Source organism: Homo sapiens, chromosome 16, assembly GCF_000001405.40.
Source record: "Homo sapiens chromosome 16, GRCh38.p14 Primary Assembly".
Taxonomy (NCBI): Eukaryota; Metazoa; Chordata; class Mammalia; order Primates; family Hominidae; genus Homo; species Homo sapiens.
The window spans coordinates 55,636,397-55,754,108 of NC_000016.10; the positions used below are offsets into that span (position 1 = coordinate 55,636,397).

The window sequence follows — 117,712 nt, forward strand, 5'->3', positions numbered from 1 at the left end:
ATCACAGAGGCTGGTCAGAAACATAACGCAGGTAGGAAGTAAGGAGCCTGAGGCCCACCAGAAGAGCTTGTGCCCTCTCCAAAACTCAAGAGTGGCCAGACAGCCGGGCACAGTGACTCACGCCTGTAATCTCAGCACTTTGGGAGGTGGAGGTGGGCAGATCATTTGAGGTCAGGAGTTCGAGACCAGCCTGATCAACATGACAAAATCTTGTGTCTACTAAAATTACAAAATTAGCCAGGTGTGGTAGCACACCCCTGTAATCCCAACTACTTTGGAGCCCGAGGCAGGAGAGTCACTTGAACTGGGGGGGCAGAGGTTGCAGTAAGCCAAGATTGCACTATTGCACTCCAGCCTGGGAGACCCTGTCAAACACACACACACACACACACACACACACACACACACACATACACACAAGAGTGGTCAGACAGAGCTCCTGATGCTTTATGAGAAGCCAGAATTGCAGGGGTTTTATGTGAAATTTCCTGGATTGCAAAGCACTGGGTGTACCAAATAAACACCACTGGGGGCTGTAGCTGGCCCACAAGGCACTGGCTGGTGGTGACTCCTGCTAATAAAGGTAACTCCTTCCATGATCCGCCTTGAACATTGGGCTCTGCAATGCCACAGCTGCCCTAGTGACCCTTGGCAGGCACCTTCTTGAGTGATTCCAAATAGTTATGACCTGTCCTTGGTGAGAGAGGAGGGGCAGGTCTCTTGAGGGTAGTGAAGCAGTACAAATGTTTGCATTTCTCAGGGATGCAATCGATGTAAACCAGATAAATGAAACCACAGAAAGTCAGTAGCTGAGGCAGGGATGAAATGTGTCCCCGTGGCCTCTTAAGCAATTAGCTTTGATGTCCCTGGCAGCTGCTGAATTCCAAAGGCAATTCCAGGGGCTTTGATTTGAAGCCAGTCTCTTAAGACCCACTTAAAGGCAGGGGGTACCCAGAGAAGAGCAAACCCAGGGTGGGTGGTGGTGATGGGGGTGGGGAGAGGGAGTGGTTGTTCCTGTCCTCAATGTCTGCAGAGTTGCTATGTAGAAGGGTGAGTACAAACTTCTTTTGTGTAGATCTAGGAGCTAAACCCAGGGCCAGCTGGTGGAAGCTACAGGGAGGCAGATCTTGACCTAAAGAACTCCCTAACAATGAGAGATGTCTGAAGGTGGAATCAGTTGCGTTTGGAAGTAGCAAACACTTCGTCATGGGAGGCCTTCAAGCACATGGGAAATGGCCACTCTTAGGGCTACAATGGTAAAGAGAAGTGTTGTTTTGGATAAACTCTGAAGTCCTTTCTATCCTAGAGATTTTGTGATTTATCTTATTAGCAATATTTCATGGTGTTCAACTGACCCGTTTATTTGGGGTCTTGACTTTTTATTTTAAGAAAATGTGCAGAAACTTCAGAACTCTCTTTCTACTCCGGAAATGAGACTCTCTGCACGTAAAATATAACAAGTGGCAGGTAATCCAGAACCATGATACTTTAGAGGCACAGGTAATAGGGAGTGACTGGCAGTGGCTTCATCTGTGTCTGCCTGGGAAGAGTTAAAGTATTATATAAGCCAGACTTCTGAAAAACGGGAAGGGGAATGGACAGATGGGATACGGGAGACTGGAATTAATAAGAAGTCAAATGGCTGAGTCATTGAACTAATTTCAAAGTCTGAAGGTAACAGGAAAACAGAAAATCAGACAATTGGAAAGTAATGAAGGTTTTGTAAAGACCCCAGGTGGCCAAAACAACAGGAGAAGTCAGGAAAACGTAATTACAACACTGATGTGAGCCCTCTGAGCCAGACCATCCTGTCTCTGGCCCTCCCCTCTCACCCGAGTCCTGCCTGGTCAGTAGCAGCTCCCCACTGCAGGACACAGTTAGAGGGGTGGGGGGCTCACCATTCACTCAAAGCACTCTCGGGTAATGCCGCCAGTGATAGTGTCTGTAAGTCCACCATGGCCAGTCACTCCCTCTTGGTAAGAATCTGTCTCCCCGTGACAAAGAAAGTCAGAACAGATGTGAATGCTAGGAATTGTTTCACCCATTACACAGAGGGAAAAACTGTGGCCCGAAGAGTGGATCGTGTGTAAAGTGCAATGGGGAGGATTGAGGTATATGAGACTCAATTCATTTCTACCTCCTGAATTAACAGAAAAGGCCCATACTGGCAAAGTTAGAGCTTTAGCTTGTGCTTCTGCTTTAAAAAGCATCATCTCTGGGGATGAATGTAGACAGTCTCTCAAACTCAATAACTGGCTTTTGAGGAACAGAGATTTCTCATGTTCCACATTCTAAAAAGCCACCTTTTTGTTGACAGGGTGAGGTTTGAGGACGTACTTAAGAACCATCAAAATCTGTGCTCTCTCCTGTTCACAGACTGATGAAGAGAGCCAGCGGCCTTTGAAGCTGCTCGTGTTTGTCTGATTTTAAGAGGCAGAGAAAGGCCCAAAGATGGTTTCCCAGCAGGATGGGACAAGTCAGCAAGTTTCCTGAGCCAGGGCAATCGTATCTCTAACGAACTAGAGAGAGAATGTTCATTTAGTCTTTAAATTTATTTCTTTATATTTTTTTTTAGAATCAGAAAATGTCCCCAGATGGTCCTTGTGTGATGGACTTTAGAAAGTCATTACAAACACTTTTGTTTTCTGGCCAATCTTTCTCCTCCTGCCTGGGAGAAGAGCCTCAACTCTTCTCACACTCTCCCCTCCTGGGTGGCTCCAGGGCCTCCTGACCAGTCCCTGCTTCACCCCTGCCCACCGCTCTACACACGGCAGTGGGACAGACCCTTTAAAATACAAACTTGATCACACTACCGAGCTATGAAGTCTTCAGTGGCTTTCCCACTGTCTTGAGAGTAAAAGCCATCCTCCTTACAGTGGCCAAAAGGTGGCTTAAAATCAGGTCACTGACACTTCTTCATTCACTCTCATCTGCCCTTGCTCACAACTTGGGTGGCACTGCCCTTCTTTCTCGGCTCAGGGCGCCTTCCTCCAACCCTTACCAGTCCTTTTGAACCTGGTGCTGCCTCTTCCTAACTCACTCCTCCCTGGCTCTCTGCAGGGCTGAGCTCAACTCAAGAGAACTTGAAGAGGACATTTCTGAGCACCTGGCCACAGATCCTTCCCAGACAATCGGAGTCTAACTCACCACTCTGGGGACTTGTCAATATCTATCCACATCTTACTTATTTCCTTGTTTATTTGTTTCTAGACTTTTCTCCTGGCTTGACTTTAAGCAGGAATCTCATCTGTATTATTTACCACTATAGCCCTGGCTCATAGAATTGTTCCTGATACATAGGGATGACTCAAGAAATGCTTTTGAGAGGGAAGGAAGGAAGGGAGAGAAGGAGGGAAGAAAGAAGATAGGAAGGAGGGAGGAAGGGAAGGAGAGAAAAAGAAAGATTGGAGGGAGAGAGGAAATCTCTCTCTCTCTCTCTCTCTCTCTTTTTTTTTTTTAACATATTCTAGTTGGTTTTTAGCCAGAGAAGGGTGATACTTAAAACAAGAGACTTAACCATGGACTTTATGGCCTAAGAACAACAATGTTTGGGACAAGGTAAGAATAGCTGGGGACTCCTCAAGTCTCACCTTGCAAGCAGCCAGCTGTGTTGCCTAGGGGTGGGACAGACAGATGCTAGGGAAGGCAAAGGGAGCCACCAGTTGGGGCAGAAGGGAATCAGTGGAGGACCTGGGAAATCTTAGCCCTTATAGGTTTGCAGGACCTCTTCCTGCTTGGGAGACTCCAGCATCTGCCTTTCAATGAATAGCATCAGGACTAGCATTGCCCCCAAGGAACCTGGAATCAATGAGAGGGTTGGTGGAGTGTAAATGTTTGGGCCAGAGAAAGTGAGCACCTTGGAGACGGAGCTCCGAAGTTCTGCAAATGCAATATCTTCATTTAAAGACTGGTCTGTAAGTGGCACTCCGCACACAGTTGTGCAATTTATAGATGATGGCATGGGGTTCTGGAGGCTGGCTCCAGGGAGATGAGGTTGCATGGACCTTAGGCATTGCAGACCACAAGACTCCTATGGATGGAAATAAAAGCAGCTACAGCCACCAGCAGAGAAATCTCTTCTTGTTTGTTTGTTTGTTTGTTTTGTTTTGTTTTGAGACAGAGTTTCATTTTTGTTGCCCAGGCTGGGGTGCAAAGGCATGGTCTTGGCTCACTGCAACCTCTTCCTCCTGGGTTCAAGCGATTCTCCTGTCTCAGCCTCCCAAGTAGCTGGGATTACAGGCACCCGCCACCATGCCTGGCTAATTTTTTTGTATTTTTAGTAGAGATGGGGTTTCACCATGTTGGCCAGGCTGGTCTCGAACTCCTGACCTCAGATGATCCACTCACCATGGTCTCCCAAAGTGCTGGGATAGAGAAATCTCTTCTAAGCAAGAGAGTTGTGCACACAGCACTGGACAATTTGCCGGGTGGGGCATGAGCTGGCTAAGGCATTGGGAAGGGGCTGGTGAGGATGGTGGTCAGAGGCGCCTGGCAAACCTCAGATTCTATAACATTCAGACCAGGTCCATTTCCTGCTGATGACCAAGTGGACTCTCAGAAGCCATCAGGAGGGTGCTCGGCTCATCAGGGGAAAGTCAATTCCCTGGGGCTTTCACTTATAACTTTGTTTGCAGATAGCAAGCCTTTTCCGCCCGGCTTCTCATCCTGAGCCTTTCTGCCTGTAACAATCACATTATTTAATTTAGATGAGTGAAGTTACCCTAGATCAATTATACTTATTTTTCCTGTGTAATTTCCAAAGCTTAATATCTCCATTCGGGCCCAGCCTGGGGGACAGGTTGTCTAGCAGAGTCCTAAACGATTTCAGCCTTTAATTCAATTGTACTTTTACCATAGCCCAGCAGCGAGCATAATTCTTTTATCCCTAAGATGTCTCATTAGCAATAATCTAATAGCACATATTAAAATATAGGTCACTGAGGTGGGCTGCCAAGTGGAAGGCTTGTCATAACTTTGAAGGTTGGACAGCTGCCTTGGTGGGACTTGGTCCCCCAATAACACACCACCCTGACTCTAGGCTTAATTCTAAAATGATCAATAAAACACAACAAAAACAGCTTACTTTCTGCAGTTCAAGGTTAAGAACCGACGTTGGCTAGGAAATAGAGCTGTGGGGTAGGGTAAGGCAGAGGGGAATGTTCTTGCCAACATGACGTAGTAGGAAAGATCTCCGACCTCAGGAACTTGGGCTGGAACCTCATCCCAGTTGTGCCGTGAACATGCAGACTGACCTGCAGTACAGCTGTTATGGCCCTTGACCTTGGTGTGCACACCTGTAAAAGGGGAAGATACTGGGCTTAAAGCCAATGTTTCCTGAATTCTGGCACTCCCTGATCAACTTGTCCTAGTATGCATTTGATGTTTTCCTTTAAATCAACTCATTCTTCTTAATTAAACACATTTGTTTTAAAAAGGAAGCTCAAGTATCAACATGGAAAAACCTCAAGAATATTTGCAGGAGGATTCATGCGGAATAAGGCCAACTGTATAAACTTTAAACATGCACAAAAGTGATGCGTAAAAATGGTTTAGACAGGCAAAATAAATCTAGGGGGTTCAAGGTCCAGATAGCAGTTACCTTTGGGGAGGAGGGAGATGTTGACAGGGAGGGGCAACCAGGGGGACTCCTCAGATTCTGGTCATTTTTTTAATGGCCTGGATGTAGTTTCATGAGCGTTTTTACTATGTAAAAAGTGCAGTTATAATTACTTCAATTTTCTGTGTGTTAAGCCTCATACAAATATATATATGTTTTATATATAAAAATTTATATATATGTTTTCATATATAGTTTATATGTATAAAATTTTAGGAATATACGCAACATTTTAGGTATATGTAAATGTACGTGTGTAATTTTAAGTAATAATATATACATATCGTGTATACATAGGTACATATGCAGTATATGTATATATTGAGTATGTGTGCATGTGTGTATATAGTATGTATATTGATTATTCTTAATAATATATATTTATATTTAATAATAAATACATATTGTTATATAATTATGCATTATATGTATGTATACCATACATTTAATATGTGCTATTAGGTATGTATTATGTATGTATTTAGTGAGGATTATTCCCAAATGTGTATCTAAGCTTTCACTATCTGGCACCTATGAACACTAGAGAGCAGGTATCTAGTGAGAGCAGAAATACTCTATAGTGACAGTGTAGATACATGCTTGGGAATTATCCACATTTTTTAAGTTAACAGTAAGAAATAATGAAAGAAATTTTATACTGTCATCATGTAATAAATAAAAAACCAAAATCACATGCCATAAATAGATAACTAAAAATAAAGCAACGAAAAGAAAGCACTGATAGGAGATTCTAGTTTCATGCGGTTTGGGCCTGAAAGTTCTGACCCAAAGCCTGGCTTCCTTCTGTTGAACTGGGGATTAGTAAGTTAGAGTCATTACAGACACATGAACACCAGATTGAGACTCACTCCTTCCGTAATCAGGGCTAAAAAAGCATGAAAAGCAGTGGAACTTTCTCCCTCTGTGATTCAAAGTAATTCAAATCAGGGCCTGCATAGCCCTGAGCCATTGCCCCTTTTCCTTGGGGCTGTACTTCTCTACTTCAGGAGAGATCTGCAAGGTCCCTCCAAGCTCCAACTATCCTAGCTTCTAAGGGATGCGGGCATGGCGAAAGGTCTTGTTACAGGTGGGCTGGAGGATAGGGAGAAAAAAATGGGAGAGACGCTATTAGCAAAATTGGAAAATTTTGAAACAAAGCCCCATTCCTTTCTCCAGCTCCCCGGACTGGTTCTCACAAAGCCTGAGCCAGAGGCAGGGGTGGGCAGGCACACACTCCTTGGAGGGCAGCCCCCAGCCTTCCCAGACACAGCCGTTCCACCTGCCTCCTGGGCTACACTGAGCTGGAGCCTGACTCCTTGAAGTGCGTGTTTGTGGCTCTGGGCCTGCTCTTGGGCCACACGGAATATATGTGCAGCACCCCCTGGTGACTGCATGTCCACTCCTGAGGCCAGCAGGTCTGTCCCTCAGTCTTCTCCTAAGGCCTAAGTCTCTCCACCAACTGCCTGACCTGACTCTCCCCAGGACATGCACTTCAGCTTTAGCTTCATGGCCCACATCCACACGTGGGCAGTGTAGACCAGCTGCCAGTCCCCTTACAAGAGAACTGCGTGTGCTGGAGGGCTCAGTGAGGATTCCTGTGGCCCTTGGAACAGGCAGGGTGGCCTCATGATGACCTCTCCCCACCTTTGTTATCACCAAGGATCCTTCCCAGCCTGGATCCTCCCCTCACTGCTGCCCCAACCTGGACCCCCAAGTCTTCCCAGCCTCCTCATCAAAACCTATCTTTCGTGCACCTCCTTCCTTCAGAGTGATGCCAGGGCAATGTTCAACTATCTGCTCTGAGAAATGTTCCAAAGAGAGGACGTAGGTGTGGGAAGACCCTGGGACCACGTGTCGGAGCCGGTTCTGATCTCTTGCTCTGCTACTACCCTGTGTAATTTTGGGAGTGGAAGTGAGGCAGGGAGGTACAAAGTGGGGCAAAGAAGTGGAGGGTTCTTCTGCCAGCTACCTGGGAGGAAGGGCAAACCTCATGACACACAGCATTGAGGGGAGACTGGCAGTGGATGCTGAAGACCTGGAAGATGCGCAGGACAAAGGCAAAGGGGGCAGAGAAGAAAAATAGAAGAGAAACAAAATGGGCCTTGGGGCAGATCCCAGAACTGGTGGGAGGGGTGGATCTAAGGGCTTGAGGTGGGAGGTGAGCCTTGAAGAGGGAAGGACTCTAGCTCCTTGAGGGGAAAGGGCCAGAGGAGATGGTGGCTGACAAACCACAATGTCTGGGTTCAGAAATGCATCAGCCATGGCCTCAAGTTTCCCAGCCAAAAAGAGTGAGCAGCCCTACTGAGAATAGGGAGCTCGAGCAGAGAGATGGAGTGAGGCAAATGAGGCCCAAACTGGCAACCGCTGAGCCATGGAGATAGAACAGGGGTGAAGAGCGTAAGCCCTGGAGCCTGCCAGGATCTGGGCTCAAACCCTACCCTCTGTCCCTCTCTAGCCATGAAGTCCAGGACAGGACGTCTAACCACTTTCAGCATGGTCTTCAATCTGTAAAATGAGAATAATGATTGTCTTGTATGAAATGATACTTAGCATAGTGCCCACACCCAGTTTGCTAAGTGAATAGAACTGCCAAGTGTATAGCAAATGTCTATCGTGTTTATAGTACGTGCTAATCACTGCTGATGCACTTTGCAGTCGCTGATGCATTTAAGCCCTCCAACTCCCCCAACAGATAGATACTATCATAAGCCCAATTTTATTATCATTATTATTATTGCCCAGGCTGGAGTGCAGTGGCATGATCATGCCTCACTGCAGCCTTGACCTCCTAGGCTCAAGCGATCCTCTCATGTCAGCCTTCCTGAGTAGCTGGTACTATAGGTGTGCACCACCACGCCCGGCTAATTTTTGTAATTTTTGTATTTTTTTTGTAGAGTCAGGGTCTTGCCACGTTGCTTAGGCTGGTCTCAAACTTCTGGGCCCAGGCAATCCACCTGCCTCGGCCTCCCAAAGTGCTGGGATTACAGGCGAGAACTACCACACCCGGCCCTAAGACCCATTTTATAAGTGAGAAAACTGAGCCACGCATCAGCTCGAGGTAGCAAAGCTTGTAAGTGAAAGTCAGGATTTGAACTCCCAGGCAGTACAGAAGTTGAGTGCCACTACTCCTGCTGATCACATTAAGGGAGCCAGAGATCAAGGGCCTCCTAAGAAACTAGGAAGGGAGGGTGGTGGTATTACCAGAAAGAGGGGTAGCAAATCATTACCCTGCACCCTACCTCCTAGTTCCCCTGTCCTTACCCAAAGACCACCCAGCTTTCATTTTGAGGGCTGAGAATACAAAGGAGGCAAACTTCTGAAGAACATGTTTCAGGTAGGTGTTCTCTGTATGTAGTCCACAGAGGGTGAACTACTGCGTGTACCACCATCACTAAACAACTTAGTAGGTTCAGGATCCTGGGCACGAATGCAGAGCAGGACCAGCCCAGACTAGGTGCATCCCCCAGGCCTTGGCTTCATTGCAGACAACCTTGAGCCAAGGCCTCATGATTCCCTTGAAGAGGGTGCAATTCACACCTCTGTCCCTTCACTCTTCCACGCCTCTGTTCTGGGGTATTGATGGATGCTCCTGCTACCTCCTAGATGGTACCCTAGACAGTGAACGTGAAGCAGCTTTTCTCCCTTCCATGTCTCAGAAGGGACCCATTCATGACTTCATGGAATAGACAGCCCAGGCAGGAAATGGCTATGTTTTTTGCCAAGCAGTCAGAGCAAAAGGAGGACACACCAGTTTGAGGGGAGAAAGGCATTCAAATTGGGCAAAGCTGAATTGCCCACAAATTGCCACAGCCACTCTCAACTTGGGACAAAGGTTATGAAACACGTCACTAATACTGGAGTTGTTATTTTTTTAAAGAGCAACAATTATTTATTTTACTCATGAGACTTCATTTGGGGCAGGGTTTAAAGGGAATGACTTGTTGATGTTCCATGATGTCAAGGGTCTCAGCTGGGATAACTTGGTTGGCTGAAGCTAAAATGGCTGGGGGACGGCTGGACATTTCTTTCTCTTCCTGTGGTCTCAGAGCCTCTCTCTCTGCGATCTCTCCAGCATGGCAACCTCAGGGAAGTTGGACTTCACACATGGAGACTGAAGGTTCCAAGAGAGAGTCATGGGCAGAGCTGCAAGGCTTCTTTTACTTACCTCACTTGGAAAGTCCCAGAGCATTATTCCTACCACATTCCACTGCTCACACAGAGCCATCCCTGACATGGTGTGGGAGGGCATTCCACAGGGGCCTGAGTATTGGGAAGTGCAGATCACTGGGAAGCCATCGTGGGTGCTGGCTATATGATTTCTTTGCTTTGGGCATTACCTTACTGAATAGATTCTGTTGTGATTTCACGTTTACCATTTTATTATAGAGGCTATTGCAAAGGTTATAGATGAAGAGATAAGTAGGGTGGCTTTTGGGGGAAGGGGATTGGAGCTTCATGCTCTCCCTGGTGCACAACCCTCCAGGAACCTCCCCGTGTTCAACTATCTGAAAGCTCAAGTTATTTTTTTTTAAACAAGAATATACATGCCACAAACATGCAGATTCCTGGCTCCCACTGCAGACCCACTGAATTCAAATTTCTGGGTTGGGGCCCAGGAATCTGCACTTTTAACAAATCTGCCAGAGGCGTGAGCTGTAAAAGTGGAAAAGAGGCAAAAGGCCACTAGGAAGAAAGAGTGACTTTGAGGACTCAACTGCCACTGCATTGTAGAGGCTAAAGAAATGTGACCCTTCATACAGTGCTACCCGCTAATTATCTTCACAGGTGTTGTCATCCCCATTTTATAGTTGGGAACGCTAAGGCTTAGAAGCCAAAAGTCACCCAGCCAGCAAGTAATGAAGCTAGGCTTTCAACCCAGCTTTTATTTTTTAAGTCCAAAGGCCACAGTTGTAATAGTTATGCCAACCCATATTTGCTATTTTATCCCAGTCTTGTAATTTGAAGTCAGATAAATCTAAATTAAAATTCTGGAGAAGATCCCTGCCTCCCACAGACATAGAGAAATTAAATGTTTTGATAACGACAACAATAAGAAGTAACATGTATGTGATACCAGGCATTGTCTAGGTGCTTTACATGTATTTACTCATTCAATTCTCTCAGCAATTCTATGAGCTAAGTGCCCTTATCCTCCTCATCATCTTATCCATTTCACAGATGAAGAAACTGAGGCCAGGTCTGGTGGCTCATGCCAGTAATCCAAGCATTTCAAGAGGCTGAGATGGGTGGATTGCTTGAACCCAGGAGTATGAGACCAGCCTGGGCAATATAACAAGACCCCATCTATACCAAAAGGAAGGAAAGAAGGAAAAAAGGAAAGAAGGAAGGAAGGAAGGAAGGAAGGAAGGAGGAAGTGAGGGAGGGAGGGAAGGGAGGGAGGGAGGGAAGGAGGGAAGGAGGGAAGACGGAGCGAGAGAGAGAGGGAGAGAGAAGGTAGGGTAGAGGGAGGGAGAGAGAGAGAAAGAAAAAGAAAGAAAGAGAGAGAGAAAGAACGAGAGAGAGAGAAAGGAAGAAGAAGAAACGGAGGGAGGGAGGGAGACAGAGAGAGAAAGAAAAAAGAGAAAGAAATAAAGGAAAGAGAGAAAGGAGAGAGAGAGAAAGAAAGAAAAAAGAAAGAGAAGGAAGGAAGGAAGGAAAGAAAGAAGGAAAAGAAACTGAGACACAGAGAAGTAGGGGAACTTGGCCAGGATTTCACAGATAGTCCACAGTGGAGTCAGGATTAAAATTCAGGTTAGTGGCTCCTAAGTTCATGCTTTTAGCCTGGATACCATTCTGCCTCTCCAGGCTCCACAAAAGCTTAATTTGCTGTTTCCCAAGAATAGACATCAGAAGGCCAGTGAGACAAGTAAGAAAGAAGTGGGAAGATAGCTGTAAGAATCACTTTGGTCCAAATATATTCCTGGTGAAGCCATTGGAAAGTGTTTTCTGAGCAAAAAGAAAAGAGCTCAGACACTAGAGGGCAATCATTTTAAGAGACTCTGAGATGGATTTCATGCAGGAGTTTGCAAATTCTCCCCAAACTCTATTTAAAATGCTGTGTACATTAGAGAAGACAAATACATGGAAACATGTACTGTGTTCTTGGATGGGAAGACTAAACACTGTGATGATGTCAGTTCTCCCTCAAATTGATCTGTAGATTTAATGCAATAACAATTGAAATTCCAGTGGTGTTTTTCATGGAACGCTGCAAGATGGTTCAGAAATTTGTAGGGAAGAGCATGGCCAAGATATTTCCAAAGAAAAGGAGCTCGAGAATCTTGCTCCACCAGATAGGAAAGTGTATTATAAAACAATGTTAATTAAGACTGTGTGGTAATTCTTGGGCACAGATAAATAGACCAACAGAACAGAAGAGAGAGTCCAGAAAAAAACCCAACTGTACAAGGAAACTTGGTTTATGATAGAGAATTCTCTGATGATTAGAGCAGAGAAGGTGTAACTACTTAAGGACTGGGGCAGGACAATTTGTTATCTGTTATTCAAATGAAAAATAATGAAGTGGAATCCCTACCTCATACCTTATACAAAAATCAACTCCAGGTGGACATCAATATGAAGGACAAAACTGTCAAATTTTAAAATATAACTTTGGAAAATATCAGCTAGGGACAGATTTCTTAAACCAGACATAAATATAGAAACCAAAAGAAAAAATTGCTACATTAAATTACATTGAAGCTAATAACCTCTACTTACCAAAGTCACCCAACAGAGCAAAAAGATTTACAATGCAGCCAAGAAAAGATGTTGGCAACATTTCAAAGATTAGTACCCAGGATATATTATTAAGTACTGTGAATTAATAAGAAAAACATTAATAAGCCAATAGAAAATTGCTCAAACAATATGTATCATCATCTCATAGAAGAAAAAGAAACACAAATGACCCATATGTATTTGTGAGAAGATGTTGAACATCATTAGAAGTCAGGGAGGTGCAAATGAAAACTACAGTGAGATACCATTTCACACCCAAAAGTTTGGCAAAAGTTAAAAGCCTAGGTAATACCAAGGGTTAGGGAGGATGTGGAGAAATTAGATGTGAAGAACTGACACGGTGCTAGAGGGAGTTTCAATTGGTACAAACACTTTAGAGAATGGTTTGGCATTGCTTGATAAAGCTAAATAAATACATACTCTACAAACCAGCAATTCACTCCTAAGAATAAACCCTAGGAAAACTCTTGCACATTTGTGTAGGTGACATCCTAAAGCGTTTATAGACAGCATTGTTCAAAATCCAAAAAGAAAAAAAAACTGGAAACAATCCAAATGTCCTTCACAGTTGGATGAATAAATAAATTGTTATTATTCATACAATAGAATTACTATAAACAACACTGAAAACAAGTGAACTGCAGCCAACCCCATCAGCAAGGATGAATCTCAGAAACATATTGGGCCAAATAAGTCACAGAACAATATCTGTAGTGTGATTCCTTTTACATAAAATTTGAAGAAGAATAAACTAACAATGTATTGTTTAGAAATATATTCATAGATAGTAATATTATAAAGAAAAAACAAAGAAGTGGTGTTTGCCAAACTCAGGATAGTGTTTATTTTAGAGCAGGGAACAGGGGTGAATGTGCTTAGGGGGCGTGGGGTGCATGTGGGCTTGTCAGGTATGGGATATTCTATTTCTTAACCCGGAAGGGTAGGTGGGTTCTTGTACGTTCATATTATTATTATTATTTGAACTGTGAAAAAGATAATACATGTTTTATTTTAAGAGATTCCGAGATGAATTTCATGCAGGATTTGCAAATCTGCCCCAAACTCTATTTAAAATGCTGTGTACATTAAAGAAGACAAATACATGGAAAGATGTACTGTGTACACTTTTTTCTTAAGTACGAGAAATTTCACACTAAATTTTAAAATGCTGTGTGTGTGTGTGTGCGCATATTTCTGGGAGGAAATTCCATGTCTCATCAGATTATCTAAGGAATACCTGGTGTTCTAACAGAGTGACAACTGGATGTAAGGTTTCTGAGATTCTGTCCAGATATTCTCGGGTGGATAGAGCCCCTGTGCAGGCTGGCAGCCCGGTCAACTGGCCAAACCTCCCTCTGTCTTAGAGAGGAACCTAAACCAGCTGTGAGTCTTCTCCCTCCATAACTCACATGACTATCTTAAGGCCAAAGGATGTATCTGGGGTCTCGTGTAGGGGAGGGCAAGTTCCTCTTTTTCTCCTGGGAGACTGAGTCCCTTTGCCCTGGGCACCTCCTTCCCTTTCTCCTTCCCTGGCTCTTCGACATGTGCTCTGCCTCTTTCTTCTTTCTATGGTCCACCTGCATATTGCTAATGGACTTGGCCATTACTGCACAGCCTGAGAACAGCAAAGCCTGAGTCAGGACCCATGGTGCTGTCTCACAGCCCAGTGCTTTTCTGCCATGCCACTGGTCACTCCTATTCTCTTCTCCCCCAACACCTCTGTCTCTGTCAGATCTGGCTTCCCATGGGGACTGCAGGGCTCAGCTGGGCTTGCATTGGCAAGTCCACCAAAGAATGCATTTATCCATTCATCCCTGTCACCCACGGAAGGACTTTGGGTTTTGTTTGCTTTTGAGACAAGGTCTCACTCTGTCACTTAGGCTGGAGTACAGTAGCATGACCACAGCCCACTGCAGCCTCCACCTCCTGGATTCAAGCAATCCTCCCACCTCACCCTCCTGAGTAGCTGGGACTACAGGTGCACCCCACCATCCTCGGCTAATATTTTTTAAAAAAATTTTGTAGAGACAGGGTCTCACTATGTTGCCCAGGCTGGTTTCGAACACCTGGGTTCAAGCACTCCTCCCACCTCAGCCTTCCAAAGTGCTGAGATTAGACTTCGGATTTTATTCTGAAGGAGATAAAAGCCATTGGGGAGAGACAGTGATAGGCTCTGAACTTGTTTCCAAAAGGTGTTTCTAGCTGCTATGTGGAACTTAAACTTCATGGAATAAGGGGAGAAGTCAGGAAGCCCATTCGGAGGCTATGACATTAATCCAGGCAAGAGGTGACATGGCTTGGAACAGGGACACCACCATGAGGTGGGGAGGTGTGATGTGATTTGGAACCAGTCATTTGCAGTAGGATTGGATGATGGTCAAGAGAAAGAGGAGTCCAGGCTGACTCCAAGGTTTGTGGCCCAAGGAACTAGAAGGAAGAAGATGCCATCACCTTGGTAGGGAGACTGTGGGGAAGCAGGTGTGGTGTGGGTCAGGAAGGGGAGGCCAAGGATCTTACTTTGGACATAGTGACTTCCAGGTGCCTTTGATTATCCAGGTAGTGATGTCCAGTCTGCAGTTTGATAAAGGCACATGAAGTTCAGGGGAGCAGCCCAGGGAGAGGATGTGAATGTGAAGTCAGCAGGCAACAGATGCTCTTTAATGCCAGTGCCTGAATATGGTCAGCTGGGCTAGGAATTAAGAGAAAAATCTAAGGACTGAGCCACACCGCACAGATCGGAAGTCTCAGGTATCCCAAGGGCACTTTAGTGGGTGGTGTCCTGAAGGAGGCGGATTTCAGTTCATGGAGGTCTTATGCTATTCGTAAATCCAGCACAACTTATGCCAATGATGAATGAATTCAGGGCAGGTCAGCTGCAGTGTAATATATGCCTATTGTCCCCTGATCAAGACAGAAAGACAGAATGAAAAGGAAGAAGGAAGGAAGGAAGGGAGGGAGGGAGGGAAAAAAGAGGAAGGAAAGAAATCAGGGAGAGAAAGAAGGAAAGGATGGAAGGAAGGTGGGAAAGGAGAGAGAAAGAAAGGGACTAAGGGAGAAAGAAAAAAGGAAGAAAGGAAAGAAAAGAGAAAGAAAAAGAAAGAAAGAAAAAAGAAAAGAAAAGAAAGAAGGAAGGAAGGGAGGGAGGGAGGGAGGAAGAGGAAGGAAAGAAGTGAGGGAGGGAAAGAAGCAAAGGAAGGAAGGTAGGAAAGGAGAGAGAAAGAAAGGGAGGAAAGGAGAAAGAAAAAAAGGAAGAAAGAAAAGAGAAAGAGAAAGAAAAGAAAGAAGGAAGGAAGGAAGGAAAGAAAAGAGGGATGGAGGAAACAAATATGTAGGCAAACCTCTCCTCCTTTTTTTCCTTAGTCTCCTCATTGGTGCCATGGAGGTGTAGGTTCTGATAGCGTCCTCAGCGGACACAGGCCCTTGGATTCTAAATGTGTCCCAGCCCAGCTGTTGTGTGTCAGGGCCCCAGTGTCTGTGGGGAGATGGCCAGAGATGGACTCACAGCATCAGCCATTGCCTTTTACCCCATGGCCTGTGTCACCAAGTGCCATGGTAAGTGGAAGTGATGGCTCCCCAGAGATCACATTAGCTCTGATAATGCTCCAGCCTCCCATGCACAACTTGCCCTCAGGCCACCTGGCTGGGCAGGAAGAAGGGCTCCCAGAGAAGCCACATGGCCCCATGGCGGTGAGTCTGGGCGAGAGATGGAGAGAGACGCCTTCCCTTTTAGCCCAGTCCCAGCCTAGTGTCCTCACTGCTGACCCCCGGTAGTCTCTGAAACCACAGATGGAGCTCCCAGACTTGCTGATTGGCCCCCGTGATGGCGTGCGCATTAGGAGGAAATGCCTCCCTCCACCCTTGTAGCAAACACTTCCAGCTCCATGCCCACACCCCTTATCATCCACTGTTCCTGCCAGTGCAGACCCAACCCAATGGCTTCCTGCTGCCAGTACCTGGGGCTCTGCTGTTAGCCTTTCTCTGGCAGCAGGACAGGCTCATCCCTCTTATCAGACAGGCTGGACTTGCTGGGAAGTTGACACTCTGGGGGCGGCCTTCATGGATAAATACTCTAGTTTTCTTGCCCCTCAAGTGAGACAACCCCAAGGCGTGCTCTGTGCAGTCTCCCGAGGCCCCCACCAGGGCTGAGCACCTGTTTCCCCAGCAGCAAGTGCTCCTTAATCTACTTTCTCCTGGTTTCCTTCCCTTTGCTGTCTCACTTCTCCTCTCCCCAACGATTGCTTCCAGGATTATCTCCTAAATAAATTACTTGTATTCTAATCTTTGTTTCCAGTTGTTTCTTGAGGAATCCAATACAAAACGAAACCAATCAAAGACACCAAACCCAACAAAAGAAAGAGAACTCTTCTGGTTCTGTATTGTACATGTTTCTGGAGCACCATTTAAGTAACAGAATACATCACGCACTGTCTTTGACGCTGGTAGGGAGGTCTCACAAATAACTGTACAGGCAAATAAACAGCAGTATAAAAGAGGAGTTTGACTCTGTTGTAGGAGGTGGTTATCAGGGAAGGCTTCACAGTGAGGGTGACTGGAGGTTTTGGAGGATGGGTAGGAGTTCTCCAGGTAGAAAAAAGAATGATGGAAACAGCATATTAAAAAACCCAGAAGTGTAAAAAAGCACAAGGTACTCAGGGAACCACTAGTAGTTTAGTATCTCTCATACTACTGGAGAATAAAGCATATTTTGGAAGTGATAAAGGATTTGTAGGAAAAATGAGGAGAGAATTAGAATAGCAGGAGGTGTGGTTAAATAGCCAGAGTCTTGTCTATACTCCTCAAAGTGTTTAGGCATTATCTTGGAAAGGTTGGAGGATTTTTTAAAATTGTGGGTTATCTTTTTCTGATTGCATAAATATCAAATGCTCATTGTGGAAAAGTTGGCATATACAGAGAAGTATAGAGAAGAAAATAAAATTACCTCAAATCCAGAGTTAATTAAATCACATTTATGTGTTGGTGTGTTTCAGAGGAGTTTCAGGCAGAGGAGTGAGGTGGTCGCACTTGAGTTCTAGGTAGAGCTCTGGCAGCTGGTGACGATCATGCAGCTGGAAAGATACTGAACGTGGGGTGACCAGCTAGGAGGCTGCTGCAGTGAGGGGTGATGAGGGTCCTCTGTTGTGGCTTTGCAGGGTGTTTCAGAGGTGGGATTCTCAGCACTTGAAAACTAGTTGGATGGGGTGTGGGGTAGAGGAGAGAAGGGGACCATGACTACTAGAGAGATTCTGAGTGTCTCCACCATGACTTGGTGGAGGGAGCAGAGGCTGGAGGCCAGGAGACTTGGGTTCTCATTTCCACTCTGTGACTTCCAATCTGTGGGACCTTGGACAAGTCCCTTTAGTCCACAGAGCCACAGTTTCCTGACCTGATACGTGGAAAGATGATTCTCTTCCTGCTTTCCTTACAGGATTGTCATGATCGTCCAATAGATCAAAGGAGATAAACACCTTTCATGTGTGGAAACCTACAGTTCTGAGCTCTTGTCCTCAAACCTCTGCTCAATCTTTTCCCTCACCTGCCTTCTGTCATCTTCCCCAGAAGCCAGGGGAACCCATACCCCTCTAGGTTTCCCTTCCTCTCCCCTCTGCATCCTGCCCAGAGGACATTTGTCACGATTGTCCCTCTGGTACAGATGCTCTAAACACCGCCACACACCACCATTCTTTCATTCATTAACTCATTCACTTCATAGGCTGGTTGATGCTCTAGTACGTTCCAGGTGCCAGAACACGTGCTGTAAAAGACAGACAAGGTCCCTGTGCTCATGGAGCTCACATACCACCCAAGGGGGGACATAAAGTTAAACAACTAGGACAAATTCGGATAGCGATGTAACAAATGAATAAATAGGGTGATAGGATAGAGTGAGCGTGTATTTTCGATTTGAGTCGTCGGGAAGGGACCTCTGGACTGAGACCTGAACAACTCAGGCAGAGAAAACAGCAAGTGTAAAGGTCTTGGGGTGGGTTTGAGCTTAGGATGTTTACAGAATGGAAAGGTCAGTGTGGCTGGGCTGATCCAAGCCCCACCCAACCCACTTAGCACGGCCACCTCTCTGAAGCCTCCTTGGATCAACAGGATGCTTCCCTTGCTGATTCAGCTCCACCCTACTTCCACACATCTGTGGTCACAACACATCCTGACCACACTGGGTTGTGATAGACTCTATACACTGGTCTGGGAGCTCCTTGAAGGCAGGGGCTATCTCCTCTCTAGCCAGCACTGTTCACGCACACAGCAGATGATCAGCATCTGCTAAAGGGATTAATACATTAATCAATAGATGAGTGAATGAATGAGAAAACGACTCTCAGGTCCAAATGGCTCACTCCTTTACTTGTCTAATTGTTACCTTCTCAAATTCCCTGACCCCGTATGCAAACTGCAGCCCCACTGTCCCCCCATTCCCTCACCCATCATATAACGTGTGTATTTATTATGTTTCCCGTTTCCTCTGTCTCCGCCAGCAGAATGTAAACTCCATGAGGTCAGGAATCTCCGAGTTATGTTGCGCCAGTGTAATCCAAGAGCCCGGAACAGTGCCTGGCACACAGCGGGCATATGGAAGAACAAATGTGTGAAGGTGTGAATGAATGAATAATTGAAAGAATAAATAGTAGTTCTCAGCCTCACAGAACACGGGTCACAACCTCAAATGACCTGCTACCCTGCCCATAAATAACAGAGATGCAGGAGTAAGTGCTGGGCTGTGACCTGTCAACATGCTAAGCCGCTCAAACAAAACTGCCCAACAGCCCGCTGGCCGCCTATTTGCAGCACTGGGCCCTGAGCCGCACATTCCCATTTCGTTGATAAAGAAACTGACCAGATAGTTTAAGTGGCCTGCTGCGGAAGACAGAGCTGGTGCTGCACCGGTCGCTGCTTCCCCAGTCCTTTTTTGGCCTCCTTTCTGACGCGACGCAGACCCCAGTTCTGGAGAGTCTGTCACTCGCTCCCCGTGGTGGGAGATCAGAGGCCTGGTGTCCTTGGGAGCGGCGAGCGGTGCTCGGCGCAGGATAGAAAGGGAGTGCGCGCCCGAGTCCCCCAGATCCCTGGGAACCCGCGCCACCCTCCCGCCCCTGCCCATCCCCGGCCGCGCTGTCAGTCTCCATTAGCGCTAACAGGCTCCAGACGGAGCGGGCCGGGCGCTGGGTTAATGCAATCGGCGCGTTACCTGGGGCGCAGGCTACATTACCAGCCCGGCCCCCGCCAGGCACGGCCAGAACCAGTCAGCCCGCGCCCTGCCGGCCGCCCCGCGCCTCCAGCTCTTCCCCGGCCCCGCCCGAACGCCACACGGCGGAGCCCAGCCCCAGCCCGCGCCCTAGAGCCTGCCAAGGCGCCGCCGGTCGGGGGCCGGCAGGGCGCAAGGCACCAGGGATCCCCTCGCCGCCGGACACGTGAGTGCGCCCTGAGCGCGGGACAGGGCTAGGTCTGCCTGGGAGGCCCGGGCCGAGACGCGCCAGCAGAGGGCTAGCGAGTTTGTAGTGCAGTGACGTTAAGTGTCCGAGAAGGCTCCTGTGGCTGTTGAAGTGTCGCGGACCTGAGCTGGGGAGGGGGTCGGCACGCTGCCCTCAGCCTCGGTGAGTTCAATCCCAGCCATTTGGGGCAGGCGAGAGTGGGTGAACGAGGAAAAGTGCTGCAGGGTCTTCAGCCGCCCCCAGAGGGCTGTCAGAAGTCTCCAACTCTTGAGTTCCGGCGTGCCCCAACCTCTGTTTCCAAATTTTTCCAGCGGACGCGCGCCCTTTTCTGGGAACCCTGCGTCCGCTCAGCGCGCGCTCATCCCAGTGTCTAAGGCGCTCCCGGGTGGTCTTGGGAGTTGCAAGTAGGGAGGAACGGCCGGGTAACCACCTCTTTTCCCTTTATCCAAGCAGAGCCTCGGCGTGCCCCCAGGACCGGTAAAGTTCCTCTCGCCAGCCGCATCCATGCTTCTGGCGCGGATGAACCCGCAGGTGCAGCCCGAGAACAACGGGGCGGACACGGGTCCAGAGCAGCCCCTTCGGGCGCGCAAAACTGCGGAGCTGCTGGTGGTGAAGGAGCGCAACGGCGTCCAGTGCCTGCTGGCGCCCCGCGACGGCGACGCGCAGCCCCGGGAGACCTGGGGCAAGAAGATCGACTTCCTGCTGTCCGTAGTCGGCTTCGCAGTGGACCTGGCCAACGTGTGGCGCTTCCCCTACCTCTGCTACAAGAACGGCGGCGGTGAGCGTGGGGTCGGGCTGGGAATTTGAATCTGGGAGGTCCACTGTCTGCAGCGGTGGCTGGGACAGGAGCTGGAATACACACGGAAGGGAGGCGAGGAGACAGGGGCAAATCTGGGGCGCAGAAAGAACTGGACAGGGCTAACGGGAAAAAAAAAGATTGGAGTCCTCTGGAAGGTCATTTTCCCAGGCTCTTTGCAGAGTACCTCGAGCTCATTCCAGCGGAAGTGTCAGGATTGGGCACCCTGGAAGCAAAACAGCAGAAGAGTGAAATCGAGTCATGACCCTAAAGTCATGGTAGGGGTATGGATGGAAAGGACAGAATCTGGGGTGCCAGGTTGGGTGGGGGAGCCTGACCTTTTGATGGTCTGCTGGAAGGGAGGTGGAGATTCCAAGAGCTCTTGAAGGGGCACCAGAAGTGGGTGGGATTTGACAACCAGGCCCACAGTGACCCTAAATCTAGCACTCTGAGCCTGGGGGCAGGAACCTTTGGGCCAGAAGCAGTGGGAATACTTCGGTTTTCTGAAGGCACCTGGGGAGGCCCTGTGGTCTTGGGGATAGAAACACACAAGAAGAAGCCAGTATCAGAAATAATGCCATTCTCAGGGAGCACAGCCCAGGTGGAATCAGGCCAGTAGGTGCCAAGAACTGGCCTGGTCCTCAAGGCAGGAGGCCCAGATGATTGGGGTGAAACCTCTACCTCCTCAAGTTCTAGCCGCATTGCAGGGAGGAGTGGGAGAGGGGCCTGAAGAAGACTCCAGTGGAACAGCCACACTCTCTCCCCCTTCTGCTGGATGGTCCAACTGGCCACCTGCCTGAAAATGAGAGCCTAGAGATCACCTACAGCCAATCCAGGAAGAATAACATAGAACCCCGGGCCAGGGAAGCGGTCTGGAAGTCAGGGTGCTGGCCCCCACCCCCTAGCTCCTTCCTGAGGGGCTTTGCTCCTGCCACTTTTGCTGGGATGAGCTCAGAGGTACCCTGCAAAGAGTGTGGGAAAATAGACCTTTTGAGGAAGAAATTGGAGAAGGGGGACCCAGCTCTGAAAGCCTCTCTCTCTCCACTGGGCTGCATTGCTTGGCGGTAGCTGTGACTCTGGACTTAAGGGAGGTCAGAGGGAGGAAGGGCAAGAATTTGGAGCTGGGTAGAGGGAAAGCTCATGACCTGTTCACAGGCTCTAGGACTTACAACTCTGCTTCTATGTGTACTCTGGACACTTGCTTTGGGACGGGCAATACTTGGTGTTTGCAAAAAAGGAGTGGGGCCGGGCATGGTGGCTCATGCCTATAATCCTAGCACTTTGGAAGGACAAAGTGGGCAGATTGCCTGAGCTCAGGAGTTCGAGACCAGCCTGGGCAACATGGTGAGACCTCGTCTCTACTAAAAATACAAAAACTTAGCTGGGCGTAGTGGTGCACGCCTGTAATCCCAGCTACGCAGGAGGCTGAGGCAGGAGAATCACTTGAACCCGGGATGTGGAGGTTGCAGTGAGCCAAGATCACGCCACTGCACTCCAGCCTGGACCATGGGTGACAGAGCAAGACTCTGTCTCAAAAAAAAAAGGAGTGGGATCACCATAGAGCACAGGTGGCTCTGAGCAGAGGATCTTGAGTAAGAAAGCAGTTAGCTCTTCCAACGAGAAAGTTAACCCAAGGTTGGAGCTGACAGATGGAGGTTTGCGTCCATGGTCTCCCTGACACCTCCTGAGATGGGTCTGTCATTGTCAGATACTCTGAGACCAGATAGCTGGAACAGCAGTCCTGAGCTTCAGGGGCATCTGAGGTCTGGGGCCTGATCCGTGGGGAAACAACTTGTGACTCTGCGGGCTCAATGTTTGTGTCTGGCCCTGGGATGGTCATGGGCAGAGAGAGAAAGGTGAGAAAAGGAGAAGCTAATCCAGAGGTGAAACTTTCCCACCTTTGGCGGCTGCAGCCTCTCAAGCGTTACTGGGCAGGTTTAAGCATGGCTGTTTGGGCCCAGGAAGGGAGAAAATGCAGATTCTCTGTATCTTTTAAGAGGCAGGGAGATGATGAATGAGAGACCTTAAGACCCGCCATCCCGCCTGTCCTCAGTGACCGCCCCAGACTGCTTGTCTCTAGACAGTGGAAGGCTCTGTCATTAATCAGTAATATTTTTCTGGTTCCTCTTGGCGTGAGGCACAATGCTAGGCTCTGCAGGGGTCACGGTCACCAAGAGGCATGAACCACCACTTCTGCCTGCCAGGAGCTTTAATCACCCGAGTCTTTATTGTCATGCTGCTAGAAGTTCTTCCCATTGCTCTATGTGTTTGTTGAAACTAAAAGCATCCAGATGGCCAATTTGACAAGTCAGCTAGATGGATATTCCAGGGCTTTCATTGACACTGTGTGCTCTTTAGTCATTGCCAGCAAAATAAAGAGCACCTGTTGTATGCAGTGTACTATAAACCAGGTTCTTAGGATGCAAAATGGAGCAAACTTGTCACGAGTTCCAGTCTTTAGGTGAAGCTGACCGAGGGCACTTTCTCCCGGGCTTGCTATCTCAAAACACAGCTCACTCCAAGTTGTTTGGTGGTTTGTCTCTTTGTGGGTCTGTCTCCCAAACAGGAAAAGGCACAATGAGGGCAGAGACTGTGACTTTTTAATCTCTGTGTTTCTAATGCCCAAGATAAGTCCTAGATCACAGGAATGTGGTAGAAGGTGCCCAAGAAACTGCTGTTGAATAAGCTAATGAAATGCTCCAAGCCCTCAAAGACCTCCAACCGTATTCAGAAACAACAACAGAAACACTCAGTGGTAACTAATAAAGTGAAGCCACATACAACAGTGGGGCAGGGGCAGCCTATTCATTAGTGGTCTTAGCTGTGGAGTCCTGGGTTCCAGTTTCTAGCTGTAAGGCTTTGGCAAGTCTCCAAGCCTCAGTTTCCTCACTTGTCAAATGGAAATAATGGTGCTCAGCTCAGAACATTGTTGTGGGGACCAAACATAATAACTCATGGAGAGCCTGGCATGGATTGTGGCCTTAGGAAAGGTGGCTGCTGATTTTTGTTAATGTCATTATGATGATGTATGAAATGGATGGAGAGACAAGTGCTTTAGACAAATGCTCTAAAGGCCTGAGGAAGGGCTGCTTAGGAAGGGCTGGGAGGAGGTGGGCTGTGGTTGAAGCTCAGCTGCTCTGGATGGGGAAGGTGCAGACAAGCGGTGAGAAGGGAGGAGATCTCCAGCTGTGCACCTGGGGCAGGAATGTACATGGAATCATCTCAGAGAACAGGAGTGCAGGCTGGCTGCAGGGCAAGCCAGGAGAGATAAGGGTGCAGGGGCAAGTTGGGGCCAGGCTGCAGAGGCCTTGAAAGCCAGGCTAAGGGGTGGGGATATTATACCAGTGAATTTCCATTTCTGGTTAGGATGTTCACAGTTGGTGTTAGGGAGCAGTGCAGCCCTCCATCTCAGACTATGAGGTAACTCCTTCTCTCACTTACCCCTCATCCCTTCAGACATGCTCAGCTAGCTCCCTCTGGGCTTTATCTCTGCGGAGGCCTCCTGGCTTCTCTGTCTTTTTGTGGATCAATTCTCATCCAGTAATTCCCAAATTAGCCCCAGAGATGAGAGTGAGTGGTCAGGAAGGTGGGTCTTTGCAGTTGCAGAAGCAGCCGTTTAAGACTGGAGTTTGAGTCTGAGCTCTGCCTCTCAGTGTGTGATCTCGGGCATAGTACAGCCCCTCTCTGAGCCTCAAGTTCCCAGCCATAGGTGAACATGACCTGAGATAACACCACAAGATTTATTCCTTTCCAATGCCCTGGCTCAGGGTTACACTGAAGCCAGGACTCACCCGGTCTGTTATTTAACAGCCCTCAGTGTGCTCTTCTGGTGCCAGTATTAACACTGTAACCTCTGCAATTCTGACTGTTCATGCTGGCCCAGAATGGAGGATATTTTGAAATGATGAAGGTGGCAATGGTTTAGGCCCCTGGCTAATGTTTTCTGAATGAATTACTGGAAAAGATCAGCCTGTCTGAACATCTTCCCCATGGCCAGCTGCTGGGATGCACGGGCTGCAGGAGGCTCTGGGAGGGGAAAGCCACTCTCAGAAATTCCGGAGCTTTGTTCAGAACCTTCTCAAATAGCTGGTCTCCATGAGGAGGCAGTATCAGGCAGTGATTCTAGAGTTTCCCTTTGCACCTGTGATCCTGGTCTGTGCTGATCCCTGGGGAAGAGCAGGAAGATTGACTGGGTGCTCATTTTTGCCTTTCTTCCAGGGAAGTGGCCACTGTGAATTAACCTTTGCACATGGCTGCTTCTGTTTGAGTCCTGTCCTGAGGCCAGCTTAGAGCTGTGCATTGTAGAGAAATATAGTCTTTAGGTTCAGGGTCTGAGTCTAACTTTTGCTAGAAAGGTAACGATAGACAAATCACTCACCTTTGCTGATCTGAGCTTCAGTTTCCTTACACAGAAGAGGAGAATAACCACAGCACCTTCTTGCAGGGTGAGATGGCATCAGAGACAATATATGTAAACTCCTTGAAATGATGTCACATAATAGGGGCTCCATAAATGTAGTCATTAGTATTTTGTTATTGTTCAATGATATTAACTGCATGCTAGACTTAGGAGTGGGGCAGGATCCTGATTTTGGAAGTAGCAGAATTCATCCTAAGATGAAATTGATAAAAGGAAATAAGGCTGGAAAATAGTCCCACTTGGGTCTGGAGCCCAAGCATGATAGACTCAGGAATCAGGGGATGGGCTTTGCTCCATTTCCTAACAGCCTAACCTTATCTCAAAATAGATTCATCACCTGGTAAATGGGGTTTATAATTCCTGCATGGGGTCCCATGACCTTCTGTGATTCTGCGTCCCCAGTGGACTCTCTCCTCTCCCCAAGGAAGCTCAGAGTCTTAGGGACCCCCAGCCCTTTGGGAGCCCTTGTGGCCAAAATATCTGGGATCCTTAATACTGAGTATGAAGCAGTAGCTGCTACAGAGGTCAGGAGTCTGCAAACTCAGTGCTCTTATATCTGGCCTGGCTGCAGGGGGCTATCTACACCCTGGGCTTGCCAAGCCAGACACTGATTGTCAGCTCAGATGCACAATGAGCCAGCCAGCTGGTGTGGCACTCAGCTGACAAGTCTGTACATCCCTTGGCAGAAATGTGGTGCTCATCTGGGACCCTGATCTGAGGTCACTGGCATGGTTTGGCTTGTTACTCCAAGCTTGTCAAAAGGATCTGAAAGGGGCTGTTCCTGACAAGATTGGGATTTAATAGGGATAAATGTTATATCCTGCCCTGCAGTCCCAAACCTAACTGCCTAAGTAAGGATTAGGCCACAGCACAAGTGGAGAAAGGCCCCAGGGCTTTCATTAGCTGCATCCTTCATGTGAGTCACTGCTGAGATCCATTATTTAGCCAAAAAAAATTTACTAAATGCCTATCATATGCCAGGAATATGGAGATGAGCAAAAGAAAATCCTTGCCTTTAAGGGGCTCATGATATGCTGCAGATCTCCTAAAAGTTTGTCATTTTTGATTCCAATATTGGAGGTATTAATCCCAAATGGGGGAGGTGAGGTCCTGCTCTGTTATTTGTGGGTCATATTTCCCTCTGTGATGTAGTTCTGAGCAACCCTCTGATGTGTTTCTCTTAAAGAGACTAAGATGGAGGAAATGGAAACCAGAATCTTCACAGAGATTTTACTAAAGCCACAGCTTTATTAGGAAAAATCAAGTCCAGATCCTCCAAAGTGACGAGCAGATGGAGAATTACCACATGAGGAGGGGTAGCCCGGCGCCAGTTTCCCTGAATTCCACCCCCATTTTTCTACTTAGAGCAGCTGGGTTTAATCCATCAGGGGAGTGGGTGTGTTCCCTCAGTGGGCCTGTTTCCAGGTCTTTCACTCAACAACAACAATCAACACAGAAGACGTCTGTGACCACATGTTTGGGGGTTTCTCCCAGCACATCAGGCAAGTAATCAAGTCTGCAGCAGACACCAGCTGAGTGCCTCCGATTCAATTCAATTCTGGTGCTGTCTACCTGGAGATAGCATCAGATCCCACAGGTTGAGGCATTCCCACAAGAATGCCCCTCACTTTGTGTTCCTATAATGAGCCCCAGGTTGTTTTACTGTGCTTCTGACCCACTGTCTATAAATCAGGGTTCCCCCCACCCCTTGCTTGGGTTTGATTAATTTGCTAGAGTGGCTCACAGAACTCAGAGGAACACTTTATTACATTTTCTGCTATGGTTTAGATATGGTTTGTTTGTCTCCACTAAAACTCCTGTTGAAGTTTGAACCCCAGTGTGGGAGTGTTGGGAGGAGGGGCCTAGTGAGAGGTGTTTGGGTCATGAGAGTGGATCCCTTATAAATGGATTAATGTCCTTTGGAGAGGGTAAGTGAGTTCTCACGCCACTCTCTTGGTTCCCCTCTTGCCATGTGATCTCTGTACCCCTGATCCCCTTTCCTTTTCTGCCATGAGTGGAAGCAGCCAGAGGCCCCCACCAGATACAGCTGCCCAACCTTGAACTTTCCAGTCACCAGAATCATGAGACATATAAACCTCTTTTCTTTATAGATTCCCTAGCCTCAGGTATTCTGTTATAGCAATGCTAAACAGACCAAGGCACTCCCTCACCTTCACCTTGGGTCCCTCCAGCTGAGGTCTTACCATAGCTCTGTGTACTACTATGAAACCTATCTGTCTATCTATCTATCCATCTGTCTATCTATTGTTCTATTGTTCCTGGCTCAAAATACCAATAGCCCTTGTTGTAACATTGGGGCACGTTAGGCCTCAGAAAACAGAACCTCTCTCTCTTTGACCTTCTCCTGCCCTCCTTCCATCTGCTCCCTTATCTCTCCAAGGTAGGATTTTTCCCTGGCTTTTCTTTCTTGGAGCTGGCAGTAACAAAATTCTCTGACCCACTTTCTAATTGTGAGTCATAAAACCCCCATTTCAGAAGGAGTCCTGCCCCAGGCCCTGGGGGAAGGAATGCTGCACAGGGAGACCGAGAAGAATCTGAACAGACAGGCCTTGCTGGGCTTTCCCACTCAGCTTATTAGTATTACATCATACTCCATTCAATCATGGTGGCCAAACATGCCTATCCAATGACATCTCCATAGAAGGCCCAAGAGGACAGGGTTCAGGAGCTTCAGGAGAGGCAAACACGTGGAGGTTCCTGAGTAGGAAATGTCTGAGGGGCCATCTCAGCTTCAGAACTCTTCTAGGGTCAGCTAAGGTTTGGCCTGGCGTATCCTGTCCCCCGCTCTGGCCGGTGCTTCCATTCCCTAAATCTCTTCACTGCATGCATCCCCCTCCCACTACCTTCATGCCATCCTTCATGCAGCACTACAGGGCATTCTTTCTAGGTAATGGGGCTGGCTGTGGCCTGGGGGCATCCTTTGTCCTGCATTTGCTCATGGTCAGCACTCTTGTTTGCACACAAGAGTAGAGTAGCCAGCCCCACTTGGGACAGGGACTTGGGGATCCCAGAGCACTGCCGCAGAGTCCTGTGTGTGGCCTCCAGCTGGCGTTCATGCTGTGCTCCACAAAGGGCCCAGCCACCCTCCACCACACAAGACAGCCTTTACTTCCTGTTTCCAGTGGACAGAGCTGCTGCACATCTGCTCTTGAGTATAATGACAAGACATGGGTCCCATTTACGGAGCACCCACTAAGTGCCTGGCACTTCACCTCTGTCATCTCTGATTATCACAGCAAACCAGTGACACAGGTATTATTATCGCATTTACAAAGGGGGAGCTAAGGCTCAGAGAAGGCACATTTAGACAAGTCACATAGCTACACATAGCAGGGCTGAGGGACAGGATTATCTTTAGGTCCAGGCATGAAGGCCTGCCCTACCTCCATGCTTCAGAGAGCACAACTCTGCCCCCTTTCCATCTCATGGGAGCCAAGTGTGCCTGCCCACCCAGCACACTCCCCATACGAATACCCCACCACCCTCCAATACCCGGACGGTGGAATTCCCTGCCCAAACAGCCTCAGGCACCCTTCTGGGTCTACATGAACATCTTGCTGGGTTCCCTCTTTTGTGGTGTGGGCTGTGCTGCGGGAGGTGGGGGTGTCTGCAAGGCGGGTGGACATAGCTTGGACACCTATGTGCAAGAGCCCTGACATGGCTAGATTGAGCTGGGAGGAAGTAGGGGCAGGGCAAACGGGTCTTCCCCTGTACCTCCACATTCCAGCCTGGAGCTCCAAGAGCTGAGAATTCCAACCTTGAACTTTATAATAGAACTACTACAAAGGTCTCTTTGTCAAAGTAGGAAGACAGAACATGTTTTATTTAACAGTTGTTGATTTGTCACCTTTAAATGTGTCGAAGTGTGAGCAGCCTTGTCTCCTGACTAAAGTTTCACCTTCTCCTGATGCCTACTGTGCTGTTAGGGCACCCTTGGGGTGTTGGGGAAGGGGGACAAATCTAGCTTCCCTAAGTGTGGACCAAGGTTTTCTTGGGGGCTCTGGTGCATGACACCAGCAGCGACAGCCTGTAGCTGAGCTGTGTGTATCAAGGGAACTATTCTGTGGATTGGCACTTCTTGCATATATCAAGGTGTGGCCAGAATTCACAGTTCGAGGAATCCTGTCCTCAACAAACTAGGTGTCAGGGGAGCCTCTCTCCTTCCTGAAGCTCCTCTTTGACCACACTACCTCCACCTCCCCCGAGATCCTCAGCAGGTCTTGGCCACTGCACCCCTCACTGAACCCTTCCTCCAGGCTTTCCAGCCCTCTACCTGGGGTCCTCCTCACCTGCTGGGGGCTGCTCCAGCACATCCCACTCTAAACCTAATGACCCCGGGCTTCCCTTCCTGGGTACTTGGCATTTGCACAGAGGCTTCCAGAGCCCTTCTGTACCCAGAAGAGTTTCTCTCTAACAGTGGGATGGGAGGCAGTGTGGTTGGGCCAGAGGTGATGGGACTAATGCTTTTCTTACTAAATTCATCCAAAGGCCACTGTTCAGAGTTTCTTTCATGGTCGACAGTTCTTTTTCTCATGTGGTTGTGTGAGTGCGTTGACATGCAAAAGTGTGTGTCCATTTTGCATGAGTATGCACAGGTGTGCATTTGTGTGCATGCATATGGTTTTTGGAGACTCCCAGGCACTGGGCACTGAGCTCCTCATGAGGCATGCCCTGCCTGTGTTTTTCCAGGTCTGCCCTCACCAGCCCAGCACCCATGCAGCCAGGGCATTCCAAGATAAGATTCTGGCCTTGCAGTTCTGAGACTCTCGGACCCTGTGTGAGGCTGGTTGCAGCTGGCACTGCCACACATGGAGATGGAGCAGGACCACACAAGTATGGCAGTTACAAGCCTTGCAGAGCAGTACTTTTTAGGGGGTTTGCAACCAGCCTCGGTTTCCAGAGAACCACTGCAGAGCTGTTTATAAAAGAGGCAACTTCAGTTGACTTCACTCATCCCTGGAGCTCCTTCCTGACTCTTCAACCTGAAGAGTTTACTTCTGCAAGAGGAGAAGGAAACTCTCCCAGGTTTCCTTCTGCAAGAGTCCTTGGGCAAGCTAGCTGTCCTCTTTTAGAATAAGGCACTGGCCGCGGGTAGCTGGCTGTTTTTTCATTCCTACTTAGCCATTTCACCACTCTTTGGTCTTCTTAATCTGTTTCCACCTGAATGAAGCTTTGGCTGGCCCACATCAAATGCACTCACAGAGAAGAGCCGCAGGCACATGCAGACCCATCATCTTCCCTCCTTTTCTCATGTTACTGTGCCTCCCAGCCAGCAGAGGAAGAATAACTCCAAACTGGGCAGTTTACCTATGTGTTGGCAGTGTCACCCAGAGGTTTAGAGTTGAGGAAACTGGCCAAAGTGAGATGCCTGGTTAACTGGCTGATGCTGCTTTTCCCCTTCCTTGGCCATGCAGCAGAGTATTGAGTCGCTGGGGGCAACCCACAGTGGCGAGGTCGGAGCAGCGACTCCTAGCTTTTTCCTTCCCCACGTTCCCTTGGGCCACTGACTTCCATCTTCAGGCCTATCAAAGATTTTTTGTTTATTTGTTTGTTTTGTTTTCTTCTCTCTTTTTCTCTCTCTCTAAATTTTTTTTTTTTGAGTCAGCATCTCACTCTGTCACCCAGGCTGCAGGGCAGTGGCATGATCATAGCTCACTGAGCCTCAAACTCTGATGCCCAGGCTGTTCTTGAGTTCCTGGGCTCAAGTAAGCCTCCTGCCTTGGCCTCCCTAAATGCTGGGACTACAGGCATGAGCCACTGTGCCTGGCCCTATTAAACAGTTTAATACAGCTATCTAACTGCCCCTTGCCCTGGCTCTAGATCCTCAAGGGGAGTAGCAGTTGGCCACAAGGCAGAGTGGGGCTGCGCCAGATCCAGGTTTGAAGCCAAGCTTCATACTTGCTAGTTGGACAAGCAACTTAACCTTTCTAAGCCTCAGTTTCCTCATCTGTAAAAGGGATTGTGGTAATTCTCTCTCAGGGGTGGTTTTAAATAAATAATTATGTAAAAACTTGTGTGCAGCTTGGCATATAACAGGTGCTCAACAAACGGTACTTGTTACTTTCAGCAACCCCACTGCCTACCTCCATCTACATCAGCACACCAGCACCACCATTACTGTCAGCAATGTGCATAGGGACATGGGTCAGGTGGCAAACCAGCCCTTTCTATGTGGGAGAGGGAGAAAGGAAGAGAATGAAAGGAAGAAATGAGGAAGGGGAGAAATAGCACATGGCCACTCCAGAGACTTCCAGCCTGGAGCAGTGGCTGTAGCATTGGGCCAGCCTATGACCAATAGACCACATGGCTTAGCTGGTCCCAGATCCCCCATTTCAGAACAACCTACCCTCTGATCCTATTCAGACTCATGTCCTTCATCTAGGCTGGAATGTTCCAGAATCTGTGGGGCATGTTGGAAACAGCTCTGGAGCTCTTGAGCCAGGCAGACCTGGACCCAAATCCTAGATCCACAACTTATCAGCAGGATAAGGTCGGTCAGGTCATTTAATTTCTCCAACCCTCAGTTTCCTCATCTGAAAAATGGGTATAGCAGTTGCTATGTCAGAGGGTTTCTGGGTAGTGTAAGTGGGATCAAGCCCAGGTCCTGCTTGATACACAGGAGATGTTCATTTCCCAGTAGTTTTACCTTTTCCCCCTTTCTGCCCTGCCCCCCACCACTGATCCATCTTCTACTCACAAGGGACTAGGTCTCTCAGCATTAGGGCCAACACTTCATGCTTCCTACTTAGGAGAGGCACCCTGAGAAACAAGTGGAGACTGATAGTCTGAGTAGCTGAGTGAGTTTGACCCTAGGTATCATGTGACTTTGCCACAGTTCTTTGCTATCTTGAAACCTTAGTTTCCATATCTGTAAAATGGAAATAATAATGATCTTTGATCTTTGTGGTGAGGATTGAATGAAAGTGCTTGGAGCTCAGAAGGGGACGAGCAAGTGTGAGCTGCTGGTATCCATTGTTAATATTGCTAATGTTACCATTGTTAAAGTATTTCCTGTTTTCTTGATGTGGGTAGGTCAGAGAGTATTTGGTTTCCAGGGTTACAACACCTTAGCTAAAGGCCAGTGGTAACAGGAGTTTGGATCTGGCCTGGCCACCTCCAGCTGTGCGTGGAAAGGAGCTGGTGTGTTGCTTTGGGCACACTTGCAAGCTGGGGCTCATATGACATGTGTCCCAGTGAGTCACCTCGCAGAGTCAGAATCCACTAAGCACATCCCGGACTGCCAGGGTGTACTGAGAATTGTCTCTGCAACTCAGACACGTCTAAGTCCACCAGGAATTCTCCCAGGAATTAATTGCTGCCTGGTGCCCAGGGACCCCATGAAGTTTCTGTGATGTTCTGGGTGGGTAACTTCCCTGGTCAGAGACTTGAACCTCTGCCCCTTTGCTTCAGCCACCTGTAACAGTGGGGACCTAGTGGGTCACAAGGCCGGAATGTGAATCCGGCTTCCATCACCTACCAGCAGCACCAAAAGGAGCCATTAGACTCCCTTCTCTGCCCCTCAGTTTGCCCTGGGGGTACGTAATGACCCTGACTGGTTATTATGTTTGCAGGCTGTTGTGAAACTCTAAGAAGAATCCAGTGAGATCATGCTTGGGAAAGCAAGCCACATATACCCCTATGTGATAGGATGCCAGCAAAATTAGAAACTCCGTCATGTAAATTTAGGCACTGTCTCTTTTTCTCTGGTTTCAATTTTCTTGCCTGTAAAAGGAAGGGTTTGGGTTAGATTGGCATTCCCAGAGTGATGATTCATAAAAGAAAAAGTTCAGTGTTTAAATAAATCTGGTAAAGGCTACACCTGTGATCCCCCTCCTGGCACATCACAGCATGCACTTGTGTATCAAAGGCTAGGAGAAGCCTGCAAGAAGCAAACCTATTTTGCTTTGCTTAACCTAGATTTTACTAATTTGACCACAGAACCTCACTATTATGGTTATGATTATTACTACCACAAATATTCTTACTCTTATGATAATTAGTATTGATTGCTGCGCGTCGCCTTTGGAAACAGCCAGCTGAGCAGACGCCCAGGATCTTTGCAGCTCTTGCAGACACGGATCCAAGACTGGGAGGGGCAGGGGTCTGTCAGGTCACACTCTGCCCCTGTGTCCTCCAGGTGCCTTCTTGATCCCGTACACACTGTTCCTTATCATCGCGGGGATGCCCCTGTTCTACATGGAGCTGGCTCTGGGACAGTACAACCGGGAGGGGGCTGCCACCGTTTGGAAAATCTGCCCATTCTTCAAAGGTAAAGAAGGGGTGGGAGAAAGTCACGGTTGTTCATAAAGGCTTCCCTGTTGCCCTTGGGGAATCTGCTCCAGTGGTGAGATCTAAGGTAGACCTCCTGTCATGTGGGATTCACAGGTATTGACAAGGTCAACAGTGTCCCCCATTCCAAGTTACGTGGAGAGCATTCAGTGTGTTGGGAATAGCATTAGCATAGAAATTCTGGAAACCTGGGTTCTAATCCAGCTTACCTGCTGAGTACCCAGAGAATCTATTTCCTGTATGGGAAATTTTTACGTAAGTATCAGAAGTACCCAGCACATACACCACTACTCTCTCCTTTTGCTCCCATGGCAGGCGTTAGAAGTTGATCATGGATCTTTTTGAGCCCAGCCGGAAAGCTGATTCAAAATCCTTAGTACAATAGCCACAACTAGTTGATTGCAGCTGAAATATAACATGAAGCCTACTTGCATTTGGGACTAAGAACACATCTGCAGAAAGTAGGCAGAGCAACTGCTATTTCTTGGCCCCTATACAGCTGGGAGAAGGGCATGGAGGAAGAGTTAGTCTCTCCCAAGCACTGGTTGGAGAACTGGGCACAGATGGCAACGAGGGCCAGTGTGACTCCCATGAGCCTCTTCTCCGCTGGCACGTGCCTCCTGAGTACCTCTTGTGTACTCAGTCCTGTGGGAGATACAGCTGGTGCAAGAGTCTTATAAGACATGTGCATTCGTTACTTTTTTTGTTGTTAATTGTCAGAAATTCAACTCAAACTGGCTTCAGTATAAAAGAGAATTGACTTCTGTTACAGTAAAGTCCGGGGATTGGCTTCAGGTATAGATAGATCCAGATGCCCAAATAATGTTGTCTGGAATCTATCGCTCTTCTTGTGTTTCAGATCTGTTGTTTTCTGTTAGCATCAGTCTCAGGTAAATTCTTCTCAAGTACCTGCAAAGATGGCCATCAGCAACCCCGGGCTTAAATTTTACCAAGTTTAAATTTTACCAAAAGCAAACAAGTAAACAAACAAAAACCCTTATAGAGTCATAGTTTCCTTAAAGGTCCCAGAGAAGATTCTCATTGGTTTAACTTGAGTCATATGCCCATCTACTAACCAATCACTGTGGCTGTCAGGAAGCAGTGCTCTGATTGGCCAGGCATACATCTTGCGATGGAGGAAGAGTGGGGAGTAGCCTCGCCAACACCTCACAGGCTAATCATAGCTTAAGGCTAATTCCTTGAAAAGCAATGTTGGGCAGGTAAACAATACATCTACCCTAGAAAAAAGCTATAGAACTACCCCTAAAGGAGCTTGTGATACATTGAGGAACACGATACTGGCACCCGAAGCAGGTGGCTGAGAGTAGGACCCAGAAAGCACACAGGGCTGAAGTTCCAATCAGGGAGTGCTTGCTTGGGTTTCCCCAGAAGCAGTTCGGAGACAAGGATATAAGTGTAAAGAGTTAGTGCGGGAAGTGATCCTTAGGGAGCAGCAACTGGGGATAGGGAAGGGGAGGCAGCCATAAAGGGTGTGCACCAAGTCAATGCCACTCTGGGCAGGGAGCTCAGTCCCATCAGGGGAGAATGTGAACACCTGTCAGTGTTATCCTGCCCAGGGGGCGAGGGAGCTGGATACTCACGATCCAGCTCCTAACGTGGCTGCCCACTGGGGGCAAGCAGGTGGTGAGTGGGCAGGGGAGCTCCAGTGGAAAGAGAGAGCTCTCGGGCAAAGAGATGGCAGGGGCCTATGGACTCTGGCAATCTGCTATAGCACGTTTCCTCAATCCCCGGGCCACGGACCAATAACCGGCCTGTTAGGAACCGGGCCACACAGCAGGAGGTGAGCAGCGGGTAAGTGAAGCTTCATCTGTATTTACAGCTGCTCCCCATCGCTCGCATGACCGCCTGAGCTCCGCCTCCTGTCAGATCAGCCGCTGCACTAGATTCTCATAGGAGCGCAACCCCTACTGTGAACTGCGCATGCGAGGGATCTAGGTTGTGTGCTCCTTATGAGAATCTAACTAACGCCTGATGACCTGAGGTGGAACGGTTTCATCTTGAAACTACCCCCACCCCAAAATCTGTGGAAAAATTGTCTTCCATGCGACAGGTCACTGGTGCTGAAAAGGTTGGGGACCGCTGTTCTGCAGGAAACGAGAGACAGAGGGAATGGGAGTGCAGTGGTGGAGCCACACCCAAGGAGAGGTGGCTGTGGGGCTGGGCCTGGGAGACTCCTACCTTACCCCCTGTCCCTGCCCAGGCGTTGGCTATGCTGTCATCCTGATCGCCCTGTACGTTGGCTTCTACTACAACGTCATCATCGCCTGGTCACTCTACTACCTCTTCTCCTCCTTCACCCTCAACCTGCCCTGGACCGACTGTGGCCACACCTGGAACAGCCCCAACTGTACCGACCCCAAGCTCCTCAATGGCTCCGTGCTTGGCAACCACACCAAGTACTCCAAGTACAAGTTCACGCCGGCAGCCGAGTTTTATGAGTAAGTCACAGACCCCTTGTGCTGGGCCTGTTGAGGCCAGTGCTTGGTATGACCTGAGCCAAACACTAAGGAAAGTCACAGACCAAGGAGACGCATGCCGTCAGGATATTAATGTTTACTGAGCAGCCACTGGCCTGATGCTGGGTGAGAGGCTGAGGACACGCCACGGTCGAGGTAGTTGGAGAAGCTTGCGTTCTGGGGCAGGGAAGTGGAGGCGGGCAAGATAATACACAAATAAACAGGTAAGGGAGTGAGAATGTTTTAGAGTGTGTGCACTTCAGGGAATGCAACACTTTCTGGGGTATGTAACTGCTCTTAAAGAACTGAAACCAGGTATGTGGGAAAAATCAATCATGGAGGGAAAAGAACGGTTGCGTGGGTAGTCAGGAAAGGCCTCTCTGAGGAGGTGACATAGGAACTGATGATGTCAGAGAAGGGAAGAGCTGGGGCTCCAGGGCAGGCGATGAGCTGCAGGTTGAACCCGAGTTGATTTGACCCTGAAGCTGTAGTCTGACTCACCCTGGGCTGCTGTCCTTCTGGAGTTCCCATGGGGGAACATAATCAGAGCTTGGAGAAAATTCAAGAAGCGGGAAGCAGGCCAGCTGTATGCAGCTCTGAGAAATTATTTGGACCATGTGTGCACGAGAAGCACTGGCCATTGGTGCAAGACAGAATATCATTTTAAAAAAGAAACTTTTATGTTGAAATACCGTTATACATTAAAAGTAGTAAAAATAGTGCATATACCCATCACCCAGTTTCCCCTAATGTTGACAACTTACATAACCATGGTCTGAGTTTGAAACCGGAAAATTAACATTGATACACTGTTAGCTAACAAGCTGCAGACCTTACTTGAATTTCACCAATTTTCCCACTCATGTTCTTTTCAGGTATTTAGTTGCCATGTTTCTTTAATCTTCTCCAATCTTTGCTCTTCCTTGATTTTCATGACCTTGACACTTGAAAAGTACGGTCAGTTACTTTGTGAAATATTGATTTGAGTTTGTTTGTTGTTTTCTCATAATTAAACTGTGGTTATGCATTTTGGCGTGATTACCCTAGGAATGATGCTGTGCCCTCCTCAGTGCATTCCATCAGGGGGTGGGGAGACATGCTGTCAATATCTTGTTACTTGTGATGTTAACCTTGCACACTTGGTTAAGGTGGAGACTGCCAGCCTCCTCCTGTGTAGAGAGAGTTATTTTCCTTTTTTAAGTAATGTGTCTTTTAAGGACATACACTGAATTTATGCAAATGTCTTGATTCTCATCATACTTTTGTCCACATTTCTTAGCATTTGTTGATGATTCTTGCAAGTAAGGACTATTACCATGATGTTTATCTAGTTATAATTTCCTATTTCCATCATTTCTTCTATTTTATTTTATTTTTTTGTTTTTTGAGACAGAGTCTCGGTCTGTTGCCCACGCTGGAGTGCAGTGGCACCATCTCAGCTCACTGCAACTTCCACTTCCCACATTTAAGTGATTCTCCTGCCTCAGCCTCCTGAGTAGCCGGGATTACAAGTGTGCACCACCATGCCTGGCTAATTTTTGTATTTTTAATAGAGATGGGGTTTCACCATGTTGGCCAGGCTGGTCTCAAACTCCTGGCCTCAGGTGATCCACCCATTTTGGCCTCCCAAAGTGCTGGGATTACAGGCGTGAGCCACCACCCCAGCTTATCATTCCTTCTAGATTAATTGGAATTCTTCTTTAAGGAAGAATTGTCCCTTCTCCCCTGTTTATTTATTTTTTCAGTTATTCATTTATATCAGTATGGGCTCCTGGATATTTATTTTATTCCGTAGTCTTAATTCATAACTATTATTGTTGTTGTTATTATTATTATTTATTTCAACTTTCATTTTAGATTTGGGGGTACACAAGTAGGTTGTTACATGGGTACATTGCATGATGCTGAGGTTTGGGGTGTGATTGAACCTGCCACCCAGGTAATGAGCATAGTACCCAATAGGTACTTTTTCGACTCTTGTCCCCCTCCCTCCCTCACTCCTCACTCTTGTTGTCCCCATTGTCTACTGTTCCTTTCTTTATGTCCATGTGTACTCAATATTTAGCTTCCACTTATAAGTAAGAACGTGCAGTATTTGGTTTTCTGTTCCTGGATTAATTTACTTAGGATAATGGCCTCCAGCTACATCCATGTCCCTGCAAAGGACATGATTTTGTCCTTTTTGTGGCTGCATATTATTCCATGGTATATATGTACCACATTTTCTTTTTCTTTTTCTTTTTTTTTTTGAGACCGAGTCTCTCTCTGTCACTCAGGCTGGAGTGCAGTGGTGTGATCTCGGCTCACTGCAACCTCTGTGTCCCAGGTTCAAGTGATTCTCCTGCCTCAGCCTCCTGAGTAGCTGGGATTACAGGCACCCACCACAACGCCTGGCTAATTTTTGAATTTTTAGTAGAGACAGGGTTTCACCATGTTGGCTAGGCTGGTCTCAAACTCCTGACCTCAGGTGATCCACCTGCCTTGGCCTCCCAAAGTGCTGGGATTACAGGCATGAGCCATTGCACCCGGCCACCACATTTTCTTTATCCAATCCATCATTGATGGGCACCTAGGTTGATGACATGTCTTTGCTATTTTGAGTAGGGCTGCAATGAACATCCACGCGCAGGTGTCTTTTTGGTAGAATGATTCATCTTCCTTTGGGTAGATGCCCAGTAGTGGGATTGCTGGGTCGAATGGTGGTTCTATTTTTAGTTCTTAGAGAAATCTCCAAACTGCTTTCCACATTGGCTTAACTAATTTACATTCCCACCAACAGTGTATAAGCATTCCCTTTTCTCGGCAGCCTTGCCAGCATCTGTTATTTTTTTGATTTTTTAAATAATAGCCATTCTGTTGGGTGTGAGCTTATAACCATCATTATTTAATTTGTGGCTTCCCTGAATCCTCTCAGCCTCTACTTCATCCATTTATGTCCTTGAGGAGGGCGATGACTGACTTGTTTTCAGCCACCTGATTTAAAATGTTTGCATAGCACTCTGTTCACAATGTAGCATCCATTGTCTTCATCCCTCAGGCGTGGGTCAATTCCATTTTATCAATCCCTACACAAACATGCTAGCAGGTAAGCAGAAAGTACCTGATACAACTTGTGGGGCAGACAGGATAGATTCCACCAGAACTCCACCCTCAGGGCATTCATGGTCTAGAGCAGAGGTCCCCAAACTTTTCTGCTTAAGATCATAGAGTAAATATTGCAGAATTTGCAGGCCACATATGTTCCTGTTGCATGTTCTTTGTTTTATTTTACCTCTGGAAAGTAAAACCATTCTTAGCTCACAGGTCGTACCTAAACAGTCCATAGCTCAGATTTGGCCTGGGGGCCGTGGTGTGCTGATTCCTGGCCTAGTGCAAGATTTCCCAATAAAACTTCCCGCCATGATAGAAATGGTCTATATCTGTGCAATCCACCAGAGTACCCACTTGCCACAGGTGGTTACCGAGCAGTTGAAATGTGGCTAGTGTGACTGATGAGATATATTTCTAATTTAATTTTAATTTATTTACCTTTAAATAGACATGTGTGGCCAGTTGCTACTGTATTGGGCAGTGCAAAAAAGTGTGGAAAAAAAAAACATATTCACAAACAACAAAACTTTAGGGCTCCTCTCCTTCAGTCCTATGGATTCCCCAAGCCCAGAACCTGGGAATGAGTCCAGATTATCTGGAGATTGGGGTTATCCTGGGACCAACTCTTTCCCTGCCATCTTGGTGCAGCAGGGCCAGGGGGATTTAGTTTGGTTGAAAGAGACCTCTGGAAAGTCTACTGCCTCCTGGGGCTCAGGGGAGTCAGTGTTCTCAGGATCCAGGAAATACCCTCAATGGTTCACTGCAGAGAATTTGCTAAGGGTCCTGTACCTGCATCCACCTGTCTCCATCCATGATTCCCATGGACTTCTAACAGGCATATGTAAAAATTATGTGTTTTAGAATTTTTCTTGGAGAGGGTCTGCAGTTGTCGTCAAATTCTCAAATACCTCTGCAGCCCTCCCAGAGGATCTGAATCACTGCTGTCACTGAACATCAGCATCTGCTGTAAGAAACCTGTCTTCCTCACCATCACATTAATAGCTAACCTCTTACCATGTGTATGAGGTTTTCTGCTAACTTCCTCCTATGTATTATTTTGATTTAAGCCTCACCCACCTAATGAGGTTTTTGTAACTCTTATCCTCATCACACTCTTGGGGAGGCTTCATTTCACAGTTGAGACAATACAGTCCACAACCACACAACTATTACTGCACAGAGCCAAGATTTGGACCCAGCCAGTGTGCATTTGCAAAACCCTGAGAGTGCGCATCTCCCATTTTGCACCGTAGGAGCTTACTTCTCCTCACTCTAACCCCAGCCCTGTCTGGCAGGGAAACTTCACAGCATGCACCCTTAACCTCTGTGTTATGTTGGCCTCTACCCATTATACATGTTTGTTATTATGCAGAAATATTGTCATGGTCACACATCACATTTACCCAGCTTGGATTGTATTCCAGCCATAGTTCAAAGCACCCTTTCTATACTACATTTTAATCCTGACCACTGTGGTATAAGATTATTTTTATGAATGGGAAAACAGGCACAAATCAGTAAGTGACTTGTCTGAGGTCATAGAGTTTATAAGTGGCATTAAAAGTCTATTTGGATCCAGGCAGTCTATCTCCAAAGCCCAAGCTCTTAGCCCAGGGTTCAAAACCTTGACTGCACATCAGAATCACCTGGAGAGCATGGATGCCTGGATTCTACATCCAGAGATTCTGATTTCATTGGTCCGGGTACAACCAGGGCATAGAAATTTCCATCAGTAGCTCCCCCTGCAATTCTAACATCCAGCCAACGTTGGAAGCCCTTGTTTACACACTGCGCTCTTCTGTCTTGGAGTAGGACTCCTACTGGAATCAGGCTGACATCTCTATAGACTCATGTCATGGAAAATCTAGGGCCTCCTTCACTCTTCTGAGGAGGAGTATGGCCTCAGAAAATTCCCGAACCATCAGAGAGCTTGCAGGTGGGGGTTTTAGGCCTTTCTGTCTTATGAACATGGTTTGGAGGGGAAGGTGGTAAAGATAGTGGAGCAGAGTGCTGCCGACACATGTGATTGGTTGCACCCTCTCCCCCTCATCCTCCCATAAAGGAAAAAGCATGATTTTTCTTTTTGCTCTCGGCAACCCTTGTTTTACAAATTAAAATGGGAAATGATAGCTTTGCCTCTAGTCCAGTTAGCATTTGATTCCTCCGCTGATGTCTTCATGGCTAGTATGTCGGCCCCAGCAGAGGCCCCAGCAGAGACACCCAGCCAGAGGGAGAGGTGAGATAGGTTTTGAGACCCTACTTACTTTAATTACAGCCCTAAGCTTCCTCCAGGCTCAGCTATAAGGAGAGTGGTGGGAAAAGATGGCATCTTCAGGCTGAAATGGTTGGGGGATGCAGGTAGAACTGAATGCAGAGTTGTTTTTTGTTTGTTTGTTTGTTTTAAAAAAGACGGGGTCTTGCTCTGTCACCCAGTGGCACAGTCTCGGCTCAATGCAGCCTTGACCTCCCAGGCTCAAGTAATCCTCCCACCTCAGCATCCCAAGTAGCTGGGACTATAAGCATGTACCACCACGCCTGGCTAGCTTTTTATATTTTTTGTAGAGATGGGGTTTCATCATGTTTCACAGGCTGGTCTTGAACTCCTGGGCTCAGGTGATCCACCCACCTCCATCTCCCAAAGTGATGGGATTACAGGTGTGAGCCACCTCACCCGGCCTACAGGGCTTATTTTAGGAGCCTTCTGCCCTACAGATCTTCCCTCTTTTTTTCCTCTCCTTAACCTTCCCTCCACTATCCATGCAAACCTTCATTGCTACCATCAGCCAAGCACTGAGGATCTCCTCACATCCAAATCCCATTTAATCTTCACAGTTCATGGAGGTAGAAATTATTCCCATTTTACAGATAAGAGAGTGTAGGCTCCGGTTTTAGGTAAGTGGCAGAGCTGGGAGTGCAGGGGCCTCTGCAAGTAGATAGGAGTTCTTCTCACGCCGCCCTTGCCCTTTCTGGCCTGGAGCCTGCCTCTGTGCTTTGTAATGCACAGCACTGTCATCAGCTGCCTCTGGACTTTTTTTTTTAATGGCGTGATGCCCTTTTGTCTAAATGTTTCTGCTTGAAAAACATCCCCTCAACTCAGTTTGGGGACCCAGTGAGTGGGACTCCTAGTGCCAACCCTGAGGAAATAGAAAATTTTTTCTCTTTCTGCCAACCTGCTGGCCAATTTTGTTACCATCCTGTACTCATTTAGGCTGATGGACTGAGCATATCATTCAAGGGAACAAAACTGCTATTCTCCCCAGGCTCCAGGCCTGAAGCCAAGCAGCCCCACAGCTAAAAGAAACTCTGCAGCTCTGTAACTTTATGTGTAAAAGGCCACCTTTGGTGAACATGTGCCTGGCAATAGAAAACTTCCACCCCATGCCGGTCCCTGGTGAGGAAGAAAAGTCTCCCTCCAGCCTAGTATTAATCATCTGTGCTAAATATCAAGTGAGAAATTGAGCTTTTTTAGTGTGTAGACTTCGGAAAGCCTGGACAGTACACTTAACGATGATTCATTTTCATTAAACTTCTGGAAAACTAAAACTGACGTAAGTTTCTTGTACTAAACCCCAAGGTTTGGGCCTGCTGGGGGAAGGAGGCTGCATTCTCATTGATTTTCTTGGGTGTAAGCTTGGGAGTCCAGATCTTTTCACTGATGAAATACCTAGACAACCTCTACAACCCTGAAAGTGGACTTTGAATGCATGGGACATCAGCTGGGCCTGTTGGGGGGCATTTCAACCATGAGATTGGACACCAGAGGCATTTTGGCAAGTTTCAGGGCAAGGATGATTGGTTCCATGCCTTTTTATTCCCATTATTTGGATAGTCAAGTCAACCAAATGACAATTGACACAATTCAACACCTGTCCCATAAAGGCACAGGAAGAAGCGGAATTAAGCATCAGATAGGGTCAGTACATGCCTCTGGTTTTCTTTTTTCTTTTTCTTTTTTTTTTTTTGAGGCAGATTCTCACTCTGTCACCCAGGCTGGAGGGCAATGGCTCAATCTTGGCTATTGCAATCTCCACCTCCCAGGTTCAAGTGATTCTCCTGCCTCAGCCTCCCAAGTAGCTGGGACTACAGGTGTGTGCCACCACACCCAGCTAATTTTTGTATTTTTAGCAGAGAGGCGGTTTCACCATGTTGACCAGACTGATGTGGAACTCCTGATCTCAAGTGATCCACCCGCCTTGGCCTCCCAACATGCTGGGATTGAAGGCGTGAGCCACCACACCCAGCCTGGTCCTCTGTCTTTTTAAATATGCGTACGCCCTGCCACCCTTTCCTCTTCTTTTTCTCTCTCTCTTAGGACATAGCAGAGGGGTCTAAGTCAGGGGATTGTTTTGAGTTAGGACTAACAGGATGAGAAGTTAGCCAGGCAGACAAATTGAGCTCGGACGTGTGTTCTGGCTGAAGGAACAGAAGGTCCCAAGGCCCAGAGCCATGGATGCACCCTATAACTGGGGACTGACAAGTAGCTTGCTGCTGCTGGGGTGAAAGGCAGGGTGTGGCAAGGCCAGGGATGAACTTGGCACGGGATGGACTGTGGAAGGCCTCAGATTCTGAGAGACTTTCATTGTTATCCTCCGGACCTCGATGCTTTCGACTTTTTCGGTTGGATGATTCTTTGTTGGGGGACAGGGGTGCACACTGTCTTGTGTATCTGTGATGTTTAGCAGCTAGCAGCATCCCTGGCCTCTACCCTCTAGATACCAGCAGCATCTCCCTCCTCTCCAGATGTAACAACCAAAAATATCTCTCTAGACATGCCAAATGCCTCTGGATGGCAGGGGCAAAGTTGCCTCCAGTGAGAACCACTGTTTTAGGTGCTAAGAAGCCTCTGAGGCTTTGGAGGCAGGAGAGTGGCAAGGTTAGAACAGCACTTTGGATGGATGGTTCTGCAGTGGCACAGACAGTGGATTTAAGGGGGCTGACAGGAGGCAGAGAGACTGGGTTTGGGAGAGGGTGGGAGTCATTTACAATAGCTCTGGAAGGACAGTGTATTAGTCAGGGTTCTCTAGAGGGACAGACTAATGATATAGATCTCATATGAGTTTATTAAGGAGTATCGACTCACACGATAACAAAGTGATGTCCCACAATAGGCTGTCTGCAAGCTGAGGAGCAAGGAAGCCAGTCCAAGTCCCAAAGCTGAAGAACTTGGAATCCGATGTTCGAGGGTAGCAAGCATCCAGCATGGGAGTAAGATGCAGGCCAGAAGACTAAACCAGTCTAGTCTTTCCATGTTCTTCTGCCTGCTTTTGTTCTGGCTTCACTGGCAGCTGACTAGATGGTGCCCACCCAGACTGAGGGTGGGCCTGCCTTTCCGAGTTCACTGACTTAAATGTTAATCTCCTTTGGCAACACACTCCCAGACACACCCAGGAACAGTACTTTGCATCCTTCAATCCAATCAAGTTGACACTCAATATTAACCATCACAGACAGAATGTGGGTCTGGCCTGGGATGTGGACAGTGGGGGTGGGGGTAGAGGGAGCAACCAAGAGACAGGATTAGCGGGGACCAGACATGGCAACTGATTGCATGGGGAAGATGATGCAGGGTGAGAGTTTAAGGCCACAACAGCTGGCCTGGGAGCTGCAGGGATGGGAGCCATTCTGGGGAGGGGGCATTGGTCTGGGTAGACCTTGATGACCCACCCAACTCTGCTCATTCATTCACGCATGCTCACATCCCCTCTCCCCATTGCTCCCTCCCCTACACCTGTGCACCTCCTGTCAGCTTTCTGGCCAGCAGAGAAGGCACCTGCCACCTTCACAGCGGAGTCTCCCCAGCCGACCCCCTCTACTGAGTTTTCTGGGTACCCTTGACTCTCTTGCTGACACCTGCTGCTCCTTGAAGCCTAGGACTCAAACATAATGATCATTATAATTACCATTTATTGAGCATTTCCTGGGTATTATTATCTGATATTCTGTAACTCAGCCCTCATCACAGCCCTTTCACTGAAAAGAGAAAGACTCAGTGATGGGAAATGCTTACACGCACTACTGTCCCCTTGCCTGTGATCCCCAGGGGGCTGGAGCCATCACCTGCTTCTCCACAGCCATGCCACCAGCCCCCGGCACACTGCCTGGCTCAGAGCAGAGGTGCAGAGAGAGTTTGTGGAATCGATGAAAGGATTCGGGTCACACAGGATCTGGTGGTAAGGGCTAGGATGGGAAGCCAGGTCTGTCTGACCCCAGAGCTCAGACAATTTCTGTGCCACATTTTTCTGTTTTCCTTCATATTCTTTCAAATAACATACATCTATTTTGAGTGGATAAATGATGAAAGAGTGAATGAAACAGCATCGCTGGTGGTCTTCAGCCTTTCTTTCACCTGCCTGGAAACAAATTTTAATTCCTACCCAAGGGTAAGCTAAGTAAGTTTCCAGACTCAGGGTATATGTTTTCCTTACAAGCCTGGAATCTTCCTGCATCATTCGGGATGATTCCAGCAAGGGCTGTCATCTGCCTCTGGCAGACAGACAATTGATCTTATCCCCTGCAGGTGTGTACAATGTTGCCATTAATGTGTGTTTTGGAATTAAAGCCACCTTCCAGGGAAGGACGATATATTAAGCTGTTTGCCTTTAACACTTTAGTGTAAATTTGTTTTGTTTTGTTTTGTTTTTGAGATGGAGTCTCGCTCTGTTGCCCAGGCTGGAGTGCAGTGACAAGATCTCCGCTCACTGCAATCTCCATCTCCCAGGTTCAAGCAATTCTCATGCTTCAGTCTCCCAAGTAGCTGGGATTACAGGCATGCACTACCACACCCAGCTAATTTTTGTATTTTTAGTAGAGACAGGGTTTCGCCATGTTGACCAGGCCGGTCTCGAACTCCTGACCTCAGGTGATCCGCCTGCCTTGGCCTCCCAAAGTGCTGGAATTATAGGCATGAGCCACCATGCCTGGCTATATAAGTCTATTAAGCAGCTGCTTTCTGAATGGACCTCTAGTTGAGCGCAAATGCCTATAGAATGAGACAGGGAAGTTTCCGTATGGGAAAATGTGTGGTGCCCTGGGCAGTATGAAAGATCTGGGCAAAAGGGTTAGAAATTTGCCACAAGTGATGGGAGGAGTTGCTAAGAGAAAGATTGAGAGTGTGTGGGAAACTGACCCTCTTTCCTTACTCGTTCTCCTTGGGGTGATCCTGGGATCTCATTTTCTATAGTTAGAGGGATTGTTGGGTTTAGCAAGAAAGGCTGGGAGCATTTATCTGTTTCTAATCCTATGATCTCTCATGAGCTAACAGGTCTAACTGCCAGTTCTGGGCTTAGCACTGGGGACCAGGAATGGTTAATTCACCTCCTCATCCTGGGAGACCCTTGTATACAGTTAGCCCTGATCTTGCAGAAACAGGCAGGCTCTCCTTGCAACTGAGTCAAGAGCCACAGGAACTGGAAGAGTTGAAAGATGCCTATCAAGGATGATTGGGGGGCCTCCCAGGAGAGGTGACACTGGATCTGGGCTTTGAAGGGTGTTGGGCAATGTGCAGCTGACTGTTGCCTCTGAGTGTGAGGCACAGAGAAGAACCCAGTGGGATCTCGTTTTGGGGGCCCCTGCAGCTCCCTTGAACCTCCCAACATGTGTCATGCTTTATTGTGAATTTGCGTGCAGTGTTGCCTCCCATGCTACGATACAAGCCCACCAAGGCAGAGTCAGGACGGTGCACGAGCAGTTCCTGTGTGTGTCCGAGGCCCAGATGGGCTGGCTCACAGCCGGCCTTCAGTGACAAATGAACGATTAGGGTGCAGAGCAAATACCACACCAAGTTGTTCCCATTTCTGCTTGCTTTGCCTTGCAAGGGTGCAGAGTGGTCAGGGGAACCCTTCTCTCCTGGGACTTGCTGTACTGTTTCAGCAGTCAGTCTTATTTGACCTTTCCTTAGCTCCTAACCAACTTTGATTAGATTCTCATTAGCAAACGGTCATTTTGTTTTCAATTCTCTTTATCATTTCTTCATTGTAGATTGTACAAGGGACCCCAATATTCTCAGACCACCTTGGATTGTTTGTTTTTCTTACTTATAAAAAACCAGGCCTGGCGCAGTGGCTCATGCCTGTAATCCCAGCACTTTGGGAGGCCAAGGCAGGTGGATAGCCTGAGGTCAGGAGTTCAAGACCAGCCTGGCGAACATGGTGAAACACTATCTCTACTAAAAATACAAAAATTTAGCCGAGTATGATGGTGGGCTTCTGTAATCCCAGGTATTCAGGAGGCTGAGGTATGAGAATCACTTGAACTTGGGAGGCGGAGGTTGCAGTGAGCCGTCATCGCACCATTGCACTCCAGCCTGGGCAACAGTAGTGAAACTCCGTCTCAAACAAACAAACAAACAAACAAACGAAACAAAACAAAACAAAAGAAAAAAAACCCAAACACTTTATTGATAGCTAACATATTACAAAGGAGTGACTATCATCAAGCGACAACTCAGCAAATGTTACCCGTTGAACGCATCCAGTAACCTCACCCAGCTCAGGAAAGAGCATGATGAATGTCCTGAAGTCCTCATCATGTCCTCTCCTAGTCAGTAACCCCCTCAACCCCATCCCAGGGTACACCTCTCCTGACTTCTAATCCTTTAGGTCAGTTTTGCCTGTTGTTGAATTTTATATGACTGGAGTCAGACGGAAGTGCTCTTCTGGCTTTGACTTCTTTCTCTCAGCAGTGTGTGCTAGAGCCATCCCTCTGGAGGTAATTGCTGTATAATACTCCACTTAGGCCAGGTGTGGTGGCTCACACCTATAATCTCAGCACTTTGAGAGGCTGGAGCAGTTGGATCACTTGAGCCCAGGAGTTCAAGAACAGTCTGGGCAACATGGCAAAACCCAGTCTCTACCAAAAGAATACAAAAATTAGCCAGGCATGGTGATGTATACCTATATTCCCAGCTACTTGGGAGGCTGAGGTGGGAGGACCACCTGAGCCTGGGGAGGCTGAGTCTTCGGTGAGCCGTGATGGTGCCACTGCACTCCAGCCTGGGCAACAGAGTGAGAGCCTGTCTCAAAAAAAAAAAAAAAAACAACAACAACAAAACTCCACTTTATAAATATATCCTAATTTATCCATTCCACTGTTGATGGATGTTTGAGTACTTTGCGATTTGGGGTTATTATGAAATAATGCTGCCATAAACATTCTAGAGCATGTCTTTTGGTGAACATGTGTACAATATTCTATTGAGTCAATACCTAGGGCACAGGATAAGCCTATCTTCAGCTTTAGTAGCTATTCCCCAATAGGAGAAATGTTCACTTTTGTCTCAGTCTCTAGACCAGGTATTCTCAGATTCAGCAATATGGACCTTTTGGGAAGGATCATTTTTTGTTATTGGAGACTGTCCTGTACATTGCAGTATGTTTAGCAGCACCCATAGTCTCTATGCCAGTAGCACCACCTCTCCTCAAGTCATGACAATCAAAAACATCTCAGATATTGCCAAATATCCTCCGGGGTGGGGGTCAGGGACAAAACAGTCTTCCCTCCTGCTGAGAACTGCTCTTTATAGTGTGAGTTCTGTGAGGACAGAAACCTTCCCTATTTATTACTCCAAGGCCAGGCGAGCAATAGGCACTTAAGAGATTTTTGTCTTTTAAAAGCAGCCATGAGCGTGGAATCTCCCCAGATGATTTGCCTCTTCTAGGACAGAGTGGTCCTGGGCACAGGCCATGGCTGATCAGGTCAGGCCCATGTGGTGCATGGCAGTGGCTAGGGTCCCTGAGTTAGGGGAGAGTGGCCAGGTCCTGTCTCCATCAGCATGCATTTGCAGGGACTGGTCTGTGGTCACGGCCTCTGTCGTCCTCCCTGACGACATTTACCCTGGTCCCCTCCCCTCTCCTCTGGGCAGGCGTGGTGTCCTGCACCTTCACGAGAGCAGCGGGATTCATGACATCGGCCTGCCCCAGTGGCAGCTCTTGCTCTGTCTGATGGTCGTCGTCATCGTCTTGTATTTTAGCCTCTGGAAAGGGGTGAAGACATCAGGAAAGGTAATATCTCTGTGTTTCTCTTTCACTTACTTGGGTGATCAACCTTGGGGGGTGTGATTATTTCTAGCAATAATTATGTAGCTGGTGGACAAAAAAGATGGAGCTGGAAGTGCAAGGCCTGGGTTCAAGCCCCTGTTCTGCCACTGACTTGGACAAATCCCTTCCCTTCCTTTCCTTTCCCTTCCCCAAATCTGTGTCTCCACCACAATAGGTTGAAGGGGTATAAGTGGATCAGAGTTCCTCATATTTTCCTGCCAAAACCTCCCTAATAGCAGAGACCAGGGACTGGGATACTGCCAAGGGCCTCACGACAAAGTCTAGAGATACTATCAACATGCCCTTGATAAATCTTGAATCTTGACCTAAATCTTCATGCAAATGTTGCATCCTACTCTGGAATATGACCATAAAATCAATAAATCCCCCCTCTGAATTTTTGAGAAAAAAGGATGCTCTAGAAGATATTCAGATGTATGCTGGATTTTGTGTTTCCTCGGATACAGAAATAAGTGCCCCCAGGGTTCCAGGTGCCTTGGAGAGAAGAGCATAGGTTTAGATGACCCATGAGGGCCAGTCCGGAGTTGGCATTCTGAACTTGGGTGACACTGTCCTCCTATAGTCAGCCTCTCATGGGTGGGAATATTCAGGAAATGGCTCCTGTTGATTTTTAGCCCAAGGAACATCATGGGAACAACAACCCCATTTGGACTCTACAGGGTCTATTTAGAAGCTTGACTATTAAAGAGGATATGGATGGGAAATTTTCTTTCCAGTGTTGTGGTGAGCTAATGCTGTGCAACAAACCACCCCAAAATGTAGTGACTCAAAATAACAACCATTCTATTGTCTCTCACAATTCTATGGGTTGATTGGGATCAGCTGGGTGGTTCTTCTGCTCCATGTGATATTCCCTGGACTACATGGCTTCACTGGGCTGGAATATTCTAGATGGTGCATACACATTGCTAGCATTTGGCACTAGCTGGGAGCTAAGTTGGAGCTGCCAACCAGAGCATCTTGGGATGTTTCCATATAGCCTTTCTATGGTGCTTGGGCTTCTCACAGCATGGCGGCTGAGTTCCAAGAACATGTCCCAAGCAGACAAGCCCCAGTGATGTACAAGTAGCTCTTCCAGTCACTGCTTGCATCATTCTTGCTATTGTCCCAGTGGCCAAAACAAGTGTTGAGGTAAAACCCACCGTCCATATGGGAGGGGATTACACACAGGTGTGAGTTCATTGGGGGCCACAGCGCAACAGTCTACCTTAATCAGGTGGGTGTCAATTTGGGAGAATCCTCATTAGGCAACTGATTTTGGAAAGGGGGGGTGCACCAGAGTTCTCTCTGATACTCTTAGAGTTCTTGGTCATGCCATTGAGAGCAAAGAAAGTAGCAGGGGAGCAGCAGCCAGTAGAGATGAAATCCATCAAGAACTGGAGAGAGAACTTCCTATCAGCATGTTGGGGACACAGTGTCTACCCTAAGAAAGCACTCAAACAAAATGCAGACCAGGGCTTGGAGAAAGTCTAGCGTTGAGCAAAACCAGGATAGGACCACTAACATTCTGATGCCTGGCACCTAGTAGGTCTTCAGTAAATATTTATTGGGTAATTGAAGGATGGGTGGGTATATAAGTTTGGGGAACTTCATTAAGTATTCTTTTGAATTTAGTTCAAAATATCAACATAGGAGACCTACTGTGTACCAGGCTTGATGCTAATACTAGTGATGCAAGAATAAGACAGGTTCCTTCTTCAATTGCTTTAGTCTATGTGTATTACAGGCAGGTTATGGATCAACCAATGTCACTAGCTTCTTGGGTCTCTATCCAGAGAACATATGTGTGTGTCCCCATTTAATAAAAACCTGTGGTCACAAACTATGTGCACTATTATATATCTTGCTATTTTCATCACATACACTTTTCAAAAATGAAAAAGTCTAGATAATAAGAGATCATTGCACAAGTAAAGTAAGAGCTGTCTCTTGGGATTTTTGTTTCAGTTACAGCAATCTCTAAGTTTATGTGTAGTTTGTCTTGATATTGAAGGCATTTCTTAGCCTGAGTTGTGGTCAAAAAGTGTGAGATGCTGCATTAGTGGAGAAAGGAAGCTCTTTCAACTGAAAGTGTCTCCAAAGACCATAGAGAAGGTGGCATTCGAGCTGGGTCTACAAAGTCAGGTGCAGGTAGAGGTGGGGTGGAAGGAAGGGATTCTTAGCAGAAGGAACTACATGAGCAAAACTGTAGAGATGTGGAAGCCCCAGGCCAGCCTTGTCTAGCACTCTCTGTGCCTTTCCTGGGTACCAGGAGCAGAGTTCTCCTGGCCTCTGCAGGCACAGACAGAGACCCTGAGGGGAGACAGGGCTCAACCCTGTGAATTGCAGAAGATATATGAGCTTTATACTGCTTCTGGCCTTGGCATAGGACCACCACAAACTTCTAACATTGCACCCCAAGATTGGGTTCCCCAATGCCATCACCAAAGAGGGTAGAGCCTGCCCCGTCTAGTTTAGCTTCTGAGTAGAGTGGAGTATATGTTGTCTGCAGGCAGGCTGATGCAAAAGAGACTGGGAGGAGTAAGGCTGAGCATGCTCAGTTCTTTCCAAAATACACCTTCAGAGAAGGTAATGAGGGGCGAACCAGAGTGTTACACTAGGAAAGCCCCCATGTAGAAACACAATGAGAGAGGAATATGAGTCCCCTCTGCATGTGTCATCCGAAACCACAGCCCACATTTTGCATAAGTCCCTCAGTGTTCTGACCACTAAGCAGGCATGCCACAGGCAGTCCATGGAGAGGAGATTTTTAGAATGGGGAGCTTCACTTAGGACATTACTGTGCTCTGTCTTTAATTGTTTTTATAAACTGGCTTATGAGAAACCAAGAGTGTTGCTTATTTCTTTCTAGACTGAACCTGGAACAGGACATTGAGCCTTTCTTAGCAGGCTTCCATAGCCTCAGAGCTGGCCTCAAATGAATTGCAAATGTTCATACCTCCGGTCTTGGCAAGTGAAGGTTGTGCTGGTCCTGGCTTGCTTTAGTGACTTGATTGGACTCAATTATAATGAACAGCATCATTCACACATGAGTGAGGCATAGACTAAAATGTTTGTAGCTTGGTGTTTTCTTCAGTAACATCAGTGCATACCCCACACCCCATAAATCTCCCTTTTTAAAATCACAAATTCTAAATCAGTAAAGGGTAAATTAATGCAGATTTATAGTGGTAAAGTGCAGACATTTATCATCTCTGTTTTCAAGTCAACCTTAGAGTAGGTCCTGGGCAGTGTTTTTCAAACTCTCATGGGTGTAAGAATCACTGAAATGGCTTGCTGAAACTCAGATTGCTGGGTCCCTCTTTGAGAGAGTCTGATTCAGTGGGGATGAGGTGAGAATTTGCATTTCTGACAAGCACCTAGGTGATGCTGATGCTGCTGGTCTATGGAGCTCACCTTGATCTAGGCAGCCATTTTCTCGATGCCTGGATTCATAGCAAGGCTTGCACAACTTCAGTGACAAGCACCTCACCACCTTCCTGGGCAGCTCTTTCCCTTGAGAGAGCTCTATCAATTTGAAAATTCCTTCTTTTATGGAGCCAAGGTCCTCATTTTGATTGTGAGCCATTGGCTTGAATTTGGTACCCTGGAACCACACAAATTATCCATAGAAATACCAGCAGGTATGGATTTAAAGTGATAGAAAGCAGTGACCTCCCTTAGGGACTAAGGACATTTGCCAAGACCAATGGGCTGCTCATTGCTTTCTTGATGTTGTGCTCAAAATTGGACCAAGTCTAGGTTCTCATGGCCAGAGCTGTGTTGCAAGTTGAAATGCTGAGAGCTGAGAAGCCTGGGGTGGAGATGACAGAGCCCAAGCCTTTCTTCTGTTTACCCATTGTGCATTCAGGGCACATTTGAGCATGAGTGAACTGTTAGCCAAAGATCCAGGAATCCTTCTTTCAACACAAGATCTTAGGCAGCTGAAGTAACACCCACTGCCAATTCTGAGAATCTTCAACAAGACTCAGATGGTTTAGCTTTGAACACATGGGCACAGACAAAACAAGTTCCCTGCTTTCTTGATGCTTGAACTATAGTCAGGGTCTCAGCTCAGTCATGGCCTGATGTATTCCTTAGGGAAACTGAATCCATGGCCAACAAACATGGCCAATGCAGGACCACCTCCAGGCCCCATGGGAGATTCCCTGAAGTCAGAGGTCAAGATACGGTTTTCTGATGGGAGGAGTGTAGTCTCACCTGATTTGCTGGGCTGGGCATTGCAGCAGGGCTGCAGCTATTGACATGAGTTTTAGGAGACCAGAGCAGTTAGGACCAGTCTCAAGGAGATGTGAGAGCTCCTTCTTGTGCCTTTTGCCAAGGGCTTACACCTATTTGTCCCAGATCAGGAGACTGAATACAAGATTGATTAACGTGAGGTCACCCAGATGCAACAGCTTCACTTTCCAGGGCATGTTTCCCTCCTTATTTGTTATGCAATTTGTCCTTCCTGTTCTTGCCTCCCTGAAAGAAAACAAGTGGAAATCCCATTTCCATAAAGACCTTCTTAGAACAAGGGAGTGATGGAGAAACAAGTGGATAACATGAAACAGAGGAGGCTTTCCTGATTCCTTCTGAGCCCAGAAGATGTGACTACCACTATGCATTTACTCGCTCCCATGCTGACCCAGTTACTCATTCATTCACTTGTTCATGCATTTATTCTTTGACTTAGTCGTCCACTAACTTTCCGATTTATCACTTACCCACTCATTCATCCATCCATCCATCCATCCATCTACTCAACCCTCCACCCACCTAATCATCTTATCCATCCTTTTAACCAGCTACCCAATCATAATCCAGCCATCCACTCATCCATCCATTTACCTAACAATCCAATCATTCATCTACACCACTGCCCAGTCCAATCATTCGTACAATAAACATTTATTTGGACTCACATGTGCCGGATTCTGGGGATTCAGGTTTGAAAAATATAGGATTTTACTTCTAAGGAGCTCATGATCTAGTGGGAAAGACAAGTAAAGAAAGAGGATAAATCCCCATCCTTAAACATAAGTTTGAGAAGCATATGGCTTTATTTTCTATATCCCCATTTTTTGTTTAGAGCCCATATCTTTTTAGCCTGGCAAAGAACTTTCGTGTTTCAAGGTTTCCACTTTCCCCTTAGGGATATGGGAAGATTCCTGGGGCTACATAGTTCCAGGGATTTGAGGGGTGGAACCATCTGGCATTTAGGTTATAGGCCTTCTCATGTTTCAGCTGAGTCCTCCTTGAGTCTGACTACCTTGACCTTAGCCTGATTTTTCACTTGGGACACAGCCTTCTTTCAGCAAGGCTACCCATGGCTGCCTCTGCCTAAAGTGGTGATTTCTCACCTTGGCTGCACAATTTTATCATCTGGGGAGCTTTAAAAAAAATACTCATTTCAGGCCTACCCCTGACCAACTAAGTCAGAAACTCCAAGAATAGGATCTGAGCTTTAACATTTTTACCTATAACTTCCCCCAGGGTATTTGAATATGTAGCCAAGGGTGAGAAGGAATAGCAAGGAAACCTATATAACACCCCCATCCCTGTCTCTACCTTTCTTTTCTGTTCCTCCAACCTGGACAAGGGGATGGGGTGTTTCTTTTTAGTTTGGAGTAATCTCTTCCTTTGTGTGTTTCTGAATAAGGTACGTTGTCTGTGTCCCACATCTGTTCCCACTAAGATAAAGAATGGTCAGAGGTTCTGCTTTCTGCCCAGCCACATCCCTTCCTAGGCAATGTGCTTAGGAAAGAAAATATGCTTAAAGGGGGGTAAAGAAAAAAAGGAAGAGATAAACATAAGGGAGAGAGTGGAGGAGAGGGAGATGAGGGAGGGGAGAGCAAGAAGAGGGAGGGAGGATGGGAAGAGAGAAAAAGAGAGGGGGGGAGGGGAGAGGGGGAGAGAGAGAGAGAGAGAGAGAGAGAGAGAGAGAGAGAGAGAGAGAGAGAGACTGAGATTTCTAAATATCCTGCCAGTCAGATAGGTGCATGCAGCAACCAGTAGCAATGGTGTGATGGACACAGGACTGATGGGGAAAGGGGAGAGCACAAAGGTGGGTGTACTTAGTTCTGTCTGGTTCATGAACCACGCCTTGATCTAGGCAATCCTTTGCCAATGCCTGTATTCATAGCAACACTCGCACAACTTCAATGACAGGTACCTCACCACCTCTCTAGGCTCTTTTCCTTTAGAGAGCTCTATATATGGGAAAGTTCTTCATTTTATGGAGTCAGGAGTCTTTCCTTGAAGGAGTCAGGAGAGGTGGCTTTGTAGATGAGGAGGCATCTGGTGCTATGAGGACCTAGTCTTTGCCCTTGGCTTTCATCATAGTGCTATCCCCACTGTGGCTGACTCTCACCCTGGGTTCTGAGCTTCTCTAGGGTGTGACCTGTGTCCGTTTGCTGGTCTAGCCCTGGATTCTGGCTCAGGGCCTTGCCTAGAGCTGGAACTTGTAGCATGTGCTTTGGGTAAAGGAAGGTGGGAAAGAGCATGACTGGCTCCCTGGGAAAGGGCTCTGTGCCCCACCAGCCCGCCACGGGATTGGGGCCAGAGCGAGGCTCTCACCTGAACTTATCCATTGCCCAGGTGGTGTGGATCACAGCCACGCTGCCTTACTTCGTGCTGTTCGTGCTCCTGGTCCATGGCGTCACGCTGCCCGGAGCCTCCAATGGCATCAATGCCTACCTGCACATCGACTTCTACCGCTTGAAAGAGGCCACGGTCAGTGCTCAGTGACCACCAAGCCTTGGGCCAGGCTTGTGGGAGGGTTTTCAGGAGAAGGTGATGATGGAAAATCTGGTCCCAGCTCTGCCACAAATGTGCAGTGTAGCCTTGGACAGGATCCTTCCCTGTCTGAGGTGCAGCTTCCCCATCTGACCAATGCGGATTTGCACCTGACAGTCTCCATAAGCCCACCCATGTCTGGAGGCCTGGGATTCTGTGGTTGCATCTGGTGGTCTTCACAGACTACTCTTTTTGAGGAGAGAAATTCCCTGTGAAGAGGACATGATGTCTTGGGACCTTGCTCTTGCCCTGTGCCCACAGCTCCCTAGTCCACCCCAGCCATTCCCTGCCCTCTTTCTACTCTTGGATCCCCAAACCTAGTCTTTGCCACCATCCTGTGATGTCAGCACAAGGATAGTCTTAGCCACCAGGGAGGCCCTGCCAACTCTCTTCCCCAACACCCTCATCCAACCACTCCCCCTGTCCAGAGGCCCCAACTATGGTGAAAGTGGGTGAATTTGGTAGTGGAGTCCAGTGCAGAGCAGTGATGGTGGGAGCAGAGACAATCACAGAGGTACTCAGTACCTTGAGCATCTTCAGATAACTGCTGAGATTACTTCTAGCCTCCTCTTGCAGGGCCCCTCAGTGAGAACACCTCAACATGCTATCTTACAATTCTCCAGGGTTTCTTTATTTGAACCCATAATAATCCTGGCAGGCCCCAGCAGCACAGGATGAAGAGGGATGCATCCCAATATACATCTCCATAGTTGTAATGCTCCAACACACTGCAATGTTATAGACCGGTAACCAAGAGAAAACCTATTTTCATAGTAACAGCCAGAAAGATAACAGAGCATAAGACATGAATCAGCCTCGTAAATTGCAAAATAAGTCAGACTTCTATTTGTTCTGTGACTGTTTATGCCAAACCTTTCAGATGTGTAGAAGCTAAGCCCTCAGTGCAGTCTCAAGGAGCAGATCTGTCTTCCCCCATCAGATCATGCTGCCCTCTGTTTGCACAGGCATCTCTGAAATCTGAATTGCAAGGCTGGGCGCGGTGGCTCACGCCTGTAATCCCAGCACTTTGGGAGGCTGAGGCGGGCGGATCACTTGAGGTCAGGAGTTCAAGACCAGCCTGGCCAACATGGGGAAACCCCGTCTCTACTAAAAGTACAAAAATTAGCGGGGCACGGTGGCACGCACTTGTAATCCCAGCCACTCAGGATGCTTGAACCCAGGGAGTGGAGGTTGCAGTGAGCCAAGATCATGCCACTGCACTCCAGCCTGGGTGACAGAGTGAGACCCTGCTTAAAAAAAAAAAATCTGAATTGCAGCTTAGTCTGAGTGTGTGAGGTATAATTATCCCCATTATACAGATGAGGAAACAGACAGAGAGAAGTGAACTTGACCAGGGCTAGAACATGAGGCAGAGAAGTTAAAAAGGAATTCAGATCTTCAGGCCTCCGGCCATGTGCCTTTATCACCCAACGGATTAAATACGTAAGCCCCATTGGCCCCCAAGGAGTCACCATTGTCTATGGCTTGTAGAAGCCTCCTAGGAATGGTCCTCGCTTTCTGAAAATGCCATCTCCGTAACTCCTAAGATGGCCATAACCCTCTGTTCTTGCCCCATTCACACTCTAGCCTAGAACTTTTCATTTTGTTAACTTTCTTTGAAAATCAGGGCATGAAATTGAGTGAATGAGTTCCTACAGGGTGAGCTCACTCACGACTACCCAAGGCTGGGAGATGCTAGAGAGGCCCAGCCTCTCTCTGCAGTTGTTTTGTACAGGATGCAGGGGAGGGAGTTGCCAGGGCTGCCCATCTCTGGTTCAGACCATGTTTCCTCTGGTCTCAGAGCATCCCCAGGGTTTCTCAGCCCTTCCGGACCAGTGAGGTGTTCCAGTGTTGTAGGAAGCAGAGGCTGATGGCTTTTGTCTGCTGGTTTCAGGTATGGATTGATGCCGCAACTCAGATATTTTTTTCCTTGGGGGCTGGATTTGGAGTATTGATTGCATTTGCCAGTTACAACAAATTTGACAACAACTGTTACAGGTAAGATTCTTCTCAGAATTCTGAGAAGCTCTAAATCCTGGGGATTGACTCTTGTTGGGTGGCAGAGAGGGCTCTGGTCTGGAAGCCAACTCTCCCTGGGCAAGCCAAATTTTCTTCTTGTGAACCATCCTGGGCATTCTATAAACTGCGACATGGCCTCTGAGGGTCCTGATGACCACATTTCATTTCAGGATGCCTCTTAAACAAATGTGAGGTGTGGAACTGGGAAAATTGAGGTTACCACCACTGAGAGATGGGTAGTTATGACAGAGGAGAACTGTGAAGATTTCAGTATGGACTCTGTCCATCAGATGCCCAGGCAGGCAGGGGTGGAATATCGCAGCTGCTGAGGGCCTGGCAGGGTCAGAAGTGAGACTGCAGGGGAGACTGAGACTCAGAAGACCATGATCTAGCTCAGTTCAGGAAGCAGTCAATGCTACCTCCTGCTGGCCCAGTGCTGTGGGGACTTCAGGCATAGGCACAAATTTGGGTCCACTTCCATTACACTCCATCCAAGGCTTAAGGCAGAATCACAGTGTCTTTGGTACATGACAGAGTCCAGTGAATTCATACCAGCGGGACAGGCTATAGGGAGGTAAGGAAATGGGGTGATCAGCCCCCTGATAGAAGACAAGCCAGTGCATGGAGGTGAATTTGAGATGAGCCTTGGAGGATAGTTAGGATTATGCTAGGCAGACGTGGAGTGGACTGCATGCACTGGGGGGAGAAGCGGGACAACACAGGCAAATGCAAGGAAGTGGTTTGTTTATGGACCAATTTATGGTTTGTTCAGAGTACACCTTGGGAGTCATGGAAGATAAATATATAAGGAAGGCTGGGTCTTCTTAGCAAAGCTCTTGAATGACAGGATGAGGAGTTGGGAGGCACTGGGGAGCAGCCATGGAAGGTTTGTTGAAGGAAGCTGGTGACTCAATTCCCTGGCAGGAGTAGACTCTGGTATCAGGCTGTTGCATCCATAAGCAGTTAGCCTACTTCCTGCACCAGTGATGGTGAGGCCCTGTATCCATGTGGCAGCAGGAGCCACTGAAGGGGGGATGGCCTTTGAGGCTGGGGCCAGGCTGCAGGTTCTATAGCCAGTCCAGCAGTCAAAACACAGGGTTGAGGGTGTCAAGGGACTTGACCTCACTGTGCTTCTTCCCCCAGGGATGCCCTGCTGACCAGCAGCATCAACTGTATCACCAGCTTCGTCTCTGGGTTCGCCATCTTCTCCATCCTTGGTTACATGGCCCATGAACACAAGGTCAACATTGAGGATGTGGCCACAGAAGGTGGGTGGGCAGCCCACCTGGGCCCCAGCCCACTGAGGCGGGAGCTGAGAAGCCCACCTTATTCTTGGCTGCATGGCTCTTCCGTGGCTGTAGGAATACTGGGTTGTCCATGGAGGTGTCCAAACCACCCATGTGATTGACTTTCCTTTGAGGTTATTAGTGGGCATTCCAGGCAGTCACAGTCCCCATGCATGTAGGAGAACCTTCCTCTGAGTCAGGGTGGAAGGAACGGATTTTGGACTGTCCTCTCTGTACCAGCCCTGGGCTAAGCACTTGACATACCTCCACTTAGTTCTCACAAGGCTGCCGGGCAAGTGTCAATAGACTCACTTTACGAATGGGAAGACTGAGATGCAAGCTAAATACATTGTCTGGCGTCACCCAGCTAGTGAGCAATTGTGCAATAGTATTCACACCCCAATCAATCCAGCTCTGGAGCTTGTGTCCTTCCCTGCAGCTTCCCATATCCTTATGGCCACAGAGAAGCTGAGACCTGGGGAAGGGCTACCTCTAATGCACTCCGAGGACCCCAAGCTTTAGTGAGTAAGAGTGGATCCCTTATAGAGTATAGTAGGTGGGGTTTGCAGCATGTAGCCTGTAGCTGTCCAGGCAGGGAACTGCTCTCCAGACTGGCTGTTGGGGGTCAACCTCTCCGATGCACAGGTGAGCTGTAAGTTCATGCTGATTTCATCTGTTATCTCTAAACCTGTGTTCTGTCCGCCCACACATGACCGAACAATTGGGCCCCCAGATACTCCCCTATCATGTGCAGCTCAGACCAATGGTTTCAGCCATTGATGAGGTCCTTGATGTTTCTTACAGGAGCTGGCCTAGTGTTCATCCTGTATCCAGAGGCCATTTCTACCCTGTCTGGATCTACATTCTGGGCTGTTGTGTTTTTCGTCATGCTCCTGGCGCTGGGCCTTGACAGCTCAGTGAGTGACCCTGCTTAGGATACCTATCCCCCATCCCACTGGGCCTGACCCCCTTCCCCAACACACAGTGCTGGGCCTGAAGTTCCCACTATTCAAACACCAGGTTAACAGTTGTTTCCAGAAGGCCCTATTTAAATGCAGACAAAAAAAGTGAGTCCTCACTCAAAAAGATAAGACTTAGGCCATAGCCAAGAACCATAGGAACCCCTTTGACATCTTGGAAATCCAAAAGAAGAGGCTTCAGATAAGCCAGCCCCACACTGTCCTCTTGCAGGTGGGGAAATGATTCAGAGGCAACACAGATAAAATCTTGTGCTCTAAACAAGCATTTTCTCATTATATTTTATTATCAATAATCAATAGGCCAGGCATGGTGGCTCACTCCTATAATCCCAGGGCTGTGGAAGGCTGAGGTGGAAGGATTGCTTGAGGCCAGGATGTCAAGACCAGACTGGGCAACATAGGGAGACCCCCGTCTCTATAAAAAATTTAAAAAATTAGCTGAGCATGGTGTTGTATGCCTGTAGCCCTAGCTACTCAGGAGGCTGAGGTGGGAGGATCACATGAGCCCAGGAGTTGGAGGCTGCAGTGAGCTATGATTATACCACTGCACTTCAACCTGGGTAGAGTGAGACCTGGTTTCTAAAAAACACCTCAAAACCCAAACGAACAAACAAAAACATTTTGAACCCAGTAGTTTCTTACATCCTTTTATTTTATCCAAATGTAAGATTGGATTTACTGACATCTTTTTAAATCTATGTCTACCCTTAGTACCTCATGCCTGGACATTTGCAAAAAATCTTATGGAAGGGCTGGCACTTGGTTTTCCTCCCACTGCCTTTTGCTTTCAGTCAGCAGATCTGCCAGGAGCAGGGAGTTGAGAAGGATTTTGAGGCTGCTTCTGGGCTTATAATGAAGAATACTGATTTTGATTAACAGTGTCTGCCAAGAGGAGGGGAGAGGAGAGGAGAGTGGTAGCTTGCATTCTTCTTGTCTGCCCTCACATTGTCCTCATAAGGAAGCAATCTGCCCATAGCAGTGGGATATGAGACCCTTTCAGACTCTAAGAGTCTGGAGTTTGAAGTGACCACTTTGCTTGATCATTAGAAAGGCAGCCAAAAATCCTTATCAAAAACTGCTGCCTGAAGTTCCCATCACTAGAAGCTCTTCTGCAGGAGTTGTTTCCAGAGACACTTATTGACATGTAAACGTATGACATGGGTTTTGGTGTTTTACTGCTTTCACTCCACTATCAGCTTATCTGTACCCACTCAGGCTGAGTGAGTGTCAGGAGACAGGTAGCTGTTGCGTAGGGGAGACAGGTGTTGACTTAACCCTCACCCTCTCCCACGTAGTTTCTGAGTTCTGAGTTTGCCTGAGAACAGGACAGAAATGTGACGAGAGGATGGGGAAGGCAGGACGTGCTGATTTCTCGAGAGAGGCAAGGCAGCCTACATGAGTCCTGGGCTGCAGGAGGCTCTAGGAACCCTGGGGCCTGAGACTGAGGTCCAGGGAGACCCTAATTCCTGCACCCCACCCCTCCTGGTTCCCTCCAGATGGGAGGCATGGAGGCTGTCATCACGGGCCTGGCAGATGACTTCCAGGTCCTGAAGCGACACCGGAAACTCTTCACATTTGGCGTCACCTTCAGCACTTTCCTTCTCGCCCTGTTCTGCATAACCAAGGTGAGTAGGGGCTGGGCTCTGGGTCACCTGGGGGCCTCTGAGGCCGCATTTCAATAAAGTCAAACATTCCTAGCCTTAGAACTGGGGCTGAGCTCAGGGAGAACAATGCAGGATCCAGCATCCTCAATTCAGCGGCCTGACCCACTAGGGTTAGGCCCAGTAGTCTTCTTCCATCTCTGATGCTGAGGATTCCATTCAGCCCTGTTAATTGCTTATTGACTTGAGGGGCAGCAAAAGTCCCTTTGGAACCCATCTAACTCTTTATTGGCTGAAACTGAGGTGACTGTAACGTCAATACAACAGCACCACAGCCCTATGCCCTGGGTTTTCAAATAGAGCTCCGAGCAAGTGGGACAGGGGGCAGGTAAGAGTTGACAGACACAACAATCAGTTCCCACGTTTGACCAAAGAGGGCCTCTTGGCTTCTTCTCTCCCTGTGCCAGGGTGGAATTTACGTCTTGACCCTCCTGGACACCTTTGCTGCGGGCACCTCCATCCTTTTTGCTGTCCTCATGGAAGCCATCGGAGTTTCCTGGTTTTATGGTATGTGAGTGTGTGGAAAAGCCTCAGCTCCCAGTCCTCCTAGAATCCTGCACCTGGAGGTGTGCAGGGAGGCCTTCCATTTCCAGGACAGCCACCTAAAATTCCAGAGTCCAGCAAGTCACTTATTGGGAACAAATCTCAATCCTCGGCTCATCTTTGGATGAACCTGCCCTTAACAGGAGGCTGCAAAGGCCCCTGGGCATCAACTCCTAAAAGAGGAACCCTTAGGAAAATGCTGACCCCCAAGTCATATAATTCATCCTACCAGGGGGTTGTCAGATTTAGCAAACACAACACGGGTTGCCTAGTTAAACTTGAATTTCAGATAAATAACAAATAATTATTTAGTATAAGTATAGCTCAAATATTGCATCGGACATACTTACCCTAATTTTTTTCATTATTTATGTGAAATTCAAACTTAACTGGGTATCTTGTATTTTTTCTGGCAAACTTATTCTGGAACAGAACTGAGAGAATATTTTACAAACCCTTAAATGTGTTAATTGTTTGTTTTTCCCCACCAAGTGTCACACCAACATGTTAGTCCTGTTCTCACTCTGCTGCCACTCAGAAAGAGATTCAATGGAAGAGTCTGGGCTCTCCTATCAGATTGAAGTCAGGGAATGTGCTGTATGCATAGTTGTTGTTATTTTCAGAGCAAGAGTAACCAAGAGGAAAGAGCTGGGCTTTGGAGTCAGGCCAACTGGCTCTGGAATTTGGGGCAAATCCCCTCACCTCTTTGAGCCCAGGTTTCCCTCTGACAGGTGAATTGGGGTGACACATGAAAGGGGATACTGTCCTAGAGTTTGTCCTCTCCCTCATTCTGCATTACAAAGGGCCCATCCCCGAGTCTCCCTAGTTCCAGGGTATCAGCATCTTGCCTCACTGCCCTGCTCTCCACCTGGGGCCAGAACCTCATGGGAGGACCTGGCCCTGGCTATCATGGGGGCCATGGTAACAGGCCTGCCCTGTGTGTGCACAGGAGTGGACAGGTTCAGCAACGACATCCAGCAGATGATGGGGTTCAGGCCGGGTCTATACTGGAGACTGTGCTGGAAGTTCGTCAGTCCTGCCTTCCTCCTGGTGTGTAGTGTCTGCAGGGAAGTCCTGCATGTGGGGAGGGGGCTGTGTCCAGGATGGAGCTGGGTGAGGATATTTGCTTCTTAGGGGAGGAGGCTCTGGGATCCAGAGGCCCTGGTCATGCAGAGGGGTCACTTGGGATGCTTGGCCCTGTGGATAACGTGGTAGACATCCACCTTACTAGGGGGTTCTCCAGCTGGGGCCAGGTCCCCGGGGGCTGTTATGCCTTCTCCAAAGTCACCTTCTGTTCTTCCTCTTTTCTTGCTCCCTGTCATATCTGCCTCCTTTTGATTATCACTTGCTTCTTGAATTCTTTCTTATTTCTCCATCTCTTTCTCTTTTCCACTCCTTCCTTATTTCCTCCCTTTGCTGTGATGCTCACTTCTCTTCATTTCTCTCCCACCTTTCTTCCACCTCCTTCTCTCTTTCCTTTCTTGTCTCTCTTCTGTCCTGTCTTCCTTTCTCTCCCTTCTCTGCCCATCTCTAGTTCGTGGTTGTGGTCAGCATCATCAACTTCAAGCCACTCACCTACGACGACTACATCTTCCCGCCCTGGGCCAACTGGGTGGGGTGGGGCATCGCCCTGTCCTCCATGGTCCTGGTGCCCATCTACGTCATCTATAAGTTCCTCAGCACGCAGGGCTCTCTTTGGGAGGTGAGCTCTGGTCCTCCCCAGGGGAACAGGGTGGGAGGGGGCTGAGGGGGAAGACGGGACGACTCTCATTCCTGTTGGGGTGGGGGAAGGGACAGAAGGACACAGACACTAGGGTCAAACGGACCCACCTCATTGGCCAGGTTATTTTCCCCCATGAGCCTCAGTTTCCACATCTGTATATTGAGGATAATATTACGTACCCCAAAACAAAAAAGAAGTACTTAGCACAGTGTCTGGCGCACAGGAGGTGTTCAGTACATGTTACTTGGGGGTGAGCTCAGCCCTGGAGTTCACTAAGGATTGATTAGACAGACTGCCTGAACCCAGCTCACTGTGATGTCTCTGTCTAAGATTTGTCATTTCCCAAGATGTCCCAGCTCTCCCCATCCAAGCCCACTGTGATCTGCTCCTTCTGGTTTTCACCTGCCTCTTTCCAGAACCTAATAATCTGATCAGCCTAAACCAGAGATTTCTGAACTATTTCTTTCTATGCATTCTGCATATATGTCAATATTTATACATATGTATATATGTACATGTGTGTGTATATACATACATGTATATATACACACACACACACATTTATATAAATATTTAGGAAACTGCCCTTTATTCTGAAATTATGTCACTCCTATTTGATTAAAATATCCTTTCTTTCATAAACTAATAGTGATAATCTTTTCCTCATATCCTTACTTTACAAAACAAAGATGATTTCATTCCTTCATTCCTTTATCCACTCACTTGGAAGGTATTTATTGGGACGCAGATATATGCTGGGTAGTATTCGAGGCACTAGACAAAAATTCCTGCCCTTATGGAGTTCACATTCTAATCAAGGGCAGGTAAACAAAATGAGGATGGAAGGCATCCTTGGGAGCCACAAGGAAACTCAAGGAAGGGAGTAACAGACAGACAGTCCCCATCCTCATTCTTTGTGATACATTTCCTGTCTGTGAAATCCCTAAGTCTGGTTCCGGGTCACTGGGAGGATCAGTGTTCAGTGACCTCATTCTAGACATGGGAACTGGGACCTGAGCCTTCTATTCTTCACACTTTGGGAGTGGAGAGGCTTCCTGCTACCAGTGATCAATTGTTGGTTCAGAACACATGGCTTGAGACCCCACAAGTGCCTCCACTGCAGGAGGGCTTTCCTGATTCCCTGCAGGGCCAGAGGCTTCCTTCCACACTCTCCCTGCTGCACTTTCTCCATTCTGGGTCTAAGATGATGTGTGTGTTTGTTCATTGCCAGTCCCTTACATGGGCGGTAAGCTCCCCCAAAGTAGAGACTGTGTGGGTCTCCTTCAAGTCTGGATCCACAGGGCCTAGCCCCATGTCTGACCACAGTAGGCAGCTCAAGAAACAGTGTCTGGATGAGTGACTCAATGGACCAGCTCCACAAACAAAGCTGGAGGTGTCTTGTACAGACCCCAAATGCTATCCATGTGGGGCTGCAGGATCAAATAGCAGGTGGCCCTCATCTGGGGGTGCAGCCAGGCTGCCAGAAGGGTGTCCCTGGGCCAAGCTGAGGCCTCCTCCCCTTCTCTTCCTTTCAGAGACTGGCCTATGGCATCACGCCAGAGAACGAGCACCACCTGGTGGCTCAGAGGGACATCAGACAGTTCCAGGTGGGTGAAGCCTAGACCCCTGGGGTGGAGATTACAAGGGCGGGCCCTGGCTGTTCCCTGCTGTGCACTGCCCAAGGCTAGACATCACATCCAGAAAACCCAGAAACCCAGTGTGAGCTGCCTTTTCCCCTTGGAAACATCGGGATGGGGGACAGGGAGGCTCACCTTGAGCCCATGGCCTCAGGCTTGCCCTGTGACTTTGGGGAGGTTCTGCTGCCCTTTCTGGGCCTCTGTGACAATTAGGGAATCAACTTGCACGTTCCCTGAGGTCCGTGAAGGAAGGGGGTGTTTTTCTGCCTTCTCTCTACCTCCTGCTGCCCCCGCCAGCTGGCCCTTGCTCCTTTCTGTCCCCACCATGTCATCAAGTCCTCGCTGTCTTTCTCTGCAGTTGCAACACTGGCTGGCCATCTGAGCCTGCCTGGAGGAGAAGGAGGAACCCCCATGCCAATGTCCAGGTCACAGGCATCCGCTGCGCTCCCACCTCGGACACCATCTTGGGATTCCTCCCCTGGAAGTTGTCCTTTCTGATCCTCTCTTCTTTTCCCATTTACAAATGATTTCGTGACTGTAGTTTTTGTTCACCTTCTGTGCATCTGGCCTGGGGGCTGTTAGCTCAGAGGAGAGGAGCAAACAGGAAAATGACTTCTGTTCTGTCCCCGCTGTTTTGGGGGAAGTCTCTCCCACTTTGGGATCCTGCTGAAGCTAGGTTCATGAGGTCGGAAATCCCCACCACATTTGCCTAGACTTTGGGCACAGGAGTTCTTAGTCCACCAAATCAGAGAGAGGATGGGCTTTTGATCAGATACCCCTCCCAAAAAAAAAAAAAACTAAAACTAAAGCAAAAATCAAACAAAATCTGGCTGAGTTTAGTGGGGTGGTTGGGGAAGGTACATAGACCCTCCTCTTGCCCACCCTAGACAGCCCTCTCATGTCTGAACCTCAGCCTGGGAGTTAGATTTATTTGTCTCTAAAATGAAGTCAGTGGATAGATGCTTTGAGGGATTTTGAGTAGAAACATTCATAGTTAATTTTCACTCTGGCCAATCTGAGTTTGATGTGTGTGTTCTGGAACATTCCTCCAGCTTTTGGTGGTCAGATGGCCCAGAGATATGGGGGACAGGAGGAAGAGGGTAAATGAACCACAGTGAGCAGGTTCTAGGAGGTACCTGCATCAGACAAGCTGGTGGAGGCCACGTGGCAAGCCACATCTACTGAGGCCTCATGCTGCTCTTGCTCTGTAAGACACGGAGCCCAGAAACCCATCTGCACTTCCTGAGACCTGCCTGGGGAAACGGGGGCAGGGACCAAGTGAGGCCTCATGTGTGTCTTCACCGTGCTGTCCTCACAAGGCCAGGTGGGTGCCCAAAGGGAGCCTGACAGGCTGTTGTGTTAATTTATTGTTCTTGCACACCTGCACAGCCTCCCTCTGGGGATCCCACCTGGAGTGGACCAGGGGTCTTGAGAAATGGAGAGTTGGCTGCAAAAACTCTCATGCACTAGATGTGGCACCTTGGAGGGCAGGGTGAGACAAGCAGCCCAGAAATACTCTCTCAAGTGGAGGGGAGAATTTTGAGAGTGGATGGAACAGTTTGGTGGTTTCAGAGAATTTCTAGGTTTCTACTTGGATCTACTTCTGATACAAACTTGCACTTGGTGCCCTCTGGTGGTGTTTAGTTTTAGTTCCGTAAGAGAAATGATTCCTAGTTTGCTAAATTGGTGGCATCTTTGGGAGGGGTTTCTGTTTATGGTTAGAGTCTCTTACACCCTTGTTGGAGGGATTCTTATTCTGACTGTGGGAGCTCCTGTTGCGGGATCTTGGGAAAAAATAAAGAAGCCGCTGCATTCGCACGTCAAGAAGGTGCTTTGCCTCAAATTGGGGTGTTGTTGAGCCTGGTGGTTCCTGCATGAAGAGGATTATGAGGGGACCAGGGTGGGGCAGGGAGATGGTTTTGTCTCCCAGGGTCCTGAGGTTTCCTTGCTGGGTCGGGGTCCTCAGGTCATTCTATAGATAAAAGAGGGAAAATCAGGAGACTTTGAATCTTTCTGTATAAAAAGGTCAGCTGAATGCCTGAGACAGCCCAGGTGGCAGGTGTCTTGGAGCCCTGTGAACAGTGAGGCTTAAGAATGGAGAACAATCAGGTCGGGGTCTGGGCCCCATTAGTGACTTTATATCCTCCCATAAAAGGTAACTTCTTCCTAGGTGTTACCATTTTTCTTTTCGTTTTTTGTTTTTGTTTTTGTTTGTTTGTTTGTTTGTTTGTAATAAAGCACTTTAATGCACATTACCTGCCATCTGCCCAGTGAGGACTGCAGGGCTATAGCTTCTATCTCCCCATTTCCCAGGTGAGAGAACCAAGGCCCAGCATTTTAGTCACTCTTGCTCAAGGTTTTTTAGCAACTAACAGATCGAGTTGGGCCTTCAATTCACATCCACTGACTCTCAGCCCAGATTATTTTGAATATTCCCTGCACAATAGGGTTCACCCCACCCAGGACTGTCATTTTTAAAAAACTCATTCAAACCGCAAAGGAAAATTTCTTAGCAAAAGAACAATGTGTTGGAGGATGGGAAGGGGCGAGAGAATGCCATTTATTTTCCTCTAGCTGGTTTCCAGAGAGGAAATTATTTAGCTGCTCTCTTTTGATGAAAATAATCACTCTTTGGAATAGTTGGATGTGAAAAGCTGAGTCTACTTGGTTGAAATGAGAGCAAACAGTCAGCAAAGCCTTTTGCATTAGAGCAGGGTCGTGCTTCCGAGAGAGCCTGCCATTTCCTCTTTGCCATCTGCATGTGGCCCCTTCTGCCTCCAGACATTTGTCCCGGGGTGAATCGGAGATGTGGTGCTAGCTGAACCAACACCAAACCAACGCAGTGGTGCTGCCTTGCGGCGGAAGTTGGCTCCTGAATCTGGGATGGGAACCTGGCTCCAAGCCTGGGTCCCCTGGGAGGGTGGGGGTACCCAGAAAGCCCTTGGAAGTTCTCGGGGAGGTGCTTGGAGATCATTTGGGTTTACCTTTCCACCCACATTTAATGGAGAGAGAGTATGGGCTTTATGTTAAGTCATCTTTGACTTCCTTTTTGTAGCTTGTTTTTAATAGCAGAGGTCACCCGGGACAAGGGTGCTGTGTACTGTATATGACACTTGACGCTTTTGATATTTTTTCAGGTTTTTAAAGAATTATTATTTTTCATGAAATGTAAAATATCAGTTTGAGAACATCACATTTACGTCTACTCAATGTCTAGTTATTTAGCACCCACCTTTTAGCTTTCATTCTAGATGAAAACGAGACAAGGGAGAAGGAGAGCTACCAACTCTTGCCAGATATCCTGCTGAACAGAAATCCCTGAAGCTGCCTTAATTCTCAAAAGGAGTTACCGCTCAGCTGGGAGCCAGTTCCTGCTATATGATCTGTTTTCTAGCCTCGCTAATGTGAGACTGAAGCATTCTTACCAAAGAAATCATTTCCTAGTAAAGAAGCCCATTGAACTCACTTTATTTGTTTATTTCCTTCGAAAGCCACCGAAGAGAGAAAAACAGAGAAGGTGTGTAGTGTGGCGGAAAAAGCACAGCATATAGTTTTACAGACTTGGGTCTGCAGCTGACTAGCTGGGTGGCCTGGGGATAGTGGCTTCATCTTTTGGGGCTTCAAGATTCTTTGTCTTTAAAATCAGGGGTTATATCAGATCATCAAAGTTCCCATTCCATTAAAGAAAACCCTGCATGTATCCATAATGATGCTCTCCTGTTAAATTTACAATGAAGGAAACACATCACTTAACTGTAAGAATTTCCCAAAATGAACTGATGACCAGTGATCTCTCTATCAGAGAAATGTCAGATTTCTAGCCTCCAGAACTTTGATTTTTCTGGACATTCAATAGTTCCTCTTTCTCAGATATTTTTCAACTGATGCCAGAAACACTTGGTATTTGTTTTTAATCCAACCCTTTTGTTTTGAGGCTTTGGAGGGTAACACATTTTCATACCCTGTGAGTCCCAGGATCCACAGCTCTGCTGTGGTCTTAGAAGCCACTGAAACATTGGTGAATGTGAAGTCACTTTTGGGGTGCCTGCCCTCATCCCTCTGTCTCTCTGCTTCCGTGTAAATAAAGACTGTTTCAATTGTGTCCTCTCTGTGTCATGGACTGTTCCAATGTCATGCAGATTTCTGTGTCTGATATGGATTTTAAAAGTTGTTCTCTTTGTGGAATATAAGTGTACAGAATAATAAATAATGTTTCCTGGGCTGTGTATCTGGTAGCAGAGTTCTGAATGCTTTCTTCCATGAAGGTGGAATGCTACAAATTATGTAAGGGAGGTGGGTGTATCTATGATCAGCTTCCAACTAGTAAAGAAGAGCGTCTGGTCATAGTGACCCACCTTTTAATCAAATAACTCTTTTTATAACCTATGGAAAAGGAGATTGGAAGGAGTTAAATCTGTAATCTTAGCTTTGAGATTAACATATATTTTTAAATAAAAAGAGGGCACCAAGTGATACCAGGTTTAGTTTAGTTTAGTTTTCATTTCTAAGGCTGTTTCAAGGAGCTCAGAACCTCCTGTTGGATTGAATTAAATACACAATTTGGTGCATGTGTGAATTTTTCTGGGGAGAGGGATACATTCACATTTAGACCTTAGAAGATCTAAGTCTTTGTTTGGGGAAGATGTAAGCTGAGTATTGTCATTGTTTGGAGAAGATGTGAACTTATAGGTAATTATTTTTAATGCAAGCCAGCAAATAGATAGTGATACCAATGTAAAAGGGGTGTTGTCAAATAACTGTTCAGTCAATGTCTTCAAATATCTAAAGGCTGTCAGAGAGTGTGTGGTGGGCCCAAGTGCTGAAATGGTGCCAATGGTAGGAAGTCCAGGAAGACAGCTTGCAAGATTCTACCAGAATAGAGAATGGGCTGTTGCTGGAAGTGGTAACTCCAGCTCTAGAGATATGCAAGCAGATAGCAGGCAGTGTCTCCTGGGGATGCAATGTCAGGTGGAATTGGGGGGAGGGAGGTTGCACAACCTCTAAGATTCCTTCCATTTGGAGTTCCTAGGGTTGTTTTTTTTCTTTTTTCTTCTTCTTTTTTTTTTTTTTTTTTTTTTGACAGTCATAAGCCTGCCTTGTACAGCAGCACTGGGAGATGCAAATACATTCATGCCAAGGACCCTGGGGTAGGAGTGGTTTGGCCTCACAAATTAGAGTTGGGAAGATATCCCAGAGAGGCTATTATCATTCTGATCATTTTGTTTCAACCCAGAATTGGAGTTGGGCTTTATTATAGTGAATCAAACAGAAGGCAGCTGCACTTCTGGCATTCCCTTGTGCCTGACGAGATCTGGTAAGCAGTGGTCTTGTGGGAGGAGGGGAGGGAGGCTGGTCCAGAGAAGGAAAGGGCAGCTGTTTTGTGGGGGTGATGGAGAATCTGGTGGCCCAGGCTTCCACCCTGTCCCCTAGGCTGACAACACAGTAGGAGAAGTCGGAGCAGCACAGATAAGCCTCACCTTAGGCACTTAGTGGGCTTCTGAATTTTCCCCAATTTAATTGCACCCCATCCTACTTCTGGAGATTGGATAGCTTCATTTTTATCTCCTCCCCAAAGGCACTGATACACGTAGTCTCTATCTGGGGCTCAATTTGTTCCTCTACAGCGGATCGGGAGTGGTCAGAACTAAGTGTTCATGAATGGGTTTCAAAATTTTTCAGAATCTTCTGAGATTAAATTCAAACTTCTGTTTGAATGAATTTGTGCTCATTTTTGGGGAAAAAGGATCCATACATTCATCAAGTTTTCAAATATTTAAAACCCACAAGTATATATTACTTTTGGGGGCCTCTCTCTTCTGATGATACATGGCATCGGTCTCTGCCCTTCACCCCAAACTAAATGAGGATGACAATAGACCTTATTTCTGAATCTCAGTCACCCCGCATTATGTTGACTTTGTTTTTTTGTCTGTTTGTTTCTGAGACAGGGTCTCACTGTGTCGCCCAGGCTGGAGTACAGTGGTGCGATGACAGCTCACAGCAGTCTTGACCTCCTGGGCTCAAAGTGATCCTCCCGCCTCAGCCTCCTGAGTAGATGGGATTATAAGTGCATGCCACCACAGTTGTCTAATTTTATTTTTGGTAGAAACAGTGACTCACTAGATTGCCCAGGCTGGTCTCAAACTCCTGACCTCAAGCAAACCTCCTGCCTTAGCTTCCTGAGTAGCTGGGATCACAGGTGCAGGCCACTGGGCCTGGCTTGACTTTTCATATCAATCATCCCACAGCAAATACCTCATTTTATCCCGTGACAATGAGCCTGCAAGATAGGCAGCAACAGGAACACCGTGCCCACTGGACAGATGAGACAACTGAGGCTGGAGCTGAGAAGTGACCCGCCTAAGGTCACGCAGCTACTGAAGGGCAAAGTCAGGTCCCCTCATGCCTGGGTCAATGCTCTTCACATTATATTCACCGCCCTATGGAAATAAGGTAGAGTGGGGACCAGACAAGTCCTGACGGGTACCACAGAACTGTGGGAAGAGACTGCAGGGCTATAAGGACTTGGTCACCTAACAGGAGCTTGTTGCAGGGTACTGGGAACATTGCTTCGTCACACAGTCTCAAACAGGACTGGAAGGATCAATGCTGTTAGGGATCAATGCTGTTAGGGATCAATGCTCTGGAAAAGTTCTGGCCCCCCAGTGTCCACTTGAGACCAACTACTCTGATGTGATGATTGAGTCATGTTGGAAAAGTCATTGCTAAGCCTTGGCTCTCCCAGCTGTGAAATGAGAATGTTGGATTGGGTGATTCTCTAAAGTCCTTTCTGTTTCTGACTCTATGAGATACACTCAGGGAGCCGGCATGAAGTTGATGGGCTAATTCATATGAAGATGTAAATGACTACTTTGTCAGGCAGACAGTGACAGATAAAGGTGGGAGTTGCTGCCTTTTGTTCATCCTATAAGTTTAGTGCGGGGCTTGGTAAACTATTTCTGTAAAGGTCTCTGTCACAACTTCTCAGCTGCTGTTGTAGCATGAAAGTAACCTTATTTATAAGTATCAGGTGGTGGGTTGGATTTGGCCTGAGGTCTGTGGTTTGCAGATCTCTGGTTAGGTGGAAAGAGTGAAGGGTCTGGAGTTGGACTAGACCTGGGTTTGAGTCTCAGCTTTACCACTGACTGCTGTGAAATCTTGGACAAGTTATGTAAAACTTCCGAAGGCTTTCTTGTTTCTGAAGAGTGAGAATAAGATTCCCACAAGAGAGTTTTCAGGAAGGTGAAACAAGGTGATGTACACTTACAGCAACTCTCTGGGGCTGCAGTACCTGGATTCAAGACCTGGTTCCATCACTCCACAGTGTGAATCCCTGGGCAAGCCACATAACTTCCCTTTGCCTCCGTTTATCATTCATAAATGGGAAAGACAGTAGTGACCCCTGCTAGGGTCATGGGGAGAATTAAATGTTAATATTGTATTCAGAATAGTACCACCTACACAGTTTATCCTTTTGTATATTTGGTTCATGTCAGCTATAGGATGAATGTATATTTCCTCCTCTCATCACCTCTGCCCATTTCAAAGGCATCCCAGCTACCACTGTGTTTTCACGAAGCCAAATCAGTGTCTGTTTCCTCGTCCTCTTGGATCCCCTCCTTAGGATGGTGCCCTCCTTAGGATGATGTCCTTGAACTTGGGTCTGGGTAGCCAAATCCAAGTTTCCCTGGGCCTGAGTGCATGCAACCACCTGGGCAGAAGTTCAAGCTTCTGGAAATCCCAGGCTCCACAGACCTTGCCTCCTGCAGGAACCGGCTTCCCTGTAAGCCCTCAGCTGTCAGCCCCCATTAGACCACTGGCATGGGAGATATTACTCTAGGCTGGCCCTGGTCTTGGCTATGACCTGGAAAGGGAGGAGACCAGAGGGAGACTCCTCGAAGAGCTGGCACTTGTCTGGGTCCTGGAGTCCTGCTTATCAGCTACCGGCTCTGCCAGCCTCAGGCCTGGGGAAAGCTGGGTCGGGCCAGACTAGCAGGGCATGAGGGTAAGGGTTGGGCTGCAGTACATCGAGGAGGACCACCCTGTCCCCAGAGAAGGCCCAGCAAGGGTCACAGCCTGGAATGCCCAGGAGCCACAAAGCCACCATCTCTGCAGCAGAGGGTAGTTGTTAGGTGGGGAGCACTCCACACACCCCTGCAGCTCCAGGCTGCAATCCAGACCCCAGCCCCGGAGGGGCAGACAGGAGTCAGAAGAAGAGAGGCCTAACACAGCAGTAGCACCTGGTCACAGTCAGCCCAGCAACAGGGCACCTGCCTGCCGTCCACCTCGAGCCATTCCCAGGACCCTGCTAAACCTCTTTTCTTGCACCACGGCAACCAAACTGCCTCCTTGTAGTCGCCTTTGACCCCTGACCCACATCTGCAGTCACTTGGTGGTAACAATCCCCTATCATGGGGAGAAGGGACAGGGTAGGGCTGGCATTCGAGGCATACCCACTCACATAAGAGCATTGCAGCTCTGGCCTGTCAAATGGACTGCAGAGCCAAACCAGGGAGTGTCAGAGACAAGATTAGGGGATCTGGGCTCCACAGTTACATTTGTGGAACCCTTGCCCTTGAGTTTTGGAATTGGAAGGACAACAAAGCACAAAGAGTGTGTGGCTTCATTAAAACAGCTGAGAGGATGAGGCCACATCCTGGCCACACAAGCCCTGGAGTTCCAGGAGGACCAAGGCTTTAGGAGCATCAGCACCTTGGACAAGGCCAATTGGCTGATCTGCCTTTAATTAGCAAACAGGTTGGTTTACCTTTTGTCAGTTACTATTCTGAGTGCTTTACAAATATCAGTCACTGAACCCTCCTAACGACTCCATGAGATAGCATGATTATTCGCATTTATAAATGGGGGAAACTGAGACACAAAGAGCTGAAATAACTAGTTGTTGGAACTGGGATTTGAACCCGGTAAGTCTGGCTCCAGTCTGTGTCTTTAACCATTGATCTGCCCCCTTCCCTGGTTCCCGGCCACATGGACATGACATGGTCAGGCTGGTGTGGACATGAGTCCTCCTCTACTTCCATCCCTTCTTCAATTGCAAATGCATAATACTAAATAAATAACTTATGTGTATACATATGTAAGTTGTACACATATATGTAATTTAACACACATATATGTGTTATACACATATATGCCTATTTTTAACAAAAATATGTAAATGTAAATATATATGTATACGTGTGTGTGTCTATACATATATATATACATATATATATACATATATACATATATATACATATATACATATATATATACATATATATATACATATATATATACATATATATATATACACATATATATATATATTTAAGTGCCTACAATGTGATAGGAAGCAAACAACTTGCTCTAGATCACATAGTAAGAGGGAATTCAGTTTGGACAGAGGCTCCCTATCTCCTAGGAAAAGTATCTATCCTGGCTTTCTCCAGAAGCCCCCCAGTCCTGTACTCTCTGGTTCTTTATGCCAAATACAGGTTTAGTCTGGGCTCACTAGCCAAAAGCAAAAAGATTAGGCACATATATGTTAGGATGCAAGTGACTGCATCTAACAGAAATGTAACTATAGTTTCTTCATAAATGGACTTTTCTTATCCTCTTGTAACAAACAGGCAATGGGTCAGGGAGAAGGTATTGAGCAGGAAGAAGATGGAGAAGTAACTTTGGTCCTAGAGAAGGACTTCAACAGGGCCCCCTGCCTGGATGTGTCCAGAAGCCCCAGATGGCTCTGGAGCTGCTTTAAAAAGTAATAAAAAAATTGGATGCCTTCCAGCTTCTTGTTCCACTATCCATAGCATGTGGTACTCATCCTCATGGAGAAAAGATAGTGAAGCCACCTGCAGATGCCTTGCCCACCTTTCAGGCAGGAGGAAGGGGGAGGGAGAGAAAAGGTAAAGGCAGAAGACAGTTGAGTCATCTCTTGTCATGCTGGAGGAGCATGGCTTCCCCAGAACCCCTCCGCAGTCTGCCTACACCCCATTGGCCAAATCTGTGCAACACAGAACCCGTGACTATAAGAGAGTCTGGAGAAGTAAGAACTTTTGCTGGGTACGTTGCTGCCCTGAACAGAATCATGGTTCTCTTAGGGAGAGGATGGGAAGGACATTGAGGAGATGCTGATCGCTGCCTCCCTCTCTGCAGCTTCCTCACCCCAGGTTCCCTCATCTGCTGAGAACAAGAGGGTCCCTGTGGAAAGCACCCTGGACAGAAAGGCCACAGATAAGGGCATCTATGTTCTATGGCCTGATATTAGTTACTCCCTTGGGCTCAAGTTGTGGGGACTCAGGACTCAGGTCTTGCAGGAGGAAGACAGACAGACCTGGGGTTGGCATTCACAGAGGCACCACTGAGCTGGCAGGTAGATATGTCCATTGAGCAGAGTATTTCTGCCCATTCTAGGTTCCCTCTCCTCTTCCCTGGCCTGACAGGTGCGTTAGTAACAACGGAGGGAGATTTCTAATTGATAATATGAGCACTACGACCACCAGGTGGCACCAACACACACTTCTGCTGCTAAGCAGAGGCTGAACCCAGACCCTTCTCAGAGCCTGTCTGAATCCTCAACACTCTCTGGAACCAGGGGAGTGAAAAGCAGTTTTGAATAAATGAAAAGATCCATCTTGTTTTGTTACTATCATATCTTGGTTGCACTCATTCGTTCATTCGTTTATTCATTGATCAGAATCATACATGGTCCCACTATGTTCCAGGAAAGAACAATGGAAAACAGAGAAGGAATATTCCTGCCCGGGAGGAGCTCTCAGTCTAATGGGGAGAGGGATTGTGTGTTGATAACGAAACATTTATTGAGCACCTATTGCATGCTCATGGAAAGCCCTTTAGTGGCTCCTCATTTCCTTCAAGGTAAATTCAAGTCTTCAGCCTCTCTGTCTTCATCTCACCCCACCTCTCTGCACCATCACCCTACACTAGCTGCACATAATCCAAGCACACCCTGTCTCCCTGAGCCTCAGCCTTAGGCTCTTCCCCCTCTTTCATCTCTCTGAACCTGAATAACTTCTGTTTGTCACTCAAGATATCAGACCCTAAAAAATGCCTTTCCTAACCTATCCATCACCACGTTTGCCACATTTATTTAAATGATCTTTCAGGGGACCAGCAAATTTTGAGACAGGAGGCAATAACTGCTTATTCATATTTGTATGCCTGGTGCTTAGACAAGGATCTGGCACATGTAAGCCTTAAGGGGATGGTTGGGTTTATAGAGATGAATGAGACAAGGTCATCTCATAACCTAGCAGAGAAATCATGCACAGAGCCCCATGTGGGGAGATCAGAGAGGGCTCCCCATAGCAGGTGGTGCTAGAGTTGCGTCTTAGGGAAATTCCAGGTCATGAGAACAGTGAAAGTGGCAGCACAGAGGCATGAATCAGTAGCAGAGAGTACAATATCTACAGAAATTTGCAGGGTCCAAGCAGAGGGGCTGTAGAAGAGCATAAAATTCAGAATATGGAGACATCCTGTGCTGAGATAAGGCAGTGGAACTTTTTCCAGAAGGCAAAAGGGAGCCAAGGGTTTTAGATGGGTGGAATGATATAATCATAATTGGGTGTAGATGGTGCATTAGTGAACGATTGTGGTGTAGCGAACTACCCCCAAACTTATAAAGACAACCATGTATTTAACTCGTAAATCTGTGGCCCATCTAGGAAGTTCTGCAGATACTGACCAAGCTCCGCATCTTGATTGGGTTTCCTCATGTGTCTGTAGCTGGCAGGCCAGTTGGAAACTGGCTGGTCTTAGATCGCCTCCCCTGGGATGTTTTCCTTCCATGCAGTGTCTCATTCCCCAGGGAAATCATGTGGGTTCAAGGGAGTGAGTGGACATGAGTAAGGCCTCTTAAGGCCTTGGCTGAGAACTGGCTCAGGCACCGTCACGTCTGCCATACATTATTTTGAAACCACATGTAAAAGCTGATATATAGAGAGGTGAAAACAATTGTGGCCATTCAGATGGCTCACTCTGCCTCTGTAGTGTGGAGAGTAGTGATAGAGAGACCAATTAGGAATCTTACACCAGCCCAGGTGGGAGGCAAAGGGTGGGTTTAAAACAAATATTTTATTTTTTTAAGTTCAAATTTAACTTTTAATTGACATATAGTATTAGGTTCTTTCAAATGTAATTGCAGTTTTTGTACTGTTGAAATGTGCTGTTTGATATTGGAATACATCCTTAAATAAATGTGGTTATGCTATACATGATTTTAATGCACATATTTCGCTTTAATTTTTTTGCTAATGACTTATTACTTGCTGTTTATTTCATATTTATTTTAGGCTATGGAAATAATGTTAGACAAAAAGCAAATTTGAATGATTTTTTTTTAGTTGAAAATGGGTTGTAAAGCAGTGGAGACAACTCACAACATCAACAACACATTTGGCCCAGGAACTGCTAATGAACATACGGTGCAGTGGTGGTTCAAGAAGTTTTGCAAAGGAGACATGAACCTTGAAGACCAGGAGTGTAGTGACCAGCCATCAGAAGTTAACACTGACCAATTGAGAACAATCATCGAAGCTGATCCTCTTACAGCTACGGGAGAAGTTGCTGAAGAACTCAACTTGACCATTCTATGATCGTTCGGCGTTTGATGCAAATTGGAAAGGTGAAAAACCTCAATAAGTGGGTTCTTAATGAGCTGAGCAAAAATTTAAAAAAAGTATTTTTGAAGTGTCATCTTCTCTTATTCTATGCAACAACAATGAACAATTTCTCAACTGGATTGTGACATGTGATGAAAAGTGGATTTTATACGGCAACTGGTGACAACTAGGTCAGTGGTTGGACTTAGAAGAAGCTCCAAAGCACTTCACAAAGCCAAACTTGCACCAAAAAACAAAAGGTCATGGTCACTGTTTGGTGATCTGCTGCCAGTCTGATCCACTACTGTTTTCTGAATCCCAGTGAAACCATTATATCTGAGAAGTATGCTCAGCAAATCGATGAGATGCACTGAAAACTGCAATGCCTGCGACCAGCATTGGTCAACAGAAAGGGTCCAATTCTCCACAACAACCAACTGCACATCGCACAACCAACACTTCAAAAGTTGAATGAATTGGGCTATGAAGTTTTGCCTCATCCGCCATATTTACCTGACCTCTAGCCAATTGTCTACCATTTCTTCAAGGATCTTGACAACTTTTTGCGGAGAAAATGCTTCCACAAACAGCAGGATGCAGAAAATGCTTTCCAAGAGTTCATCGAATCCCGAAGTATGGATTTTTACGCTACAGGAATAAACAAACTTATTTCTCATTGGCAAAAATGTATTAATTGTAATGGTTTTTATTTTGATTAATAAGTGTGTTTGAGCCTAGTTATAATGATTTAAAATTCACAATCCAAAACCACAATTACTTTTGCACCAACCTAATAATTGTACATACTTATGGGGGCACGTAGTGATGTTTCACTACACATAATGTACAGTGATCAGATCAGGGTAATTAGAATAGCTATCATCTCAAACATTTAATATTTCTTTGTGTTGGGAATATTCAGTATTCTCCTAGCTATTTGGAACTGCATAGTACATTATTGTTAACTATAGTCATTCTAAAGTGCTATAGAACATTAGAATGTATTCCTCTTATTTAACTGTAATTTTGTCTCCCTTAACAAATTTCTCACTATCTTTGCCTTTCCCTACCCTTCCCAGCCTCTAGCATCCTCTGTTCTAGTTTTTTCTTTTATGAGATCAACTTTTTAAAGCTTCTCAGGATGAGTGAGACCAAGCTTTGTTTGACTTTGTGTTCCTAAAACAAAGGTTTTAATAAAACAATACAAAAGGTTGGGCAGGCCAAAGCTACCCCAACATTAAAGGCCCCCAAAGAAGTCTGATCTATTTACCCTAAAAGCCAGAAAGGAAAGATTACAATGAGAAACCCGACCAAAAATTGCTTGGGGCTATGATTAGGCAGGTTAATCAACTGACAAAAGGGCCAAGGTCCCTTTGCTAAACACCTTGCTGGAAACCCAAGCTTTGTGCACATGAGTGGGTGAAATGGTCAGGAGTTGGAGAAGAGAAACTCCAGGGCTCCTTGATACCAAAGCCCCTATGTGCTGTGGTGAAGCCCCAGTGTGGGCTATATACAGAATTGTATACAGAATATATAATTGTAAAGGCTGATAGGGTTATGAAAGTTGGAATATTTGAACAGGCTTTATGTAAGAAAGCAGTGTCTCCTTTGCCTGAGTGTTTTGTGGGAATGGATATTGTCTGGCTGGAGAACACTTCCCTTACCTAGTATTATAAAACTGAAATCTGTTGATATAGTCCTAATGGAGACTATAGTTAGGAATAGAAGAGTTGAGGGAATTAAGGTGAACATTTGGATGAAAACTAATATGTTTGGGCAGGCTTTATGTGAAGTGCTTGCATCTCCTTTACATGATTGTATTATGGGACTAGACATTGTATCTGACTGGGGAATGTTTCCCCTACCTAGTACTGTAAAACAGAAGGCATATATATCCAACCTCCAAGCAATATTAATTGAACACACTAAATGAGAACCAGTAAGATTGTCTGAGGGCAGACAGTGTAGACTGGAAGCTGGAGCACTGGTAGGAACAAATTCTCAGCGTGATAGTCCTGGCGGGGCGGGGGCGGGGGGAGGGGACATAAACCGGGACTTATGGCAAAAGCCTGTGAGTGCCTCCCAGTGATGAACACTGGGACTTTGAACTAGAGAATTTCCACCTGAGGGTCAATTATTACCTTGTGATTGGACATTAATTGAAGCTACCTCAGTGACTGAAGGACATAAAACGATCTTAAATCCTGAAATACCCATGATATCTTGGGTGATGTCAGAGAAACACTCTACTGGGGTTAGGGGGAAGGCAGTGTTCAGAGGTATTCCATGAAAATGAGTTCAATGGAAATAGAATTCAGTGGAAATGGTTTATACAGGATCATGCTATCTAGGAGTGCAAGGAGGAGACACTCACAAACAGAGAGTCTCTTTCACCCTAGGACTGATTCCAGAGCTGTGTGAGGAGCTTCTGAATTATATTAGTTGTACAGTGCCCTATAAACCATTCTTAACTGAGCACTAAGAGCTGCTTGTTCTGTGGACAGCAATTCCAAGGTGAACGAACATCCTGTTTGGAAGGCCACCACTTTGTTTGAAGAAAGCAAAAACAAATCAGCTCAATGGGTTGAATTGCATGCTGTTTACCTAGCATGATGGAAGAATTGAACAGTGGGAAAAGCCCCCATGTTGGGGCCAGTGGCCTGGCTACACACTCAGGCAAGAGGGTAATGGAAACCTGGCCTAGTAAAAGGTTGCTCACAGGGGGCACAGTCCTACGGGAATTTGAGGGGTGCATTAAAGTAGGACATGTCAATGCCCTTCAGAAGAATCGCTTTCCAGATTTGAAAGGTAGTTGGAATTGGCAAATAGATGTCCCTGTGTGCTTGCTTAAGGTGGACACCTGGTTCCATGAAATGAACTGACACTGGGGTAGGGCAGCCACGCAGCTGGAATGAATCTAGGCATATTCCTTTTGCATCCTCTGAGGCACAAAATGCCAATAAGAACTGTTCTGTTTGCCAGCAGGAGACAGAGGTTCCAGAGGGCTATGTGGCAGACCCTGGTGGGAAGGCCCTGAACATAGCTGGCAAGTGAGACTGATGGTGGTAGCCCTGGCATGGGGGTGCTAAAAAGGGGTCTTGACCAGAATAGATGCTGTCTCTAGACTGGGTTTTGCTTACCTGGTGGAAGATGCAAATACTCAGAATGCCATAAAAGAAGTGGAATAGAAGATATTGCACCAATTTGGATGGCAGATTCACATTTCTTCAGGCCAAGAAATACGCAATATAGCCTATAATGTCCAACAATGGGCAGAGAGATCTCCTCCTCAGAATAATAGTTTGATAGAAAATTGGAACAGACAACTAAAACATTGGTTGTCTGAAATGGAGGGAGATAAATGCATGAAAGGCTGGCTTGCACATCTTCACAAGTGTATGCTCACACTCAGCAGGAGGAGATGAAGAAGTGCCCCCACTAGATAGACTCCTCTGTTTTCCTGGTGGATCTGGGAAAGAAGAGATGGGGAGAATGCTGGTGTGACTATGCAATTCTTAGTAGGGAAAGAATATGCTGATACTATGACTATTTTTTTATCTTCTTCACACTATATCAACTTTTTTTTTCTTTTTCTTATCTGATGCAGTGGTTATAGAACCAGGGCTGATTCCAACGACAACAAAAATGTGTAAATTCCTAAGGGCCTGATGGGGCAGATTGTGCTCTGATCCCATCTGTAAAAATTGGGGTTCATAGTAAATGCATTTATATTTTACCAGGTGGTAGAAACACCCCACTAGTTCTGCACCTGTGTAACTTTACCCTATCTGAATGGGAGTGGACTAAGTGGGAGGCACTTGCTAGACTAGCATTGCTGCCTGCAATCTGGACCAGCACAGTGGCCAAAACTAATGTACCTTCCGAAAGATGGAAAGTTTAGGCAAAAATGGGGAGAAGGAGGAAGAGTAGCTAAGGGCAAAGGAATGAATAAATGGGTTGTGTGATGACGGAAATCCAATATATATTAACATCTCAAAAGAGGCTCAGAGCAAGTGATGATATTGTCTCTTAGCTCCATTATACAGATGCCTAAAAGGCTAAAGCTGTATGTTTGCAGAGTCCAGTCTTGCTTTTGGAACCCAGCAAGATCTCTCCAACAAGGCTACCAGCCCAAGTGCTCTCTCCCTGGGAGACATTTTCATACAATATAGCGATGAAGTGAGACTAATTATTAATGATGGAATGGGATTCTAGTAATGCACCAGTATTTTTTTGAGTTCTATATTGTATGCTGTAAAGGGTTTCTGGCCAGAGTGACCCAGAGGGATGGGCTGTGACATCATAAGAAACACATATTAGGGCCCTGGCCTCAGCCAGGGACCCCTGCAGTCTGGAACATCCAACAAAAGAAACACAGGCACAGCACCAGTGATAGGAGGGGCTTCCTCCAAGGTCCAGGAGTGTACCTGGTAAGGGGGTTACCTTTCTCCTCCACTGCAATGCAGAGTATGGCTGCAAATGAAAGGAAATACAGAGAAGCCATGCTGCTAAGAGCCTATCTACTGCCCATTACCCTTAAGCCACTCTGTATCTTTTAAGATCTAGTGGATCATAGCCTAAACTATAACATCAAAAATATTTTGATATTATGCCATCCTGTGAAACCAAGGGCAAGAATTTAGCCACAAATAAAGACCCTGAACAGAACCTTGACCTTCTGAAAACACCCAGAAGCCAACTGACAATACTCAACTTACACCACAGTAAAATGAACACAAACCCTCCCAGATGAGAAAGAATCGGTGCAAGAACTCTGGCAACTCAAAAAGCCAGAGTGTCCCCTTACCTCCAAATGAGTCCACTAGATTTCCAGGAATGGCTCTTAACCAGACTGAAATGACAGGCATAGAACTCAGAATGCAGATGGCAAGAAAGCTCATCAAGATTTAGGAGAAAGTTGAAACCTAACCCAAGGAATCCAGTAAAACAATCCAAGACCTGAAAGACAAAATAGCCGTTTTAACAAAGAACCAAACTGAACTTCCAGAGCTAAAAAATTCACTACAATAATTCTATAATATAATTAAAAGTATTATCAACAGAATAGACCAAGATGAGGAAAGAATCTCAGAGCTCAAAGGCCAGTACTTCACATCGACACAGTCAGACGAAAGTTAAAAAAATTTTATTTTCAAGAGAATTAAATCGTTTATTGATTACACGTGATAATGGATGATACACAAGCTTCATTCCCATCTATAATTTTATCTGGTACCATTATTCAATTTAGATATATTGCATAGGATGTGCCAACAATCACTTTTATAACCATTCCATGATTTTGCTTGGGTAATCCCTTTTAATGGTGAACTTCAGGTCACAACAGTAACTATCAGTTCAACTACACCAAGGTTTCCAAAGACAATGGCTTCTCCACCCAAGCAGGTTGTATATAAATTCCAAATAGAACCTGGCATCACCCTGAAGGAATTCTAACTTCACACTGTTGGGGAAATTTACCAAGATGGCTTCAGAGTAGACTAACTTTACACAGCACATTAAAAAAAAAGACATTTATTCAGCATCACGATCAGACTATTACATTTAGCAATCAACAGCATGGGTGCAAAAAAAAAATCTACATTAAAACCCTTTGTTGGAATGCTTTACACTTTCCACAGAACAGAAACTAAAATAACCTGTTATACAATTAGTCACAAATACAGTCCTTGAGTTTTTTGCCCATACACATGAGTATTTGTCTAAAACATGTCTTCTTTGTAGCAGCTAGGCCCTGCCACCACTGTGCTTGGCTGAGTTCACAAATCTGTCGTAACCTGTAGCTTCCCTGTCACTTCTCTGGCTCTCCTCTCCTGCTAAGCTTTGTTTCCTAATTAAAATCTTCAATGAACAAAACTTCCAAGAAGTATGTAAAGAGACCAAATCTGCAATTCATTGGCATTCCTGAGAGAAAAAAAGAGAATAAGCAACCTTGCAAAATATATGTGGGGATATAGTCCATGAAAGTTTCTCTAATCTCACTAGAGAGGTTAACATGCAAATTCGGGAAATACAGAGAACTCGCTAGATGCTATACAACATGACCATCCTCAAGGAACATAGTCATCAGATTCACGAACATCAACCCAAAAGAAAAAATCTTAAAGGCAGCTAGAGAGAAGGGTCAAGTCACATACAGAGAGAACCCCATCAGGCTAGCAGCAGACCTATCAGCAGAAATCTTACACCTCAGAAGATATTGGGGGTCTATTTTTAGTGTCCTTAAAGGAAAGAAATTTCAACCAAGAATTCATATTCCTTCAAACTAAGCTTCATAAGTGAAGTAGAAATAAAATCCTTCTCAGATAAGCAAATGCTGAGGGACATTGTTTCAACTAAACCAGCCTTACAAGAGGTCATTAAGGGAGTGCTAAACATGGAATCAAAAGAGTGATACTTGTTACCACAAAAACACACTAAGAATATAGCCCGCAGGTACTATAAAGCAACTACACAACCAAGTCTACATAACAACAAGCTAGCAACACAGTCACAGGCTCAAAATCTCATATACCTATTCTAACCCTGAATGTAAATGGGCTAAATGCCTCCACTTAAAAGATATAGAGTGGCAAGCCAGATAAAAAGACAAGACCCAACCATCTGCTGTCTTCAAGAGACTCATCTCACATGTAATGACACCCACAGGTTCAAAGTAAAGGGATGGAGAAATATCTACCATGCAAATGGAAAACTAAAAAGAACCAGTCACTATTTTTATGTCAGATAAAATAGATGTTAAACCGATTTCTATTAAGAAGGACAAAGAAGGGTATTACGTTATGCTAAAATGTACACTTCAACAAGAAAAATTAACTATCCTAAATATATACACACCCAACATTGGAGCACCCCAATTCATGAAACAATTCTTCTTGGACTACAAAAAGACTTAGATAACCACACAATAAGAGTGGGAGTCTTCAACATTCCACTGACAGCATTAGACAGATCATTGAGGCAGAAAACAAACGAAGAAACTCTAGACTTAAACTTGACTCTTGGCCAGTTAGACCTAATAGACATCTATAGAACACTCCACCAAACAATGGCAGAACAAATACTCTTCTCACCTGCACACAGAGTTCCGCTGTTGTCGTCCAGGCTGGAGTGCAATGGTGCGATCTTGGCTCACTGCAACCTCCGCTTCCCAGGTTCAAGTGATTCTTCTGCCTCAGCCTCCTGAGTATCTCTGGGATTATGACACCCATCATCACGGCTGGCTAATTTTGTTTTTTTGTTTGTTTGTTTGTTTGTTTGTTGTTGTTGTTGTTTGTATTTTTACTAGAGACCGGGTTTCACCACACTGGCCAGGCTGGTCTCAAACTCCTGACCTCAAAAGATCTGCCTGCCTTGGTCTCCCAAAGTGCTGGGATTACAGGTATGAGCCACCACACCTGACCACACAGAACATATTCTAAGATTAACTACACGCTCAGTCATAAAGCAAGTGTTAAAATTTTTTTTGTAAAGTTGAAATCATACCAAGCACACTCTCGGAACACAGTGCAATAAACATAAAAATATTATCAAGAACATCTCTCAAAACTGCATAAATACATGGAAATTAAACAACTTACTCCTGAATAACTCCTGGGTGAATATCAAATTTAAGGCATAAATCAAAAAATTCTTTGAAATTATTGAAAATAGGGATGCAACTTACCAAAATCTCTGGGATGCAGCTAAAGCAGTGTTAAGAGGAAAGTTTAGAGCATGAAATGCCTTCATCAAGAAGTTAGAAAGATCTCAAATTAACAATGTAAGTTTGCACCTAAAGGAACTAGAAAAAGAGAACAAACCAACCCCAAAGCTAGCAAAAGAAAACTAAAATTAGAGAAGAATTTGACACTGAGTTGCAAAAATCCATACAAATGATCAATAAAACTACAAGTTGGTTATTAGTAAAAATAAACCAGATCAATAGGCCCCTAACTAGATTAACAAAATCAAAGAAGATCCAAATAAGCACAATCAGAAATGACAAAAATGATGTTACACCTGATCCCACAGAAATATAAAAGATCCTCAGATAATATTATGAATAACTCTATGTGCACAAATTAGAAAATCTGGAGAAAATAAATAAATTCCTGGAAATAATCTCCTAAGATTGAATCAGGAAGAGATTGAAATCCTGAAGAGACTAATATGGAACTCTGAAATTGAATCAGTTACAACAACAACAAAAAAACCCTACCAATCAAAAAAAGTCCTGGATCAGATTAATTCACAGCCAAATTCTACCACATGTACAAAGAAGAACTGAGACCAATTCTACTGAAACTATTCCAAGAAAATCCAAGAGGAGGGACTCCTCTCTAACTCATTCTATGAAGCCAGCATCAGCCTAATGCCAAAATCTGGAAGAGTCACAATGAAAAAAAAAAACTTCTGGCTAATATCCCTGATGAACATAGACACAAAAATCCTCAACAAAATACCAGGAAACCAAATGCAGCGGCACATCAAAATGTTAATAAACGATGATCAAGTAGGCTTCATCCCTGAGATGCAATAATTGGTTCAACAAGTACAAATCAATAAATGTGATTCACCACATAAACAGAATTTAAAGCAAAAACAATATGTTCATCTCAATAGACAAAGAAAGAATTTCTTATAAAATCTGACATCCTTTCATGTTAAAAACCCTCAACAGACTCAGCATTAAAGGAGCACATCTCAAAACAATAAAAGCCATCTATGACAAACCCACAGCCAACATCATACTGAATGGGCAAATCTGGAAGCATTCCCCTTGAGATATGGAACAAGACATAAATGCCAACTCTCACCACTCCTATTAAACATAGCCCTGGAAGTCCTAACTAGAGCAATCAGGCAAGAAAAAGAAATAAAAGGCATCTAAACAGGAAAAGAAGAAGTCAAACTATCTTCACTGACAATATAATTCTATACTTAGAGAACCCTAAAGAATCCACCAAAAGGCTACTAGAACTGACAAATTATTTTAGTAAGGTTTCAGGATACAAAGTCAATGTACAAAAATTACTAGCATTTCTATACATCAATAACACTCAGGCTGAGAGTCAAATCAAGAACACAATCCCATTTGCAACAACCACAAATAAATGAAATACCTAGGAATACAGCTGACCAAGGAAGTGAAAGATCTCTGCAAGGAGAACTACAAAACTGCTCAAACAAATCAGAGATGACACAAATAAATGGAAAAACATTCAATGCTCATGGATAGGAAAAATCAATTTCATTAAAATGGCCATGCTTCCTAAAGCAATTTACAGATTCAATGCTATTTCCATCAAACTACCTGCACCAATTCTTCACAGAGTTAGAAAAAACAATTCTAAAATTCATATCCAACCAAAAGAGCCAGAATCATCATAGCAATCCTAAGCAAAAAGAACAAAGCCGGAGGCATCACATTACCCAACTTCAGACTATACTATAAGGCTATAGTAACCAAAATAGCATGGTACTGGTACAAAAATGGACACATAGACCAATGGAACAGAAGAGAAAACTCAGAAATAAAGCCACAAACCTAAAACCATCTGATCTTCGACAAGGTCAACAAAAACAAGCAATGGGGAAAGGACTCCCTATTCAGTAAATGGTGCTGGGATAACTGGCCAGCCATATGCAGAAGAATGAAACAATTGAAACACAGCCATGCCCATTTGGATAGGTATCGTCCATGGCTGTCTTTACTATCACAGCAGTTGCCAAAGAGAACATGGCCTGCAAAGTCCAAAATATTTACTATCTGGCACTTTATAGAAAAAGTTTGCTGATACTCTAATTTGGATCACTGAGTGACCACATGGAAGACAACCACATTGTTGACCTGAACAACAACACTCTACTTCTTTACATAAATGAAAAATAAGCCATTGAAATTCTGGGCCTAATTGCTACCATAGTTTATCCTGGTCTCACTAATAATTCTTCCTCAGCAGTCACAGGGTGATTGACTGATGAATGTACATGGCCCAATCATCAGTTGTTTGAGCCATTGAGGTGGACTAGTTATGCCCATGGGAGTACAGCTCTCTCCTCTACGACCCACCACGAGCCCAAAATTTCCTCCAGATACTCTGACCAGTCAGTCCTAGGACCTGATTGACCCCAGGGAGTCTGACCCCCTAAGTATAACACAGCATCATGGGCAGCATCATGGGCCTGGGAAGGTGTAAACATAATCCAATTTCTGCCCATTGAACTGAATGTTAACAGGAAGACGTTCCCTGAAGCAGAAGGAAATGACCTTGATGACGATGACCCTTGCCAAAGGTAGGTACCCTTGCCTTGTCACCTACCTGGTGGTCATGACGGTGATCAAGGCTGGCCCTGCTTTCATGTAACTAACTGGCCTTCAATGGTTCACTTTTCCCATTGAGTGACTTTTTTCAGTTATACACTTTTGTAAACTAGAAGTGTTTTTACTGGCATTTCTTTATGTACTTTTTTATTTTTACCATCATTTTAATTTAAAAAATGCAGTCACACGTTTTCCATGCATACCTCTAATTTATGGCAGGTTATAGAGGTCTTGCATTTATGGCAATGGTATAAAGTCTCCTTTTTGAGTGAGCATGTTGAAGTAAAAAGAGTGACTTCATTTAAAGAAAACTGCTCATGGAAGTACAGATGATACGCTGATAAGGCAAAAAACCATGATATTAGTATGAGACTAACTGAGGTTCCAGAAACACTGCGTATGCCCAGGCTGCAGTGGAGAATGTCATAGAATCCTGGATTCATAGAGTGTGGAGCCATGGTGAAGGGTGCGTGAGAGGGTCCCTCCCCCAGAGCCACACCCTGTCTTTCCACAAGGAATTCCCAAATGTCACCCAGTGGATTCAGACTTCTGTCTCCCAGTTCAGTGTTCTCCACCACAAAATCTACACCTGATCAATCCCATAGTTCAGAGACAAAGCTGAGTGAGGGGCCCAGAAAGACATGTGTTTGCTGTGCCCAATGCCTGCTCTAACATGTGTTTTCCACATATCTGCTGAGCAAACTGATGGAGGTGGAGAAGCTTGGGAGAGTTCATTTGAAGGCCCCAGATATGCCCACTCTCCCAAGTCCTACCCAACCTCCTATGTAAGCCAGGGGTGGCTTTGGCATGTGTCCATGGGGATGTTCGCCTCAAAGTGATGCAGGAAGGAGTCAAGGCAGTCCCCTGATGGGCTGATCCTTTGCTCTGGAATCCTTAAGATCATTGTAGATCCTTAAGAACATTCCAGAACTCTCACAGCATTCTGGAGTCCATTATTTAACACATGTTTATTGAGCACCTACTGTGGGCCAGGCATGTTCTTGGGTCCTTGGGGTCCATTAGTGAACAAAGCAAAGGTCCCTAGATTCACGGAGCGTGCATTCTAGCAGGGGGAGACAGATAAGAAGAACATGCAAATTACTCCATGGATCATGTGATATGTTAGAACGGGATAAGTGCCTTGGAAACAAAGAAGCAGTTAAGCAGATGAGGGAGATCAGAAGGAAGGATCCCATGAATTCCGCTGTCTTGAATTTTGACATAGTAGGGGAGAGGAGTGGGCCAGGAGGTGTGTGAGTGGCAAGTGTACTGAGGTGTCCAGTCGGCAAGTGCTCAACTCTCAGGTGTGCCCAGCTCCCTAATGCTGAGGAGAAAAATGGCAGGTGTGTCCATTCACCCTGGCCAAGCTGGGAAGAAAAGCCCAAAGGTTCTAATTGGCCTCACCACCTCTCCCCAGGGTACAAAGGACCCTACAGGCATCAGAGAAGACCCCATTCATCTCAGCAGCCAGGCATTTGGAGGGTTTCCAGCAGCCCACCTCTAGCTGCCTTCTTTTCTTTCCTTTTTTAAAAAATAATATTTACTGTTTTTATTTTCTGACTGCAAATGTAATGCATACTTATTACAAAAAAGGTAAAGTATTATGATTTAAATTTTGTTTGTATTCCAGTTTTTCTGCCTGTTGCTATACTTTCTTCCTTTAAAATGGAATGTTAAGTTCAGATAATTTGGATGCTTGCTTTGCTCATTAAGTATATCATGAGCATCATTCTATGCCATTAAATAGCATAGCCTGATATTAGCAGCTGCATCACATTTGGTATTGCACCACAATTAATTTCCCCAAGCTTTTATCTGGGGTCATTAGGTTACATATGAAGTTTTTGATAATATAGAGAGCACTGTGGTGAATATTTTATAGTGAAACCTTTATGCCCATTCATAATTATTTTAGGATAAGTTCCCAGAAATGACATTTCTGAGTCGAAAAGTGTATATCTTTTGTTAAAATTCCTTGCCAAAATATTCCAACTACACTTCTCCCATTGAAGGATGAAAATCTCCATTCATCAGATTTTTTGCTGTGCTTGGGGTTATTAAAATTGTTTTTGGTTATCGGATAGGCAAAATGATAATAATAATAGCAATATTATTTTCCTATTTAGTTTGCATTTAACTGAAGACCAGTGAAGTTGAGTTCTTTTTCCCTTTCTTCACATTGGAATGTTGTTTTTATTATTATTATTATTATAATTATTATTATTGTTATGCCACTTGTACTTGGTGATCTGCAGGAAAACCTCCCAAGATGGAAAGCATGAAATTGTCTTTGCTGGCTCTGATTCTTGACAGCTGTGTCATCCCAGAGCCTGAGTGCCTCAGTTTCCTCATGTACCTAGTGGGGGCCATGAGGCCTGCCTTCTGGTACTTTGAGGTCTGGGACTGTTGCTTATAATATACTTGTGTATAAGCACCACATGGCATGGATCTACCTGGCTATGTAAACTTGGGCAGGTTCTCTAACCTCTCTGGGCTTCAGTTTTCTCATTTGTAAAATGGAAATAATGGAACCTATGTAATCAGAGTAATCTGAGGCTTAAATGAGTTAATACATAAAGGGTACTTGAAACAGTGCCTGGAACACTGGGAGGACGCAATAACTATTACCAATGTTCATCTATGTTGTATCCTTGAGATCTTTCATCAGGGCAACCAACAGCACTTGCCTGGGATAGGCAGATGGTAGAATCTTGGCATGTCAGGGCTGCAAGACTCATGCAGAAATCAATCCTCTCACATAGACCTGGCAGATTGGGACCCAGAATGTGAAAGGAATTCACCCAAGGTCACCCTGTAAATGTGTGGGAGAGACAAAACTAGAGCACAGTTCTGACGTTGTCCCACAAAGATTTTACCCCTAAGATATTGTTGGAAATGTCACCTCCAAGGGAGGATCAGTGTATTGGTGGTCTCCCCTCCTCAATGCTGGGAGTTCCAAAGTTTCCGGGAAGAAAAGAGCTGTGAAGCCCTTCTCACTCTGCTTGGTCTTAGGAGACCTTAGTGAGTCCCAGCGTCCCCACCTGAAGCCCCTGATAGCCTCCTACCCACTACAATGTCGTGAGTCTGTAAATATCAAGTCCATTTTCAGGCTTAAACCTCCCAGTCCAAGGCGCTGCCCTAGAAGACACCTCGCTTAGATCTGGCTGAACTTCAGGGGTTCTTCTTTCCCCCTCCGCAGGTGCACCCAAGATCCCAAGGTAGGGCAGTTTCTCTCAGAACTATTGACCAACCGAAAGGAGAACATTCCTTTCAAGCTTTCTGAAGACTGTCTTTACCTCAATATTTACACTCCTGCTGACTTGACCAAGAAAAACAGGCTGCTGGTAAGTTGTGGGATCCCCTGGTCAAGGCGTGTCAGTGCCAGTACCCCAGATATTCTAGTGTAGATCGGAAGGGGATGAAGGCAGCTTGGGGAGGGAGCTGCACAGGCCAGGATTGTTTCAGGACCCCAGGGCCTCTACAGGAAACACAGGTTTTCCACACGTCAGTTTCCCCTCGTGACATAGGGACTCTGGGGGAGTTTGCTGTGCCTCTTTAATGAACATCTTAATTGTTCCAAGTTCCCTCATGATAATAGAAGGATGAGAATGATTACCTTTAGTTACTAGATTAAAAATCTGATACCCAGATTGGTATCAGAGTGGGTAAGACATGATTTTCAATAATGTTAGCGGTCGAAGGAACTTAGAGAAAAGCCAACACCTCAACTCTTCCTTTTCAGATAGAGAAACCGAGGCCCAGACAGGGAAGGGGAGGTCACCCAGTAGGATAGTTTTGGCTCAAGTCTTCTGATCTTCAAACTAGTGCTTTTGACACAGAGTAGGGCATTGAGATTGTATGTGGCCTTTCTCCAGCACACCAACATCCATCTGGGGTAACTTTCACTGTCCGGGTATGGGTGTTGGGGGCAGAGCCTGGGACAATCCCAGAAGCTCTTCCTTTTGCCTTTGGCCAAATATCTGGGATTTTTTTGTACCTAATTTCCCTCCCTAATTGTGTTGGCAAAGGGTGATGACCCAATGTGTCAGCATTTGCCAAATAAACAAACGGCAGGAGATGGGGCTGGCTGCCAGCTGCAGAGTTGGGAGTGTCTGCTGGCAAAGAAGGCCACCCCAAGGTGAAAGAGGAAGGGGTGTCAGGTCCAGTCAGTCTCCCAGGGGCACCGTAGCATGGTGCCTAGGAGTGGCGGAGCAGGTCTGCGAACATGGGACTAGAAGTTGGCCCTACATGTGCTTCGTGAGACACAGGAAGTGGGAGAAAGGTTTACTCATTAATTCATTCATTCTTCTATTGTGTACTCAGGGCCTCATATACACAGTTAGACCTGGGGCTTCACGGAAAGGAGGAACATGAACGCACTCCACACTGCCCCTGCCTTCAAGGATCTTGCCTTTTGTGGGGTAGAGGCATATCCTCCTTTCAGCATGTTATTGCAGGTCAGCACTCGGGCTCAGTCTTCACACAAAGATGAATGCACACTCAATCCCTCCACAGGAGGCAGGCAGGGATTAGAGGTGTGGGAGAAACAGGAGCTCTGGGAACCTGAAGGCAGGAAAACCTCCAGGAATGGCCACAGGTTCTAGAACTACACGTGCTTAGAACAGCACTTCGTACATAGTTTATGTTATGAGTTCTTTTATATTTCATGAATAATATTATTACAATACTATTATTTTAGCCACTCTCACTTCTTCCCCACTATGTGGACTTTTAAAATGCAAGAACCTTGAGTTAGGAATTGTACCTACTCTCATCCTCGGGTATTAGCAGAGTCCCTGGCACATAGTAAGTTCTCAGACAGTGTTAGTCCATTGATTGAAGGCATCCTGAAGAGGGTGGGTTTTAGGCTGGGCTCTGCAGGGTGGATAGGATTTGGGGATGCAGAGGCATAAAGGAGGCATTTGAGGAAGAGACACCATCACAGGCATGTGTGCTTCTCGAGACAATCATTCATGCACAGAGAAGTTTACTTCACCATGAAAGAGTTAACTGAGATGAAGCTGAGATACAAGGGCTGCCCCATGGGTACGCGGAGTGCTTGAACAGTCCAGGCTTGAGGGTGATGGGAGTGAGGTGGAGAACATGAATCCTTAGCGTTTGCTATGCCCATGATGATGTTCTCAGCGTGAAGAGCCTTGCGAGGAGGAGGCACTGGAGACTGGGTAGAAAGGAAGGGGCAGCCAGGGTATGTGCAGTGGGGTGGTGGCTTGGGCCCCAGTTGGGAGAATTATGGAGGAGAGAGACTGCCTTTTGCAACCTTGCTGGGCACTTGTGAAATTTGGGTAACAACCTCCCTCAGTTGTGACCAACAGGCAGGTCACCAAACAAGATGCCCTCTGAGTGCTCCCTGGCCTTGTGTCCTGTAACGAGTATGTTGCTTCCCCCCTGCCCAGGTGATGGTGTGGATCCACAGAGGGGGGCTGATGGTGGGCACCGCATCAACCTCTGATGGGCGGGTACTCGCAGCCCATGAAAACGTGGTGGTGGTGACCATTCAGCACTGCCTGGGCATCTGGGGATTCTTCAGGTAAGAAATTAGACTCTCCTCACTGCACCTTTGGCCCCCAACATGAGGCTGCTAGGACCAGCTCTGGTCATGTCAGCCCTCAGGAGACCTTAACTGGGTTCCTCATTGTAGCAGACAAGCACCTTCATAATTGGACACTACCTACCCTCTCACTCCCCAGCCACACTAGTCCACTAGCCTCTGAGCTTTTGTATGTGGTGTTCCCTCTGCCTGGAATGCTTAGTCTACCTAAAGAATTCCTCTTCATCCTGCAAGACCCAGCCCCCAGTTAGCTCCACTGAAAGACTCATCTCCTTTTCATCTGTGCTGCTCCCACACATTGCATTTCTCTGTCATGGCAGCTAGCATGCAGCCCAGCTGTTGAAGGTTGACACATCTGACTTCTCATGGAAAGGAGGGAAGGGGCAGAGTCATACAGGGAGTTCAGGGCATATTGTGGGTGAAGGAATGGGCGCTGCAGAAGGTGGGGTGTGGGAGCATCTGACCCCTTCCTGGAGGAGTGTTGGGACCCACTCACCCCATTTTCTGCTTGAAATCTGGCAAGTGTGGGAAGCAAAGATGGAGTCCTCCTCATCAGGTCTCCATGGGGACAGAAGTCCCCATGGCGTGGAGGAATTTGGTAGCTTTGAGAGCTTGTTTGGGGAAAGCATTCAAACTTAAAGGGCTGGTACATTGGAGGAGAGAAAATGGGGATGCCAAGAATTTTTAGAATTTTTGAGAATGTTTTTAGAATTCATTGGTTATAAGCAACAGTTTCCCAGTGACCAGATTTAAGTCAAGACGGACGATTGGCTAGGTGTGGTGGCTCATGCCTGTAATTTCTGAGAGTGATGTGGCCCTCACTCCTGCTCTGGTGGAGAAGGGTGACGTCAAGCCCCTGGCTGAGGTAGGTCTCCCGCTGGATGCCCCCAACCCCTTGGCTCTGTGCTTCTGAATTCTCAGAGGTTATTCTTGCCATGGGTTCTAGCTGATGTTCTCCTAGAATCACTGAAGCGATTGGGAGGTAGAGGCGGAAGCCTTGCTTGAGCCCAGGAGTTAGAGACCAGCCAGGGCAACAAAGTGAGATCCTGTCTCTACAAAAAGCAAAAAATTAAGCTGGGCATGGTGGTGCAAGACTGTGGGCCCATCTACATGGGAGGCTGAAGTGGGAGGATCACCTGAGCCCAGGAGGTCTATGCTGCAGTGAGCTGTGTTTGCACCACTGCACTCCAGCTTGGGAACAAAGCAAGACCTTGTCCCAAAATCTTCTCTTTAAAAGGAGAATTTATTTTTCAAGGAAATAGAGATCTGGGAGGATGGGCTTTGTGCAAAAACAGGAAGCAGAAATTACAAAATGATGGGAATCCTAGACTCTGTTACTCTTGTTCTCTCTCTGTCTCTTTCTCTCTGTCTGTCTGTCTTTCTCTCTCTCTCTCACCCTCTACTTCTCCCTGTCCCTGTTTATTTATTTGAGAAACACTCTGGGCATTGATTCTGTCCGAGATCCTGCACGGGGCTCTGGGGGCATGTGCGCTTGCCCTGACTCCCCGACTGTGGAGCCTGCCTGCTCTCCCTCTGTGCCCTTCTTTCTGGCTGCACTTTGCTTCCAATCTGCATGAGCACCCTATCTGCCCCTGAGCTTAAGGACTCTCCTTGGTTCCAGAAAGTAGTCAGGCTGTCTTTCCTGTTGTGAAAAATGAGTGTTTTTTACATTAGCAGCTCTCCACCCCAATTCCAGGTCACTTAAGAGAGAGGCTCACTGTCCCGTCTTTGCTTCGATGTCCCTGAACTCTTAGAAAAGTAGGAAACCAGAGTATGCTGGGCAAACTGACCCCAATGCCTAGGTCAGGCAGAAGGGACCCTGTCCCTCGGGAGGGCTTTTTAAATTTTTATATTTTTTACATTTTTTTAAAGATGAAAAGAGGTTCTTGGTGTATTAATTATTGTTACTTTGTGGCTTGACTCAGGACAAAGGTGCAGAGACCATCGCCCATGGCCAAATCTGGATCTATGCCTGCATGGCCCTTGAGCTAAGGATGACTTTTTTTAATCATATGAAATTCAAATTTCATTGTCCATAAAGGAAGTTTTCCTCGAACACAGTGACACCCATTCATTTACCTTGTGTCTCTGGCTGTGTTTCATGCCAACAGCAGTCTTGAAGTTGCAGCAGAGACCACATGGCCCACAAAGCCTCAAATATTTACTATTTGGTCTTTGATGGGCACATTGCTGACCTGTGGCCTAAAGAGTCATGTTTGATTACTGCTTGGGACTCTAGTACACAAATGTGCAGGTGGAAACTCCTGGCTGTGCCACAGATGCCTCACTCAGCTGAGAAACCCCATCTATGTCTTGCAAGGGACGAGACCCTGTTTTTCTTTAGAACTCACCATTAAAGCACATTTGCTACTTTCTGAAGTGGTCCTGTGTGAATCATCTTATCTAGGCCTCCTGCAATTCTGCACATCTTTATTGTGTGGAAGACATGGCACTCTCCCACATGTATTAACTCATGAGGTAGGTGCAGTCATTATTACCATCCATGAGTGGAGAAACCAAGGCCCAAACAAATCAGGTGGACTGCCTGTGGCCTAATGGCTGGTAAGTGGAGCAGCCAGGATTTGGAAGCAGACAAGTAAATTCAAGATTCCATCATCTCAACCCCAGCTCCACCTCACCTTTCTTGACACATTCAGCTTGAGATGATTATGTCCATTTCAATAGAGATAAGGTAGCAGAGATAAGAGACTGGGTAATTGGCTCATACTACAATTGTGATTAGTAATAGAGGCAATGCTCTGCGGAATCCAGAACCCACACATGTGGGTCTAGAGTTTCTTCTGCTGCCCCCTGCCACTTGTACAAGTCAGGCTTAGTTAGGATAGAACATCTTTTTCCATATTGATGGAGGGAAGGGACTTCGCTCTTGAACTCTGTTGTTGCTTGTGATCTTTGCAGCAAATTGCTAACACTGTTGGGTGTGAAACCACCAACTCAGCTGTCATGGCTCACTGTCTGCGGCAGAAGATGGAAGAGGAGCTCTTGGAGACGACATTGAAAATGGTAGGTTGCCTGTTCCCATAGCCCAAACCCAGACTTCTTCATTTCAGCTGTCCTCTTGCCCTGGGACAGTTACCTGGGGCAATTTCTCAAGTCTCAGGAGTCTCAGTATCTGAATGGGGAATCTAATTTGTCCTTTTTTTTATTGAAAAATGACACAAATGTAAAAACAAAGTCCAAAAATAACATGATAAAAAAACTGACCAAATTTACTATTTGACCAAATTTTAATATTTTGCCATTCTTGTTTTCAGATGTATTTTTGAGAAACTAAACATTACATATTCCCAGGGGACACCATCATTCTGAATTTTGGGGATGGAGTTATTAAGCTCAAAGATTTTCAGAAAGATGTCACAAGTTATCTTGGTTGACTTAGAAACTGTCTGTATTAGACCTGGTAGTGGTCCAGTTTTCTAGATTTTCTGAGACTCTGACTCAGTTGTCATTCTAGGATAGTCGTTCGTCCACTCAATCATTAATCCATCTACTATGATCTTCTTATGCATCTATGTGTTCACTAATTCATCCCATTCATTGATATATTTTTATCAATCTAATATCAACCTGTTCATAACTTTTTATTTTTCTATTTTCAATCTATCCACTGTTCATGCATCATCCAGCCACCATATATCTTAACTCTGTCACCCCATTCCTCCAAAACCAACAATCCAATTATCACCTATCTGTTAGTTTTCACCCACTATTCATGTATCCATCCAATTCAACTGTACTCCAGCTATTGGTGAAGCCATCCATCCCTCCATTTATCCACCCATCCATCCATGCTAAGTATGTAGGGGTGGGTGTTAGAGGTAGTGAAACAGACATGAAGTGGACATAGTCCCTGCTCACATATACTTTTCAGGTTGAGTATGGTGGCAGCACAGAGGGGAAGCATTCATTGTAGTCATCAGGGGTGCTTCACAGAGAAGGTGGACGAGCCGAATTTGAGACCAGACAGCGGAATTCGGGAATTCATGCCCTTAACCCTGACTCCACCTTATCTTTCTTGAGAAATTCAGCATTGAGATCATTGTGCCCATTTTAATAGAGGTAACAGAGACAGAGAAATTTTGTAATTGGCTCATGTCACAGTTCCAGTTAGTCAGAGGCAACACAGTTCCAGTTAGGACCCAGAACCCACACCTGTGGGTCTAGAATATCTTCTGCCATTCCTGCTGTCCTCACATATTAGGAGTTGGGGACCTTTATGATTGACGGACAGCTGTGGCAGTCTCTCAACACAGGGAAGCCCAGCAGGACAAACACCCAGATGACACAGCACCCAGGGCCATTGGGAACTATTCCCTTTGAGGGAGAAGGGTGTGAATTCCAAGCTCATGAGTAGCCTGATCTCTGGAATCCCTCCTTGGACCTGAGGCTACTCCTGGGTCCCAGGTCCGGCTGCTACCACTGGACTCTGCTTGTGTTTACATGGGTTGAGTCCAATGTGGTCTTGGAGCTTAGGTCTTGGTTCAAGCTCTAAATGACCAAAGTGTTCAAGGAATTAAAACACAACTGCTTTCTAATGCCTGGAAGGAGGCAAACATTCCAGCAATTCTGCATGTGGCATCAGAGGACCCAGCTTAAAAGGAAAAACTTGGTAACTTTGGGAAAATCCAGCCCTAAGATCCTGGGACATCCTTCTGAGATTTTCTGAGATCTTGTGGGAGCGCCTCCATGATTACCCACTGCCTCCAGTACACACACATGCAGACACACAGAGAAACACACACACATAGACACACACACACAGAGAAACACACACACAGACACACAGAGACACACACAAACACACACACAGACACACACACAGAGAAACACACAGACACAGACAGAGACACACACAAACACACACACAAACACACACACAAACACACACACACACACACAGACACTCCTGGCTAGTGGGACTACAATCCTTAATGGAGAGACCTGCACTGGTTACTTCCTGCGAACAGGCCAGACACGTGAGCTACAGTGCAGCGATACAATCACTGCAATCTTCATGAACACACACCAAAGAGAAGCATGGGGTAGGGTAAGTTTCAGTGAGTTGTATGAGTCAGAGCTGTGTAATGGGAGATGAGAAAACTCCCCCAAGGTGCCTTGAATGGAAAAAGGAATGTGTTGGAATAACATCCTTGTGTTAACTGAAAAACTCAGGAGTTGACAGTTTCAGGCATGGCTGGATCCAGATGCCTATTGAATGTTATTGAGAATCTACCATTCTCTATCCTTCAGCTTTGGACAACTCTGTGTTGACTTCACTCTTCAGCAGATACATCTTCTGGGAAGGTTAAAGACAACAGCACTCTAGAGTTATATCCTATCTGCTTCGAAACCCTCTGTCCAAACAATTCCTACAAAAGTTCTGGGGTAAACTCTATTGGATTGACATGGATGTATACCTATCCCTGAACTAATACCCGCAATCAGGGAAATGGAGCGCCCCAGGTCACATATAGATGCCTGAATTCATGGAGTGATAGGGAAAGAAAGAGATCCCTGAAAAAGAATGGGGGTATTCTTCCCTGGGGAACAGGAAGGGGAGAGGGATGGGGGACAGGGAAGGCTCCAAAAGCAGGTGTCCTATCCAGAGCTGTAGCAATGCTGGCTCAGAGTTCCTGGCCCATCCTTCCCGTGCCAGTGCCCACTCTTTCGTTCTATGCCTTCACCCTGTGCTCAGGCCCAGCAGAGCCAGAGTCCGGCCCACTTCCTCTGGGCCCAGCCAGCTCGGCACCAGGAGGGAGAACCTGACACCTCTGCTGCCCCACTCACCCAGCTCAGTGTTCTCCTGGGAAGCCTCTTACCCACATCCTCTGCTTTTGTCTTCACAGAATTTCTGAACTCTAGACTTACATGGAGACCCCAGAGAGGTAAGGACATTTTGTTTCTCGATTGCGGGTTTTGAGTCTTAGCACCTTTAAGCTCCAATTAACTATAAGTGAAAGAATCCTCTCTCGGGTAATTATAGGAACTCCTGTGTGCTTGATGCTGAGGCCCAGAGAGGGGCAGTCACTCACCTGGGTAACACAGCCAGGAAGACTAGTGGCTGGCCTGGAACCCATTTTCCTGACTCCCAGTCCAGTGCTCCCAGGCATCACCTCTGTATGCCCTGGGCTCTGCCCACTCCCCTGCTTTTTTACATTTTCTGCTCCCCAAAATGGCACTATGGGAGGAGGTTGAACCAGAACATTCCACTATCGGGAGGCAGAGATAACAGGGATGATTAGCCACGGAGAGGGGAAGCCTGAATCTCAGTCCAAGGACACTCAACTCCTCCCAGCACACAGGAGTCTCCAACAATATCCTCCTGATCTCCTCACCACCCCCACCTCCCAATGGGTTGACAGTTTCTGGTGACATCACCTCTGACGAATCTTACAATCCTGTCCTCTCTGCTGCCTTCCTGGAGGTCACAGCACTCTCCTAAATGGTCATGGGCGGAGTACATGAGATTCATCCAGCAAAGACTTAATAAACACTTCCTATATGCCAGGACTTGTTTAGGAGCTGGTGATATAGGAGTAAAACAAGAAAGACTCCCTGCCCTCTTGGGACCTTCCATTACAGTGTAGGGAGAGTGCAATAAAAAAGCAAATCTAGTATGTATTCTGTTGGATGGTGTGCAGCATTAGGGGTAGAGTTTGCAGGTGGTTTCAATTTAAGTAGCAGGATCAGGGAATGGCTCAATAAGAAGGTGGCATTTGAGCCAAGCTCTGGAGGAGGCAGGAAGCCAGCTGTCAGGAAACCTGGGGAAGCCTATTCCAGGCAGAGGGAACAGCCACTGCAAAGACCCCGATGGAAGTGGCAGGTCCAGCTGGAGAGGATGGAGTGTGGGGACAGACTGGCTTGAGGCTGAAGAGGTAATGGGAAGTGGGAGAGGGATCATTTAAAGTAGTTGCATTTGGATTCTGAGCAAGATGGGAAGCCTTTGGAGGTTTTGAACAGAGGAGTCACATGATCTTAGATTTCACAAAGGTCTCTGCCCCTGGTGATCAAATAGACTGTAGGAAACGGGCAGAGTGGATGCAGCTGACCAGCTGGCGGGCCACTGCATTGCCATAATCCAGGCAATGGCTCCTGGCTGCTTAAGGCTGTAGTAGTGGGGATGGGAGGAATGGTTGGAGTCTGGATATCTTTGAAGGAATAGCTGAGAGGATTCGCTGATGGACAGGATGCTAGGGGTAAGAAAGGGAGAGGAGTGGAGGATGTCCTGAGTTTTCGGGCAGAAGCAAAGTCATACCCACACAGGGCAGCCACTTGAAAACTCTAAGTGGACAACAATCACTTGTCATTGTTGCTGATGGCAGTCTTCCCACTTGGCTGCCACCCAACCAGGGCAATCCTGTCTCTCTCCTCAACTTTTATCCTTTTCTACTTCATATCCTCTACCCAATTCCGTGTCTCATGGTGCAGCCAGATTGGCCTTCCTTAACAGAGTTAGAGTGCGTCACCCCCACTTCTTAAAAGCCTGACCTTCCTTATGAGACAAATTCCCTTCCCTCCATGGAGTTAGTCCTTCAAAACACACCTGCGTGCGCACTATGTGCCAGACTATACAGAAGGTAGGCTCTGCACCTGTCCCTCCCTCTAAAACCTGCCCCACGATAATTTTCCAAGCCCAGAACTCCTGAGTGTTTCTGGAATTTACCCTGCATAGTGATATCTATGTCCCTTTGCTCACGTGGTTCCCGTTTTTTAGAAATTCTCACTCCTTTCCTCACTTGTCAATACCAGTCACTGCCCAGAGCCCACTGCAGGCAGGCGGCACCTCCTCCACGTAGCCTGCCCTGCATCTTCCTTGCAGAGAAGCTGCTCCTCTTGCTGGCCTCCCACGGCAGCCCTGCCTGAACTGCACAGCCTCTCAAGGAGGCCGGACTTGCACCCCAATCCTGTTCCGTATTGTCAGCCATATTGGATTAGGATCTGCACCTTGTCCAGCTGGTTCTGGTCCACTTCACAGAACATTTCCCCCAGGCAGCCCGAACTAGCTCGTCATTCATTGGCTTTTGTAGAGCAGAACAAAGGTCCTGGAAGCCATAGGGTCTCAAAAAAGCTAGGAATTGTCCAGTTGCATCTGATATCTGGGAGGGAAATACAGCCCATAGGGCATGGAGCTGGGAAGATGGCACAGAGGACTGGGGTCTATGAGAGGGACCCACAGCAACCCTGCTAACAAGTAATACCTAACAGTTATTCAGCCCTTCCAGACACCAGGTGCTGCGCTAAGTATTTTGCATGTGTTCAGCCATTTAATTCCTCACAATAACTCACCTCTTAGATGAGAAAACTGAGGCCCAAACAGGTGAAACTCCCAGCCAGTAAGTAGCAGAGCCAGGCTTCAGATCCAGTTAATCTGGTTTCAAAGTCCATACTCTGTTTTAACTGTACCCAGAACCAGCTGCCCTGATGGCAATGCGTGAATCAGGCTCTCGCTAATCTGTGACCATACAAAAATTATTCATCAAAGGTAAAACCTAAAATTAGGACATGGATCAATATACTGTGAGTTCATCACTGATTCTTTTATTCATGATTTTCTCTCTAATAGGGAATCACGTCCTAGTCTAGGCTCCTTGAGTGATGAGGGTTCCGTACCTCCTCAAAGCCACCCATGGATCAATAACAGCTCTCATTTAAATAGAGATAGATAGCACAATCTCTCCTCATTAATCATGGATTCTGCGTTTATAAATTCACCTGCTTCCTAAAATGTCCTTATAACCCCCAAATCGATACTGGTGGCACTTTCATGGTCACACACAGGCAGGTACAGAGTAGGGGAATCTGGATTTGCATGATGGGCACGTTCCATCTGAGATCCGGCAAGGCAACCTCTGTCTTCTTGTTTCATCTCTCAAGCTAACAAGTGTCCTCTTCGTGGTCAATTTAGTGCCATGTGTTCTGCATTTTTGTGCTTTTTCTGGTGATGTCACTGTTCAGAGTTGCCCGCAAGAGTAGCGCTGCTGTCTAGTGTTCCTGAGCTAAGCAGGCTGTGCTGTGCCTTACCGGGAAGGCGCCTGTGTGAGATAAGCTTGGGCAGTGCTGCTGGCCATGCGTTCGTTGTTGAAAAATCCACAAAACTGCACATACAGGAAAAGGAGGAGGAAATTGGCCAGTTCATACATGAGGCTGTGATGGGAAGTGCTAAAGTAACACCTACTGTGTGTGATGCAGCTGTGGAAAGATGGAAAAGAAACTGCATTGGGAGATTCATGAGATGATGAAGGAATTTTTAAAAAGCAGGATGGACAGCACTGTTGTGAGGTTGAAAACAGGAAATTTACACTCATCTTACCCAGGGTCAAAAAATGGGAAGGGCTTTTCAGCTGGTGTTTTATTAAAAGTAATCCTACTTATAATTAACTCTTTGTAAGACTTATGTATTATATAAAGTGTCTTTCAACAGAAACCCACACATAAAAGAAGGTTGATGAAAATGTTGTGGCCAGAGGTTTGCAAGAACCTAACCCAGTATTTCCCCTTTGAGTGATGACCCTGTATTCTCTAATTCAGCACTCGTGGGAGCTTTGTCGGAAGCAACTGCTGGGACTACCGAAAACAACTGTGGACACAGAGAGGGAAATGCATGTACTTCAAATTGAAGTATATAGACATGTAATTTTATATAGATAATACATGTATTTCAGTCTGAGTGAAGATTTCTTCCTCTCCTCGTCACCTGACCAGTGTCAGCCTCTGCCTGAAGTTCTGCCCCTGAGTCACACATCTATCCTCCTTAGTTAGGACCCTGTGTGTGCATACCCATGGCCCAAAGTCACGCCGGTCTAGGGTGCTGGTCTCACCCTCAGACAGGCAGAGTTGGGGACACGGTTGTGACCTAGGGTGGGAATCACAGGCGCTGTGTTGCTCTCTCCCCCAGAGTTACCCCCACACACCCACGGTGATTGATGGAGTGGTGCTGCCAAAAACACCCGAGGAGCTTCAAGCTGAAAGGAAGTTCCACACTGTCCCCTACATTGTCGGATTTAACAGGAAGGAATTTGGCTGGTTTCTTCCAACAGTGAGAAGGCGCAGGCCTCTTGGAGGGACTCACCCACCCCCATCAGCCCTCCCACCTCTGATCCCAGGAGTGCTTCCCTCTCCAAGCACTGCTCTGAGTCCTGGGCAGCTGTTCCCTTCAGCAGGAGTTAACATTTCCATGGAAACCTTCTCCAGGAGGGCACAGTTGTCACCGGGATATCAGGGCCCTGGGATCCCCTCTCCCCAGACTCTCTGATTGTCTTCCTATTGAAGAATCCTGAAGTGTCTGTGCTGGGAGGACCAGTAGATAAAATAACTGTGCAGATGGGAAAACTGAGGGGGCCTAGGAGGGGAAAGGAGTTGAGGAGCCCGGAGAGGCAGTCGGGGGCTTCCTGGCTTCCCACTTTGGGCTGGGTATGCATAGTTCCCCCATAAATCACTCATGCTCTTCATCACCTCATTGAAAAGATCCAAAAAAGTGGCTTCTTTTGATTTCCCATTGACTTCTAGGGAACAGTAGACACCAGGGTCTACTTGAGGGATGACGGTCAGAGGAGGGTGAGGATGGACAAGTTACCTAATCGGGTGCTGTGCTCAATACCTGGTGACAAAATAATCCATACAGCAAACTCCAGAGACACAATTTACCCATGTAACAAACCTGCACCTGTACCCCCAACCCTAAAATAAAAATTGGGAATAAAAAGTGGAAGAAAGAAAGATTGACTTCTAAAATTGAAAAAGCGTTCTCCTTCCAGTCGAGGACACACAAAGCTGACCATGATTAAAGCAGTAGGACAGAATTTATTCAGTAACACAACTGCACAGAGGAAAGAAGAGTCCAGTATGGATTGGACTCAAATCCCCAAAACTAACTCCTGGCACTGTTTTAAAGGCTGAGTGTGCAAAAGGATAGGCACTGTGTGCTGTGGAGAGGGACTTGGTCCATGTGACTAGACCGCCTGGATGTCTTCATCCTGGCTCACCTGGGGCAGAAACAAACTCCTCTTATCGTCAGGACAGGAAGCCATGCATTAGACTGCAGGAAGAACCCACTGAAGTCAGGCTCTACTCTTTCCACAGGGACTGGGAAGATCAGGAGTCAGCTCCCTGAATGTTTGCATTGCAAAGAGAAGGCTCTAAGGCCCTCAAGGAAATGGGGTTGGGTGGTAAATTCCATCCCAAAGGGCAGAGAAAGTGTTCATCATTGCAGGCTTCTAAACTAACTGCTCTAGTTGGGTTCAGGGGCCTGTCTGCTTCTCTCCAGGTTTTGGCTGGAGCAGAGTAAATTGTTCTGGCAGAGTTGAGCGTTCCCAGGCAAGCATGTTAAGGATACTGGAGTCATTCTAGGGACACAGCCTTAAGCTGCTAGAAGCGATGCTAGAGTTTGGTCGAGTCTCTGAGTGCAGAGGTTTGGGCAGAGTTGTTTTGTGTGAAGAGATATGAAGTTTGCCCCTCAGAAGGATTTCAGAGGTTATACCAAAGACCAAAGCCATGAAGGCAGGCTCTAAGGCTTTCAGTGTCATCTGTGACAGGTGGGGGTACTAGGGAGGTCTGCATCCTCTTCCCCAGAACCCTCTATTCCACACTGGCTTGGCAGACACCTTCCCTCGCCATGTCACTGGCCACTGTAGGTATCCCAGCCTGACACACACACAAAACACACACACACACACACACACACACTGCAAAACACTGCCACAGCTTCTCCACATTTTTTTTTTTTTTTGTAATCTTTGCAATGCTTGAGTTTCTGGATATAAGCCCATTTGATTCATTGATTTTGCCCATTTCAGTAAAAACCCATGCCTTTAAAAGCCCAAAATATTGGAGGACTTTCAGTCTGCATTGATTTGGTTGGTTCGTCAGTTTGTTTCTTCTCGTTAATTCCCAATGATTCATAAATGCTTAACTTTTTTTTTTTTTTTAACAGTTGATGAGCTATCTACTCTCCGAAGGGAAACTGGACCAGAAGACAGCCATGTCACTCTTCTGGAAGTCCTATCCCTTTGTTGTAAGAGTCTAGGAATCACGGGAATTGGCTAGGACCCACAGAGCGACAAGGATTGCCCAAATTATAGAGCAATTAAATGGCCGAATGAAGACTGGGGCCTCAGGGTTTCTCCCATCTTTCCACCTTTCCCACTTCACTTTCCACCCTAGCGGGGAGTTGCACAGGGCTTGTGGGATTCACCATTGAGGCAGCCCTTCCTGGTGGGCTGGAGAAGCTACATCGCTCACCAGGGGGTGGTTGTCACTTTATTGATCTATTTTAGCGCATTCCTAAGGAATTGATTCCAGAAGCCATTGAGAAGTACTTAGGAGGAACAGATGACCCTGTCAAGAAGAAAGACCTGTTCCTGGACTTAATGGGGGACGTACTGTTCGGTGTCCCATCTGTGACTGTGGCCCGGAACCACAGAGGTGAGTCCTAGAGGTCGAACAGGGGAGGGATATGGACCCCACCAGCTTCTGTATCTGACTCACCTACCTCCCAGCATAGACAGATGTGGAAACAGCCGAGGGTCAGGCCTCAAAGGCTGATTCCATATGGCATGGGATGAGGTGCTGTCTTATTTTGGTTTATGCCAGTAGCAGCCTGTGAAAAAAAAAACCAGAGGCAAGCGGTTTTTTTAAGGTGGTGATCCCAGATATCAGCAGTAGGGCGGTGGGGAAGTGAGAGAGGAAAGAGATGGAATCCAATCCAAGGTGCCTTGACAAGGGAGTATCCTCTGTGGACAACTGGAGCTGGGAAACTCAAGGAAACACTGAGAATACAGCACTCAGGGGCATCCCATCTGAGCACCAAGGGAGCTGGGGTATTTACCCACCAGCTCCCACTTGTCATTGTTTGAAGGCTCTTGCAAGGAGTTGTTTATTCCCTGTGACTTTGACCTGCTGCACACAAGGGCAGAGTAGTCTCTTGTGACCAGACAAAGGCCTCAGGCCGGGAGCTGCAGATGCTGGAGGTAGAAGTCAGGCTGGCATGCCCAGGAAGAGGGGATATGGGTGAGACACTGACAGCATCTGCTGCAAGGGCTCCATGCCTGGAGTTATCGTGGGACATAGGGCTGCTGTAGGACAAATATTGAAAGATGAGTCTTGGAAGGTTTTTAAGGTCCAAGTTGGCTGCAAACAAGCTTGTTAAGCATTGGAGCTGGAAGAACAATGGGAGTCCTGCACAGGATCCAGAGGATTGTCCAGGACCAAGAAGGCCAAAAGTAAGAGCTATGGTGGGTGTGGGGGAGGTGGTCGGAAGAATGGCAATGTCTGAGGCTGGCTTTTGTCTATCTCGGTGTGTGCAGGAACATGCAAGCACAGTGCCAGGACAGGGTCTATGCAGGACCTTCTACCACTGACCCAAGGCTGTGTGGGTGGGGCATGAGGTTAGGGATGCGTGGGCTCACCTCTAGAGAAGTGTCTTCTCCTGGGTGCCAACTAGAGGAGGCTCACAGGACTCCTCTTTTTCTTCCAGCTCTCATTCGCCTAGTCTGCAAGCCAGGAAATGTCCTCTCTCTAACCATGCTGGAAGGGTTTTTAAATTTGGAACTTCATAAGCTAAAGCTAAAGCTATAGCTAAAGCTGATGTCGCAGGTGCCCAGACACACCTTTGCACAGGAAGGGGCAGGTGCTCATAACTCTCACTTCTTCACAAAGTCCTGATAAAACCCTATAACCAGGACCACTGGAGTTGAATCATTTCTGTCTTAAACTTGGCTTTGCCCCATGTTCTGCATCTGATCTATATATAGTGTTCCCATCTCCATCTTCCAATGGTTTGAGCAATACTGAACCTCTGTTTTTCATCTGATTTCCCATAACTTTGAGTTCAGAGTTTTTTGTTGTTGTTGTTGTTGTTGTTTGCCAGGACTACACCGATCTTATCAACTTTCACTTATTGTTGTGTCTCACTCTTTTTGATAAAAACAACATTTCTGAACATAAAGTTAATATGTTAAAGTTAATATGAAGAAAGTTTCAAAAATATGGAAACACGTAAAGAAGAAACTACATATCACTCCTAATTCCCCCACCTGGAGGCAAGTGGTATAAATTTTTTTGTACTTTCTTCTAAAGATTTTTCATGTCCTATATACTTTAAAAATCAATTTTATATTTCGCTTTTGTTCATAGAACACTATGTTGTGAGGATTTTCTCAATATTCATATAAACTCATCAAAACATTCCTTATTCCATGAAATGGCTGTGTTAAATAGACTTTAATATTCCTATCCTATTAGATGTTTAGCCTGGCTGCTCACATTCTGATACTACAATAACACTGAGTTCAGCCTAATGTTTATAAGTCTCTAACCACATGTCTAATAATTTTCTTGGGATTCTTTTTAGAAGTGAATAACTAGGCTGGACCAAAGAAATATTTTTGAACTCTTGGCAAATAATGCAAATTTGCATTCCCGTGCATAAGAACGTGGATTTCTTAATTTACTTTCTCATTTGGGATACCAAGGTTAAAAGTTAATGCTGCCAATTTGCCCCACCAAAAAGAAGCACATCACCCTGTATTCTTTTGCATGTCTTTCATGACATGTCTTTCATTGTCTCTGCTTCTCTTCTTGTGCCTATTTGTCATTGCCCAAAACTGTGCCCTACTTTCCTCTGAAGACTTGTGTTGTGACTGTAGGAATTCTATGAATATCAATCACTTTAGCCAAAAAGGTTTGACAAAGTACATTTTGGGCAGCATGCTGCCTATAATAATTTCTATCATTCACAAAAGCTCTTTCCTCTATAGTTGGCTCTGAGTTCCTTTGGAAAATGTTTGAATGGCAAAGGCAAGGTCAAACCCCCCTTTTAGCAAGTTTTGCTTGACCTTGAAGCAGCCATTTAACAGGTGGATTACAGAGCCACAGAAGGATGGCATCTTCCCAAGTGCGCTTCCTGCTGAGCCAAGGGTGCAGTGCAGGAGGCTGACAAAGATGAGTGAATAGATTATTCTTCATTCTTACATTGAAATGACATGTGCGGGTGGGGCGTGAGGTTAGGGATGCGTGAGCTCCTGTTGTTAAATCCTTTTGTGGCTGAATATTTAAGAATGTTAAGAAATGATGGCTGGAGGTGGTGGCTCATACCTATACTCTCAGCCCTTTGGGAGACTGAAGTGGGAGGATTGTGAGAGCCTAGGATTTCAAGATCAGCCTGGGCAACATAGTGAGATCCTGTCTCTACAACAAAATTGTTTTCAAAAAGTGATGATACTATATTACAAAATAACATATATAATATCATCCCAAGTTTATATACATAAAAGAGAGATATGTTAAAATAAAAAAGAAGCGTTCTCTGTGGTAGAGTTACCAGTGATGTTTTAAATTTGATTTTTAAAATGGTTTTTCAAAATGATTTTTAAATTATATAGGAGGTGGAAAATTCAAAGTGCTGAGGCACAGGACCAGGTGGCCCATGATGTAGCCCAGAAGGGGCAGTGATTTGTGGCTCCAATGAGCCAATCATTGGGAAACTGGCATCTTCTTCGGGCTGGAACAGGAGAGCTTTGTTGGTGGGAGAGGAGGGCAGGCAGAAGGAGAGAGGGCAGGGGAGAGGCAAGGTCACCCTTGCTCAGCCCCTTCTTTGCTCTGCCATGACTTTACTGCCTTAACACCCTAACACTCCCAGGCCAGGCAGGCAGCAAGACACATGGAGACAGTGAGATATAAAGCAGTGAGTGCCGCAGATTCCTGAGACACAAGAGGCAGATTGTTCCCTCTCTGCATATGTTTGTATTTAAGTAGCCTCATGTTCAGACAAGCAACTTGGATTTGCTTCAGTCTTCTCAGGATGGGTGAGAAAAACACTGGAAGTGCTCAAAATGAGGGAGAACAGAAGACACCTGTCAGAGTGGAGATGGCGTCCAAGTGAACGAAGTCTGTTATCAATGAATTACATCCAGTGTAACCAGATGTAGAGAGATTGTCTTGTGTGAGAATGTACCAGCAGGCAAAGGGGTTTACGAGGCAGAGTCAGTGTCCCTGCACTGGCAGTTATTTTGAATGAATTGACCCAGGGTTTCCACATTCATTCATTAAACATTTGTTCATTGAACAAATATCTGGCTCTAATTCCAGTTCCACCTCAACCAGCTATGCAGCCCGGAGCATGTCGCTGAGCTTTCCTGTGACTCTGTTTCTCTACTGTGCTGACAGCCAGAGGTTTCCTGCAGAGTTGGAGACCTTGGTAGCCTCCAGGTGTGTGTCTGGCAACATGAACTGTGCATGAATCCTTGTCTTCTCAGATGCTGGAGCACCCACCTACATGTATGAGTTTCAGTACCGTCCAAGCTTCTCATCAGACATGAAACCCAAGACGGTGATAGGAGACCACGGGGATGAGCTCTTCTCCGTCCTTGGGGCCCCATCTTTAAAAGGTAATGGCTCCTTGCTCTCCGTGAGCTTGGAGTTAGGAGATCTGGGTTCCTGTCTTGGTGTGGTGGCTTTCAGCAAGTTTCTTCTCTCCTGGTCTTAGTTTACTGATTCTCTATAACAGGGTTGAATGTCACTGGGTTGTCCCCCAGCTTCCTCCCACTCTAACATATGTGAGGCGGGATGTGTATTCATGTGCCCTTTGCACAGCCACTCAGAATCCTGCTCTGTGACATCAACAAGACGGGTGTGTGTGGGGGAGTCTTCTGAAGGATTCACTATACAGGGTTGAATGTCATTAGGTTGTCCCCCAGCTTCCTCCTGCTCTAATACACATGACGGGGGATGTGTATCCATGTACCCTCTGCACAGAAACTCAGAATCCTGGCCTGTGACATCAACAAGACAGGCGGGAGGGTGTCTTCTGCAGGATTCAGTATGACAGAGTTGAATGTCATCGGGTTGTCCCCCCACCTCCTCCCGCTCTAACATACCTGAGGGAGGATGTGTATTCATGTGCCCTCTGCACAGGCGTTCAGAATCCTGTTCTGTGACATCAACAAGACAAGTGTTTGGGGGGTCTCCTGCAGGATTCACTATGACAGGGTTGAATGTCATTGGGTTGTCCCCCAGCTTCTTCCTGCTCTAATACACATTAGGGAGGATGTGCATCCATGTACCCTCTGCCACAGACACTCAGAATCCTGGGCTATGTCATCAACAAGACAGGTGGTGGGACACATGCAGGGGTGCTCTAGGTTGAGAAGCCACCAATCAATTTCCCTCTCCCAGGAGCGCTGAGAATGTGAGTGAGGGTGAGATTAGAGTTGGTGTTAACCCTGAGTCAGGTCTAATGTGTGTCGGTTTGTCTTTCTGTCTGTCTCTAACAAAAACTCATAAACCTTTACATTTAATACATTTAATAATTGTTAGTTTAGAAATCACAGGATTATGAATTATGGTTTATAGTCAGCAGGATTCACTGTGATAGGATTGAATGTCATTGGCTTGTCCCCCAGTTTCCTCCTGCTCTAACACACATGAGGGAGGATGTATATCATGTGCCCTCTGCCACCGACACTCAGAATCCTGGGCCGTGTCATCAACAAGATAGGCGGAGGGACACATGCAGGGCCCTGCTCTAGGTTGAGAAACCACCAACCAATTTCCCTCTCCCAGAAGTGCTGAGAATATGAGTGAGGGTGAGATTAGAATTGGTGTTAACCCTGAGTCAGGTCTAATGTGTGTCGGTTTGTGTTTCTGCCTTTATGTCTCTAACAAAACCTCATAAACCTTTAAATTTAATATAATTAATAATTGTTAATTTAGAAATCACAGGATGTATGAATTTGGAATGGGAGAGGAGACTTTATTTTTGATGTGGTTTATAGTCAGCAAAGTTGCTATCCCTCAAGCTGGGAAGGTGCCTCTGGCCAAGCCCAGAAACAGGCTCATCGAACGAGGAGGGGTTGGGTAGAAGCTTTATATGAACAGATTGGCTAAACATACATGTTCAACACGTTACAGGGGGAGCAATGGATATTCATGAAGACAGTCCTGACACATGTGTATTAAACAAACATGCATGTAACATTGCCCATGTTCACCTGGTGGTGGAGACCTAATATTTAAATGTATTACAATTAGGGCTTATAAATCCAAGGGTCTTCTCAGGACACAAAGCCCAGCAAGTGAGCAGCCTCTGTACACCGGCCAGGTCCAGTCCATGGCTGGTGATATTCTTATCTGGAGAAAATAACTGAAATCAGTCTCTTATGCAATCAAAGCCGTAGTTAAGGCTGGTGGGCAGTGTTCTGTTCTTCCGAGTATCCAAGCTGCAGCCATTTTAATTGTTTTCATTTTGCTTAACTCCAGGCCAGTACTGGTTTAGCTGTAGACAAAAAGAAGCACCTTGCAGCAGGGAGAACAGAGTGGATTCTTTAAGGGTAGAGATGCAGGCCTGAACCCTTGCCCGGCATGGCCTTCGATCTTTTTTTAATTTGGTGTCTTATTGCCACAAGGAGTGTGTTCTGTCAGAATGATCACCTTTATTTTATTGCTGATACTCGTCCGGTGGTGTCTAAACCACAAAAAAGGGGGAGTATGATGAGGCGTGTCTGACCTCCTGTCTGTTTCCAGGCAGGAACTCAGTTTAGGGTTTTTCTGGGGTCCCCTTAGCCCAGAGAGGGTCTGTTCAGTGAGTTGGGGGTGTTAGGATTTTATTTTTAGTTTACATTATACAATATTTTTAAAAATCCTTTCATGATGTCTTCTAAGCCTTAACTCTCAGCTGTTACAGATCACATGGGACTCACCCCATGGCTGCTCAGGACGCACCATCGCCACTGGGCATGTCCCAATTATGCACCCTTAGGAGGCTTGAGTTCTGTTATATTTCAGAATGTGAATTGTGGGTGTGTGCAAGAGAGAGCAACCCTGGGAGGTGGGGCAAGCACATGGAATGATGCATGCCCATTGCTGAGCCCTAGGTCAGCCATGCTTAAAGGTAAAGTACACACAAATCCACCAGGATCTTCTAAATGTGCAGACCTCAGCTCAGTGGGTGTGGAGCATGCGCCAAGACTATGTTTCTAGCAGGTTTGCACGTGAAGTTGACAATGCAGGTCCGCGGACCACACTTTGAGTAACAAAGGCTTTTTTTCTTCTTCCCCACAGAGGGTGCCTCAGAAGAGGAGATCAGACTTAGCAAGATGGTGATGAAATTCTGGGCCAACTTTGCTCGCAATGGGTGAGGCTCTTGGCAAAGACACAGCACAGCTGGTGAGGGTGGGGGGCGGGGCATGCCTATTGGGAAGGGGCAGCTTCTAAGGTTCTAGCGATCAAACTTCTGACCCTGTGACCATAGCACTCTGACAATGAGAGCTCTCTACAAATGGAGAGGCCGCCCCTGGAGATAGTGAACTCCCCGTCTCTGGAGATATACAAGCCTCTTGACGGAGATAACTTGGGCGTCCTCACACATCTCTGAAGATTGTTGGGGACACACAGCAGCTTTGGGGCAATTCTATTTGATTTTGTTTCCAGAAACCCCAATGGAGAAGGGCTGCCGCACTGGCCAGAGTACAACCAGGAGGAAGGGTACCTGCAGATTGGTGCTAACACCCAGGCAGCCCAGAAGCTGAAGGACAAGGAAGTAGCTTTCTGGACCAAACTCTTCGCCAAGAAGGCAGTGGAGAAGCCACCCCAGATAGAACACATTGCGCTGTGAACGGAAGGTCCATCCAGCCTCAGGAACCTGGAGGAGCAAAGACTGGGGTCTTTTGCCAAAGGGATTGCAGGTTCAGAAGGCATCTTACCATGGCTGGGGAATTGTCTGGTGGTGGGGGGTAGGGGGCAGAGGTCATGAAGGAGCAAGTTTTTTATTTGTGACCTCAGCTTTGGCAATAAAAGATCTTTTGAAAGCCAAATCACTGCTTGTGTCTTGTATTAGAGATTAATCCATCCTCCTCAGAGACAGAACGATGATGAAAGAGGCAATGTGAGAAGGAAGCTGGCTTTGCTGGGGATGGCCTGGCCTCAGGACGAGTACAGTCCAGAGGGCTGGGTCATGGACAGTGCTCAGGGGAGCTCTGGGCCTACTGCATGTTTCTGAGCCCCCAAGAATTTCCAACAATAGGATTTAGGATTGCCAGAGTGCAGCATCCCTATCCTCCATTTGGATCTGCCTATGGAAATGGAAATGGCCCAGGCTGAGAATTTGCCTGGATCAGGGAAGAGAGAGAGGTGCCGAGGTGATCCCGTGGCACTGTTGGATGGCCTTTATTGACTCTTGCACAGGTCTGCCACACCTTCCTCAGTATGTACACTAGCCTCCTAGACCCCTCCCTGAGGCTGTCTCTTTCAACAGCTGGTCTAAACTCCCTCTGTAACCTGGACCACTTCTGTTGCGGGCACTGACCACCTTAGAGCAAGTCTCCAGAGGGTCATCCTAATACTGTGTCTTTCAGAATCTCAGGGGTGATTTCTGGATTCTGCTAGAATGTGGAAAACTCTAAAGAGTGTCACTCCTGCCTTATCAGCAAGAGAAAAAGCTGGATTGTCCTCAAAATCATAACTTTTCCTATTGCCCAGGAGAAAGATTGGGGTAGATAGTCAGACTAGAGAGGGCCAGGCATGGTGGCTCAAGCCTGTAATCCAGCACTTTGGGAGGCCGAGGCAGGCAGATGATAAGGTGAGAAGATCGAGACCATCATGGCTAACACAATGAAACCCCGTCTCTACTAAAAATACAAAAAATTAGCTGGGTGTGGTGGTGGGCGCCTGTAGTCCCAGCTACTCGGGAGGCTGAGGCAAGAGAATTGCATGAACCCGGGAGGCAGTGCTTGCAGTGAGCCGAGATCATGCCACTGCACTCCAGCCTAGGTGACAGAGCAAGACTCCACCTAAAAAAAAAAAAAAAATTCGCCCTGGGCAGAGCTGCAGGGGAGGGTGGGAAGCCGACTCAGGCCCTGCACCTGGGTAGCTGCCCCACCTGGTGCTGCCCCAGGTAACGCATGTACAGGATGAGCCTCCCTTCCCCCAGCAGGGACAGATCCCACTCAGTCCTGCCCCGCATGCTCTCCTAAAAGTTTGTATCAAGACTGTGCCTCATTATTCCCTGCGATGGGAAGGGCTGGGGAGAAAAAAACCTACCTTACCACTTGATTGTGTCAAAATACAAGGGAATTCATTGCAAAGAGCTTGCTGTGCTCCATGAACGGGGTGGAGCTCAAGTCTGAAATTAAAGGATGGGTAGGAAGGGGGATGGCCAGCCACAACGTGGTGGAAGTGTGACCCTGAGCAGTGGGGGCAAGGGGGCCAGCCCACGGGCAGCAGGGCTGGTGTTGGCAAGGTTGCTGGAGCACACCGTGGGTGCCTGGAGGACAGCTTTTCTACCTTGACATGTAGGAAACAGACTTCTCTCTTTATAGGAAGATAATGCCATAAAATGTCTGTCTACCTATCTGTCTATCTATTATCTATCTACCATCTATCAATTATCTATCTATCATCTATTACCTATCTAATCTATTTATTTCATTAATTACATTTATTTATGTAATTGTATTTCAAGCTCTATTTACCTCCTGAACTTTTCATGTGAGAGACTACATTTTATTCAATATATGCTTTAGGTAAGTTTCAGTTGGATTTCTCTTAGTACATATGACAGAGTCCTGATTAAAATCATTGCTGCATTTGATCATTTATATTCTATCCTGTAACTATAATTTATGTGATCACCAGTAATTTTATCTGTATCAATCTTGTCTCCTGTATTAGATAACAGGTTCTTAAGGTCTGGTACAAACATTTCAGTTTTTTATTGAACATAACATACATATAAGAAATATATATATATACACATACACACATACACACAAACACACACATGCTATGTATATATTATGACTTGATAACTTCACTAACTGATCACACTGTGTAATTAGGACCCAGATCAAGACACAATATTACCAGCATCCCAGAAGCCACATGGAGCTCAATTCCAGGCCCTGCTCACTTCCCCCTCCTTGCCTATCTACCCAAAATGGTCACCACAGTCCTGATGTCTAGCAGCAATATTTCTTTTTCCAGGTTTTGTGCTTTATATGAACAGAATCACATACTCTTGCATCTGGTTTCTTTCCCTCAATATTATGTTTATGAGATTCACGTGTATTGTTGTATATGGCTGTAGTTTGTCATCATTGCTGTATAGTCATTCATTGTATGGATATGTCATAATTTACTGGTGTAGGGCACTTGGAGAATGTATTAGTCTGCTCGGGCTTCTGTAACAAAATACCACAGACTGGGTGGCTTAATTAACTGAAATTCGCATTTGCATAGTTCTCAAGGCTAGAAGTTCCAGAACAGGACACAGTGAGAAGGCAGCAGTCTGCAAACAAGGAGGAGAGCCCTCACCAGGAAATGAGTCAGCTTAATCAACTAAAATTTGCGTTTGCATAGTTCTCTAGGCTATAAGTTCCAGAACAGGACACAGTGAGAAGGCAGCAGTCTGCAAACAAGGAAGAGAGGCCTCACCAGGAAATGAGTCAGCTTAATCAACTGAAATTTGCATTTGCAAAAAAGGAAGAGAGCCCTCACCAGGAAATGAGTCAGCTTAATCAACTAAAATTTGCGTTTGCATAGTTCTCTAGACTAGAAGTTCCAGAACAGGACACAGTGAGGAGGCAGCAGTCTGCAAACAAGGAAGAGAGTCCTCACCAGGAAATGAGTCAGCTTAATCAACTAAAATTTGCGTTTGCATAGTTCTCTAGGCTATAAGTTCCAGAACAGGACACAGTGAGGAGGCAGCAGTCTGCAAACAAGGAAGAGAGGCCTCACCAGGAAATGAGTCAGCTTAATCAACTGAAATTTGCATTTGCATAGTTCTCTAGGTTAGAAGTTCCAGACCAGGACACAGTGAGGAGGCAGCAGTCTGCAAACAAGGAAGAGAGCCCTCACCAGGAAATGAGTCAGCTTAATCAACTGAAATTCGCATTTGCATAGTTCTCGAGGCTAGAAGTTCCAGACCAGGACACAGTGAGGAGGCAGCAGTCTGCAACCAAGGAAGAGAGCCCCCACCAGGAAATGAGTCAGTTTAATCAACTAAAATTTGCATTTGCATAGTTCTCTAGGCTATAAGTTCCAGAACAGGACACAGTGAGAAGGCAGCAGCCTACAAACAAGGAAGAGAACCCTCACCAGGAAATGAGTCAGCTTAATCAACTGAAATTCGCATTTGCATAGTTCTCGAGGCTAGAAGTTCCAGACCAGGACACAGTGAGGAGGCAGCAGTCTGCAAACAAGGAAGAGAGCCCTCACCAGGAAATCAGTCAGCTGTTCTCATTTAATGTTCTCACTTTAGAAGATCATGCAAGGGACAAAATCTCCAGAATCTTTCCTGGGTGGGGTCACAGCTGGGGTGGGAAAGTTGTAGCCCCTCTGAAACTTCCCGCATAGCTGTCCTTCTATGGAGGCCAGGAGCGCATCGGGGAAGGTACAGTCCACAGTCCCCCTCCATCCCACCAGTCAGGCTCCAAGGGGTCTTCACATCCACAAAACACCATTTTCATAGATCAATAGCACACACACCAAGATGCGCAAATTCAAACCAGATACCCAAATGGCACTCACTTATTGAATTTGCAAGGATTTTTACCACTAGTCTTTTGGTGGTAGTGCCTAGTGGCAAGAATATAGAAAACCAGGAAGTATTCA

General features: G+C 46.5%; 1 protein-coding gene, 2 long non-coding RNA genes and 1 pseudogene across 18 annotated transcripts, besides 3 other annotated features; 2 read left to right on the forward strand and 2 right to left on the reverse strand.

The window, feature by feature from the left end:
• Positions 6,881-7,175: a silencer, noted in NCBI's record as "tiled region #3138; K562 Repressive non-DNase unmatched - State 13:Ctcf". NCBI's record gives its function as "represses a minimal TATA promoter and a strong SV40 promoter by Sharpr-MPRA in K562 cells {active_cell/tissue: K562}" and the evidence as "EXISTENCE:reporter gene assay evidence [ECO:0000049][PMID:27701403]".
• Positions 16,710-19,717, reverse strand: LOC124903693 (uncharacterized). Its single transcript, XR_007065075.1, has 2 exons — positions 19,203-19,717; positions 16,710-17,543 (listed from the first exon to the last, which is right to left on the reverse strand). It is a non-coding gene; the product is annotated as an uncharacterized LOC124903693 (long non-coding RNA).
• SLC6A2 (solute carrier family 6 member 2) lies at positions 19,592-69,796 on the forward strand. 12 transcript variants are annotated; one of them, NM_001172501.3, is made up of 15 exons: positions 19,592-19,773; positions 20,248-20,572; positions 33,169-33,300; positions 35,542-35,779; positions 48,747-48,885; positions 55,522-55,656; positions 57,614-57,717; positions 58,882-59,006; positions 59,829-59,941; positions 61,501-61,629; positions 62,073-62,172; positions 63,158-63,258; positions 63,743-63,910; positions 65,467-65,538; positions 65,927-69,796. In NM_001172501.3, the coding sequence occupies exons 2-15, from the start codon at positions 20,299-20,301 to the stop codon at positions 65,948-65,950; spliced, it is 1,854 nt and encodes a 617-aa protein (NP_001165972.1). In that variant the 5' UTR covers positions 19,592-19,773; positions 20,248-20,298; the 3' UTR covers positions 65,951-69,796. The 12 variants fall into 12 exon arrangements, with proteins under 12 accessions (NP_001165972.1, XP_011521597.1, XP_006721326.1 ...); XM_011523295.3 differs by having other exon boundaries at positions 68,820-69,796; XM_006721263.2 differs by lacking the exon at positions 19,592-19,773 and adding an exon at positions 19,858-19,956 and having other exon boundaries at positions 68,820-69,796.
• Positions 19,844-20,379: an enhancer, noted in NCBI's record as "H3K4me1 hESC enhancer chr16:55690152-55690687 (GRCh37/hg19 assembly coordinates)". NCBI's record gives its function as "activates a minimal SCP1, AML or CMV promoter by ChIP-STARR-seq in naive H9 embryonic stem cells {active_cell/tissue: H9 hESC(naive)}" and the evidence as "EXISTENCE:reporter gene assay evidence [ECO:0000049][PMID:30033119]".
• Positions 77,870-85,440, reverse strand: LOC105371280 (uncharacterized). 4 transcript variants are annotated; one of them, XR_933607.1, is made up of 4 exons: positions 85,053-85,182; positions 81,335-81,663; positions 78,708-78,842; positions 77,870-78,182 (listed from the first exon to the last, which is right to left on the reverse strand). It is a non-coding gene; the product is annotated as an uncharacterized LOC105371280 (long non-coding RNA). The 4 variants fall into 4 exon arrangements; XR_933606.1 differs by having other exon boundaries at positions 77,870-78,250; XR_933605.1 differs by lacking the exon at positions 85,053-85,182 and adding an exon at positions 85,289-85,440 and having other exon boundaries at positions 77,870-78,842.
• A 3,088-nt stretch (positions 85,441-88,528) lies between these two features.
• Positions 88,529-113,815, forward strand: CES1P2 (carboxylesterase 1 pseudogene 2; annotated as a pseudogene). The gene is made up of 14 exons (NR_033740.1): positions 88,529-88,560; positions 90,835-90,906; positions 91,697-91,865; positions 93,936-94,069; positions 94,436-94,532; positions 94,866-94,955; positions 97,010-97,114; positions 99,958-99,996; positions 104,007-104,147; positions 106,041-106,121; positions 106,384-106,531; positions 110,362-110,493; positions 113,165-113,237; positions 113,534-113,815. The product of NR_033740.1 is annotated as a carboxylesterase 1 pseudogene 2 (transcript).
• Positions 116,149-117,348: an enhancer, noted in NCBI's record as "MED14-independent group 3 enhancer chr16:55786457-55787656 (GRCh37/hg19 assembly coordinates)". NCBI's record gives its function as "activates an origin of replication core promoter dependent on BRD2, BRD4, P300/CBP and CDK7 cofactors, and independent of MED14, by STARR-seq in HCT116 cells {active_cell/tissue: HCT116}" and the evidence as "EXISTENCE:reporter gene assay evidence [ECO:0000049][PMID:35650434]".

Bases quoted from the DNA above. Each gene is read 5' to 3' on its own strand.
- SLC6A2 (XM_011523295.3), top strand. From the start codon at position 20,299: ATGCTTCTGGCGCGGATGAACCCGCAGGTGCAGCCCGAGAACAACGGG. The intron at 48,886-55,521 runs GTAATATCTCTG...TCCATTGCCCAG, and splicing joins GGGTGAAGACATCAGGAAAG to GTGGTGTGGATCACAGCCAC. The intron at 59,007-59,828 runs GTGGGTGGGCAG...TGTTTCTTACAG, and splicing joins TGAGGATGTGGCCACAGAAG to GAGCTGGCCTAGTGTTCATC.